This window comes from Grus americana, chromosome 2 (assembly GCF_028858705.1).
Source record: "Grus americana isolate bGruAme1 chromosome 2, bGruAme1.mat, whole genome shotgun sequence".
Taxonomy (NCBI): domain Eukaryota; kingdom Metazoa; phylum Chordata; class Aves; order Gruiformes; family Gruidae; genus Grus; species Grus americana.
The window spans coordinates 123,842,815-123,986,993 of NC_072853.1; the positions used below are offsets into that span (position 1 = coordinate 123,842,815).

At 40.7% G+C, this 144,179-nt stretch overlaps 4 protein-coding genes across 4 annotated transcripts; 2 read left to right on the top strand and 2 right to left on the bottom strand.

The window, feature by feature from the left end:
• Positions 1 to 10,534: 10,534 nt before the first annotated feature.
• DYNC1LI1 (dynein cytoplasmic 1 light intermediate chain 1) lies at positions 10,535 to 37,982 on the top strand. The gene is made up of 13 exons (XM_054816144.1): positions 10,535 to 10,772; positions 11,103 to 11,176; positions 21,354 to 21,470; positions 23,171 to 23,401; positions 26,702 to 26,871; positions 28,037 to 28,130; positions 29,847 to 29,982; positions 30,360 to 30,471; positions 31,728 to 31,787; positions 31,912 to 31,956; positions 32,975 to 33,095; positions 33,275 to 33,433; positions 35,724 to 37,982. Exons 1-13 carry the CDS (start codon positions 10,618 to 10,620, stop codon positions 35,834 to 35,836), a joined length of 1,587 nt encoding a protein of 528 aa, XP_054672119.1. The 5' UTR covers positions 10,535 to 10,617; the 3' UTR covers positions 35,837 to 37,982.
• Positions 37,983 to 42,684: 4,702 nt separating this feature from the next.
• CMTM6 (CKLF like MARVEL transmembrane domain containing 6) lies at positions 42,685 to 57,972 on the top strand. The gene is made up of 4 exons (XM_054815000.1): positions 42,685 to 42,849; positions 50,610 to 50,786; positions 51,695 to 51,793; positions 53,290 to 57,972. Exons 1-4 carry the CDS (start codon positions 42,727 to 42,729, stop codon positions 53,437 to 53,439), a joined length of 549 nt encoding a protein of 182 aa, XP_054670975.1. The 5' UTR covers positions 42,685 to 42,726; the 3' UTR covers positions 53,440 to 57,972.
• Positions 57,973 to 65,775: 7,803 nt separating this feature from the next.
• Positions 65,776 to 97,668, bottom strand: CMTM7 (CKLF like MARVEL transmembrane domain containing 7). Its single transcript, XM_054815001.1, has 5 exons — positions 97,398 to 97,668; positions 73,215 to 73,388; positions 70,393 to 70,491; positions 69,282 to 69,363; positions 65,776 to 68,926 (listed from the first exon to the last, which is right to left on the bottom strand). The coding sequence occupies exons 1-5, from the start codon at positions 97,557 to 97,559 to the stop codon at positions 68,913 to 68,915; spliced, it is 531 nt and encodes a 176-aa protein (XP_054670976.1). The 5' UTR covers positions 97,560 to 97,668; the 3' UTR covers positions 65,776 to 68,912.
• A 3,343-nt stretch (positions 97,669 to 101,011) lies between these two features.
• Positions 101,012 to 137,925, bottom strand: CMTM8 (CKLF like MARVEL transmembrane domain containing 8). The gene is made up of 4 exons (XM_054815002.1): positions 137,582 to 137,925; positions 109,139 to 109,312; positions 104,282 to 104,398; positions 101,012 to 101,528 (listed from the first exon to the last, which is right to left on the bottom strand). Exons 1-4 carry the CDS (start codon positions 137,750 to 137,752, stop codon positions 101,445 to 101,447), a joined length of 546 nt encoding a protein of 181 aa, XP_054670977.1. The 5' UTR covers positions 137,753 to 137,925; the 3' UTR covers positions 101,012 to 101,444.
• Positions 137,926 to 144,179: the final 6,254 nt, after the last annotated feature.

Consider the following 144,179-nt stretch of genomic DNA (forward strand, 5'->3'; position numbering starts at 1 on the left):
TTGATGGAAAAAACACTGTAAGCACAACTGCCTCCGTACAGGTTTTTCTGTAACTATCTACTTACTAAGACCGGATAGTAGGTTAGGTGGACTTTTCATCCGGCTGAATTCAGCAGTTCTTACGTCTTCATGACTGAAATCATGACATATATTGTTTGGCATATTTATACAAGAAATTTGACCAGGACCTTCCTGGTTCTATCATTGTTATTTAAAAAGAATCAAGATTAAACAAAATTGTTTCATTAACTGTACAACTGAGGAAGACTATTTCCCTACACATTTTTAAGGCTATATACTCTGGCTACCAGAGAATCCAGTCCTTTCACCCATCAGCTCTGTTAACTGACATATATATATACACACACTCTCTCTCTCTCTCTAGTTGAAATACAGGTACAAAGATAAAAGCAGATTATTACTCCTCGAGGTTATAATTAGGACCCTGCTCTTCCCAGATTATTCAATAGTGGAGTTTATTGTTGACATTGCCACTTGAACAGAATTGTGAGACATAGGAACACAGGACTAGAAGGGAACTCCTGAATCACTGCAAATGATCCATTCTTAACACTTGCAGTCGTATCACTTAATCCATTTCAGAAACTCCCTGAATCCCCTTTTGTAACTACTCGATCAGATGGCAGTCTCAAAGCATCTCTGCCCTGGCAGAAAATTCTTTTTGACTTTAGGCTCAGTATATTCCTAGTCAGTCAATGATTTATGCTCTTCTACTAACACTGTTCCTTAGTTTAAACAGAGCTTTACCTCTTGGGTGGTACATTCAGAGAAAGAAATTATATCTTCTGTTAATATTAATTTTGCCTGGATAATCAAGTCAAGTTCTTTTACAGCACATTCTTTTACATCTTACAACATGGTATGCAATGTGAAGAGGTTCAAGCTGAGTGGGACACCATGCCAGTCAGTGCAGCACACTGTGGACACTAAACCCACCTGCCCCTGGTTCTGAGAGCTGGATAGATATGCTAGCACATTCCTTTCAAGCCAAAGTGCCCTTTCACCAAGACAGCCAGTCTTCCTCAACTTGTGTTCAATGCCAAACTAATGTGGCTGTACTAATTCACTTCTGGAAATAGTTTAGTGGTGGTTAGATAAATTATTTTTATACCATACTTCACTGTGTAGTGTAATTAGGCTCCTAATCTCACACTGTATGCTTCTAATCCCACAGATCACCATACTTTTTCTCCTCACTGACTCTGTATTGATTTACCTTTGTGGAGTGCAGAATTTCCATGGAACAGACTCTAATTTTTTCATACACATCAAAGTCTATGATAATCTTTGACATGCTTTGACAGCTTTGCTGGAATGCTTAGCCCTACGAGTCACCACAATGACTCTGAAGCTTAGTGATAACTCTGTTATGAGAATGACATCACTTCTTATCATTTTGGAAGAAACATCTCCTTAATTTAGTAGTGGCAGATAACTGGTATCATCATCACCGAGTTCCTAAGAGATGCCTGAGAAGGGAAAAAATGCAGTTGAAACAGTAGGAAATGATTGACAGAACACTTGACAATGGTTCTGCACTTTATTTTTTCTTTTTAAGAACAGTCTATCTTGATTTCTCACACGTTCCAATCTTTCCCTATATGATCCCATTTGCTTAGCTAGCCTGGACATCTTTCATTCTTCATGGTTTCTCTGGCTCTGTTCCACACTGCAGATTTGTTACTGCGAGTCACTCTTACTAACAGACACTGCACAGAGAACGCTGTTTCAGGAAGTCTACCACTTATCTGACTGAATACTTCACTGTTGTATTAGTTAGCACGTCTTTTGAATTGAGGAAAGGCAGGGGTCTAGGAGTGGGAATAAGAGCAATCGCTTGGACAGTGGACTCTCTCCTGACATCAGCATGAAGGGACGACCAGCACAAAGACCAACATAAATCTTAAAAAAAAAAAAAAAAAAAAAAAGGATTTGAGGGTAGAAAAGGGTTCCAGAACACAGGGATGTAGGAAGAGCTTTATCACAAAGCAAAGAAAACATGAGAAGCTCCAGGACCATAATGGCCCAGGGTGACTTGGTGGATGAGAGGATGAGAGGCATTCGTGTTTTATAGATGAACTAGAAATGGTGAGAGGAAAAGGGCTGTGAAAGACATAGTAGATTAGGAGAAAGGACATACTGGAAAAGATTTTAAATGGAGATTATTTAAAAAAAAAAAGTGGCCTTCTGCACAAATTTAAGTTTAGTTATTGAATATAACCACATAACAATAATACCTGTATATGTATATTTATTTTTATGAAAGCAAGACAAAATATTACTAAAGTTGAATATGCAGACTATATGTATTTACCACAATATGAAACCATAAAATGTTTATTTTAAAGTAATTTATAATGGTTACAGCTTACAGCCTTTAACATATATTTTGGGAATCTATAACAGATATCTGAAATCAGACTATATAATTAGAGAGATCTGTATTTACTTAGCAGAGGAATCAGGGCAGTGGTACTTCCTCATTCCCTTTCTGCCATCATGATAGATGTCCTATTGGCACTGTACCCAGCTTCTGTGCTCCTCACACATTGAAGCAATGAATGAGTAAGTTTAAATAACCTGCAGAAAGTCTCTGTGCTTGACTATCCTTTCACGCTCATTTTGTGTAGCTGCAATACCTCTGGCTTAAGAGAGCTTTCATTTGATTTAGTTCCAGTCAAGAGAAGAATCACCCCCATGAGGTACCTCACCACCACCGAATCCCTATACCTATGCAACAAGCCCTTAATGTTCCTGACAAGCATGAATGTATGTCCAAAGGGAAAACAAAGCAATCGGAAATTTCAGATGCAATTTGAATGCAATGTGAGGTGAACCAGACAAATTCTTCAACCAAAGTGCCACTGTTAATCTCTTTCCAAAACACAGAACATTGCATTAATAAACATCAAAACTCATTTCAAAGCCTTCAGAGTACCTAGCTAAAATACTTTTACTGTATTCCTGCAGTCTAGTGTCAGCAAGTTTCCACTATAAATCATCATCTTAAAGACAGATGCTAAATTGGCAGTTTCCAAAGAATTTGGAGAAAAAAATTCAACCAAATCCAGCAGCCCCCAATGAGAGACAGAATGCTGGACAACTATCAATAAACACTTCTTGACAAAGAAACCTGAATTGCTTATAAAATATGCCATGTAGAATAAAACAAGAATCTATCTTTATTTTCTTTGATACTTCTACTCACTCAGGTATTCTTACTGTGAATCAGTTTCATAACACAGTACTTCCCTGAAGTAAGATTTGATACCTTTTCTTTACACTGGCAAGATTCTTACCAAAGTAATGAGAAATTGTTTTACTAGCCATGAGGTGCAAGACTTATTCTTTTATTGTGGTTAAATAAATCCATAAAATATTCTAGGTTTATTTAATTTATTTTTATATAAAAGCCTGAATCGCATACTTTTAAATGCAGATAAAATTAACATTATTTTAAAAGACCAGTTAAGCCTCAGCTGCATCCATAGACCTGCTCCCAGCATACAAAGATTAAGAATTAAACAGAGGCCTTTCTCTTCAGTGTAGCTTCACTGAATGAAGGGCAGGGATAAGAACCTGGGAGGGTGCTGTGAAAGGGACAAGAGCAGAGCATCTGTTCCTGTGTAGATTTTTCTGTCCTCCCACACATTAAAGGGAGAGATGCATATGAAGTGTGTACAGTGTTTATTTTTAGCCAGTCAGGCAAAGGGCCATGAGACAGCTACAAATGCCTGGTGCTGAGATCTGATTTTCTTCACTCATGACTTGACTTCCCCCCAACATACATACTTTTAAAATGTTACCTTTTATGTTAAAAAGGTGTCTGGACAATACATCTTCTTGACACTCTGGGTGTAGTTCTGCTAATTGTTTTTGCATGTAACATCTCTTAGTAAAACATAAGGATAGATTTCTTCAAGAGCTAAATGAAAGCCAGGCCTCCTTCCACTCTAAAGAATCTTTATAATTCTGTTTACTGAATATATTATTTCTTTAAGGTTTGCTTTCAAGTGAGAACTCTTACTGCCAGCATTTCCCCTCTCATCACATTAATAACTTTTAAAAAAACCTAAAAAACCAACAAAACAACATCCTAAGACACTGTGAGACTATTTTAAGACAATTCTCCATGTTGCCAATATTTGTTTATTTTCTATTTGGGCTACATTTTTCTCTCAATTCACAGAGAGCAGAGTACAAGTTAATGTTACATTTATAACTTGATTATATTAACTCACGTCATCCATTTACGCAGTTCTGAGGATGATTTTAACAGGCAGTTTTATTGAAAAGGACATCATCCTTACCAGAGATATTATTCACAATTCACAGAAGGAGAAATATGAAACAGAACATCTTCCTCCAACATATGAAACAACATATCACTTAGGTAAAATAGCAATTTCTAACCCAGTAGTTCAAGGAAGTATGTGTGTGTGTGTGTATATATGTTTCTGAACTTTGTAGACCTTCAATGACTAGACTTAAAGGGAAAAATGGTAGGAATCACATCAGTTTGTGATAAAACATGTTCCAAAGTTTTTGCTTTTTAATGAACAGCAAACTGAAAATAGAGATGTCTTTTGGCAAGTAACAAAACAAGTAATCTCTCCTATGCAGAGGCAGGATAAAATGGGAGTAGGTCTCAAGATCATTAAGCCACCAAGATGATGAAAATCTAAACCCAATATATTTAATACAATACTCACATAACTAGAATATTTCTTTCCAAGCTAAGCACTCTAAAATGCGTACTTAGGTGGAAGCTAAAAATGCTCAGTGTCTTCAAAGGAGGACTCTAAATTTTGAAACGTTAGCCCCTTTTAAATTTTTGGTAAATAGTTTTGCAAATACCACCCAAGGACTAGGCCAGAGGGAAATGACCAATTAGAAACCAAGTCCTGTAGATGAGCTTCTCAGACCACACAACAGAGCAGTTAGGTGACAGTTTGGCAGCCCCTGCTTAGAATTGCATGTTTACATAAATTATTGCAAGGTAGCCTGAGTACAGGTTTACACTTTTTTAGCTACTCTGCAGCAAGTGTCTCTATGAAAACTCTTATTTTGCAATAAATGGAAGATAACTTACCTTATTCCTGCTGCAGACAGAGCAAATACAAATTTCTTCAAGATACCTTGAGACAACATGCATGAAGTAGCTACCACACCACAAACACAAATCCTTCCTTGTTTTATGGTAACCTATCCAAGTAGCCGTGCCATCTGACAACCAAAAAGCCAGTATAAAGCAAACCAGCTACTTGAGAAGCAGTCACTCAGCTCCCTGAAGTAAAGAACTAAAGGAGCAGAATTGTAAATAATGCACAAGGAAATGCCTGCCGATGACTATCTCTACAGAAATGAGAAAAATCGTTCATTTGTATATCTTTTTTTCCGAATTTTTTTTTTAATGCAATACTGTTTAACTAAGACATTTCTCTCTTTGAAGAAATGATCTGCTCAGACCAAGGGAACAATCATAATTATATTGAACAATCATAATTATATTGTGTGGCCCTGAAAGAGCTCAATGTGCCTTGAGGGGGAATATACCTGGTCTCCCAATGGAAAGTAAGGGCATGCAGCTCTTGGCTGATCAGATCCTGCATAGTTATCTTCTATAAATGCATAGCAAGCACATATCTTTAATCATCAACCAGACATGTAAAAAATATTTTAAATCCCATTGATGCCAAGCAAATTTAAGGGTGTACTTAAACATATGTTTAAGCTGCTCTGCTGCATCTGCTACAGAATAGCAACAAATTTGGTTTAAAGAAATAAAACATTGTCTCCGTGAAATAAAACAGTCTTTGTGTCCTATGCAGCAGGCCATAATACTCTGCTTCATAAAATTAGTTAGCCCTGCACATTCTTAAAAATTTACTTCTAAATTTATACATACTGCACTGTAAGTGGCACATTGCTGCATGGTCTGCAGAGCTTGTATTACCAACCACCAAAAAACCGTTATTGGGTAAATAACAAGACTTATACTTGGTCAAATGAAAACCAGAAATGTGATACACAAAGCTGGTTGTAGTCTAATATTTCTCATAGATTCATCTTATTAAGTCTCCTGAGATGTTTGTTATTCCTAAGTATTATCCATACAGTTTATATTAACAACTTTCACCATACAGATTGAAATATTAATTCTGTGTTGATGTCATCCATTTGCAATTTGTGCTACTGTCAACTATTCAGCTAAGTTATACGATATTTTTTCATTTCCTCACAGCATAACTTGAGCATTGTAAACAAGAAAATAATCAGTAATTCACTTTCAAGATTAAGTTTCAGATGACTAGCTGTTAATACTACAGAAAAGGCACTTTCAAAAATCATTACCATCTTCATGAATGCTTTCTGAATATTAATTGCACACAAATTCAGATCAACAAATAATGGCAAACCAGAATTGCCTTTCTCTTTTAAAGGTTTAGTTTTGTACTTTTTAATAAACTACAGCCAAAGGCAACAAAACATCTTGATGGAAATTCTATGTCTTCTGCTTCTTCATTGCTGCCTTTTCAAAGAGATGCTTTCTGCACAGTGAACTACTAGTATGTATTGAGCACCGTGATCTTTACGATTTCGGTTTCAACAACAAGGTCAACATTGCTAAGAAGCCAGTTTTGCCTTAAAGGCAAAATTTCTCTAACAACCCAAAACAGACCTTTTAAATGTAATTGAACTATAACAATTCATTTCCATCAGCTTATGAAAAAAACTGCCTTCTAAATTTGCAACCGATTTTATAGTATTTGGCCACTGACAATACATGCAGACAGAGAAGCTGGCCATACATATGCTAGCATACAATGCTAACTTAGGCAAAAGTTTTTACATGAAAAAAGACAGCCAACAAGGAGCCTTATGTTAAGAACAAGCAGAGGGGTACAGAATAATCAAAGCACATCAGAAACTGAAAAGGCACAGAATATGACAGAAACCAAGATTCCATTCCTGCAATTGCTAACCAGTTGTGCACAGGAGGTGTCTTTCCCTGTTGGTCCCTCCTTGGTCAACATGGCATAGCTAGCTCACAGCTACACAACTGACTCCCTCTCAGGCTCTGCACTGGCATCACCCCAGGGCAGCTCACATAGGGATGCAGATCATGCCTGTATTAGGAAATGACCTTATTTTGCCAATGAGATATTGTCATAGTTTCTCCTTACATATGCATGTAGTTAAACCACTGGCAATGCTTTTTCAAGTTAAAACTGTTACTGACAATCACCACCTGCAACAATGTTATTTCTCATCATAGTTGATGGCTCTGATTCTTCATTATCTTCATTTGTATTGTATAGTCATACCTACCTCTGCAAGTGTAACAGTCACTGGGTATAAGATACTATCAAATCAGATTGGTAGTTTTAAGCACTTTAAACTTGTAACTTTAAAACTTACAATTTGATAGTTGGGGAAGACCTTATATTTAATGTGCCTGGATAAATAGCTACAGGTTGGGTGAGGTAGGAGAAAATGAGACTTTTCAGTTTGCTGGGCATCATTAACATCAGTTCCTGTTCACAGTTACCTTTCAGAAAAGGCGGCATGGGATGGTTGTTCCCATAAATTCACAAGATCATTTCACCAGACAGAAACTTATTTTACAGAGGAGGAAAGGAAATAATGTCTTATTGATCTTTTTTCTTCCCTTTTCTATGGTTGCTTCATCTTCATTACAGGCTTTTCCTAAATTTCCGCTTCCTATCATGCTGCATAGCTAATTCTATGACTAATTTAATTGAGATACTGTATCAGCATACTGCACAGTTAATGAAGACTTGATTCTCTCAACATTTTTGTTTCCATCTTGATTTTTTTTAACCTAACCTGAGAGTATGATGACCAAGCATTTCCATTTTCACCTTCTCTGCAGCTCCTGAGAGAGAAATAAAATGGAGAGGAGGCAGAATAGGAAGGAGAGATCACTTCTGGTAAAGGTAGCAAATGTACCACACAACCATCATCACAACTGTCAAGTGTGACAATCTGGTAAGTGAACCCTCAGAAAATCTTGATGACACACATCTCTTTCAAAGGCACACAGCAAAATCCTCCATTACAAGAGGATGAGACAGTGCAAGCCACCTTAAAAAGACTCCAGAGTGAATGGATGTCAGGGAAAGGAGGAGGGGAGAAAGAAAAGAGATGGTCTGTCTTTCACTGTGAATAATCTTTGGTAGATTTACAATCACCAGATATATTTTTTTCTCCAGCTAGCCACATTAGCCTCTGTAAAAGCAGAAGAGCAGGAAAACTGCACCGTCTTTTCTCAACATCAATATGTTCCCTACTCAGCACAAAGCAACATGCTCTTATTGTTGTTCCTCCATGTAGCCTTTTATTTTCTACTACTTTCACACACTTAAATATTGCTTGCTGTCATATACATTCTGGTTTCAAAAAAGTCCTAGGGGGAATATCATTTACATTCCTCAATTTAATATAGTTCACATGCAAATAATATGACATGGAGCATCATTTACAGTAACGAGCAACACAAAGTTGTTTAAAACTCATTATTTTCAGTGCCTTTGTGAATGAGGTGTTAAAAGCAAATTCATTGAATTTTAGAGATTTTCCACTTTTTAGTAAAGCTTCACAAAAATCTCAGGACCACACACCAGGATAAATAGCAACCTCTTTGTCAAATTGTGTTAAAACCAATGTTATTCCTTTTGATTGAAATAGGTAGCTAAAGTTTGGACTCTTGGAAGTTGCTTCAGTTAGGAAATGTCTTATAGAATCTGTTGGGGGTTTTCTTTGTTTTTGCCTTTCTCTTAGAACTGCAACTTGACCTGCAGTTGAGCCAGCCTCACTGTTCACTGTCACTGAAAGGGCATTCCCGTCCCACTGCTTTCCAAATTCAACCTCCTCCTTCTCTTCCTTCTCTCCCTACTCCCTGGTCAGTTCTGTTCTCCACCCTTTGTTCTGGCTCTGCAACTCATCAAACCTTTTCCACAAGTTGATTAAGCTCACTAAATTGGAAGAGGAGTTCTGCCATTCTAGTAATCGATTTTCTGCTATTTCAGTGATTTAAATCAGTTGACCCAACAGTGATGAAAACCAGAGATAACAGAAGAACAGAATTCATAGCAGGCCACATGGGGTGAGGGGAAGAGATGGGAGCAGAAAGTCTCCCTTTCAACTGTGGGAAGTTAATTTGCTCTGCTGTCTTGGGAAAACTTAGGGTCATGAAGCAAGTGATTTTTCTTGGCGGCTTTTCAGCAGCATTCCTGTATTTAGTGGTCACTGTTTACTGGATGACACATCTCCACCAAAACTTTGCTAGTTTTCTGCATCTGCATTCTATCCACAACAAAATACTTATGACCAATAGCTGCGCATCTGTTATGACAAGTACCTTTAATTCAGTATATGGCCACCGTTCGTTTCAACTATTTTATACCATAAGGACCTTACTGAAATTTACTTTCATGAATGGTGACCTACAAGTTCCAGCACCTGATCTCTACTAAAACACCATATGAAAGGAATGTCCACAGTTTGGGCTGCAAAGCAACAGAAAGCCATTGAGAGAAACGCATGGATTAAAAAAAAATGATTTTTTTTTCCTACTTTAAAATACTACTTAAAAAGCAGTCTTTTCTGGGGAAAATAAAAATCAAACACAGCAACAAGAAGAAACTTAAGTACAAACTGCTGACATACAGAAGTTGCTAAGACTGCCACTAGCTTTTTGTATATCCAGAGGCTCTGAGAATACGCATCCTTTGTTTGAGAGGCGCACAAGGAAATGTCCTGTGTTACGTTTTTCCTGAATTGAATGGACAAAACTCATCCATCAAATTTTTATGGAATTAAAGTCATTCATGTGTTACCCTAGGAAACATGTTACCTCTGTTAATTGAGGGAAAAGAGTTGACATGCTTGCTTGCTTCTTCTGGGTCTTCAGGCAAGAGTTGAGTTGTGAAAATGACGTTGATTTGACCTACTTTTTTCCAACTCTAAAACGATACTTATGAGAGAAGAACAAGTAATGGGTAGGCCTCTTGGAGAGGATACCACCAAGTTCCCCCCAAAAAGGCATCTCTCACCCCTAGATGCACTTAGTTTTCTTGGATGCAAGGTGCTTCCTTCAGGCCTGGGGCTGCCTAGGGAGCAAAGAGCACTCGGCACACAGCAGCAGCTCCCTACCCCACAGCAGTAACCGGTACAAAGGTAGACGACGGCCGCTTCACCTCACTTCACCAGGCTGGCCCTACCTGCGGGGCTGGGATCGGCAATTAGAGACAGTCCGAGTGAAAGGCTCCCCGACTCACGGCCTCCCTCTCCTCTCCCGGGGCGGCAGATGAAGACCTAACAGGACGGCAGGAGCCTCGGTACCCCCGGGCCTTCGCTGTGGGGAGACAGGCTCCTTCCCTCAGAAGGATCAGTTGAAGGAGAAGCGCTCGCCCACGGGACACCAGCGGCTGTCTCCGCGCGCGCGCGCGCGCCCCCGCCCCGGGCCCCGCCCCCCCGACCTCCCAACATCCGGGTTCCTGTCAGCCGCTGCGCCGCCGCCGCCCGTTCCGTGTCTCAGGGAGGCGGTGGGGCAGGGAGGAGGCAGCGAAGATGGCGGCGGCGGTGGGGAGAGCCGGTTCCTTCGGCTCCTCTTCGTCCGGGCTCGGTTCGGCTGCCGGTTTCTCTTCTCCTTCGTCCGCCGCCGCGACGAACAACAACGCGGAGCTGCGGGCAGGCGGCGATGAGGACGATGGGCAGAACCTCTGGTAACCGCCCGCCCCGCCCCGCGGCCGGGGAACGGGGCGCGCGCTGCCCGTTACCGCCCTCGCAGCGACTCCTTGCCCTGCGGGGGAGCCGGGGCGGGGGGTGGAAGGAGGGGGGGGAAGAAGGGCTGGCTAATCCCCCCCTCCTGCGTTCAATCCCTCTCAGTCAGTGAGCTAAGGTGGGGGGGGAGGGCTCCTCCCCTTGGCAGTGGCAACTCCTGCCCTACCCCCCGTTTCCCATGCCTTTTTTACGCCCCCCTCCGGAGGTGGTGAGGGTCGGGGCCGGGAGGAAGCGGGACTCCCCTCCTAAGCGCTGTCGTCTTTCCGCGTTAGGTCCTGCATCCTCAGTGAGGTGTCCACGCGCTCCCGCTCTAAGCTACCTTCGGGGAAGAACGTCCTCCTGCTGGGTGAGAAAAGCATCCCACTCCCCTTCCCCTCCCTGCCGCACGCTCCGTGCTCCTTGACCCTGTGTTGGGCGTCTGGGGGTTCTCATTTAGCGCCCGAAGGGAGGGAGGAAGGAAGGGGGGGGGGGGGGGATGGTGGCAAGGTGCTGGCTTAACCCTCTCGCTTCTTCCCTTGCATGTTTTTGCTTCATTTTGGATAGCCAATATCCAGAGATGCTTTAGGTATCGCACTCATTGTAGGTACCTCGCCATAATACCCTTCTAGTTCCTTGGGTAGAGATGGCTTGGAAGGGTGGTTTTTGTTGTCTTTCTGCCCCGATGAGTGTTGACTTCGGGGTGCATGTGGGTCCTTCAACCTTTTCTGAAACCACCCTCGTTCGTGCAACCAGTGCTGCTTGCTGGTCCTTATGGCGTGTCATACAAACACAAAAATTGCTTCCGTGGCCCGTACGGTATCAATGACGGCTGCTCCCTGTTGGCTGGAGGGCGGGGTAGGCTTTATGGGTGTGTTGGTTGTGTCCTGCCCACATGCACCGAGCTTGTCAGCAGCAATATCATCAGCAAGTTGTGCAGCAGCGGCACCGTTTACTGCTGCTGGCTTTCATTGTGTTCTGTTATCTTCACCCAGTACGTTAGTCCAACCTTGCGCTTGGAAAGGATTAGGAGTTACAGAATAGGACTTTGACAGGGTGATAATGAGAGACCCAGCTATTATTCAGTGTTGAGAGAAAGAAGAAAAATGATACGTCCAGCAAAATTAAAAACTTCATGGAGGAGGGGGAGAAATGGATGCTGCTACCTGTGTGTGTATATTATTGCTATTATTATTAGTCGGGTTTTTTTGTTGGTTTTCTTTTTGGCTGAAAGGCTATTAAATACTATTACCAGTAGACAATTTATTGAATTTGAGTGGATGGATTTGTTAACTAGCTGCTTCTTCCCTTCTTTGCCAACCTCCTCATCCCCAGAAAGAACTGTGTGTTAGTATTTGGAAACATGGTTAAAACTCTGTAAAGATATTCCTGTGGACTCTATGCACGGTGTGATTCTATGTAGTCTTGTGGTTTGTACTCTCTTGAGGTTTTTCAAGTTAGATTTTTTTCCCTCCATAATCCTAAAGCAAAGTTCTATTGATATTAAAGAAAGATTGATGACAGCTTTTTATGTGATATTTTGAAACTAAATTGGATGATTGTCCTTGTTGAAGTTGGAAGATTCTTCTTCAAGCTGTGATCCTTGTCAAGATTACACTCTTGTTTTTCCTCTCCCTTTGTAGTCAGACAATCCTTAATGCTCAATAACTGGGGACTGTGCCTCCTTCAGAACTGGAGAGGACACCATAAAATGTTTCCAAATGCTCATTTAGTTCGTGATGCTTAGTTTGTTGTATAGAAATTTTACCAGTTTATGTACAGCTTATAGAATGACTTAATATAACACTTCTTTCTTCTTTTTTTGACCAATGCATTTTTTAAAATATGTCCAGATTTGCAGAAGAAATTCTAGTTCTTCCTTAGGAACTGTGTTTTCTAGAAGGCCATGGTCCAAGGAAAAAAGCTTAGCATGTATTTAGGAAAAGAGCATCAGATCTTAGGACTGGTAAGGACCATGGCCATGTTCTTTGTGAGAATACCTAATCCATGTATTACACTTTGCTGTTCACTTGCAAGTCATGATGCTGCTCCTGAAGCACACTGGCACAGGAAAAGGAGATGTCCTAGGTATTCTGTATTGGGCAGGTTCAGTATGTGAAGTTCTGTCTCTTCAGGTTCTTGAGATGTGTGTTTGCAATTTCTCTGTTATCCCACACTTCCTCTATTTTTAAGCTTTGTGCCTTTAAATAGTTTGGTACTAGGTTTTGTTGTTAATACAGATCGCTTCTTGCCGTGACTATTTTCAGTTTCATCACTCTCTGAATACTTTTAAGCAGGAGTTGTAAAGATGACCAGGGTCTTCATGGTTTTCACTCATTTTGTGGTAGGCAAATATTTGCAGTATAAACAGTTATATTGGTCAAAACTTCCCAGCTGAAATATGATATATAGCGACAAATGAATTGGGTTGGGTTTTGTCTGATACAAACTACATTTAAAAAAAAAAAATCCCCTAAGCTTCCAACCTGCCTCCAACCCACCTCCAAAAAAAAAAACCCACATAAAAAACAATTATAAAAACCTACCACTTACTGTTCTTTTGTTTGCTAGGACAGGTCTTCTAATTTGCCTTCAGCACTTATATTTTTCAAACACAGCATATACTTGTATGCCTAGTTGTTCTGGGAACCTGGCTATATCTGGCAGGCTAATTCTGCTATTTCAGTATTTATTTATAGTTATGTTAACATCTCATTTTTAAGAACATGGAAAGTAGTTCAAGACATCACAAAAATAACTAAAGGATACTGGAATGTGAAATATTAATCTCTAGATATGGCACGTAGTTTTGTGAAGTGAGGGTTAGCATATAATACTGGTAATTCTCTGCTCAAAATCAGCTCAAAAAATTTAATTAACTCTATAGTTTTACTTCTCCAAAATTGTTTCATTTACAGACATTTTTTCAATAACTATTTTTCTGTGAAGACTTTAAACTTTGGCACTGCATGTAGCATAAAAGTATTTTTCTGGTCTTATATGAACAAATAATAAAAATGCAAGCTTTCCTAAACTTTTTTTGTAATGCAAGTATGCTCTTATTCCTAGGCAGTTCTGTCATAGTGACCGTAGCTACCTCATTTAGCAAACTATATTAGCAGAGAATGTAAGATGTCCCTGCCTTCTTAAGGAAATTGGGTGCTGTCAGTGACATTTCTAGCTACTTTTTGCACATAGCCAAGGGAGTGTGGTTTTGTTGTTGAATGTGTTTTTTGTTCTTGGTTTTTTCTTTTTTTTTTTTCCTCCTGGTGTCTCTTCTGCTCACTTGTGTAATAAAGATAGCTGATCAGAGGAGATGCTTTTTGTTGAGTGTGATGAGAAGACTGATGCTTGTAACTGGGAGTTCTCTTGTTCATTCCCTTCCTGAAATAATTATATCTGAACCAGCAAGTGAAATAGAGGGAGCAGCTAAGAAGTCACCATTGCAGGTTACGGATGGAATCCCCAGCACTATAGAATGTGTTTGTTTGAATATTTGAGCTCTGCTTCTGTCCGGTGGCTGTCAGGATGCTTGAGAAGAAGTTTCCACAGTCTACAGCTAACTTACAGGCACACTTTTCTGTGCGTACATGTATTGGGAATGGCTGTTGTTGTAGAAAATGGTGCATCTTGAAGAGCGGTCTTAGCTTGCTACTTTCTTTTAGTGGACCCATGGAATATAGTAAACTTCAAAATTAAGTTCTGCAACAGCAAATTGTCATGAGAGTATATAAACTCAGTATAAAATCTGCTTGCTTAAATTTGTACTGAACACTACAAAAATTAGTTTTCCACTTTTTTTCCTATTCAAGTAGCTGAAAGATTTGCTGTGATCATTTCATCATTACAGTACAATAAATACTGCTTGTTGATACTGTCTATGTTGTTCATCTCAAATACTTCTTAATTCTCTAGTACTGCAGAAGTTAAGTCAGATAGCTTCTTTTCCTCTTCTTTATCTTCTAGGGTGATGAAAGCCTTCCAAATGTAGCTAAGTTTTGTTTCAATCAGCAGAGTTATACTGCTAAAGTGTCAATTATTTTGATGTGGCATTGACCTAGATAAAATTCTAATTGATTGTTTTGCACCTATGTTTTTTTAGAACTAAGTAGTACTTCTTCATAGTGTCCTTCCTGCTATAATACCTTTCCAAAAAGCCAGAATTACATGGATGCTGTGTAGTAAAACTTACATAGAACAGCACAGGAAGTTCTGAAATTCTTGAATTGCATTTATTTTAATTTGTCTCTGCTTTGCCAGAGGTGCTGCTGATTGTGGGATCTATCTCTGAAATAGCTCCATAGGTGAGGAACACTGAAAGGAATTGTGCTTCTGTGTTCTCCAGGCAGGGCAGTGGCAGGAGTACTAATAAAGATGTCCCTTTGATACTAATGCAAGATTATTCTATTTTGGTAGTGAACCTGGGTAAAATACACTAGATGACTTACTGCTGTGTTAAAGGAGAAGGCTTGCATTAAGAGATGTATGCTGTTTGTTTTCGCTGTAGAATTCTCTGCAATATTTGGCTTTCTGATTGTGGGTTTCTCCAAGGATAAGTGATACCGCTGTACCTGTTTCCACAGTCAGGCCATGTATTCTTGTGGTGCAGGACTTGACAAAAGGCATGATGGAACAGTTGTCTACAATCTGCTTTCTATCATGTTGTAATGCAGAAGTGCGATGAAGGTGCTCCTCAGAAAAGTTATTTAATTTTTCAGTGCTACAAAGATACCAAATGAATCGTCTGTGAGGGGAAATAGTTACCTGGTGGAGTAAAACAAACTTAGAGGAGGAGTTTTTTGTCCAGCAAGTAGAATTTATTGGCAAGTTATTTGAAGACTCGATATGACCTACTTATTGTGAACTTCCATGTTGTTCTGAGGGATTCTAGAGAAGGATCTCATCAACATAATTAATTTTGTTCTTCAGTTCTCTGAAAGCAAACTAAATTTGGCTTACTGTGATTATTTTGGTCTTGTTCTGCAAAAGATGTTCTTCAATTACTATAGTATGTGTAAACAAGTCTCCTTCACTAATGCGCGGCTGTGGAAAAGGCAGTTATTAGCTTGTGAGAAGTGTTTTATCTTGAAAATAGCTATAGTACACATGTGCTTGGTTCTAGTACCCAGATGACTGTTACATCTCCACTCCACTATATTAGGATTCAGTGATTCCAAGTGGTGTGGAATAGAGAGATCTCTGTGATTCTGGGAAGGCATCTTTGCCCTGTTTGATAGTTTGGACTTGGGTTTGGGTTTGATGACTTTGTTTTATCGTATTTAAGTGAAGTGGGTTTTTTCTATTAATAAAAATATTCAATATTGTAAGTTAGAAATATTAGATGTTGTGAATTACTCTATCCAGAAGCTGTCTTTGCTTTGTAAAAAGTATAAAGCTTGTTCACAAAATATGCTTTTTGGGGGGGGCAGAAGGGGTTAATTAGAAGCATTATTTCTAGTTTTACTTGGCCTTGTTTGAACATATTTTTTAGAGATGAGTTGTAGAATTCCCATATCAAGACAAATTTTAATTGATGGTTTTAAAAAGCAAACAAAAATCTCCATCAAGGAACCAGTAGGATTATAGACTACACACATGTAAGTGCATCCAGGGCTTTTCAAAGAGCTGTTGGGGAAAAAAAAAATGAGAGCCTGGGGTGGAAGGGGGTGAGACCAACAATACTGATGACACAAAAGAAACATTCATTTCTTGCTGCTTTGCCTTGCCATATTTTAAACACACTTGACACTTTGCACTGGAGAAACTATTTAAATAAAAAAATCAAAATTTGTATCTGTCCTGGAGATAACACATTGATTGCTCTTCTGTGTACAGACTTCTGTGAGAAGTAAGAAATGTCTTGTTTTAAGACAAGTGAAAAATCTACTTCTGTTTTCATTTTCTAAATGGAAAACAAGGTAGAAATAGCATCAGTAGTAAATATTCTTAATTTTAAAATGTTTAGTTCAAAGTTTAGAGAAGGTCTGTAATAGAAACCCTAAGTTCTCTCTATTGTGATAGTTTATGGTTGAACAGTTTAAGTAGCAGTTCGTAGATCAGTGCCTGCTTGCTTGCATTCACAGAAGGCGATTCATTCACCTCATTGCCCATCCTTCCCATCTGTGGGCAACCGTTCGGCTAAATTCTGTATTGTAGCAAAACATTTAGTGATACTCCATTTTCTGCTCAGTAAACATCCTTTTTGTCTGGAGTAGTAAGAAGGGAGGAGGCTGGGCAGGGTTTTATATTATGGCTTCCTATATCTTCGAGGGCAGGAACAAGAAGGACCGTAATAAAACTCTTGTTTTGTAGAGAGTAGCACCTTGGACAGAGAAGCTGTGAGGAGCACAACCCCAAACTTGAGGAGCTTATCAGAGGAGTAAAGTGTAGCAGTGTGGGGATAAAAATGAAACCGCTTTTGTTTAGTTGAGTAGAAGACTTTCCATTTTGTTAACAAGATGGTGAAATACTGTGTGTAAGCAGATTGGTTTGGCTTTGTTTCAACTGCTTCCTAGCCTGACTTTTCAGCAAAATCGAATCTGTTGTCCCTCTTGTGTTTGGCTTTGGTGTATAGCACCGTTTGCTGGCAGCTTCACTTCTGTTTCCTCACTGTGGTACTAATGTGTAAGTGCAGTTTGATGTAATGGAGAATTTTAGTTCTTTAGGATTTACTCTGGAGAAGGAGGACCTTTTATGACACTTGCAAAAGAAGGCTGCCAAATCTTAAATTTGCAACAATCTACTTGATTATTTATTTTAGTATTTAATGCTAATTGCATTACTATGTTGTAGATTATCCATCAGACCTAAAATAATGAACAGACTTTAATTTCCCCACAAATATTTCCCCCTTCCTCTGGTGGAGAGAAGCTTCTATATGTACTAAAGTTTAGAGAAGTCTTAAAAGATAGCATTGTATGCACTTCTCATTATTTTGCTAATGAGATTTGTAATAACAATTCAGGAGTTTTAAATAAGCACTGGTTTAAGATTTATTTGTATTTTGATATTCTTGCTGAAGAGTAACTACAAAGCAAAATTACACTGCTGCTCTTTCCCAGCATAACTTGACATATTCAAAGTGTGTTGACTTTTCAGGTGGTTTATATTGAAGACTTTAGGTTGGAAAAAATAAGTTAATAACCAGGATACAAATACATTTGCAGCTGTCACAATTCTAAAAGGTATATGCAACATACTAAAAATAGAAAGTAAAGGTAGATAGAACCTCAAGTCTTAGCATGTTCTCTTGGCCAAGCCAGTCATCTTTTCCTAACTTTTTATGATGAATTGTGTGGGTAAAAAGGAGGAAGTCCTTATGTCATATATGATGGTCCCTGGGTTTACTTTCTGACAGCTTTTTCCATGATACTGACTCTAATTTAGCTTAAATCTGTTGAGAACTCTGGATCTCCCATGGAATAGGGCACGCTGGCTAGGTAGCTATCTTGCAGCCTTGCAAATGAGTCGTCCTGTTTGTACACTACTTGGTTTATGCATTGCTAATTTGTTTTGGACCACTCATCAATACTGCTTCTAATGATTTTCTCCACACATCTTTTGGTTTCTCTTCTATCATCTGCAAACTGTGCTATTTCCTTCATTTGCCTGAGCAGTTAATGAAAGTAGTACCAAACCCTTCAAACTCCGCTGATGCATCATTCTGGCTTTCTAGTGAATGACGAGCACTGTTCTCTGCATGCAGTAACTTGTATGATACAGTTATATATGTCAGTGATCCACCTACCTGATCTTGGTGTTTTGAAATGGGTGGATATTTGCTAAGGAGAAGGGACTAGAGAATCTTCTTCACAGAACAGATGAAAATTAACTAATTCCATAATGGAAGGCTGAAATGACTACTGTGCATACATATGTGTCCAAAGGTACTAATTTTACATCAAATCAACTTGTGTTATGCTGTACTGCTAAAATTTCTTCCTGTGTAGGCTCTGAAGATAATTACTGGAAAACTTGAGGAGGGAAAATAAAATTCCAGCTCTTACTTTGCTATGAGACATTACCTTAACAGTACTTGAACTTCAGCTTCCTTCAGGCATTTGGAAATAACGAGAGTGGGGAGGAAATCACACAACGCACAGCCGTGATAAGGGGCTTCTGGGATGTATATTTCATGTTTGCCTATATTGTTTAGTATGGGCACTTTCAAACAATAAAGTTGCATACTAGCATTTGTATAAATACGTTTTAGTTTAGACTGCTTAAGTGTATCTTTTGTGATGTTTAGAACTTTTTATAACCACAGATGTTTGTTAGACTTAAGTTGCAGCCATTTTTGTTAAGAACTGGCAGATATACTTTGCAGAAGATGCTAAACTTTCCCAATGCAAACAAGTTGTAATTTTTACTGCCACCTGTGTGAAACAAACTAGTATGTAAGAGAACTTGGAGGTCAGCTGTTCTGAAAGTGCAGCCCCTCTTTAAAAGGAGTAACAAATCTTGTTCGGTCTTACCTTTTTGAGCCTTCTGCCAGTACTAATTAATTAAAGCTGCCTGTTCAAAAAGGGAAAATAACAGAATGAATCATACAGAAATTGTTGGCAAAAGTAATAGCAACTTCAACAGCATAACAAGTCAGTGCAGCAGCTCTTACTACAGTCTCCCAAGTTATTTGTAGATGACAAATTTAAGAAGCTTGGAGGAAAACCTTCTTCACTCTGAGGGTGACAGAGCACTGGAACAGGCTGCCCAGAGAGGTTGTGGAGTCTCTTTCTCTGGAGATATTCAAAACCTGCCTGGATGTGATCCTGTGCAACCTGCTGTAGGTGATCCTGCTTTAGCAGGGGCTTGGACTAGATGATCTCCAGAGGTCCCTTCCAACCCCTACCGTTCTGTGTGATAAGTGCTTGCATGAGGGCAGAGGAGGAATTGTAATTAATCTCTGGTAAAGAAGCTTGAACTCTTCACTTCTTGGGCAGAACTTTTATTTAAAAGAATATCCTCACAAGAAGAGGAAAGACTTGGTGTATGAATAGAAAATAGCTGTGTTTTCCAATGTTTATTTAAAATTAGTTATAGTTGTTTTCTCAGGTGCATCTTGATTTAATAAAGTTAAGGGCCTAGCAAACAAACTTAAAAGTTACTGATATAACTTCAGTTTTCACTTAATTTTTCTACACTTAAGCAGATCTTAAACTTCAGTTCTGGTCCTTTTTTTAATCTTTGTTTTTTGGGCTGCTTTTTTTTTTGTTTGATTTTTGTGGGTGGTGGGGTTTTTAACGCCTTTTCATTCCACTGAGTAAAATTCTCTGGGCTACTTGGAGTAAACAATCTTAAGCTTTCTGGTAGCTTCTAGACTATTAGTGAAATCTGAACCTAAAGCTGAACTCTAAATTGAATACTTCATGTGGTAATCTTGGGAAAGATATGTTGAGTAAATTCAAAATCAGTCTATCAGAAGTATGGTTTTTCTGCTCTTTTATGTGGTTATAGCTGTAGTCTTTTTCATATAGCCGTAATATTGTCTATAAGATCATGGTCAATTCCCTTTTAAAGGGAAAACTTCATCCTTGCATTTAGCAGTGAAAATTACTGTCCTTCAACTCTTTTCTTTGTTATGTAGTTAAAAGCAAGTGTTTATACTTTCGCTGTATAGGAGAGCCTTGGGGGAAAAAAAATATTCTATTTGGCGTAAAACTGATAAGGTACTTCTTAGGAACCTGAATTTTTTAATGTCTAACTGTTATGTGCCCATCATACTGCCAAATTAGAGTGGAAAAACCCTGCTTTGTGTCCAAATTCAGTTTGGTTACTTTTTCAAACTGGAAAAACGGCAGGTGAAGTTTTCCAGCTCTGGAAAGTATGGTTAGAAATAGAAGTTTTTCAAGAAGAGTCTCTGGCAATAGTTGAGGTGTTTACACTGAGTTTATGCTGGTTATCCAAGCTCCCTTTAGAGGGGAGAGAATAGGAGTGAATGGATCTGGATTGCAGGCTTGTCACTGTGTGTGTTGCCGAATACATGTATATTGAAAGGCAGTGGGCTCACTGTTTGTCGCCTCTCTTTAAGGTTTCTTTAGACCTGTAACAGAGAAATGTTTCAAAAAAAAAACCCCAAAAACAATCAACCCATAAAAGCTAAGGAAACAATCTGCCTTACTGAGCCTGGTGGTGTGTGCTGCTTGGTATGAGAGAGTTCTATATTGTATTCTCCTGATTGTAAGACGAGCCTACTGTGACTTGAACTCTACTTTAGAAAGACTTTGTTACCGCTTTGGTTGCAGTTGCAAGACTGAAATTGTTTGAGGTGCTTAACTATTCCTTAAGGTATCTTCTTAAAGATGCATGTAAGAGCCTATTTCAGATAGGATAGTTAGTGGCATAATTGCATTTATCAATAATTAGAAATAAGATCTGAAGCTGCGGCATGCACTTTGAACAGATGGATGAGTTGGGCAAAGCCTGCTATATTTCAAAACTTTAATGAGCTCAGTCACCCTGTTAGCATATGGTTTCCTTCTTGCCCCTGGTGGTTTTTAATGTGTAACTGCAATTAAAGATTGAGTGGTATCTAACTTCTTTCTCTCCAGGTGAAGACGGAGCAGGTAAAACTAGCTTAATAGGAAAAATTCAAGGCATAGAGGAATACAAAAAAGGAAGAGGAATGGAGTATTTGTATTTAAATGTGCATGATGAAGATCGAGATGGTAAGTTTGTATGTCTAATAGTATCTTAAACCACTTTGAAAGCAATGGTTCAGTAGTGTGATATTTGGAATGACAGTGGGATGTTTTTCTTTCTTGATAATTTGCAGGAATCCAGCTTAGGCCATGAGCGATTTGCATCACGAGGAAGTTTCTCAGTGTAATTCTTTAGTAGATACCATGAATGACAACTTAAGTGGTAGACGAGGAGAGGAACCAGGCAAAAGACCAGGGAAGCAGTCTTAGCTGCAACATTCTGAATGGATGGTAGGCAAAAGTGCATTCCTCAGGCCTAGAGGAAAAGATGCCTAGGCTCTTATCTTGCATCTCAATTATTGTAGCAAGGATTTATCTTTTTGGACATACAGAGAAACCTTTGTCTTGGTGGTATTGGAATCTGCAAGACTATGTATCATGTATTGATGGGTAGGAAAAAGTGCACAATGCTAAAGGAGACTTTTAAAACAAACAACAATAGCAAAAAAAGCCAAACTACCAACCCAAAGATTTGGAGGAAGGGGGAAGTAAAGTAGAAGCTGTGTTTCAACTTGCTTGAGTTGGCTTATGGCTAGAAGGTAAAAAAGATGTTCTAAGATCCAGACCCCAAATTCCTGCAGTTATGGAATGAATAATTGATGGTTATATATGGCAGGAACAAGGAAAGGAGTATGACTGGGCACTGCAGAGGTGCAGTGAATTATCTAGAGGCAATGCTTGTAGAGGGAGTGGGGTGTGAATAAGGACATACTGGGAGCTGTGTAGAAAAAATGGGAACTCTTGTCCATGCTATAAGAACAAATATATAGGTAGAAAGAGAAATAGAAGAAGTTGGCTTTTTTTGCCTTTTTTTTTTTTTTCCCTGAAATCATCTGCTTTCCTGACTTCCATGTCTGGCTATTGGTCTCAAAGATGACTTGACCAAGGTTAAGAGGATTCAAAGTTTGGTCTAAACATCTTCCTCAGAACTTCTGTAATGAGTAATAAAAACTTACCCGAAGGCAAAATATAATTATATTAAAATATCTAACTTTGAATCACCAGCTCTTCATTAACTGCAGAAGTGTCTCTGAATATTGGAGTATGGTGGTTTGGGGGGGGGGGGGGGGAGCAGGGGGGAAAGCAGCGGGATGGTCTGTTTGTATGGTGATTGTCCTTTTGCAAATCTGAAGAACAACTTTCTTGCCCACTAACTCCATCTAAGTCATTAAAAACTTGCAGTTCTGCCCCAGTTTTCTGAAGGGCCAAGGTACAACTCTTAAAGAACAGAATGTATAGGCATATCACATTGGAGTTTTGAAGGGGAGATGGCAGTCCTTGAGAGCTGAGCAGACCAAGGGCTGAGAAGGGATGGCTGAATTCACCCAGTTCTCCCCTTCTAAGTTGCATCTTGAAGAATACATGTTACCTGTCTAAAATGGTGAACATTCATTTTGGAAATGTTGAGTGCTATGTCTGGATTCTCACTTTCAGGCAATGTATTTAAGATCTCAGTTATCAGCAATTAAGCATCTGGGTTTGGAGGAGGAGGTGCATCTCCACAAGCTGCATTTTGCTGTGGTGTTATGTATGTCCAAGTGACTGATAAAACATGTCATCTGCTTTCTTCCTTGTATTTTACATGTATAACGTAGATTTAATAGCCATTACATAATGGACTGTTTCAAGTAAGTCTCATAAAATGTTTTCCCTTTTTTTTTTTGTAGACCAAACAAGATGTAATGTATGGATTTTGGATGGTGACCTGTATCACAAAGGTCTTCTTAAATTCGCAATGGAGGCAAGCTCTCTAAAGGACACTCTAATTATGTTGGTGGTAGACATGTCTAGGCCTTGGACTGCACTGGATTCTTTACAAAAATGGGCGAGTGTTGTAAGAGAACACATTGACAAGTTAAAAATTCCTCCTGAAGAAATGAAAGAAATGGAACAAAAGTGTGAGTATTCTGCAAATACGTAGGAATCCATTTAAATCAAATATGCTTAATGCTTTCTGCACCATTTAATGTCTCCATTGCAGTCTTTTTCATTCTTTGGAAATGTTACGTAAAGTTAGGAGGTATCAAGCAAGTCAAGCTTCAGATAAGTCTCAAGTAGCTATATGAACAATACTAGTATTTCTTTCTAACACAAGTACCTTAATTGGGGGGGGGTAGGAGGGGAAGCTTTTGGAATGAACACAGCTGGGTTGAATTTAAAACCTTGCTTCTTACAGATTTTTCTAGATAAGATTCTCCAAGTGAAAAAACTTCTTAGCTTTCAATTTTTTATTTTATTTTAAAAGCAAATCACTGCATCAGCTCCTTAACTGTTCCTGTAATTAGTTAATCTAGAGAATTTGGGACCTGTTCCCTGCCTACCAAAAGTGTAAATGTTGAAAGGATTCATGACAGCATGGTAATGTCTGGGCCCTTTCTACCTGAAGAGTTTTATCATAATTATTATTGATACTAATGCAGCTATATGCTTGTTTTGGCATGGACATGATATAACTCTGTCAGTGTCTTGTCTTTTTAGTTTTAAACATGCAGAACACAAAAAGATTTTGCAGGATTCCTTAAATTATCTGACTGAATGCACTAATGTCATAGCTCCCTGTTACTTTTGGGTAGCCACTGCATTTCCTTTAGGGTACTAAAGCATGAGTCTGAGCAAATAGCATGATTAAATTTTGTCTATAAGTTGCCTGAAGTTGCTCTCTGGAACTGAAATGTTCTTAAGCAACTGACTGCCACATTGCTGAATGGCTTTTTCAGAAATGCAGGTTGTAGCCATGCTATGATAAAGTAGCCCATAATGTGACAGCTGTAGATACTCTGGAATGGGGGGAGGATGTTGGTTGTTTTGTTTATTCTTTTGAGAGAGAGATTCCTGTAAGGGGAGGTAACATTCTCAAGAATCACACCTTCCACAACAAGAACTTGTTTAGGAGGGAGGAGCTGGGCTCTTTGGGTGTGGGTTTTGGTTTGGTTTTGTTTTCGGGGGTGGTGTTAGTGTATGTATTAAACACGTGCCCCAAACAGTTTCAGGATAGGATTTTACTGGATTAAAGTAGTAAGGACACAACATCTCTGTTATCAAAAATGTGTAGGCTGATAGTTTTGCTCTTTACTGAGTGAACAGAACAGTCAAACTCTACAAAATCCAGAAAACTTAAGTGATGAAGTGACTCAAAAGAAAGCAGCTGCTCATTAAAAGTTTTGTCTGTTCTCTTACTCTTTTATCATCTGGTCTAATTCTTATGGATATTGATGGTCTGTATGTTGGGTATAAGAGTCCTGGACACAACCCAGATATGACTGGAAGCTGGTTTTGTTTTGAATCTCCTGTGATGTGGCTTCCTGTATTGCTAGGCAGGCAGCAGCTTGATGCTGCCAAAAGGAGAAGGGAGGAACCTTGCTTGCCTAACTTTTGCCTACATGTTCCTACTTTATTCTTGTGTCAGGCTCAGTGCTCCTGAGAGGCTCCTGCAAGCTGGTTTAACTTGCTAAGAGGAGTGAAATCTACTGAGGGTTTATGTGTGTAGTTTCTGGAGGTGTGCTGCTGCATTTGTCTTCCAGTCTAGCAACTTAACTCCACTCAAAGACAGACCCTGTGAGGACTAAAACCAGTGTGGAAGAGCATTAGGGTATACATAGCAGCTGTGTGTGAAGGGTTGGAATAGCTCTTCCTGTTACTGAATTCAGCTGTGTCTAATGAGGCCTTGTGGCCTGGTCATTTTAATTGTGTCTCTAAGGAAGATCTGAGATTGTATTTCACAATCTTTGAGCTGTGAGATACTACATCAATCCTCCTTTTTACTGTACTGGTATAAAGATTAGTTATGTTATGATCGTACAATGGGAATTTTAGGAATCCACTGGAGGACTTCTAGCACTGGAGTAGCATGATTTTTATTTTAGCATGCAATTATCCCAGAACAGACAGGATCCTGTGTAGGAAAGTTTCCCTTGAGTAGCTGGCATATCTTGGTGAGAACCCTGGGTTTAAAACAGTGTCAGTTTGGAGGCTCTCAGACCAGACTGAAGTACCAGCATTCCCTGAATAAGAGCCTGAGTTGACTGTTCAAGTAGAGATGATAACCTGTGCATGTGCTTTTTGTTATTGTGAGCTCCAAGATCTTCAGAAATGTTGAATAATCTTGGCCTAATAAATCCTTTTTCTCTAGGGTGTTGAAGTAAGTCTGGCTCTGTTAATTCAACTAATGCTTTTTTAGGTGCGAACTCAGAGGGCTTCAGTCAGTTTAGCGAAGGTAGGGGTGAATTAACGTAAATCAGGACGAAGCAGTGAGAATGTCTTGGAGTACTTAGCTTTTAGTGTGTGTAATTTGGCTAAATTGTCTTGCTCTCTGATTTTTTTTTTTTTTTTTTTTTTTTTGATGAATTGGGATGTGCTACTCATGGAAAAGTAACCAGTGGTGGGTTTTGGTAGAAACCTATTTCTGCTGTGTGAAACAGGACATGTGATGTGAAAGGTACAGATATTTGATGCCTAATACTGCATCCCTGACTAGGAATAGTAAGCGACTGTGTAATTAGAGGGTTGGTTATGTGCGTCAGAACCTAACAAGAGAGTTACAAGTGTAACTTTATCTTTTTTCTAATTTTTGTCATATTCTGACTTAACACTTTAAAATTTAGCGAGGGGTATCTGATCTATTGTAAAAACATACCAAATATTTAATATGCTATTAGCTAATTATAAAGCTAGTTAACAACTAATGTTTCTATATTCTATTCTTTTCACTTATTACTACTGTAAACTCTACTGTACAGAGAGAGAGAAGTGTGAACAAAGGGTTTTTAGGTAAAACCTGGTATACGGTAGCAGCTAAGCAATACGAGGCTTAATTCTGTTTATTCTAGCAAACTGTTCCATTAATTTTTGCCAAGAAAAATGCAAGGAAAATTATGTCCTTTAGGAAGTGTATCGAGCAATAATAGTTAATAGCAACTGCCTAGCAGTTCCACGATGATAAAATAAAAATGGGTTAATGCTGTCCCTATAGACAGTTTCATCTGATCATGTTCTGGCTGCTGATAAAGCAGATCTCAAACTTACTCGTTCTCTCCTGTGCTGCACAGAGCAAAGTAGTAGTCAGTGCATGCTCATTTTTTTTTCTACATAAAGAAGCAGAAGTATTATACAATCAACAGTGCTAGAGATCAATGGCGGTGGAAATCATTGTTGAAATAATAAAGTAGCTGATCTTTTAATATAACTTTTTTTACTTTCAGTGGTAAGAGACTTCCAGGAATATATAGAACCAGGCGAGGATTTTCCAGCTTCTCCACAGAGAAGAAATACATCATTACAGGAAGACAAAGATGACAGTGTGATTTTACCCCTGGGTGCAGATACACTAACATGTAACTTAGGCATTCCAGTAGTAGTAGTTTGTACAAAGGTTTGTTTCACGTTTTAGGTTTTTTGCATATTTTCTTTAAGCAACTGTCAATTGTGGATTTGGGGTGGGAAGCACATGGTTATTAAGTCATTCTGTATACCTTGCATAAGAATTCTTTAAAAATGTATAATGCTGAAGGTTGGTTATCTTTTTGGAAGCCTGCATTGCATGTTACTTTGGGATTAGTTTTTCCTTTAGTTCTACTAGTTTCCAAGGAATTGAGGAATACCTCAGACCTGGTTTTGCTCACAGACGTGAGCCAGTCAGTAAGCAAGTAGAATTCCTCTTGATCTCCATAGTCCTTCTTATTCCACAAATAGTGTTTTGGTAGGTTTTTCTAATATTTCCAATCTTTTCCTGAAGATGAATATATTTGAGGATTGTAATTAGTAAAGTCCGGCTCTATTAACTTTCCTCAGTTCTTCGGGGTGTTTCTGTGATCTGTTTTGGTTCCTGTTAGATATGTAACCATATTCTTAGTCTAAACAAAAAATGGCATGGTTCTCTTGTGGCTGCTTTTTGGTTTTGGATTCCCCCCCCCCTCCCAACTCTTCAGTTCTCACTGGCATTAAGCACACTGCATCTGCAGCCTCTGCTGGCCCGCAGTGAAAGAATAAACCTTTTGATGCATATGCTGTTCCTTCACTGGAAGGCTAACCCTCTCATTTGAAAAGCACCTTTATTCTCACCTGCTAGCGCTCTGTTATTCTTCTCCCATGCGCACTTTTTTTTTTCTGCTTCTACATTTCTTGCTTTTGCTGCCCTTTGCAAAGGGCTAGTTAGTAACTGGATAAAACCCACTATTTTACACAGTGTATAAAAATACACTGGGGAGAAAATGGTGGTGTGATTGAGTGGAGTCAGTCTTCAACAGAGACTTTGAGTTACTGCATTGGAGGCAGGGAGGAGGAGTGAATGAAAAATGACAATCACTTTAACTCCCAAGTGAATGCTGACCACAATACATGCACATCAAGTTACATATTTTTAAAAAAAGAAAAATGTTCAATTATGCTTCTAAACTATCTCAGCAGGTTTTTGGTTTCCTCTGTACCATGCACCCTACTCCATCCCCCTTGCCCAGTTGTGAACTGGATGTGTAGCAGCACTGCTATTTCAACAGACAACTGAAATTGGTATATTAATTTTGTGTTTATTTTGACAGTGTGATGCCATCAGCGTTCTGGAAAAAGAACATGACTACAGAGATGAACACTTTGACTTCATTCAGTCACATATCAGACGGTTTTGCTTACAATGTATCCTTTAACATATCTTAAAGATGATAATGACTCAAATCTCTGCATTAATTATGACCAGCTTAAAAGAATATTTGCATCTACACCAAAGTAGTATGCAACTCATTTACTGTAGCTGGCAGTCTGCTTCAGCTACTCCTACAGACAATGTTGAGTTAAACTTTTCTGGTTTTGAGGGGGGAGGTTGTTGGTTTGGGGGTTTTTTTTGGAGGGGGAGTGTGTGGTTTTTTGGGGTTTTGTTTGGGTTTGGGGTTTGTTTGGTTTTTTTTAAGAGCTGCAAGTCTAGCATGTCCCCTTACCATGAATTTGTTTACTTGCCTTAATTTCCATATTTAGGAGTCAGTTTGCAAATCAGTGCATCTTAGCTGACAAGACACCTAAATGAATTATCTTGTTGTTATTATTTGAAATATGACCTTGCTTCAGATGCACCTAAGGCATGTTATTCTTTTTGACCCAAATATGCAGCCTTTTCAGTGTTCAGTAATACCACAGGATGAGGTGATGAGGGAAGGAAGGAAGGAAGTGTGAATTGCTGTAGGAAAGATCCACTGTCTGCTTTTGTGTTGGTACAGAGACAATGCATGTAAACTGTTGCTGTGCTATTATTTTTAAACTTCATTTTTTTTTAAAGTGTATAAAACACTGATTAGTGTTGTTTAGTCAGCTGGACATGCTGAGATCTAGATTTTAGATGCCAGTAATATGCCTATGTTGTGTTACCATCACTTGTGCTGTGGTAAAGAGAAGTTTAAATGCTATTGGAGAGACAGCAGTTAACAGATGGAAAAATTAGTTCAAGAACCTGAGACCTCAGTTGAGTACCCAGATGGCACTTCCTTCAAAAGGCTTCTAAGACCTAATTTTTCAAAATGGAATTATGGGTAATTGTAATAAGTCTTGTGGTTGGAGGAAGAATATGAAAAATTAGTAGGAATTAGTCTCCGTGGTTGTATATGTCAACAACTTGGAATTGTATTCTAAACTCCACTGAATGGGAATTGGATCCCACTATATAACTTTCTTCTAGAATTTGAATTGCATGCACATAGAAATAAATTAGAGGGTATTTTTATAATCCCAAAGTAAAAATTATTCAAAACTTCCCTGCCTGCTTTTATTAATCCTGTGCCTAAGCTGTGTTAATTTGATACTGAACCATGCTGGAATACTAAGCACTCTCTTGGTCTTTCAGTGATTGATATACAGCACAACTCATTTGCCTTCATTTCATTCGAAAGCAGATCACTGTATAATGCAAGAACTTTCTCCCCTAATCTAAAAACCCAGGTGGGGAAGTGAAAGTTCTTTGGCATTTTTGAAGCTACTGGTGTTAATGCTGTAGAGTCTGCGTTGCAGGATGGGATAGTGACAAGATAGAAGGATATGGCACGAAAATTTTCATTCACTAAAAGCAGAGGACAGTTTTGAAGACATGGTGAAACTGTGGGTATTGTGGGCTTTGAAAGTGAGAAGAGCCTGTACTTTACCCTAAAAGCAGTAGCTGAGTTGGCCTAAAATGAATGCAGAAAGAAAGATTTAAATTGCTACATCGCTTATTTCAAAAATTAAGTGTTGGAAGTTTGTGACCTATTTGATTTTTGTGTTCCCCCTCTAAATTCTACAAAGGAGATAACCTTTAAGCTAACAAAACTAGGTCACCTTAGTCTCTCTTACTAGCCAGTAAACTGAGTTTTCTTTAACAAGTTTATTCAGATGGGGCAGCACTTATTTACACTTCAGTAAAGGAGAACAAAAACATTGATTTAGTGTATAAATATATAGTCCAGAAGTTATATGGATTTCCTTTCAATGTTCCAGCTGTTGTTGTGGAAAAAGATGCCGTATTTATGTAAGTTGTCTGCATTATTATGTGTATATGGCTACAAAAATGTATTTGTGCAAGACTGTAAACAGCATTTAGAGCCTTTTTTGTTTACATTTTTTTAAAGTTCCATTTAACATTCTCCTGAGTTGAAGTTTGAGTGCCAGTGGATTGAGATTACAAATACTGGCTGCCCCAAAGATAAATGTTAAACCCAGAGATGTTGCTCTTCTTTGTTATGGTGAACTAATCTCTAACTAGTTGTACTAGTCAATAACTAACTTGCACAGGAAAATGGGAGCTACGACAACTTTCCTGGCTTTCAGTTCTGTGCAATTCAGGATTGCATACAAGAATAACCTGAAGCAACAATAGAATTTAAAGCCAAATAATCCTTTATCTAGTCCTGCAGGTTGGGATAATGACAAGAAGATAGGAATATTGCACGAGAACTTTCAGACACTAAAAGCAGAAGACAGTTTTGAAGATATCATAACAAAACCACCAGTCAGAAAGGTAAATTGAGATTTTTTTTTTTGCATTCAACTTCTTATCTATTTATTTACCTGTCAGTTTTTGATTGTTTCTCTTTCTTTGAGACTTCGCTTCCAGTTTATCATAAGTGTGATAAACTGCGTGGTTTTTTTCTTATTTTGTCTTTTTATTTTGTTCTTAAAGTTCTTCTTTAGTTATCAAAACATCATTATGTATTTGTGTTCTGTATGGCTCTTCAGCTTACACTGGTTTGTCTGGGTGTTTTTCTGCTGCTGTTACATTGTTCAAGACTACAAATACACTTGTTTTGCTTCTAATACATATTTGGTATTGAAAAGTCTGTGTCATTTAACTGTTGGTCAGGTTGAGTTGGTGTGGTACACTCCATTTTGCTCCGAGTTGCTCCTAACTTCATAGTGCTTTCTGTTTCTCTTGGAGTATTTAAAATAAGAAAGCCTGAGACAGTGTAAAATCAAAAATAAAACATGTGAAAACAGGTTCTATGTATATTCAATATGTTTTCTCTTGTGCGCTATTTAACAAAAGGCTTTCACAGAACTAGCTGAAAACACATGTGGGACTGTTGAACAAAATGCCAGCCGCAGTGGGCTCCATGTGTACAGAAGTTATTGAAGGCAAATATTTCTATGGCTGCTCCTAATGAAGCCAGGAATTTGAGACTGATCATATTTCCAAGTGTTAAATATTTTAGCTGAGAAAATGAATACTACGTCCTTTCTGCAATCTTTAGGGAAAAACTCAAGACATGTATAGTAGTATGTTAAATCATAACTGTCCAAGGAAAACATAACTGACAATTTTTTTTGCATGCATATAAACTTCAGGCCTGGATTATCACCTTTGATATTGATATGTGCCATGCTTGTTTTGGCAAAGTTTTTGTGGTGAGCTTATTTGGAGGGAGTGTGCTTGCAATTTGATGCATAGACCTGTTGAAGTGATGCAGGTGCAGAGTCACTTTTGCCATAGTTATTGAGGCCCAACCTTGGTATTATTTTATAGATAAGTCTATGGAGACATGAGCATGCTGCACATCTGTGAACATTTCTTACAGATCCTGAGAACTATTTATCTTCTAATTAATTTAGCCTAAATGGAATCATGGTCTTAAATATAGAAAATGTGGTCTGCAGTCACCATAGTACTTTACACATTTACTTCATCATTGAATACCTTGGTTGTATTCATGGGGAAGTATAAAAGGAAATACTCTCATTTCTTTTAGTCAAAATCATGTTAATGTTTTTGTGTTGCAGTTTGTTCATGAAAAAGAAATTGTAGCAGAAGATGACCAAGTATTTCTTATGAAGCAGCAGGTAATTTTCTGTCTATAAAACAAGCAGCCAGTGTTTCATTTAACAACATTCTTGATACAAGTTTGGGTTTGTATTCTTGGTTACTGTAATATCTAACTACATGGGTTTATTTGTTTTTTTGCAGTCGCAGTTGGCGAAACAACCACCTACTGCTGCAGGAAGGCCAGTGGTTAGTAATAAAAATTTTAAATATCATCATATGAAAATGATTCACTTTCATATATTTAGAGGGTTGCTTTTTTTAATTGCACTATCAAATACACTTTGATCTAATTTTCTTAAACTACATAGTGTTTAAAGTCTACAACATATACTGCTCTAAAATTATGATACTTCTTCACGGCTAGTCATGACAACTTGTGTTGACAACAAGGGCTAAATGTCATGGCTTTACTTTTCATATGTTACAATGCATCTAAGCAGTCAGTTGACTCCCCTTTCTGTCCCAAAAGTGTGCCAGGGAGCAAACTATGTTGGCTGAATTGCCTTGGTGAGTTTTATATCCTAAATTTGGGACTATGTCTCTAGGAATATTCAGACTCTGGTATAAAATTAAGGTCAAATGAAAACTATGATATCATCTACATTTAAAATACAAATAAAATAACTAAAAGGTAACACAAGTTTAATGGGGAGCATGTGATCTTATAAAGGTAGTTTTACCATTTTAGATGAACTGCGATTTTGCAGAAACATGACTTGTTATCCTTGAAGTATTGAATAATGCTTTTACTGCTGGACTGCATTTAGTCCTTTCCAGACTATTGGTGTCTTTCCAAGAAATTTGGTGTAGTTCCTCTATGATCTAATTGGTGCAGTTTTCATTATGGTCAGAGGCACTACTAATACATGGATTGTCAAGTTTCTCATTGACATAAAATGAAAAGCTTCACTACTGCTCTAATTGCACTAAATTTAGTATTTTTAAGAATGTTATACAAGTGTTTAAAATAAAAAACCCAAACACTTGTACACAATCATCAAAATCTAATCCCATATCATTTCAGTTGCATGGGCTACTACATTATTAAAAAACAAACAGAAAAAAACCCAACCCAGAACATTAGGAGCTGTGGGAACAAAATGCTTCTTTTCATGTACTCTTACACTGCATGATTTAATTCTGTAGAAGATTCAATAGTTCAGCTTTGGAAATTTTTTTTAAAAATTTATTTATTTTGTCATAGGATGCCTCTCCAAGAGTTCCTGGAGGATCTCCTAGGACACCAAATAGATCCGTAACGTCAAATGTTGCCAGTGTTACACCTATCCCTACTGGGTCAAAAAAAATTGATCCCAATATGAAAGGTACCTTTTCTTATGAGGGCACAAATACAGTTGGGGAAGTAAAACAGCTGCTGTGCCTGCTTTCTTTAATATGCTTACTTAAATTGACTAACACACAAAATCAGTATTTACTTAGAAAATCTGGTTTTGGTTTGGTTTTGTCATGTGTTGTTTTTGTTTTTCCCTCTGTCCCCTTGTAGCTGGAGCTACTAGTGAAGGAGTCCTGGCTAACTTCTTCAATAGTCTCCTGAGCAAGAAAACTGGTTCCCCTGGTGGCCCTGGTGGTGTTGGTGGCAGTCCAGGAGGAGGTGGCACCGGAGGTGCTGGCAGCAACTTACCATCATCAGCAAAAAAGTCAGGTATGATTAATGATAAAAGATAACTCAGTCTAAATTGTGAGTGTAGGTATCATTCCTATTAGTATAGTTTATCAGAAGCATGAACATTACTGTATTTAACTGAATGTTTTATGGGCTAGGGTTTTGCTCTTGTTTTCACAGCAGTTTAGTAGTACCTATTTATGGCACTCAGAGGATCAAAGAAAAACTTTTCATGTAGCTGTTTAAGCACGAATTGTATCCACGTGACTTCTTCATTCTTCCTTTGTTTCCCACCATCCCAATAAATGGCTTATGCACTAAGCCATTTTTAATGTTATTCAGATATACTGGGACTTAATTTCAGGGTGGGGTTTTTTTTTTAAACAATATTGTCAATGTTAAAATAACTTTTAAATTTTCTTTTGCTAGTGATCTAGCTCTGATGTGATGAAGGTTTTGGTTGATTGAGTTTGGTCATAGCCTATAAAGCTACTTCCATATTTTCTGTTGATAGCATTTTATTATATGATGTGACTTATAATTCATCTAAAAATGTCTAATAGTGACTGCTCTAAATCCAGATGCAAGACTACTCTGGTGCTTCTTGCTATTCCAGACCAAAATGTTTCTGTATTACTTAAGAGCATACCTATACAGATATCTTCCCTTCCCCCTTCCCCAGAGGTTAGTAATGCTGCGCTTAGGTGAGAATGCTGGTGTTTCATTGGTACTTGACATTAATGTTTATCTCTATGTTCTAAGAGGGAAGAACACCTTCCTTCCCACTAACAGTTTGTGTAGACTGACCCTGAAATATTTTTCTACATGTGTGCACTTCCCTTTTTTAAATGCAAAGTTCAGTTGGCTGAGCAAAGTTTATGAGTACTTCCTAATCTGCTGCAGGCAAAGACAGCAGTACTAGTTTGAACAGCACATGGAGGTTGTTCAAACAAATGCAGCTGACGCAACATGAGATGCCGAGAGCACTCACTGAAAAATTCTGTGGGGAGTGGCCGCCAGTGGGTTTAGATGATGCCAGGCAGGCGGAGGCGGCACTCCAGAAAAGTGATGTGTCCAAGGCCAGGGCAGAAGCTTCAAGAACAGAATTAAAGTACTAAGGAGAAAAAATGTCCTCAGAAATTTTCAAGTATGCAACAAATGAAGGGTTAGAACGTAGCCAGTTTAATGTGGCGAAGGACTAGGTTTTCAAGGAATTACCATAAATAAAAATGTTTAGCTCAGGTGTGCCCTCTTCACCTTCCTCAGTGTTTCCTGTCTTGCATTGAGTGTTATCTATAAAACTCACTTTTCAAATCTGAAAATTGGCTCTTAAGATAGTAGTTTGGCATTTGAGAATTACTCTTTCCCTCAGCAGCTATGGGAAATTCTTCTGCTTATTATTTGCAATTATTAGCTGCTTTGATTCAGATACGATAGTAGCTTGCTTTAAATGATTTGAAGAGCAGCACAGTACATCTGGCAGAAATTAGCTCTGTGGATAGTTCCTATTAATTTGCATCTTCAGAAAGGATGCTGGGACATTGCTAAAACTATACATGTGTCAGAATTTTCCTTTGCAGCCTGAGATACTGTGCACACTTGTCATGGTGTTAGACTCTAATGTTCTGCACTGCCTTTTCCCGTATCATCTCCTCTGTTCCTGTGACAGAACATGGCAGGATAGAAACCTAGATGGGGGAGTAAGAGTAAAATGGTGGAAGGGAAAAATGGTGTGTTTTAAGCTTGGATCAGGTCTAAGGGTGACTGCACAAACACTTGTGCCATTTCAAGTTAGGGAGGAGGTAAGCGGGTGAGGAGAGAAAGGATTTGCCCTCTGCAGGTCTGTGTGTACCCAGGAGCAGGTGTCAGGTTTATACTGACCAAATATGTAGAACTGACTTCACTGGTCTGTGGTGAAACCCCTGATTTACATTCAGAATTATTTAAAATGCATATGCAGAAAATTGTGTAGAAGTATTCATAACTGCTAGTCTTAATACACTTTTCTGTATCTTATACTTTAACTCTTCGTACACTGACAATAAATAAATATATAGGTATGGGTGTTTCTCTGAGAAATCAGAAATACAGAAGGATGTGACTTTCTCTGTTTCCTCTCTGTTTCTTTTGGGTTTTGGCTTTATGCCTTCACTTTGCACCCAAAGTGTACACTAACAATTTTTAGGATTTGTCTGATGCAAACCCATAGTTTTTTCTGGTTTGCTTTTTTTGTTCAGTTTGAGAGGTGCTTCTTGAGAATTAAAGACACTATAGGTTTTCCCAAATCTGGTTCATAAACATGACTGAGCCATATGCATTTATTTTGTAGGTCAGAAGCCAGTTTTAACAGATGTTCAGGCAGAATTGGACAGAATTTCACGAAAACCTGAAATGGTCTCTCCTACAACACCTACATCTCCCACAGAAGGTGAAGCATCTTGAAGACACCAAATAAAACCATTTGTTCAGTTTTCTGGGATAATTAAAACTTGCCTCTGCCTCTTCCTTCAGTGACTGGAACTAAAGAACTGAATTATCTTTCAGAACACGGTTGATGTCTGTCTTTCTTTCATATGTGTTGCCCAACTTCACAAAAGGGAGCTGTACAGATGGAAAATGGTTATCACATCACGTAGGAGTACCGTTCACAGTGCAAGAATAGTAAATTAATTTTTTCTGGGTTTTGTTGAAAAGTCGGTATAATTCTGTAAAATTGCAAGTATGTCCACTTAAGTGATAGGGGTTGCTTAGAGCAGGAAAACTGAAACACACCACAGGCACTTAATTTATATTGATTTCCCAACCTGTTAGGCAAGTTTAATACCATCTTAAGTAGATTAACCTCTACAGGAGAGAAAAACTCCTAGTTTTTGGAAAAGAAAATTAATTGCACAAAACTATAACAACAACAAACTCTGATTACACTTGAATGATTCATTTGGAGTACGGTTAAAAAAAAAATCTGTTTGATCTCCTCTGAGATTTACACTGCATTCAAAAACCCATGCAAAAATTCATTCTAGATATAAGACTAAATTACTGGCCAGGTTTTTTTGTTTTTTCTTTGATTAATTTCAGACACTGAATAAAAGATGTATAAAGAAAAAGCAGAGGTTAAATGTACAGACTATCAGTATCTGGATTTGTCTATATATATATGGCTCAGCCTTAATGTCCCCCACTATGTTTCCCACATTAGTTACGGTTTAAAATTGGTCATCAAAACTGTAATCAGTTAATAAAGTATTCTCTGCATTCAAATTTAAATAACTTTAATTGAAGCCATGGTGTTGTTCTTTGTTTACAGTTAAATCTAGGGATGTGGTGTAAAATGTCTTAAAACATGCTTTTATATTTTACCTCTCAGTGAATAATATTGCTGGTAGATATTTAAACTTCCTTAAAACATTGTTTCTGGAAGGAAGTGGAGAAGTCTGCAGTGTTTGTTCCTAGGAGTAAAACTAGCTTATCTGATGGGTGGTTTCTGCTGTAATGTTTTAAAAGTGACACTAAAAGTTTTACCAGTTACACTAAGGATCCTGCTGATGACTCCAGTATATTGTCTAAGAAGGTTAGGACTTTACTTAAGCTTGCAGTACACAAATTTGGAGTAACACTTTACTGTTCTGTGTAAAGTTTGTGGTCGCTTTCTACTGATAGCCACAGAATAGGAAGCGTAAAAAGTATATCCCCATCAAATGATTGCCAAGAGAAGTCTTTAATGAGTTTGGGTTTTCTAGTTTTTTAAATCAACAAGTCTTATGTTAATTTCTCTCATTACTTAGAAAACTTCTGAAACACTGAAGGATGAGGGGATAAATCCTCTTTGTTTTGAACGTGGTGGTACTATTCTCCAATTCCTGCATTCTTTAGTGGTTCTAGTGAATTGCCTCCATATTTTCAAAATAACTGAATTTACTTAACAACATACATTTTGTTGTGCGTTGAACTCCCTGAAGTTAAGCAAGTTAAAATTGACTCAGAATATTGAACTGTGGACTGACAAGTTTCAGTAGAGATTCTTAACTATGGATCAATTGTTCAAACTGGAGTCCTTACAATTTTGCTTATGGCAGGGGATTCAGTAAAGGTGGCACATGGGGAAATGCATGACCTGCTGATGAACGACTGTATAGAATAAATTATGTCTTGAAGAAAAAAAAATTAAGCTTGCAATGATGGATGCACAGCATGCATCAGTATCGGAATGGTTCTCTAGATTCTGTATGTAAACCTCTTGAAACAGGGTTTGAAACGTGCTTGAGAGAATGGGTCCTGCTCGTGTCATCACCAGTACACTTCCTGGCACAACTGCAGCAGTATGTGGTGGTAGGGTGAAACTTTGGATTTTAGAGCAACATCTTAAACGAGTTGGTACTGCCCAGGTTTTTGAAAGAAAACTTTAGCTCCTGCAATCTTTTAATTTAGTTCGTTTGAGCATCTGTCAAAGCACAACACCCTTGCTGAAGCTGGCAAACTAGACATGTAATATATTAAGAGTTACTGCACTAGGTGCCCTTTTTTGTGGAGGCTGAGACAGGGGAAAACCTTACTAATGACTCATTATAATTTCACTTCTTAAAACAAAGTTGGCAAAATGTCACTTCTGCATATTTAAAGCTTCTAAATGTATTTCTTCCCCAAACCCTGATAACTCTTTGGGTTTGTTTGTTTAACTATTTACAAATTATTATTTACAAAAAGGCTGTCTCCCCACTGTGCCTTTTCATTCTATAAGACTGAAGTAACTTGCCTCCCTTCCTAAAGTTCAAATTGTCTGTAACGCTGCTGTCACTATCTATCTACAGCCTGCTCGTGCTGTTTGGGGGGAAAAAAAAAAAAAGTACTTCAAGGTATCTTTACCACGAAAGGAAAACTTTTAACATCATAACTGTTGGACTTGATGATCTTAAAGGTCTTTTCCAACCTAAACAATACTATGATTCTATCTGAGAATGTGTTTCTGTGTAACTTGATGGCTTTGGCTTCTTGTTTCCCTCTGATGAGACCGTGACCACTGGGCTGGTTGCTTTGTCAGCTGGAGTTGCAGTTCTCCTGCCATGGGAGTAAACAACTAAGGTGGGATTTACCAGAACTGTCATGCAAAATGAGTCTCTGTGACAGAAGGCCCTTTTCACAAAACGTACAGCCAGTGAATCCTCTCCTTCCTTCGCCATCAAGTCAGGCACCAAAACAAATAAATTGGGTAAAACAATTAAGCTGATTTGGCAATGATACTTCTGCATAATCCTTCATTGTGCTTTCACGCCCTAAGCTGCAGATGGGTTAGATTTGCAATGATCCCAATTTTAAAAACAGTAACAGCATGAGTAACTTTACTTTTGCTTCTAATTGCTCTTGTGTGCCTTTACTTAAGTGTCATTTGGTACCAAGTTTCAGTCTAGCATACAAGATGCAGAAAGCAAAGAGATAACAAGAACTATAGGGGCTGATTTTTTTTACAAAGAACAATTAATACTTTTAAAATGGTTTGCAGTATGAATACTGCAAGAACACTACAAAATAAGTAAACCAAATAAATGCCTTTGGACTTTCAGGGCTAGTTCTGTATAGACAAGGAGCTGATTAGCTTCAAACTGAACTGTTTTGGGGGAATTTTACAAATCTTCTCTTCCTCCTTCTCTCTACCGTGTTCCTATGTCAGTTCTTTAAGTAAAATGGTTGTAATAAAGCTGTTCTGCAGATTTTAAGCTTGAAAATTTTGAGTAAATGGCTACTTTATTTCCAGACAGTTCCTAGTTTTCATCTGAAAATAGCAGCCTCTGAAATGTGCATGTAAGTTGTAGATTATATGGACTAGCTACCATACTACGCTAGCCTTAAGTTTCTAGTGACACATCTGAAGTGCACGTAGCAGCCTGTTGGGCTGCAGCCTCTTCTTGGGGAGCAAACTTAATTTGCAGTAGGACACCTGCAGCTGCAGAACTGTCGCCTGTCGCATACCTCATGGTTTTATGCTTCCCTGTGCCATGCAGATGCACGCAGAAAACCACCGACGAGTTGGCCTAACCCAAATTTGGGAAATGTGGGGAGCTGAGGGTTTGTCATTTTGTGGGGTTTGTGGGGTTTTTTTCCTCTTGTGCCATAAGGGATACTCAGAAATTGCAGAATTAGCATTTTTAACAGCTTCTTCAGCTGTTTAAAAATCACACATTCTAGCACGTTAGTATGGTGATTGGGGGTTGTGAAGTTCAGTTGCAATACTGAGCCCAAATATAGAGCCTCAAGAGCTGGAGATGCAACACATTGAAGTCTTTTCTGAGCTCTTTGTCACAGTACTTGGTATATCCCATTTTCTAGCTAGTCATCCTGTATTTATTTCATTTAATACACAGGCCTAGAGGCATGAACAAAAGCTGTGAGTTGCCCATGTGGGAACACCAGAACCAAGAACAGGGAGAGAGCTGTGCCTCCAACTGGCTGACTTCAGTGGAGCTCCTCAAACTGTGCAGTAGCAATGAACCTCACCACCCTTCAAATGAAACCGAGTCCGGCTCCTTCAGTGGTTTCAGCTTTTAAGCTGCTTTCCCATTCCTCTAGTTCCTTCTCCTTCACCCTCTGAGAAGAAAAGCAAAAGCCCCACAACTGCATATATGAAGATGGGAAAAGGAGAATATTCATGAGAGACAAATCAGATCAGTGGAGTTGTGCTGCTAATTCTGAGTGTGAGGGATTTAAGCTTTAGTGTCGTACTGTAACGCAGCACAAAGCTAGGGCCAAAGAGCCACCGGGGCTTCACTTTATGAAAACAGAGATGCAGCCCTGGCCTGTATCCACTGTATTCCAGTGGCTGGTGTTTACTCAACTGCTTCAAGGAGCTCCAGTCACACTTGTGTAGATTAATTCAACAGCACTGGCAAGGATGGTAACCGTGCCATATAGCTATAGTGTGTGCACTGCAATCTCCCCTAATGAGGTGGCTTTCTCAACTTAATTGGTATTGCTTTTTGGTCACTATGGTGGGTAGCTTTGCAGAAGATGTAATGAGGGAGAAAACTAGGTCACTCATCACTAATCTGTTTCCACCCATCTCCCACTCTCTGCCTGGCTGACTGGAGGTGTTACTGTAGAGCAGCATCTAACTCCAGGGCTGCTTCTCTACCACCACGTCCTGCCTTTAGCTCTGGTTCTGCCATTCCAGAAGAGTCCATGGGGGAGTAAGAAAGACTTCTCTTTTTGGAAAACTCTGTCTGGTGTAGCACGTAAACAGAAGAAAATGAATAGATGGACATCTGGAATGGGATTTCCATTACATCACAGCCAGTTTATGTCAGTTATTTGCATTAAACAGGCTTGTTATTTATTGTAACTGTTGTTTTGATTTGTGTTCCCTCTTTAAAGGAAAGATACTGTACTCGACAGTTCTGATGAGAAGAGTAAAGAACACCTGCAGTTTGTGTGAACAGCAGCATTTGTATGTTTTAACATAATACTTGCAGTTATTTTTAAGCTATCAGGTCCTATGCTGTTGTCCAGTTTTCATTTCTTCTTTGTCACATAAGCTTACAGTTCTTGTAGCTTTGCTGTTTTGCTTTTCATGCACCTCCTTACAAATAAATAAATAAAGTGGCCTAAATAAGATAGGCTTTAAATGGCAAGCTGGCCTTTATAATTCATGCATCATTGATATGTATTTCCTGGAGAAGACCTGAACAGGAAAAACAACTCTCAAAGGCAGCAGTAACTAGAAAATGGTTGTCATATATTTTATCTTTTGCAAGCTTGTCCTGTGTTTGTGTGACGCCCTGAAAAGCAATCTCTCCTCAAGACAGTTGTCTTCAATACTAACATCTGTGTTCATAATCTAGCAATGCTGCATTAAGACATTGGTAAAGGTTCAAAAGAGAACAACTACAAAATAGCCTTAGATGCTACCGAACACCTTAAAAGGGGAACTAACAATTGCTTCTAGCTCCGTTAAGTCCTGTCTCCCTCAGTACTGAGCATAGCCTAATCACACACTTCGTGGCTTTGGACTTAGCCAGTTTTGAGATATGAAGGAAGAAACCAAAACAAAAAGGGAATTTCCTTCAGAAGAGAGATGACAGCCTCCATAATGTAGTGTTATTTATAATGTACTAATGTAAAAAAAACAGTAATAAAGGCACTGAGGACTCATAAGTGCTAACAGTAAATGACTACACCTACCTGCTCAGTCCTGCAGTCTGAGATGCTGCCAGCAGAGCTATGTTAGACTCATCCCAACCCCAGGCAGGAGCTAGGGCACACCCATGGTGATACCTTACTTATTTCAATGGAAACTCTCACACCTTGGGAATCACAGGACTTGCCCTACTCATTTGCCATTCAAGCCAATTCCTGCAGCCGAACGTTGTTTATGGCACAGGCAAGTATGTACCATCCTGCCTGGGGACCCTGTGATGTTCCCCTAGCTTGTGTCGTCTTACTGGGAGAGGTCACATGTGTGGCCTGCTGGTACGTGTTGAGCACGGAGTATGACCCAACTGCTTTTATCTGGCCCATACTACTCCATCTGTCCAGTTAACGGTGGCCCTTGGCGGAGTCAAAAATAGCAGCTACCTCACAGGTCACTGTAGCACACATCCTTCCACTTCACTGTGTGGTTCTGAAAGACGGGCAGTGTCTGAACAAGCTGCTCTGTTCCGTAAGCACGTTTAAAGCTAAGGTTAAGAAAGCAAATCATCATCTTTTCTATCAGTAGATTGCATTTGACTGAATTTAAATAAGCATATCTGAATGTGACTATGAAGGACCATAATAGTTCTGAATGTAACACACCTTGCCTAATGTACAATGGGCTTGATCTACTCCTATGCTGGCATCAAAAGCTGTAGCTTCTTTTGAAAGTTGATCTGGGTAAAGGTATGGAAGGATATTAGTAGAGACTCGGGGATACTAGTGTTTTCTCTCACTGATAATGAGGAATGTAAGCAGTGCAAGCTTTGGCTTAAAAAATCCTTCTGATGTCATAATCCTGTGTGACATAAGGAAAGTAAATAATCTTGTAAACTCTTCTTAATAAGTACCCCTCACGGGACTGAGAGCAGCCCTCGGCCTGGGGCGACCCCTGCGCGACTGCACCCTCGCACAGACCCGCGATCCCGGCCCCCCCGCCCGCTCTCCCTCTCACGCCGCCCTCGGCAGCCGCCGGGGGGAGCGATGGCGCTCGCTGCAGGAAGCGCCTTTGTCCCGCTGGGGCTAGGCGGGCCGCCACCTTCGCCCTCCCCTTCCCCTACTCCTACTCCTTCTCCACTCCTCCCCTCCCCTCACGCCACCGCCCCCCTTTTGCTTTCGCTTTCTTCCAGCTGGCAGCCGGCGGCGGCGCGGCTATGGAGAACGGTTCCGTCTACAACGAGACGACCGAGCCGCAGGTCAAGTCGCCCCGCCGCCCTTTCGGCTGCACCCTGCGGCACCTGTGGGGATGGCGGCTGCCGACCAAAGCGCTCCAAGCGGTGAGTCTCCTCCCCTCCTCAACCCGGGGGGGAACGGCGAGCGCGGCCAGCGGTGCGCCAGGGGAGGAGCGGGGCCAGGGCGGCCGTTGCCGCCCGTCGGCGGTCGGTTGCCGACTGACTGACTGGCTGACTGACTGGCTGGCTGACTGACTGACCTGCTGGCTCACCGCCCGCCCGCGCGCCTCCACAGGCAGCGGCCCGGTCCTCCCCACCCCCGTGGCCGGGGACGTCCCGGGCCTTGTGTGGAGCGAGCACCCCCTGGCAGAATGGCTGCCTGGGGAGGAGGGGAGAGGCCGAAAGTTCTCACCGAGGTGGCCGTGCCGGGTGTGCGGGGCTGAGACCGGCCGGAGGGCGGCGGCGGGGCGGGGGTGAGCGGCCGGTAACTCGCCGCCGGCTGGGCCCGCTCCCGCCGCGTTACTGACTGTCGCCCGCGTGCGTTACAGGTGTCCTGCGGGCCAAAAGAGCGTGTTCTGACGACCTCCGGCTTAGGGCAGTCCCCCGCCGCTTAAATATTAAACGCTTCACTGGCAAAGCACAGGCTTGGGCCGATGGCCGTCCGCAGGCTTCAGGGGGGTTATTTTGTCGGTCAGAAAAAGGGGTTGCTCCACCAGAAAGCCTGGCTTCGCACCCAGAGGCGCAAAGCCTGCGTTCGCTCTCGGTCGCTAAAGCCGCACGAGGCTTATAACTCAGGTGGAAAGCAGACATGATGTCTTATAATACCATCATCTCTATAGGTTCAGATTAATTTATGGTGGGGAAGTAACAGGCTTGTTCCTTTTTCATGTTTTAGCTACAGGAGCAGATGTTGACATCTGATGGTTGCGTACATCGTGCGACCAAGGTTGTTTGGTACTGCAGCTGGTGTGGTTCAGCTGCCTGCTGTCGTTACGGTCAAAAATCAGAGAGAAACCTCACAGGAAACTTAGTATTTTCTTCTGAGGGCCACATTGTATGAAAACAGGAGGTAGAAGTCATTGGTTGAACCTCAGGGTAGTGCTCGATGGCTCATCGGATCCGGGCCTCCCTCTCCTGCTGCCTCTGCAGTCTGTTTGTAAGCTTACCATGCCGTGCCATCCCTGCTAAAATCGGGGTGCTTAGTTCTCCCATGACTCATGGTAGAAAATTGCACCAGAAACATGCACTGCTGATGGTGGCCTATTGTATGAGATGTTGCGGTACGTCACTTTGTGTTGGGCAGTCCTGTGCCCACCACGAAATAAAAGGCGTATATTCTGCTTGCTTTTTGTTACGTGTAATGTTATTTCTGAATGCATTCAGCAGTTTGGCACCTGATTCAGACTCCTGTTTGTTCTGCGCTTGGCCGTGGGCTTTTCTGAAACGTGCCAGTGCGCCTGCTGATAAGGACACGAGGAGCATCATTCTTAAGTACTGGCAGGGAGGTAGTGAAACCGGCAGTGGGAAAGGGCAGCTGGCTGTAAATGTGTGTCAGGGTACATTTTCCAGGCAACGAAGTGGCTTTTTAGTCAGATGTCTCATGCTCACAGGAATTGTAGGTGATTTCCAGCCCTTTCTCATTACTTCACCACTGCAGAAAAGAGGACGTTTGGGTTTTTAAACTTTGCCTCGCACAGTCAAAAAACCCTTCAACCATAAACATAAGATTCTTGAGCGCTGGTAAAGGTAATGGTAACACTGCCAAAAATAATGTTTTCTAAGAGTGTTTTAAAAAAAAATTACACCCATGAGACTCGTAAATATAATAGGACATAAACTTTTAATTCATCTACTGGAGATTAATAAAGTAAGATCTCCTGGCAATCAGATCATTTATATGAATTCACAGACTAAAATAAACTATTGCATATGCAAATTTACGGGTGTCTTAAACTGTTTACCTTAACGGAGGCATTATTTAAAAAGCTTTCTAGGTAGGAAAAAGGAAAATTACGATTATCTTAAACAGGATGGATAGCTGCTTGATATGCTCCTAAAGAATTAGCAATTTCTGGCCTGTACCTATCCTTCAACAAGAGGAAAAAGAAAATGGAATTATAGTCATTCACCCACCTAATTTCCAAGAGGTTTTTTCAATCCTTTTAATTTCTCTTTACCAAGATGCACAGATCTTGGAGTTCTTGGTCCAAACATTTGAAACAAGCCCCAGGAATTACTGAAGGTGGAAGCCTCAGGATCTCCAGTAAGAGAAATATTCCTGTTTTGGGAAAGTGTTCATTTTTGGAAATGCCAGTGACGGTCATTAACATCTGTTAGCCTTGTGTTACAATAGTGATTGTGAGTTGTTATTGGGATTACGCACTGATAATCACTTGTGTGGACTGCTAAACAGGGTATTGCACTTAGAAAATCAGCTGTATTCATTATAGAAGTGATAAAGTATTTTACAAAATACTGTGAAATCACCTGCAGAAAACTGGTTTCTAGTCTTTAGAAATGCTTTTCTTCTGATTAATAATGCCATACATTGTAATGTTAGCCTGCCTTCTTAAAGCTTTTTGGGCAACTGAAATAAAATGTAACTGCCAAAAAGATGCTAGGAGGCACGTTTATTGCAGGGGTTTCAGATTTTTTTAATTTTTTTATATAGGTGGAATGTTTTTGTTAGTCCATGACTGGTTCAAATTCTGCACAAAGGTAAATGGCACAGCACATACTGTGCCCAGGTTGAGGTAGAAATGAATTCTTGTCTAAAGCAGGAATACTTGTCATCTAATATTGTTTGACTTTAACAAAAATGCCCTAATTGGAAAGGAAAATCATCTGCTCTTTTTCTGAGCTGTTCGCTTCCTATAGCAGCCTTGATTGTCAAGACGTACAGAATTGGTATGTGCACCCGTCTGAACTAGATTCTGTACTGGGAGTACCACTGCTGAGCATTTTCACAGGCCTGTTGGAAAGTTCATTGATCTGCTTTATTTTTATAACATTCTTTTGTAGCCTTTCACTTATTAAATGTAGAACCTTGACACTTGTCTGGAAACTTCCAACAGTAATGTCAGTATCAATGAATAACTTCTTGCTGGTAAAGGACAAATGAAGACGTTTAATCTCTGGTGTACATATGGACAGATAGGACTAATAATTTGAAAAAAAAACCCCAAACCCAAACAAACACTTAAAAACTGCATCTCGCAACAATGCTTTTCCCTTTGCAGCACACAGGAAAACAAGCAGTGTATGCACATGGCGAGGTGTAGATTTTCCTGCAGGAACCAGGAAGCCTGGTGCTAGCCTGTCCGTGTCCCCGTGCACGCTCTCAGCCGTGCCCTGACCTGCCAGGGTAACCTCTGCCTCCCCACCAACACTGGCACCGTGTCTGCAGCGGTGCAGGGCTCTGAGCGAGAGGGAAGGAAGGTGGTGGTGGCTGCCCGCTTTTGTCTTCAGGTATTACCCTGGGCTTTCAGGGTGAAAGAAAATCTTCCTGGAAGGTTTAGCTCTTGAGAAAATGAGGAACTACTGAGCTGCCCCCTCCACTTGTTATTGACAGCTCAGACAAAAGCAGTAGTGATGTTCTGGGCATTGGCTGCTAGGGATTCTCCGTGGGATCGGTGTGGAGGAGGCAGATATAAAAACAAAACAGAAGGAGCTTTGGCTGCTTCACACAGAGGTCTGCACTCATCCCAGGACTAACGCTGACGGGCGACAGTGGATCTCTGGCAGAACAGTTCTTGGGAAACTGAATGAAACGTGGAATCTCCTGGCTTGTTTAAACTGGCTCCTGTATTTCTACTGTATCTAATAATGGGATGTTACTAAAATACAGATGAATAATAGAGATTATAATCTTCTGGCTACTAGCAAAAACTTTTTGCTGTGTTATATAGCTGTAAGTATGTACACTGAAGTTAGGAACTACTCTGTTGTCCTACTACAAAAAAGAATAGTTTTAAATACTACTAAAAGAGTAATCCCTTTTGTTTCTCATAGTGATATCAAGAGGCAAGTTAAGAAACCCAAGCAGAACTCTGTCAGCTTATAAATGTGCTGCTGATACACTACTTTGATCAAAGTTCTCCAAGCCAAAGTTTTTTTAATGCTGTGTTTTATTTTGTTATTCAGCTTATTAATAAAAAATTGAATATTGACTTGGACAAGTCCCACATAGGACTTCACTTGGTAAATCTCATTTATTTGACACTGAACCCTCTATAGCTACTCTTTGAGTGGGATTTTTTTCTACTTGTTGGTACACTCAATGGAGAGGGTTTTTTCAGTTCCTTAGATCACATTATGGTTATCTGGGCTTATAAATTCTTTTAAGGGCAGGTTTATTTCCTTTCTGTTCTGTTTCATCCCAGGTGAGAGTGACGGCATTCAGTTTTCAGTGCTGATAAAAAGAGCTAGAACTATATATGAAAATGTATCTCACGATTTAGCTGAGCTGTGCAAAATGTGAAATTCAAAGTCATTGGATGCAGCTGTAAGCAAATCTTTTGAAAAGCAAAAAAAAAAAAAAACCTTAAAAATTGGAAATTCTGAGTTCAAAACATTCCTCAGCCAGCCATTGTGGTCGCTGTTTTAGGTGCGAGAGCTGCTGAGAAGTTTGTCTCACCAGCCACTGCAGGCGAGAAGGGAAGTATGTGGAGGCCTGATAGTAATACTGCAGTTTCCCAGCTCAGGTTCTTTCCCTTTCTGAGATCCTGTTTACTTTATATGATTGCAGTATATTTAAAACATGATGCTTTGAAGTGCCCTTCAGAGGTCTGGCATAGCGGGGGGAATTTACAGTTCCCATGTGCTAAATTGCTGTCCTTATTTTTACTGTCAGAAAACTGAAATTGAAGGCTGGTGGTTGTTTTCCAAGAATAAAGTGCAGATAAGGCACCTGCAGTTGCTAATAACTGGGAAATAACAATTCTGAATTTTAGAATTTGGTGTTTGTTTGGGGGTTTTTTTTGGTTGGTTGGTGTTTTGTGGGGGGTTTTTTTGTTGTTTTTTTTTTTTTTTAAAAGAAGAACTGTCAAACTCATTATTGCCCATATAATCTTATTAAAAATAGGGTCATTGTCCTTATATCAGCCTCAATTTTATGACTGAGTCTGATTCCTACTAATGGTTTTGTATTAATTTGGTGAACTCCTTACTACAAGGATTGTCCTGTAGTAAGTGACCACCATGGCAGATGGAGCCCAAGGTTATGGACTGAGTGAACCCAATGGACATTTTGTGGACATTTTAAAAGGGTGGTCCATAGACTAAGGGAATGATATCAGCATATTATATCAAGGGATGAGAAGGGTGGTGGTGGTTAATGAGGATGTATTGGATTGTGTGGGACCTGAGCATGACATAAATAGTATGGAATAAGGTGTGGATAATGTGCTGGTTTCAGCTGAGAGAGAGTTAATTTTCTTCATAGTAGCTAGTATGGGGTTATGTTTTGCATTTGTGCTGGAAACAGCATTGATAATACAGGGATGTTTTTGTTACATGGACCTATTGTTGCTGAGCAGTGCTTACACAGAGTCAAGGCCTTTTCTGCTCCTCGCGCCGTCCCACCAGCGGGATGGCTGGGGGTGCACAAGAAGTTGGGAGGGGACACAGCCAGGACAGCTGACCCCAACTGACTAAAGGGATATTCCATACCATATGATGTCATGCTCAGTTTATAAGAGGCTTGGGGAAGAGGAGGGACTGGGGGGCGGTGGCATTCGGAGTGATGGTGTTTGTCTTCCCAAGTAACCGTTCTGCGTGACTGTGGTGGGTTGACCCTGGCTGGAGGCCAGGTGCCCACCAGAGCCGCTCTCTCACTCCCCTCATTCACTAAACAGGGGAGAAAAGGCATAACGAAACGCTTGTAGGTCGAGATAAGGACAGGGAGAGATCACTCACTAATTATCGTCACGAGCAAAACAGACCAAACTTAGAGAGGGAATTCATCTAATTTATTACTAGGCAAAACAGAGTAGAGGAATGAGAAATAAAATCAACTCTTAAAACACCTCCCCCCACCCCTCCCATCTTCCCGGGCTCAACTTCACTCCCGGCTTCAACCTTCCCCCCCCTCAGTGGCACAGGGGGACGGGGAATGGGGGTTACGGTCAGTTCATCTCACGGTGTTTCTGCCACTTCTTCATCCTCAGGGGGAGGACTCCTCTCATCGTTCCCCTGCTCCAGCATGGAGTCCCTCTCACGGGGTGCAGACCTTCAGGAGCAAACTGCTCCAGCGTGGGGTCCCCCACGGGGTCACAAGTCCTGCCAGCAAACCTGCCCTGGCGTGGGCTCCCCTCTTCACGGGTCCACAGGTCCTGCCAGGAACTTGCTCCAGCGTGGGCTTCCCACGGGCCGCAGCCTCCTTCAGGTGCCTCCACCTGCTCCGGCGTGGGGTCCTCCACGGGCTGCAGGTGGAATCTCTACACCCCCTCATCCTTCCTCCATGGGCTGCAGGGGCACAGCCTGCTTCACCATGGTCTTCACCACGGGCTGCAGGGGGATCTCTGCTCCGGTGCCTGGAGCTCCTCCTCCCCCTCCATCTGCACTGACCTTGGTGTCTGCAGAGTTTCTTACATCTTCCCACTCCTCTCTCCGGCTGCAAAAGCTCTCTCTCTCTAAGTGTTTTTCTTCTTCTTAAATATGTTATCACAGAGGCACTGATTGGCTTGGCCTTGGCCAGCGGCGGGCCCGTCTTAGAGCCGGCTGGCATTGGCTCTGTCAGACACAGGGGGAGCTTCTAGCAGCTTCTCACAGAAGCCACCCCTGTAGCCCCCCCGCTACCAAAACCTTGCCACACAAACCCAACACAGTGACAGAGCCCTGCTTTCCTGGAGATGGCTGAACACCTGCCTGCCCGTGGGAAGTGGGGAATGAATTCCTTGGTTTGCTTTGCTTGCGTGTGTGGCTTTTGCTTTACCTGTTAAACTGTCTTTATCTCAACCCAGGAGTTTTCTCACTTTAACTTTTCCAATTCTCTCCCCAATCCTGCTGGGGGGGAGCGAGCGAGTGGCTGCGTGGTGCTCAGCTGGGGTAAAACCACGACAAGGATTTATAATCCTGTGTCAGCTTTATGGGATGAAGGAAACGAGCAAGAAGTGGCCAAAATGAGAGAACATTTACATAAAGCAATATTCTGTCTTGTACAATAAAACAGTAGAAAAATCCAGCAGCAGATATATGGTACAGGAATTAACTCTTCTTGTTTCCTGGAACATACTGTGGCAGGAAGGTGAATAGAATAAACACTGTCCAACATAGCTTAAACGTACTTTACAGTTTTGGTTCCTACAAGTACAGCCAAGCTTCTGTCACCATAAGCATGCGAGCTATTGGCTACATACACTTTCTCTGAAGTTTATCAAGGGAGGTAACGTCAGCTGTAAACTTTCAGGGAGGAAGCTGACTGTGTCAATGCCATCCAGTTTCCTCCTCCACCCTGAACCCAAACGCATTTTAAATTAAGTGCAGTTGTAAGTAGTAAGCAATAGCATTTTTGCTTGTTCTGAGTGGGATGTGTGCTTGCCATGCTGCCGGCCTCATCTGCTTCCAGCTGGCAATTGCACAAAACCACAAATCGGGAATCTTGACTGTCTAATCAAGAAGCCTGTATTTGGTGGTGTGTGCTCAGCTTACATGAGTGCAGTTCATTGACCAACTTTAACAGCAAGTGTCAACTGTGTCAGCATATAATTATTTCTGCCTGTAAAAAAATAGCACAGAATCTTACAGGCTCGTTCTAAATGGAGGATTTTCCTTACAGCTGTCTTTATTAATGTTCATATCGGAGACATTTATTTGCTGAAGATAATAGAGGCTTGATCCAACTCAAATATGTTATTCGTTTGCAGATTCTCTCTCTCCTGGCTGTTATTTGTGAAGAAGTTGTGGAGGATTGTATCAAGTGTAGTGGACTTTACTTCTTTGAATTCACAAGCTGCAGTGCCTTTCTTTTGAGCCTCCTGATCCTGTGTGTGTATTGCACTGATGTATATGAAACATGTGGGGAAGATAAAGTACAGAGAGTGGTAAGGAATTTATTTTTTTTAAAAACCAAACCATTTCTTGTAAGTGCTTAAAGACTACTGTGGAGTAAAAAGACTATGCAGAATGAATCTCCTTTTCTTCTCTATTTAAAGGGTAAATTAAAGTAGCTTATAATTAAAAAAAACCAGTCAACTTTGAGAATCCCTTTTATATTGATAAAATTTCCAAAATTGTCACATTGGTTACCTGCAGGATTTTAGGACTTGTGTGAAAGTCTTTCACGCACACTAATACTACTGTGTAGTTATCTTGTATATGTACATATATAGAACACAGTTTACTGTCAGAATAGTATTTGTAACTTGCCTGTTTACCCCATCTATTTTCCTACTGGTTGTGGCCTACTTCCTTTTTTGGTAAAATCATACTTGTTACAGTTCACACTTTTATATTTCAGAAGATCCAGCAGTGGCACAAAGTTGCTCTGTAAAGTCAGTAAGAAGTGTCCTATGAGCATTCCCTCTTATTTGTCTTCAGAGCAAACAGTAGGTTTTTTTACATGAAGGTACAGATAAGGGACTGTAGTAAGAGATTTGAATGAGCTCATTTACTTACAGGTTTCTGGTTTCCTAGATGTTTTGCATAGGGAATAATGCTAGCGTGGTTGACCCGAGCCTGAATTTGATTGTAAAAGAAGTTAGATGAAATGATCAAAATACTTAAAGACGACAAAACCAGCGGAGTATGTGATGCAGATTCTTTTAGATAGTTGATAATGTTGAATGTTGTTTGGAATATAGCTGTAAAATGTATTTTCTGAAGCTCCCATTAGCATCAAAGTTTCAAAGCATAAATTCACTGGCAGATTAACTCAGCTGCTGTTATGATGCTTGCTCTTTTTCAGATATATATCTACAACTCTATAACCCTCATTTTTTTATAATTGCAGAATTTTTGGGCCATGCCAACCATAGGTGCCTTTTTTCTGTTAGCGTCTATAGTGCTTGCTGCGACCAGCGCTGAGTCTGCTGTTGAAAAAGCTGCATGTGTAAGTCTTAAAATCACATAACTTACTTTGTATTTAACTTCTATGTTAATTTCTCTGCCCTCTAAACCTCACTCAGTTTGCAGGGAAGAAACTGGGCAGAGAACAGACATCAGTGCATTGTGATGTTTCAGGAGGAATTAGCTATTACAGACCTTCCAGATACTTAGCATAGGAAATCCAAAGAGCAAGCTTTCCTCAGGATTGCTGAAAAGCTCTGCGTGCACCTGCAGCTCCCAGCATTTGCAGCTTGCTCCTGGGTTCCTCAGACTTCACTGGCTTGGCTCCATATAATTCCCTGTCACCTGTTAGTGTTTTGACATTGCCATCTCTCACTGCTTCCCCAGTTCTCGGATACCCTATCTCTGAAATGCCTACTTTTTTCCTCAATTGTCCTTTCCTAATGCCACCCCCTCACAAAGTCAGCAAAAAACCATGTCTTTTGCCAGGCATTATAAAGCATATGTGGGGAATGCTGACTTGCAAAGGCTGCAGTAAGAGCAGCAGTTTCCTCAGCGACAGAAATAGTTAGAAGAGCGACAGGCTATGCATCTCTCGGGGAACACTGAAGAGGCTTTGGAATGCTGTGGATGTTGTAATTCCTCACTTATTTGGCACTTTTTTACAATAACCTTGGAATTCTGAATATGTGAGTTTAAAAGATGAAATTTTTATTTTATTCTTGAATGAGAAAAAACTGGTTAGAAAAGAAAGCAAAATAATTCTGTTCCACAGGCAGCATGAGCTATTAGAGATACGCACTTCGGTGTAGTCATCTTTTGTGGTATTGATATATTCAAACCTAATGGTTTGAGTATAAAGCCTTTCAGGGTTTTTTTCCTGGTGCTGGAAAAAAAAAAACCCTACTGTGATTTAAGACTTACTGGTGTCAAATTGCTTTGGGGCAAACCAGTTGTGTAAAATTTAGGTAAAACTTAGAATAATGCATGTATTTCCTTGTTTGAACAAAGCTGCTGAAACCAACCTTCTCCTTGTCACTATCTTGCCATGACTAATAATGAAATGTCATTAACAAAATGTCACTTCATTCCCCCTTGCTGACCCAGTAAGGACTTGCTTAGGCTCTGCAGATCTTATCTGCCTTCACCTTCCATGTGTTCCTCTTCTTCGCTTAGTCCCTTTAATCAGCAGCCATCTCTTAGATAAATATTCTGCTATACCACCAATGCCATGCTTCTTTAATAACTAATTTTTTCAATAAAATTAATATACTTTTAGTATTAAGGGCTGTTTAGAAAATATTGTGTGGTTCATGCTTGATTAAGAAAATGAGAACTGTAAAAACTTTTGCATTAAATGTGCCAGAATTATGATTTCTGATCTGTTTCTAATTTAAATGGAATCACCAATTTAAGGAGGACCGGAAACTTAATGCATTGTTAATGTTTGTAAATAGTCCAGCAAATTTCTCCAAATGATGTTAGAATATTGATAATGTTTATACATTTTAAAATCATATATATCTTTCACTTTTACAGACATTTGGATTTCTTGCAAGTGCTGCATTTTTATCTGAAACTATGATAGAGTATTTTCACAGTCGGAAACAAAACGTAAACAGACGCTCTGAAAATCCTGGCAACACTCAGTGTGCCACAGAAGATCAGCCACTGAATAAACAAAGCTAATTTTCTGGAATTATTTCTTTTTTTTTTTTTTTTAACGGAGCAAACTAAATTGAACTTTCAGTGCACTGTAGGTAACAGCTTCTGTCTCTTCCTTTTAATCAATTTTGTACACATTGCTCATCACAAATTTTTATAGATTCTTAGGTCAAGTAATGGCATCTTGGGCATCATGTTCTAAGGTCCAGCCACCTGTCTGGGTGACATACACTAAAAAACCCTTGTGTCTAAATAGAATAACTTAAGGACAACAATGTGCCGATTAGGTTTTGACAGAGGTGACTAATAAAGGTTAATGTTTGATTAATAAATTCTGAGCTATAGCCTAAAGATATTTTCTCTATAAATGGACCAGATACTTTGTTACAAGTTATAAAATAGTACAGCAGAGTTCATTTTTGTACTTACTGGTCAAACTGTGAATGTAAAAGGGATACCTAATTGGACTCTTACAGAAATGCTTATCCTTACGTAAGGGCTTTTGGGGTTTTTTTACTATTCATATGTCTCAGTTCTGTCTGTGGAGATCAGTTTAATGGAATAGCGAGTGTAGGGGTTTTATGGGGAAGGTAATGTAATGGTAAATTAAGGAGATGGTTTTTCAGCCCATGTTTGTCAAGGTTTGGGCTTGTGTCCAGAATCTTCTTTCAGATTATTTCGAAAGCTATAGAAGTTGCAGGAACACACTTGAGAAGACAGCCCTGAGAGGGAAAAGACAAAGAATAAATATTTTCACAAAGTAACCCAAAAAGTAGCAATTGGAACATCAATGGGAAAAACATTACAGCACATTGGTACTACCCTGGTGAATATTACTTGCAAGGTTAATACTGTATGCCTAGTTAACGATAAGTTTTGCCAGAATGGTTATGTACCCTGCCGTTGTCTTTGTTTATAAATATGGTGCTACCTTGACACTTCTTGCTACTGACTAGGTCAGTTGGTAAACAGGTAAATGAGCACTTGTACCCTGGATTTGTCTTAAAAGTGACAGGCTGTAGGACTGCAGGAAACACTACTGATGCAACATGTATCAGACAAGTGACAGATATATCAGATGTTGATGGCTGTAAAAGGACTGAAGCGGTAAAAAGTGAAACTGCTAGACATCACATAAGAGGAAAGCCTTCAAAAGTAGGGCAAACTGCTGTAAGCCAGGAGATGTTCCAAAATACCAAAGCAAATGAGAAAAAAATGATTATGCAAAAACAATTCTTGTTTGAGTGCTCATGACATTTGCTGTGTCTTCCAGGCATTTAACTCCATTTCATCAATACCCTAGTCTGACAAATTTATAGTCCTGTAACCTGTTGTGGCAGCACTGAGACTAAGCCCTCCAGAAATTGGCTGAGCAAGCTGTATTTGGTAAAGGATGAGGAAGCTGTTGTACGACTGAGCACTGTAAAAGGTCAAAGTTTTTTTTTTCCAGTGCTGCCACTTTCTAATGAATGTGAGTTTGTGATGTTCTTTCTCGAAGTTCTAAAATTTGAGCCTAACACTACACTTTGCTTGGAGGATGTAAAATTTTGGCAGGTGGTGTGAAGCATCAAGTTTAAGCTGTAGCTTGGTTTCAGAGCCATGCATAGAAGACATACTTTCCTTCATAAAATTGCCTGCTTTGTGAAGAAGAAATGCTCTTTGGGCTGGCTTCTTTTCCCCCCTTGTATTTATTAGTGTCCATTTGCACTAAAACCTGATCTCATTCTAGGTGTAACAGAGCTTGCTGTAGCTGTCTCTGAAAACTGGGTAATTAGAGATGTTTTGTTTACAAGCCCTGTTACTGGTGATATGAAACTTGCTTTAATGAGAAATATCTCTGCTACAATTTGCAATGTCTTTCTTTGGGGATTGTGTCCATATCTATGATTAACATTCTAAGGGAGTTTGGTTTTTTTGTTTTTTATTGCCCAGGATTCTACTGAATTTGTTTTCACATCAAAATGTCTGTAGTCTCTAAACCTTGATCTATGATTAAAAGCTGTATATATAGTGTAAGAGTAACACTGTGCTGCTGCTATTTATTAAGCAGTGCAGCATCATGATGGGACTTTCATCTTGAGGTCATTTTTGTTGTAATTTTTCTCAGCTTGAAAACATATGAAGAGCGTTCTGGGCTTTGCTTCCTTTTTCTACAGACTTTTCCCCACCTAAGTGCTTTGTTATTGGTGTCCATTCCTGAACTGGAGATACTGGTACTGAAAAAGATCTGTAAAGTCACCTCTCTGCCTTGGCTTCCCTATCTATGATTACATACTGCTGATACTTTACAGAGGAACTGAAATACAGAGCAAGTTATTTTTATGAAAAGGTGCCACAAGGAGTTGGTGCCAGGAGAAGTGACTCTGACCGAGATCTCCTGGCACCCACGATCTGACCATTAGGCCTTTTGAAACAAATACTGGCAACCTTTGCAGAATGGTTTGGTGGATTCTCTTACTACATACATGCTGGCATCCCTGGCGTGATTTGGGTTGTTGGAGTGAGGGGGTTTTGGCATGGGTTTTGTTTGCATTTTAGCTGTTCCAAGTAGGGAGTTTATACCCATTCTCTCACCAACTGACTGATCAATGTATAGATTTGAGGATCAGATTCCATCTCTGAAAGGAATGCAAGCCTTGCCCCTCAGCTAATGAAAACGAGAAACGATAGTCTTTGGGAAACTGGTTAGTTGCTTTCCCGATGCCATAGGTGTTTACTAATAGGAAGAGTCCTGCTATACTTTACAACAATACATATTGCTCCATTCCAGATACTGTTTAGCTGGCATTAATCTGGCATGTAGTAGTTAAATACTACAAGCAAGTCTCATATTAGTTCTAGGTTTAAGGCAATTGCTAAATCGTTGCTTCCAACCCAGTTGTTGGCTGACAAAGCAGTCTTTGCATGGTGGTACTATTAATCCTAGGCTTATAAGTATTCGTTCTGTTTTAAAATAGTTGAGAAGCAGGTTTGCTCATGTGTATGCTGCTCTTTGCTTCTGCGAGATTGTTTCCCTAACTGCTTTATCAGCTCCCTGAGATAAAGGGGCAGGTGTGTGTCCCTCCTGGCTCCTCTGCTCTCCCAGGATAGGTCAGGGAGAGAGACACATCCTTGTTGCCATGGCTGAGCACACTGGTCTCCTGCAGTCTTGACATGCCTGCTTCCATGCTTCTGGTGTCGGATCCAGGCTTTGCGTGTCCGTCTTTTAATTAGACTGATCCCAGAGAATGGCGTTGGAGCTGGATTAAGCATCTGGTTTTGCAGGAGCTCTGCGTGTGGCTGGATGTCTCTTACCCCTCCTGTGCTCTGTCAGCAAAGCGGTCTGCTGCTTTCCCAGCCTGCTTCTGATCAAATCAGCCTGCTTTAGCTAAACCGGCTATTTAAATTGCTTACATTAAGGTGGCTGATTTTGACTGAAGTGGATTAGGGATTGTTCAGGAGAGTGGCGGGAGCTCCAGCAGAAGTGCTGTTACAAGGAACTGCCTTAAATTTTTTCTTCTGTTTGTTAAGTAACCGTCTCTACAGTCTTTAACTGGTAGTAAAACCTGTGGAAAGAAGCAACAGCCCAGTATGTCTATCTGGGGTTTGCCTTCTCCCTTCTTCACCACGGTGCTTGGCAGCGGGGTTGTGAGCCTGCTCAGACACATTAAAAGCTTTCGTCTTTTCCAGCTGAGCCCATCCAAAAATATTTAAAGGCTCTGCACCCACTTTCGGGCTTTGTTTATAGTGCCTTGAGAATCAGTGGAGAGGATTCTCCAGAACATGCGAGGACTTGTTAAGTGGCTGGACTGAGAGTTTCTGCTCAAAATCTGCACGGGCATTGTGTAGATTGTGAATGTTAATTGTTGTGTTTGGCGTTTAGCCCACATTAAAATCACAATGCTACCAGTGCCCTTTGGGTTCTAAATACGTGAAGGAATTGTGCCTTGCTGCTTGCACCCTGTGCTTAAAAATAGCAGGGAAGGGTTGTGGTCTCTTACAATTAAGTTTTACCTTTGCACCCTCCAACTTGAAAAAACAGTGAGCTCTCTCACACAATTCTCAGAGCTCTGCACAAGATGTTTTTGCATAATGGCCATCAAGGTGACTCTCATTCAAATTTGTGCAATAAAAATACCGAGCTTTCTACGCTGAAGGGGAATACTTTGTGAAATTTTTGAAAGGTTACATAAAATTGTAACGAATTGAGATGCTGGTAGTGCCTTTAAGATGGAAATTCATCTTTATTTTAGTCTATTGCTGTAAGCATAAGCAGTTCTCTAGATATTAAATTTTATGCTGTTCAGAATGGTCTATCATTTTTAATACCTTTGAGAATTTAAATGACTCAATGATTATTAAATCAGGATGATAATAGATTTTATATATAAAATAAAAATTTTATACAGTTTTGTTGCCAGTGTTGCCTTGAATTTCCATTTAAGTAATTTTGAAATGCTTAAGTATTGTTTCCATTCTCAATCTGTGGTCTTTTTTAATGTATTATGCTTTTTTTGTCTGAAGAACTTTCTAGAATATTTTGTAATCATTTTTTAAATAAAATATTAGTAAATAACTTAAGTGCTTCTCGTTTCTGCTGCTGTGATTTGGTGTCGCTATGTAGTTCTCCCAGAGCAAACCATAGGAAATAACATCACTCATTGTTCCTGGTTTGGAGGAAAGAGCTCGCATTGTGTTTGCCTGTTACTGGGGAAGAGGGTCCAACCTGCGAAGCTGGATATTCTCACTGCAGGTTTCCAGGAGGAAAGGTCCGATAAGGTCAGTATCACCTCTTACCACAGAGTCCAGCCAAACTAGTTTGCAATACACCTACCGTGGTCTATAGGTCACTGTGACAAGCGTAATTCAAGTGCTGCTTTCCTATTGTCTTGATTAGTTGGGGCCGAAAAAAAAAATAAAGTGGCAGACTTGTTAAAGGAAGGAGCACAAACTAGCAAAAGGTATTAAGAGCAAATAATTTCTTCTGGTGTAGAAAAATGCGGGTGACCGAGTTACTTGGTTGAGCAGGAGCCGCTGGATCCTTTAAAAATGTTTGTCCGATTGCCAGTGGTAGGGGGCAGGGGAAAGGAAAGAAACCTGCATGCTTTCTGGCAGGGCGGCTGTTTTGTTTCATAATCCTACAGATTGCTTATTACCTGGTGGTGATCGTGTAAACAGGAGGGGAACGGCACTTGCTTCATTGTCAGCACTGAAATTGGAATGCCACAGTATATTTTTCTTTATATCATAACATTAAAGGTGAAATTGTCTCTTTGATGAAGTTGCCAGAGATGAGCGTAACCGTAAGGATTCATAAGGGAAAAAGGTCTCTAATGCTTTTAATTAAATTTGAAAATTAGATGCAAGAAAACAACTGAGGCAAAATGTTATATTGAAAGGGTACGTCAGTGGTGGATTTACATAGCATGAGAAATTAACTTGGAAGTCCTAAGATTAATAAAGATTTAATAATATGGAGCATGACCTCACAGTTTAAGTCCAGTTATTGCTAGAATCGTGACAACTCCTTTCTCGGGAGCGCAATCCAAGTTATTTCACTGTAAACTCTCAGAATAGCATATCAGGGCAGAATATAGGCTGGTAGCCTGCAGCTTGCCTTTCTGGGTGCACAGGCAGCACCTGGTCGCTGCTGTCCTGTGCATCGTTGTTCAAGGCACGTACGTGTTTCCGCACTCTGGGGTGGGCTTTCTCCTTCCAGCCAGGAGCACAACCAGCCACCTGCTTTGTCACACAGCCTCCGTCATGCAGGAACCAAGCAAGGTTAACTACTTGGCTGGGTTTGGGGTTTGACCTCTCTTTGGATTCAGAAGAGCTATTCTTTGCCTGCTAAAGGAAGCACAAGGAAGGCCGGCAATGTTTTTTGCCTTCTGTTTGTGCCGTCGCACAGCGCAGCTGTCTGCACAGGAATCTGCCGGGAAGCTGCAGGAGAGGAGTTTGCCCACAAGAGGGCACAGATGATCCTGCAACTGAAATTATTTGGTCTAGAGGACTTCACCCTCTTCCCACCTCTATTTTCACCCGACTTGAAACCCCCTTGCACTCGTCTTTTGGCAGTGTGGCTATAAATTGAACTCTGCATTTTAGTGATACTGTTTCCAATAATTTGCTTATTTCTCAAAATGTAGCCTGAAGGTTTTTTGATAATATAATCAGATCAATATTGTCTCAAGCAGATACTTTACCTAAGCAGTTTGAAAGGGTTTTGCTTTTATTCCTTTTGTTTTGTAACCTGCCAAGAGATGTTTTTAAAAATGTCTTTGTATTACAAAATCAAGCTTCAGCTGCATGACTACATCTGCACCTATAACACCGTACTGCAGCTTGGAAGATTTCTGTGGTCAGTACTAGGCAGTGGTTTTCGATTAAAGGTCTGTGGATCATGGGTGGGAGAAGAAAGGAATGGGGAGTAGCTGAGCGTTTCCTGGACTCTCAGGAAGTTAAATGAGAGAAGCTTATTATAAAAAGAAAATGCAAATTATGCATGCTGGAAAAATTTCAGGGTCCACAAACAGAAATGTTGGCAAACATAGCTGTAAAGCATTCCAGACAGGCCGCCTTGCAATTCTGGTCCTCTCCAGGCACCCTGGCAAAACTTGCTTTGACCAGCCCGCATGTCCTGATCGCTCATTCAGTTGGTTTCTTATGACCTATTATCTCTTGGCTGAATATTAGAACAGGACTGGGAAAATAAAACAGACTTGGCTGTTTTGAAGTTGGCAAGTCCTGAGGTGAGAGTCAGGGCTTCACAAGGAGGTGAGAGCATAAGCACATTCTTCTGTAGCATGACTCATGTGCAGCCAGATGAGGACAGCAAATCCCAGCCAGGTATCTGTTGCTAGATGTGCAGCGTGAAAGGATGTAGCATTCTGCAGTGCTAAGTCTGGGGTGCACTTCAGAAGTCTCTCTGTAGTCCTCACTTGGACTTACGGAAAGCATAATATTGCAAGACAAAAGCACGACAAGTGGTTTTATTACCATACATCCTACCTTGCTTAGAGAATGGTGGAATGTTGCTCAAAATAATGCAAGGCTGTCTGCACTACAGCCCTCCTTTTAACTATTTCCTTTGCACCAGCTGCCCTCTTCCAAAAACACCAGTGCCAACACAATTCTGAAATCCCTGTTCATGTTGAGCTGTAGGTAAGGAAGGAACAGTTACTTAATTGTTCTGTAGTCTCTGCACACCATTAACCAAAGATGTGGAGCTGCTACCCTGGTGCGAGCAACAAGGCATCCTCAGAAAGGACAAACTCACCACTTCTATTTTTATTGTTAATATAACACCTATTTTCACTCTGCTGTTTCAAAGGCTGCAGATCACTGGTTATGGATACTCACATTGTTAAAGCCCTGCTTCCTATTCCTGTCCCTAAAATCTAAATTAAACCTCCCTATCAGTGCAATTCATAGTGACAAGAGCTTTGGCTGAAGCTTTGCCTGCTGGTTTCTCAAACAGCTGGGGTAAAGTGGCTATGGAGGTCCATCTGAGGGGTACAATACAGCTCTGGAAACAACTGTCTTGTTAATGTAAGTCTGTTTTCTGCCTCATAGTCCTCTTGCTCAGAAAGGCTTGTTTTATGAATGAACAAATGTTGTCCTTGAGTTGATACAGTTTTTTTAATTGTAAACGCTTGTTTCTGGCAATTGTGCCTCTCATTTGAGGGTAACAAGGGCGTAATTATTCAGCTCTCATGCATCACAAACTGCTGAGCATGAGGTATTAATGGAGTGCTTTGCTGCCACCATAGCTTAATAGCTACAGCTGCAGCATTGTGCTCTTGTTTGGCTGGGGTTCATGAAAAGGGGGGATGTAGATCATTAAGTTTTATGTTAAGAGTGATTTACAGATGTAGAAATAACAAAAGACTGTGCTAGATGGACAAAGCACTTCTGATTTAAGAGGAGCTACTATACCAACAGAGCTGTGATTCGTACTTGTGGTAGGAAGCCACCAGCACCGATCCACCTCATACAACCCCCAGTAATCTCAATAAAAGAAAGTTGTGCTGGTGTAATGGTGTGTGTGCTGGCAGGGCTGTACTGGGGAAGGGGGGAAAATCATAGCAGATGTAATAAAAGGAAGCTGCAAATGGATGCTTTTGGCTAGCTACAGGCTTTGAGGTGATACGCAACTCCTAGCCTGGTCTCTTCCCATCCACCCAGCTATCCCATTAGCTCTGCTAAGTGCTGAGATGGAAGTGCTAGAATTAAGAGGTGAGTGTCACCCCAGCTCCACAAGGCAAAGTAAAAGGGGTATCTCCTCAGCCCTACCCTGAGATGTTCCTGCTGGGAGGCCAACCTGCCCTGGTAGCAGATGGAGCCAGAGGCACATCTAGACGGTGAATCAGGGGGGAAGGGTAACTCCTGCGCTCTGAGTCACTGCTGCTGTGATTCACTCTTACCCTTCTCTTTCTGCATTGAATACACAAGGGAGAATGGCTGGGTATTATTAAGGCTAGTCCCATGCAAATAGCCTCCAAGAAACACTGTGCTTTTCCCTGGGAGAATGGCATTTACTCTCTTTGGGCTGTACAAATAGGTGTATGATGACCGCTGCCTCTAATTTCCTAGTCTGTCCTTGTATGCCTAAGTGTTAGGTGCCTCTAAGTCTAAATCTGTGGGTTTGTTGGGGTTTTTTTTCCCCAAGGTTTCTAAAGCCTTGCTGCAATTCCTCCTATGCCAAGAGGGCTGCTTGTCTGCTGTTGCTCTCCCTACACAAGTGCAAACATGTAAGAAAAGAACAAGTGGATCAGACGTACTTAATTTAGCAATGACTCTACAGTAGTGGCTTGGGGATATTCACCCCTCTGGGGAGAAATGCCCCACCATTCTGCTTGGCCTACTGCATCATACACACACATGCACCAGCGCCACTTCAAAAGCTGGCGTATTCTTGTCTTTCTGGTAGCCCCTTCATCAGCCACAGAAACATGCAGGTGTTTCCTACACCCCCACCCATTACTTTTTTTCTACATGTACCCACACATGCAAAGCACGGAGCACTCAGTCTGTTCCTCCTCTTCTGTGCTATTCCCTCTTTTCCCCAGGTGCTTGGTTTGCCACACAGCTGCCTATTTTTTCACGGTCCCAGCCTGTGGGCACCCCTCTCTGGAGGCACAGGCGAGAGGGGCTCCGAAGGCGACGTACGTGGCAGTGCCTCTGTGCACCAACAGAGGGCTGAAATAATGTTAGGGCCAGAGTAACCTGGGGACTTTGTAGCACTGAGTGTTGGCACCAGGACACCTGTGCCTTCCTGTGTTACTTCACACTGCTGGCTGGATTTCCTGTCACAGCGAGAAGGGCAGGACTGCTGCTCTTTTGCTAACGCTTTAGAGGTTGTAGTTTATTCTTTTCAAATGGTTGCTTTGCACATTGCTGTTATTCTGGGTCTGTAAGCATCTAAAGAGCAATATATGAAATCTACACCACCCTGAGCATTTTGAATTTAACTCCGTTCAAGCCAGGATCCACAAAAATGCATCTTAATTGAAGTCATTTTATCTATGTCCTAAACCTTTCTTCTGCTTCAAAAAGCTCTCACCTTCATGGCTGGTTAGTGCTCGGAAGGACGTACTCTGCTCAAACACAAGTCTCACCTGAGAGCCAGTTAGCACTCAGTCAGTCACAAAACTGCTTTTGAAAATATTTATCTTTTGCATCTTTCTGTAAAGCTGCAGTTCAGCAAAATGCAAAAAACAGGTGCTGCTGGAGGCCATATCATGTTCAGGAAGCAGTATGAAAACATTAACCCGAGTAACAGCACTGTTCTGAGCTGCTCGCCCAGGAAATGTCAGGTAGCACTGCTACTCTGCAGTGGCCTCTTGATTTTAGCTTCTTCATCTGCACTGTCTTTTCTAGCTCTGCCCCACCCCCATCCCCCCAAAAGGCAAGGTCCCTCTCAGCCTCCTTGCTATGAACCCTCCCAATCATACATGTCCCCTCCTGGCACGTAACAAGCAGCCACAACATCATGCCTTTGGCTACTCAATGGTGGCTCCTTACAGCCAAGCTTTCACAGCACTAAGCCAGAACAGTGCCAAAGATTTTTGGTATCTAAAGTCTGCCTCCATGTAAAAGTGAAAGCTTGTCTTGGCAGACACCTCGCCCTTGAGGCAGAAAACGCCTGTAGTGCTGCAACTCTTTTTTTCTTTCTTCTTCCCTTTTTTTTTTTTTTTTTAAAAACTTTCAAGCTTCCTACCTGCATGAAGTGCTGCTTCTGGGCATAGCCAGACAGCTTCAATTTCACTGTCAGAGCAGCTCAGACAGAAGTTTGGCAGATGGCAAAAAGCAGACAGATTATTTTTTTTTTTGCCAACTGCCCCAAGGCAGAGGGGCTGGTACAGGCAAGCAATGAGAGCTTGTTTGATACTTCATAAATTGGCAAGTTATTAACCCAGTACAGATATGAGATAATAAAAGGATAAAGCTACTTCATCAGTTGGTGTTTTGGTTGTTTGAGGTTTTTTTGATGCAAGCTCCTGGATGGTAAGAACCTACTCTATACTGGTCAGTCCCTAGTAATAAACACCAGTGTAGCCAAAGCTGATGGACTCTGGGCTCAGGGACAGGCAGAATAGAAACAAACTCTGGAGTAGCCACCTGTGAGTAATTGGTGACCTCTAGAAGGGACAGACATAGGAAGGAGCAGCCAACAGCACTTACTGCTTTTCCTGTTTTCCAGCTGCCATTGTGCTGGAAAAAAGTAATCATCCTTCTCCAGGAGAGGAAGATGACAAGCACCAGTGCAACTTTCTGACCTGCTTCCATGTATGTAGCAGGGTTAAAAAAGCCCTGGGACCAGGGACCAAAACCAAGAGCTGCCTGTTCCCAACAGGAAGACCTCACAAGTGTGCAGCTCTGTGCATCTGCAGAGAAGAGAAAGGTAAGCCAAGAGCATGGTGCCTCCACCTGCGCTCCAGTCTGAAAACTGAAATGGCCTGAACAGGAGGGGTCCTTAAGAATACTCTCGAGCTTTGCAGTGAGGGCACTCCTGCCACCTGGGTGTAAATCAATGCAGGCAGAAAGAACAGGATGTGGGCCTCCCACAGACCCTTTCTCTGGTACCTACTTCTCCCCATCTCACACAACCAGCAGCACCTCCTGGACGCCAGCCCAGTGTCAAGCTCATCAGTAGGGCCCAGCCATACCTAACTCCAGCTTTCCTTGGCTTTCAGGTGACACTCAGTCTGAAAGCAGGTCTGTACTTTTGGCCCTAGCCAGCGGGATGGCCAAGGCCACTGGCCAGCACACAGCCTTTCATGCTCAGTAGCAGCGTTTTGCTCCACGCTCTCTCTAAGAACAGGGGAGCCCTGAGCAATTTTAAGTTAAACAGGGCAGAACATGTGGCAACTTGATGCCATGTTTCGCAGCCTCTGGGTGAGGTTTAGTGCATCCTCCCGCAGCTTTAGCAGAACATGAAAACCCCAGACACAGGATATGAAGTAAACATAGCAGGCAAGCAGAAAAGAGAGACTTTTCTATCACTCCAGGCACGTCTGCCCTTTAAGTACTGACACAGCCAGAAATTGTTCTGTTACTGCATAATGTACTCATATTAGTTCCTCCCTTCATAAGCTTTCTACTAATGTTTGTACCTGCTCTTCCCTGTGCCCTGCTCCTTTTTGTCCTAATAAGCTCCTAGTCCTTCCCTGGAGCATCACACCCCCCTCCCCCCTTTCATTAAAACCATAAAACTAAGTTATCATTATCCTACTGTCCTGCCATCCCCACCATACTCCACACAGTGACTTGTTCCCAAAGCCTTTTAGGTGCACAGAACCCATTCCTTCATAGTTCACACAATGCAAAACACAACCATTTCAGAGCAACAGAAAAAGTGTGCAAACCATCACATAACCTGCAGTGTCTTCATCCAGCTCTGTGGTCCTCAAGCTTTTCAAAGCCACCCTTCCTCTTTTTTAAAAGTTTCATTTCCCTTTCTCATCTTCCCAGTTTCTACCCAACAAAAGCACTATTCACTCTCTAACTTATCTCAGGCCCACAGAGATCAAACATCAGGGGTTTCTTTTTGCAGTATGAAACAGTTTGTACTACCTATTTTCTTCTCCCAACATTTACATTTTAATTTTCAGTAAAACTGAACCTGAAACTCTACCCGTGTTGGCTCAAAGGATGTACTACACTCATCTTGGAGCTGAAGAGGATGGACAACTTTTAGGCGGGATAGTCAGAGACCAGCACACTCACACACAAGGGCAGGGGAACAGTATTTTCTGTGGCGCCTACCTCTTGTCCTCCAGTTACAGGATGTATTCTGACACTCCCCAGAGAGAAAGACACTGCTCTAGTAAAGGAAGGAAAAAAATGAGCACAACAACAATCTGAGTCTCAAAGCCGTTACATCATCCAAATAGTGAATATAGTTTATTTTTAAAACATCTGGAATCCCATATTTGACAAAGTTGCAGACAGATGGAGCTTTCAGAACCAGGTTGACACTGAAGGAAAGTTAAAACACTTTTGCTGGCAGAGCTACAGGAGTAAGGTGCCAAAGTCCCTGCCAGACAGAGCTGTCATTCAAAGAGCGCTGGTAGAGCTGGTGATACCAGCAAAACTTGTGCTTTTCTTGGTAGACATATTTCACAAGGAGGATTTGGGGGGGGTGAGGAAGCTTTGGCAGCAGAGATGTCAGTTTTCCAGCCTGAAAGCATCCTGCATTAAGAGCATCTGGTAGGTCTATGGACCCAGCACCATCATAACAGCAAAAGCTGCAGGCATACCTTAGACCTGTCGACAGGCACAAAAACCAAAAGGGAACTTGTAATTTACTTCTTTTGATTCGGTATAAACAAGTGCACTTGCAGCAAAACATATTCTTTGGAGGATCACAGACCACAGTTCAAAAATTCTTTGGTTGTCAGGCTGCATGAAATTCCCCCTATTTTTTTTTTCCCCCACACGGTGACAAGTGACAGAGTGATGTGGGAAGCTGAAAAAAAGATGCCAGTGTAGTGCCAGGAAAGAGGGCACAATTCCAGCAGAGAGTGGAAACAGCCTTTTCTTCAGAGCAAGTTCAGGCTCCAGCCCCAATCCTTAGCAGGTGCTTCTCCCCAGTGTCACCACAGTGCTGAGGTCTCAGCTGCATTCACGCTGTGTACAGCAGAACACTGGTTTCCCACCGGACTGCCAAGAGTGGTTAAAGCTTGTAGGAAGATGCCTAGTATCTATCTGAAGTGATATCTCAGAAGGTGAAGGAGACACCAACAGAGATAGAGCACTTCTCTTTCCTCTGGGGGAACAGAAGAGGTTGTATCCTTAAATATCTACCATGTCAGTCCAAATTAAAGTCAGGGTGCTGGTTTCCAAAAACTGTGGTTAAGTCAGTCTTGGCTGGAGCATTGATGATTCAAGCACCCTTGTTACAAAAAAATACATATATGTATGTGTGTGTATGTGTGCACCTTCTTCTGCAGGTATTTTCACTCAAGTTGCCCAGAATGAAGTCTCTTGGGGTGTATTTCCTTTGAACTGGTCCTGTGCTGGCAGGGCAAGGAAGCCTGAACCATCACTGACCCAGCTGACACAGGATTCCTAGCTGAGAAGGATGTCTGTTCTCTTAAGCCACAGAGCCTTTGAGGTATGCTCAGTTTGGGTTGTTAAAAAGAAAAAAGCAACCCATTTCTGACCAAACACAAAATATGTCATCTGAAGGTATAGGGCAGAAAAGCAGACCAAAGTTGGACATTGTAAAGAAATAAAAAATAGTCAATATGAAATTAATAACATTATAACTGTCTGTTACATGGTTTTATTTGAATAATCCTCTATATTAATGTCAAAGGGAGTGAATACACATATGTTCATCCACAAACAGCAGACTTTTGTGCTTTCAAATTGTTTCCTGCTCTATGTTGCTGTAAATAGGGTCCTGATGAAAAGGAACAGCAAGAAGAATCACAGAAACCGTGCACTGTGAGGAGGGGGATTTCTACCTTTTCAGGTTATCTGCTCAGTTATTTTCATTTACTTACTCAAAATTTTTGACATTTTAGCAGTTGGCCAATTTCTCTTGTCAAAGAGTTAAAAAAAAATCAAATTAAAGACATATATTAGGATGAGAGATAAAAATAAGGTGGCAACAAATGGCAATGTATGATGAGGCATAAAAAGGATTTTCTGAGAGGACTGTTAAATTACTTAGCAGTATTGATGCAGAATTTCAGACAAATAGAAAAATGCATAGCAGGCCAGAAAATGCTTTTTTTTTTCCCCCCCCTCCAGATTGGACCTGGTAAACTGTATAAATCCTACTTTTTGCACAAACCTGCTGCACCACCCTGCAGTTGTCCTGACAGAAGAGACCAACTTTTAAGTACAAGTTCTGCTTTACAGCTAGACATGAAAGAGCACAGCACCAAGGAGGAAGGGTCTGCGCTTCCCTTTTTCCCCGCAAAGAATTGCCAGCTCACCAGAGATGGACTGCAAAAGGACAGAAAGACAGAGGTGCCAAGAAGGCATTGTCTCAGCCTCGAAGCTACATAGAACTTCATGATGACACCAGGTTGGACAAAACTGAACTGTTCTGCCTGTCCAGGCTCTGGGCAGAGTCCTCAAAAGCACGGATCCCAGCAGAGGCAGAGGGACAAACTGCATGTAAGAGACAGAAAGAAGGACATTGCTCCACTCCCAATGGGCTTTCCATAAAGACTGTTAGACTCCAAAGAGAATAATTTATATAAAATGCACAGAAATTTTCTACAGAACGGGTCTTACAAATACCCATTTTACAAATGAGTATTTGTGAAAAGGAAAAAAAAAAGATCCCACAAACCATTAAACACATATTCTTGGGTATGTATTTTCCTGTATTTGGCAGAGGGAAGGTTTTAAGAATAATCTGTAAAAATTCACAGAGAAAAACCTGATTTCATCAGGTACTGTTGGGGTTAGGAGGGAGTGTTTGCAGTGATGTATTCAAGTTGCAGCTCATAATTTTTGACGCTGGCTGAGCTGATGTTAGAAAAAGTCCACGGTTCTGACAGAAAGAGGTAACAAAGATGGGTCAGCTTATCCAGGCACAAATCAGTTTGTAACAGTTCCTTTGTTAAACAAATCATCCTTGGAAGTTAAGAATCAGGTAGGAATTTGCAGGATTTCCCTTCTGTAAACAGATGGAGGAAATTAGAAGCAAGTTTTCCATCCCTCTGACAGGAGAACCAAATGACTCTCCAAATGAGTTTTAAAGGCACTTATTGCAAATAGCTGGAAATGACTCCAGCCCAGCTTGTGAGACAGAAGTTGTCTTTCTTTTTAAAGCTTATAAAAAGCAGGTTCTCCATTATAAACTTTGGGGCAGGGGGGGAGGGAGCAGAAAAACTTTGGTTCACAACATTGTTTTGCATAGGCAGTCAAGTAGATCTTCAAAAGATACCGGCTGTCCAGGCTAGTAACAAAATATCCATGCTTTCTTCTCAGTAGTGGACATTCTTCTTTGGTATCGTATTTTGTAAGGCAGACATCTTGTGGAGGTGAAGGAGTCACACAGATGCATCTTTGAAAAAGAAGACAGTGTCACTTGCATTGCCACAAACAGATTCATCTGCTTGATTAAGGAACACACAGGAAACCTTCTTTTGGCAGGGGGTGGGGAAGGGAGAAGAGAAAGCACTGATATATTCACTACTTGCTAGAGACAAGTTATTTTGCTCTTATAGTTAGTTAACAGCTGTCAGTAGCTGTGATAAGTCTGTGTTGACAGAAAATATGGAATTATCGCTTTGTGAGTAATTTTGAGTAACAAGGAATAGGAGGTTAATATATCCTTCCAGGTAGACACTGCCCTGTGGCAGAAAATATAAATATTAATTTTGGGAAGCATTCCAGCAGTTACTAAGCATGATACTTACTTGTTGACTGCGTGATGCACGAAACCTTGTAGGATGACCAAATGCTTAAAACACAAAGGATCGTAGCTAGGAACCCGAAAGTCTGGATGAGAAAACAAACAAACCACAAATACTTACAGAACATTAGATGACACATATTCCATGAATGTATGGACGCTCTTGTATACCCAGCTACATATTTTACAACATTAAGAGACCAAAACATTTGACTTTTTTTACACTACTCTGGAAATATACTAAAAAAAAAAGTTTCCATAGTATAATAGCAGCTTATGTCTTGTCAAAACAGTGACTGAAAGACAGATTGAGAGTCATATGCAAGGAGGGAGAAAAAAGCTGGACAGCAGCATAGAGCGTCACCTTCTAGACTTCTCACTAGGATACTGCAACAAAGAAAAGACTTTCTAACACCTCTGATTACTGATCTTTTACTGCCCCATTCAAACAAGTCTTTCCCTGCCATCTACCAAATAAACAAGTCAGGTAAGTCTTCTAGTCCGTTTGCATCATCAGGATTAAGTTTCTGAAAGCAATTCTTTATTCTGGAGGAGCTGTGTTTCAGGTCCTGCTGCGGTGAAAATACTGTTGCCCACAGTCAGAAGTCATGCCTCTCTCTATAAAGCCCTCCAACCAAGACAGAGAGTATCTCCCAGTAAGTCAGCCCAGGACCTCAGCTGGTTTTAGCTCAGGAGAAATTATCTTCAACAGGGCTCTGTTCAGGAGCTGGAGGTGTCAAAAGCTGAAGACTGGGGTGAAATCCTTTAGGTAACTTCCAGCTGCTACAACAGACATTTATCAAAACTGAATTAGCTTAATTCTTCCCCTAAACACATTAGGTCCTATGAGTTAAAGCAGGAGCCTTTGGTTTTAACTCTCTAACAGGACAAATAACCACTTCAGTGGTGAGCGTGGAGTCTCACAACAAAATCTTTTTGTTGGCACTGTGTTACAGAACATTTATTGACATAAGCTAGAACGTAGTTCACCCAACCAAGACACAAGCAAGGCAAGTCTGTAAGAAAATAAAATTACAAGTAATAGATTTCCAATGTCCTACTAAAAATATATATTGCAATTAAAAAAGTGTCAAGACTAATAAAAACAGTCTTACCGCTCCAGCCACAAGTCCAGTCAAATTGTAACTCTTGGATGCTGCTACAATTGATGCGATGAGAAGCAGAATGGTACCGATTAAATAATGAAGAAACTCCTGTAAAGACAAGCACAGCCTGCATCAGAAGGGAAACTTATCAGGAAAGCATTCTGATATGCCTCAATAAAAACTAGTTGGCAGAGGTTGCTCAAATCCAGAGGACAAAACACCAGTCAAAAGAAAAAAAAATTAAAAAGCTAAAAAAAAGAGAGAAAAAAACATCTTGTGAGTGGGTTTTGTACCATACCTCACTTTCCTTTCAAAAACGGAGAGAGGGCCAATCTTCAGGTCTACTAGTGTTACTGGAATAAGATCTACTTACTGGGTACGGATGCAATCTTTCAATTCAACATGGTACATTACTGAGAGTGAAACACGTATCTTTATTGCATCAAGTCTGCAACTTACTTAAAGAGACAGTTCTGGGGGAAGGAAGAAGCCTTAAGGGCACATTTCTCTAGCCTACATGAAATGGCAATAAATGGCAGCACATGGCGTAAGTGGAAAACCAAATGCTCCTATTTCTGACAATCTTAGAAATTACACTGGGTTTACTAACAACTTACATCAACCAAGACTGGAAACAGGAGGGAACCCACAAAAAGCACAACTATGCAGACACTGATAACCAACACCCAGGTCCCTAAGTCTCTAAGGGTGGCTGCAGCTGTCCTGCAGTAAAACATGATGCCACAGGTTTTTCTGAGAGCGCACTGAGGCACCACTTTTAAGCTCTTCTCTAGCGTTATGAGTATCAGTCCAGGAGTCAATTTTACCTTGTTACAAGCTGGGGTTGTTTGTAGATTTAGATTTTGAATGCTCCCAAAGGTTATGGCAACCAATATGGGTGTTTGCAAACTGAACATGGGTTGTTTCTTTTGCATGGTTGGGTGGGCAGGAGGTCATCTGCTTACTTTATCTCCATTGCACTACCAGCATGAGCTAAGGAAATGCCATATGTAAGGAGAGATTCCTTCTCAAACCAAAGAAGAGAGAATATAGTTCCAAATGGAAATTGTTCAAGTAAGTCCCAGAAGATAAATAGTCTATCATACCATACCACAGTTTCCCTCTGCTCAGGTGTTTAGAACAGCTGAGGAAGATCTTTGCCATAAAGTAGGCTCTGACACTGCAACTTACTTTCCTCATTTCTAACCTTGTTTCAGGTACTCAAGAATAAATTATTCCTGTAAGGAGGATTCTCTGGCTAGTCCACGATGCAGCAGGCAAATTAAGCGTGCCATTCCCTCCTTAGAGACACCAAATAGAGCAGTATCCACAGGCCACCACTTTAGAGGAATCCGAGGGACGGGTAAAGGTGCAAAAGAATCATCAAAGGCTAAATTACGTGGAGAATCAACCCCTGGCAGGGCTGGGAGAGTGCCCCTCTGGAGAAATACTACTTTAAAAGGTGCCAGTGCTGAACCACTGCAAATTTATTGACTGCAAATCACATCCCTGATTGCAATGTAGAGATCCTGCCAGGAAACTGCCAAACACTAGCTGTAGTTTCCCAAAGTCTCTTACAGGCCTTCTCATTCTGTTCTAAAGATACTTAAATATGTGACTGAAAAGGAGATTGGTTGGAAAAGAGTGGAAATGTTCAAGCATCGCATCCCATAAAGCTCTCTGAAGCTAAACAGCCACAAACTGCAGTTCCTTAAACTCACTAGTGACTCTGGAACATTTAGGAATGATTACACACACAACAAAAAATCAAAAGCAGCCTACACAGAGGTCAAAACAGCATAGTTCTATAACAGCAATGCACACATTAAATGCTGCTTTGCAAAACTGTCATTTATTAGGTTATTTCAATCCCTGCATCTGTATTATCTCCAGATAAAGAAGTACTTTCTAGAAACAGATAGTGGTGGTATACATTTCAAAAAATAAAAAGGTGCACAAGTTTAACCGTATTCTTCAGCTAAAAAGAAAAAGAAAATTAATTTTTTCTCTAGTGAGAAGTGGATGGATAGACAAACTGTTATTTTCGATCTGTAAACTACTTACATAGCTTCCATTAAATGCCACCCAACCACTTCTACACATGAGGGAGACATGTTCTAAGCAGTTAATAAAATCTGCCATCCCACCCTAGGACGCAGGACTCTTCTGTTAGCCAATCTGACCCAAAGCTACTGAGGAAGTTCAGGTCTTGCATTTTCTGTGCTGCTTGTTAGTTCTCTGCTAGGATACGAGAGAGAGGTGTGCAGGGGAAATGTGGGAATGAGGCAGGACCATCCTGCAGAATATCCCAGGAATGGCCAGGCTATGGCAATCAGGCAGAGGCTCCTATTTCTTGCTACTGTGTAAGTTACCTAAAACCATACCAAAAAGAGACACGTTTGACTTAAATAGCACTCACAGACTTTATTTTGGGACAGGACGTAGTACATGAATTATAATGCTATGATTTGGTACTCTAGCAATCCCTTAGCTGCTATAAATGACCTGAGCTAGGACCCGTCTGCTGAAGGCTAGATAATCAGTAGCTTCTTTTCAGTTGTCTCTCTATTGCCTTCCCTGAAGTAAATCTGGATTTATATCTGTGTAAAGGGGGGCAGGATTAGATCCAAATCAGCTAAAAAACTTACGATTACAGCATATGCTGAACTGAATACTTGTAACAAAAGCAACAAAAGGATTTGTAAACAAGGCAAAAAAGAATTATGTGAAAGACAGCCTATCATTGTGTGATGACACAAGAAAATGGACTAAGTAATTGAGTAATCAACCCACAAGACAGGCCAGGAACTGAGACCATCTAACAGGCTTACCGCAAGTGGCCAGCTAACGCAAGTGAGCTGCCTGTAGATTCTAAAAATGTGGATAATGTAGAAGAACAAAATCATAATCAAGTCGCACATGGTGACAATCTGAAAGTAGCTGAATGCACTGTAATCCGTCCATGGAGAATTATTTACGCTGATGAATCCAACTAGCAGTGAGATCTGAAAGACAAAAGGCACATTCAAGATTTTTACAATGGTGCTCAGAGGGCCGTAGAGATGATTTCAAACACAACAAAATGGCACTTAGAAACAGAAGACAAATATTTAATATAAATTGGATGGTCCAAACAAAATGGAGGACAAAGTAACGAGCATGGTAATAATGTTTTAAAAATTGCTGTTAAAGGAGCTAAAACAACCAACCATTAAGAGTGGGGAAAGAGCCAACTGCTAGAAGGAAAGCAGCAGTTTCAGCCTGAAGAATCCAACCTGAAGAAGTCTCTATGTACAATACAAGAGATCTCAAATAGAGAAGAGGCATTGAATGCCTGGAGTTGCAGCAGCGACTGAAGCAGCTAAACCCCATGGACTTTCAGAAGGAAATCACTGAAAGTTGTAAAAACAAAGGTGGCCATGAACACATGCACCTTTTCTTCCATTTAGTGAGATTTCTCACATGCAAAATCAGAGGACCTGACTGCATCTGAGCTAACAGTTTTATCCTTCCTTTTCTACCACCTACAGAGCAGGAGTATTAGCAGACTATAAGGTAGTATCATAGCAAATAATATAAACATTTGGAGCAATTGATTAGTTCACCCCACTCCCAATACAATAGTTATAAAGCTTTAATATGTTAACATTGCAACATTAAACTATAAAGCATTATTGTACAACTTTCTTCAGTTGTAGCCTTGCAAAGGACAAAAGCTATTTTATTTTTTCAATCTAAAGCTACTTGTTTCTTTTACTAATCTTGCTGCTTCTACCAGCTTGGCTAGCCTGGGTGATACAAATAAATCTACCAAGGATATATCCAAGTATTTTCTTACTACAGACTTTGTCAATACATGCTTTCAGACACTGTAATTTTTAGTTCATCCAAAGTCAGCCAGAAGCAGTAATGATTCACTTTTTAAGCGTTTCTCCAAGACATTAAAAAACTGAGAAAGCCAGCAATTCGAGACTGCACCATCCTTTCCTGCACACTCATCCTCCAAACTCCTAACCAACTGCATCCATTATCCGAATAATATCCTTGTTTAAAAGGAAAAAAACCCAAAACCCAACACCCAAACAACATAGCTTAGATTCTCCCTGCTGTAGTTTAAACTGAGTTTCACCTGCTTAGTTCTAAGTGGACAGGCTAAACATACACATCCTCAAATGCAACCAAAAGCTCTATACACACATAAGAACTTCACAAGAAGTTCACAAGAACTTGCACCTTGGCCGAACTCCATCCAAACAGCTACATCAATGTCGCGACAGCGAACCACCTCAAAAAGGTGGCTCCAAAGAGTAAAGTCAGTGTTCCGGGATCCTTTCCCACACAAGTGGCTAAGCTATTGTTAGATCCGGTCCAGTTCCATTATTTTTACTGTGGTAGTCCAAGTAGTTGATATTAGCATTGTAAGTGATGTTCAGTCCAAGCCAGTGACAGGCTTCTGCACTAAACTACCAGCCTACACCTCTTCCCACCTTTGAAACAGATATAGGTAGGGAAGATAGAACTTTGAAGTGCAGGGCTAGATCGTGCTCAATGCTTCTAAAGAACGGATGTTACGTGTGCCTTTGCAAATGCATGGTATTGCTCGGTCCCTGTCTCTTAAAATACACTCCTGCCCTCTGGTTGGGAGTGCCACATCATAGCAGCATCCTGCACGTTTAGTGCTTCTGTCTGTACCATGCCTGTTCTCACAGCCTAGCCATTGGGGAATCCTAAATGCACAAAGTCTTGCATCTTGTGCTTGGCAGAGCTTTCTGAGATGCTACATTTCTTAGAAGACAGCAGAGCAATGCTCTCCGCAATTCAGCATTGAAAGACTTCTGGCTCTGTTTTTCAATTCTGAGATAATTTTAATGCAGTTTTGTCCAATCTATGTCTACGTACAGCAGGTCTACATTAAGCTGTGGTTTCATGAGGGGTCATGGCCTTGGTCATCCTCTCCTTCCCACCCTGATTTCACTTCCTGTCACATACTGGTTCCAGCACTCATCTGTGCTGAGCTATCTCAGTTTACTAAGCCAGCAGAAAAGTGAACTACTAAAATAAGCAAATAGCTTTACTCTGACTCTGCTATCACATAAGGCAGGGTCAGGTGAGCAAGGGAGCGTGAGGGAAAAGCTAGGACTCCAAGGGAAAGGATAAGAAGGACTGAGCAGGCAGGATGGCAGCAGCTAGTAACCCACACTGGCTCAGGCTGCCACAGACCATCCATCTCGGTTCCTTGAATCCTAATGTAGGTTAAGCAAAGAGTCGTCCAACTTAGCTGTTGAATAACTTGAACAATCAGAAGGAAATCAGCAGGTCATTTACCCTATAATCTAGGAGAACACTTGAAGTGATGCAAGACACAGAGCTATTATTTTCATGAGAAAATGAAAACTAAATTTAATGAAATTTCATTCTTTAGGAAGACTCAACAAGAAGTCACAGCAAGCATTGAATCTTGCTCTTGGATAAAGGTGGGATGAGGACAACACTTCTCTAACCACCAAAGGCTAAAAGCAGTCTCCCTTATTCAGGTGTCTTCACAATGATCAGTTCTTAGTTTCAATTACACTGCACAAAGGAAGAAGAAAGAGCTAACTCACAGAAATATTAAATGTGCCTATTGGCTCATTTCACGCTTGAACCATTAACTTTATCAACTTTCTTACTGTCTACAAAGGATAAGACGGACTGGATCCTTGAAGTACAACCACCATTCAAATAATAAGCACTGGTAAAAAAAACTTAGTTTAAACTAGACCCAGTTCTTTCAACTCCATGGAAGCATAGAAGTGGGGTTTTTTTTCAGTTAAAAGGTATAAAAATTGAGAAGAAACACAGAGAAGAATGTTAGCCATCCAAGGACAAGGTCAGAAAATTCATCATCTGAGGTGTTATATTCCTCAGAAATAAGAAGATACAAGGTACCAACAATTAAGTGATGAATCTGCTCAGCTCCTAAGAACAGGGTAGAAATGTGGATTTGAACAAACGTGCTTTCCATTTCAAGCATATTTCACAATTAAAACAATTCCAAAACCAAATAATAATGATTCTCCCTTCTTTGATTTTAGATGTGCCTACCTATACATAGGTAGAAAGAAATCACTGCGTGGCAAGAGGGATTTTTTTTTCAAAGATTTCCTTTCTTAGCATAAATTTCACAATATGAGATTTACATGCAATTTCTAAAGAGGGTTCTTTGATCAGAGGTACATAATGCTATTTCACAGGACAGGTGCAAAGGGGGCCATATAAACAACTTTATGTAAAGCTATACCATGTTTGCCACTTTATATTGCCTGCATGGCTAACAAGTACAATCAGTTTAAAACTCACCTGTTAAAAAAGAATGCTAACAAATGTAGGAAAGGGAGACACATAATATTATTTGTCCTTTAAAAGTGACAAATATCAAAGTTCCTTCACCAGATATTGGTTTATCATGATATACTGGGTGATGACTGTATTTTTCCCCCCCTGGAATTCCTGTTTCCAGAGAACTTAAAATTGAGTGATAAAATGATTAATATGTAACTTTCTGGGATACAGTTCAACATATATCTTAGAAGTCAGTTTGTGGCACAGAGAGCGCAAGAGAGAGAAATGAATGGCAAAGCAATAAAATGATCAAATGTTATGAGTGTTCTTTATGCATCTGTGGTCAGGACAGCAGGTTAATACATCTTGAAAATAAAAACTAGAGGCACAATAAAGTTAGGGCACTGCCATTTCCATTTCAATATAGTATTTCACAGATTGTGAGAGCGGCAGACGTGTAACCCATAGCCAGCAAACCATTCAGACCAGAAGTACAGGTCAAATGATGGTCAGTCTCATTAGAAGATTCCAATGTGCTCCACAAAATATATCCTGCCTTCAGACCTGCATTACAAAAGGGGTGGGGAACACATTGCAGGACACTACTATTTAAGTGCTTTCTGGTTTCTGAAAAACAAAGAACATATACATTGATCAACTCCAAGGCAGGATTTTTGGATTTAAATAAAGTTCCGTATTTACTCTGTTTCACAGAAGTAGATCAGCTTAAACTAATCCACTTCTTGACTGTCCATTGGACCAGATATTTGAAGTGAGTCATGAAGGGCGTTTAGGAATACTGGTATATATCAGGAACTACCTTGCAGTGAAGCCAACGAGAGCTAAAGGCAGTCAGCAATTGCCAGGAGGCACTCAACACCTTACCAGACAGAACAGACATCATAAAAGAAAGATGGTAAGAGTCTGCATTCTCTTTTCTATTTTGAGCTGGTGGCAAGGCAACCACATCCTCTGCAACATGCCTGTAGAAAATGTGGGCTCTTGAATAGCACTGACATAAGCTCCCAAGTCTAAACCCCATTCTGATTTGAAGTGAGCACAGCTCTACTAAAAATGAAACATAATTTGCTCTTTCCTGATATGGTCTTCCTTCAAAAGCCAACCCATGGCCCCTAAAAAAGGGTAAACAAGCACAGGTCTTTCAAGGATGTTAATACGGTAGGACATGGGCTGGGAGATCTGTTCTTCACAACAAAGAAGGGCCAGGTATTATGCTGCTGCTGCCCTGAAGTGTTGAGGGCAAGGCCCAAGACCCTTTTCCCCCTGTGATATGACACCACCCGCTCAACAGGCCAGGCATGGGCCAGGCCAACCAGCGACACCCAGGGCTGGGAGGGGGGTAAGAGCAGCACAATGTGTGTCACAGCCATATGGGAAATGTAAAGTGTGCTGTTATGTGTCCTGTCCTCACAGCAAGGATCACTGAATCAGAGAATTCTTGAGGTTGGAAAGGCCTTTGGAGGTCATCTTGCCCAACCCCCCCGCTCAAGCAGGGACACCTAGAGCCAGTTGCTGAGGATCATGTCCACCTAGGTTTTGAACATCTCCAAGGATGGAGACTCCACCACCTCTTTGGGCAACCTGTGCCAGTGTTTGACCATCCTCATGGTGAAAAAGTTTTTTTGATGTTCAGATTGACTTTCATGTGCTTCTTGTCCTGTCACTGGGCACTACTGAGAAGACTCCAGCTCCCTGTTCTTCACTCCCTCCCATCAGGTATTTATATACATTGATAAGATCCCCCCCAAGCCTTCTCTTCTCCAGGCTGAACAGTCCCAGCTCTCTCAGCCTCTCCTCATCTGAAGGATGCTCCAGAATCTTCATCACCTTTGTGGACCTGTGCTGGACTCACTCCACTAAGTCCATGTCTCTCTTGCACTGGGGAGCCCAGAACTGCACACAGCACTGCAGATGTGGCCTCACCTGTGCCTACCAGAGAGGAAGGATCACCTCCCTCCCTCTGCTGGCAACACTCTTCCTAAAGCAGCCCAGGATGCTGCTGGTTGCCTTTGCCACGAGGGTGCATTGCTGGCTCATGGTCAGCTTGTTGTCCACCAGGACCCCAAGGTCTTCTCTGCAGAACTGCTTTCCAGCCGTTAGTGAAGATATTGAATAGCACAGGCCCCAGTATTGACCTCTGGGGTATACCACTAGCAACTGGCCTCCAAGGACCTTGTACCACAACCCTCTGGGCCTGGCCATTCAGTTTCTAATCCACCTCACTGCCCATTTACCTAAGCCATACCCTGCCAGCTTGTCTATGAGGATGTTACAGGAGACCATAACGTTACTAAGATCAAAGTAAACAACATCCGCTGCTCTCCCCTTGTCCATGCTAGTCACCTCATTAGAGAAGGCAGTAAGGCTGGTCAAGCATGATTTCCCCTTTGTAAATCCATGCTGACTACTCCTAATCACCTTCTTGTCCTTTATGCATTTGGAAATACTTTCCAGGAGGATTTTCTTCATCACCTTCCAAGGGACTGAGGTAAGGCCGACCAGTCTGTAGTTCCCTGGGTCTTCCTTCATGCCCATAGAGATGACATCAGTCTGTTCAGAATGGTACACTTTCCTTCTGTACCTTTCAGGCTAGAGAGGATAGGGAAGGACTGGACAAGAGTGACAAATTTTCTTTCCCTGTGCTATAAAAAGCTACCTGAAGTGTTCCCCGGAAACGCTGTTCCTTTTTAAAAATCAGCTGTTTTCCTTCCTGTTTCTTCTTGTCCCTGTCAAAGAATAAGCATCTAAAGTCCATTGGTCATTGATTACACTCAGTAAAAAACAAGGAAAATGCATACCAAGACTTCAAAGAAGTCAATCTTCTACTGCAGGAAAATTCAATACCTTCCTAAGGAAAGGAGAGGAATCACGCCTTTGTATTCTGAAATGATTATATACAGGAGGAAGATCCAACTTCCAATTGCTCCCAAGGCAAATGCACACTGGAGAAAAGGCCTGTGCCATTAGGTCCAGATGCCGTTGTACTCGTCATTTCGGATGATTTTAATTGCACCTAACTCCCTGCACTTACTCTTGGCTGGCTGTACTCCTGCAGATGCAATTAGTTTACAGAGAAAGTTCGTCTTCAAATATCCTAGCTTCACAGGAGTGGATTGGGTAGGATGCTGGGACCAAGACCAAGCCAGCAACACAATCCTCAGTCTCTCTGGTGGGTAGATTCTCCTGCAGTCTCCAGTCCTGTCACCGGTCACGTGGGTCACCGTGAAACTGCCCAAGAGCTGCCTGCATCTCGGGACCAATAGGCTGGACTCCACTAACACAATCGTACTGGAGCATATCAGCAAAGATGGAATAACCTGGACCAAGCTGGCAAGTCCAAAGAAGCTTACTGGAGAATCACCTGCTCCAAGGAATGGGTAGGCAGAAGAGATTACAGATACAATTTTCCCCATTAGTGCCCTGAGGGTAATGAAGGAACCATAACATAAGAAAGGACTTGTTTTGCCCTCCATGTACTCATAGGCCAGCTGGCATCACTGAGCATTTTCTGATCATGTGGTAGAAGACTGTAGTTTGTCTGACCACAGAACAGTTTTGTAACTCAAGAATCAATCTGCGCAAGTGCTTTGTATGATCTTTTTCTACTGTCTTGATGTAATGGATGTAATAAATAAAGCTCTGGCTTTATTACCAATATTTAATTCTTTTGTAACATTTGGAGAGAACTAAATTTTTCTCAGACACAGCTACCTGCACAAACGTAAATCCAGCATGATCTCCAATATTGACAACAACCTACTCTAAAGAAAAGCCTAATGTTCTGAGGATTAGAGATATGTTTCCACAGTCAAACACTGACACAACAAGGGAGGAATTTAATGTCACTGGCTCTTGAATTCTGACCCCAGTTTTGTAACCATCTCACTGTCTGAGCTTCAGTAAATCATGTATTTCACTACTTCAGCTCCCCCATTCGCCAAAGGAGGGCTAATAAAGACTTTCCATGCATCGTGCTAAAGTTTTTCACCTTCAAAACACTTTAGAAGTGTAAAAAAAAAAAAAAAGGTAAAAATGTTGAGCACTTCTAATAAACCTCTAGGTCAAGATGACTGTTTTCCTTTATAGGGTGAATGAGAATAGATGCCCACTAAAAAGAAAACCCAAACCCACAGCCCCCCGCCCCCAAAAAAGCTCAAATCAACAATGAACAGATCACAGATGTAACAGAAAAGCATGGGCAAAAATATGTGTGGGAATGACCCTAAAACATCCATGGAGGGAGCCACAGAACACATAAAACAATAGGAAAAGATTGGTCTTTTAGGGGTTGCGTTTTGGTTGATTTGTTACCATTACACGAGATAAATAAAAATGAGAGTCCTATCTCACTGTAAATTGGGAATTGATATTTATTTTCTGACTGTCATGTATTTACTTACAATAGACTTTGTTATCACATGTTGCAAAAAAAACCATCATGCACAAGACACTGCAAATAAACTGTTTTCTAACTAGAAGTGTAATCCATAATGCTAAGGCTACTTTACTATTCATCCTCATGACCATTCCTGACTGTTCTGTACCACCCGTATCCAGCTCTTCTTTCACAGTTCTATTAATGACTGCAAAGTAAGGGTTACCCTTTCCCACTGTGCCTGTACAACACCCCATATAGTGGTGATGTACTGGATGTGGCTGGGACAGACTTAACTGCCTTCGCAGCAGCTCGTATGGTGCTGTGCTTTGCGTTTGGGGTTAAAACAGTGTTGATAACACATCAATCTTTTGGCTGCTGCTGAATAGTGCTTGCACAGCAGCAAGGCTTTCTTTCTCTCCTCTCCCTCCTCTCACCTCAAAGCAAGTAGGCTTGCAAGTGGGCAAGATGTTGGGATGAGATGTGTCAATGATAAAAGGAAGACTAGGGAAAATGTGGGCCCTTTCTGGAAGGAAACAGGAAACCTGGTTACCCAGGATATGGAGAAGGCTGAGGTACTCAACACATTTTTTGCCTCATTCTTGCCCAGCAAGTGCTCTAGCCACACCGCCCAAGTTGCAGAAGGCAAAGGCAGGGACTGGGAGAATGAAGAACCGACCACTGTAGGAGAAGATCAGGTCTGAGAATATCTAAGGAACTTAAAAGTGCACAAGTCCATGGGACCTGATGAGATGCATCCGTGGGTCCTGAGGGAACTGGCAGATGAAGTTGCTAAGCCACTCTCCATCATATTTGAGAAGTTGTGTCAGTGGGAACTTCACCAGACTGCCTGGAAAAGGGGAAACATAACCCCCATTTTTAAAAAGGGAAAAGAGGAAGACCCAGGGAACTACAGGCTAGTCAGTCTCACCTCTGTGCCCAGCAAGATCATGGAGTAGATCCTCTGGGAAACTATGCTCAGGCACATGGAAAATAAGGAGGTGACTGCTGACAGCCAACATGGCTTCACTAAAGGCAAATCATGCCTGACAAATTTGGTGGCTTTCTACAATGAGGTTACAGCGTTGGTAGATAATGGAACAGCAACTGACATCATGTACCTGGCCTTGTGCAAAGCATCTGACACTGTCCCGCACGACATCCTTGTCTCTAAATTGCAGAGACATGGATTTGATGGATGGTCCACTCAGTGGATAAGGCATTGGCTGAATGGTCACACTCAAAGTCTTGTGGTCAATGGTTTGATGTCCAAGTGGAGATCAGTGACAAGTGGTGTTCCTCAGGGGTCAGTACTGGGACTGGTGCTGTTTAACATCTTTGTCAGCAACATGGACAGTGGGATCGCATGCACTCTCAAGTTTGCTGATGACATCTAGCTGTGTGGTGTGGTAGACACGCTGGAGGGAAGGGATGCCATCCAGAAGGACCTTGACAGGCTTGAGAGGTGGGCCCATGTGAACCTCAAAGGTCAACAAGGCCAAGTACAAGGTCCTGCAAATAGGTTGGGGCAATCCCAAGCACAACTACAGGCTGAGCAGAGAATGGATTGAAAGCAGCCCTGAGGAGAAGGACTTGGGGGTGTTGGTGGACAAGAAGCTTAACATGAGCCAGCAATGTGCACTTGCAGCCCAGAAAGTCAACCGTGTCCTGGGCTGCATCAAAAGAGGTGTGACCAGCAGGTCGAGGGAGGTGATTCTGCCCCTGTGCTCCTCTCTTGTGAGACCCCACCCAGAGTACTGCATCCAGCTCTGGGGTCCCTAACATAAGAAGGACATGGAGCTGTTGGAGCAAGTCCAGAGGAGGGCCACAAAGATGATCAGAGGGTTGGAGCACCTCTCCTATGAAGACAGTCTGAGAGAGTTGAGGTTGTTCAGCCCGGAGAAGACTCTGGGGAGACTTTATAGCAGCCTTCCAGTACCTAAAGAGGGCCTACAAGAAATCTGGAGAGGGAGTTTTTACAAGGGCATGTAGTCACAGGACAAGAGGTAACGGTTTTAAACTAAAAGAGGGTAGATTTAGATTAGATATTACAAAGAAATTCTTCACTGTGAGGGTGGTGAGGTGCTGGAACAGGTTGCCCAGAGAAGCTGTGGATGCCCCATCCCTGGAAGTGTTCAAGGCCAGGTTGGATGAGGCTTTGGGCAACCTGGTCTAGTGAAGGGTGTTCCTGCTGATGGCAGGGGGGTTGGAACTAGATGGTCTTTGAGGTCCCTTCCAATCCAAACCATTCTATGATTCTATGACACAGCCAGGACAGCTGGCTCCAACTGACCAAAGGGATATTCCAGACCATACAGGGATAAAAGCACAAGAAAAGGAGGTATAAGGGGAAATGTTTGAGGTTATGGCACTTGTCTTCCCAAGCAACCATTACAAATGCTGAGGTCCTGCTTTCCAGGAAGTGGCTCAACATCTGTCTGCTGATGGGGAGTAGTGAATGAATTCCTCTTTTCGCTTTGCCTGCTTGTGCAGCTTTCGCTTTCCTTATGAAACTGTCATTATCTTGATCCATGGGTCTTTTTGCCTTCCTTCTATTTTCTCCCTATGCTGCAGGAGAAGGGAGTGAGAGGCAGGGTGGGTGTTTGGCTGCTGGCTGAGATTAACCCTCTGCAGGTGGCCTAGTCCTTGCCTGGGACTCCCAGCTCCTGCATTAGTACAAAGAACAATATTAAAAATCTTCATTGCAGAAAGGAACTGAACACAGTTTTTGCAAACCCCGAGATTATATCCTGAACTGACAGGCTGAAGCTGCTATCTTGCTGTGTAACTTTTAACTATGGATAATAATTCTCTTTTTCTATATAGAAATAAGACACGAAATACCAGCTAAACTGCAAGGAGAAAAGATAATGTTGATAAGAAGCAAAATTGCCTCAAGGTACCCATTTCTAGAGAAACACTAACTCTTATCTCAAACATTTACCATAATACTGTGACACACACATTGTCATGTATAATCCACCTGGCACTGCATTATCTTTTCATTGAATTATTTTGCTATGCAATGTACAACCACATTCTTGCTTTTCTCAGAGTTTTTTCTTTTTTTTCTTGACTGTACTCCCCTCTGCTACACACTTCCGTAAGAAGTTGTACTATGACTTTTTGTCCCCAGTGTTTCCCTTTTTTCTGCTTGATTCCCCTTTCCTCTTCTTTCCCTACATTACACTCCGTGTTTCTTCTCCTTTACAGCTCTCATTCTCTCTCATCCAAATTTCCCTCTATACATGCAAACACACCATAATTCCCTCTTTTAATGTTTCCTGGCTATCTTCCCCACTCCCTTGCATCACGACATGCATTGCAATTAGCTAACTGAAAATTAGCACCATTTAGGGGAAAAAGGTTAGGGGACAGGATTCAGCATGGTACTACACCTGTACAAAGACTGTAGGCAGCAGCTCTCATCTACCATTATCCAGTTGGTAGTTGGCAACACCTGAAACTTTTCCATCCTTCTCTGACAATTTAACCCTCTGAAGACAGAAAGAGCTTTTTTTTTTTCCCCCCCTCCTCCCCTGGATGCTGTAAAACAGCATTGAGAGGAGAGCTTCTCCATCGCATTTGCTGGAGCACTGATGAACCTTTGTACTGCTTTAACGTCCCCCCTCCTGAATCTGAAAAGAGAAGGACCCTGAGAACTATCCATGAAACTGATAAAAACTGGGTGATTTCCACTCACTTAAAACTTACCCAAATTCTAGTGCAAGCAATAGTACAGAAACTGTCTGTCTACAGATTTGGAGCAAGGGACAGCACTGACTCATATCCACTTGTAACACAGCCTTTTAAAAAAAAAAAAATAATAAGAGTTAAATGCTTTTTGTATTTGAACAAAAAAAGGTCAAAGTTTCCAGCTTGTGACACCAGCCAAAATAGTAAGCAGAATTTTCCATCCTGAAGCGAGCCAATCAGGATAACCATGCCCTGGAGAAATGTCACTAACTGCAGCTGTACATTTCCGAATGTTACACCTCACCACAGTGAAGCAACACCTATATTATATTAGGTACATATTTCTGAAAAGAATAAAACAATTTTTGAACAGCTTCCCAAAACAGAAAGATGAGTGAAACGCATGCCAAGATTATAGTTGTAGTTCATGCAAGACTGGTTCAGCTAATTTAAGCAACAAAGTTGACTGCTGTTGTAATCAAGATTTCCTTCTTCCAGAGCAGTGTTGGAAATGCGAGCTGTAACAGCCAAAACCCCACTAGAAAAAGAAAATGAAGATTAAAAAACCAGTCCATTTAAAACTTCACTAATGACAGACGAAATCAGCTGCCTTCAAGTGCATGATTCTGTGAAGCAGTCAGTCTTTGGTTGCACAACAATCTCTCAGCCCCTGCGTGTGGGCAGATTTCCTTCTTGTCTGGCTGCTTTACTAAAGTAAGGAGGCTGCCTGGCCTCTGATAAGTGACTTCTCTTGTGTACCCCCATCCACAGGCTATTTACTGAAGATAAAAATGGTGGGAGGGTGAGAAAAGGTGAAATAATCTTATTCAGACCCTCTTCAACTCAGATAAGAGGACAATCCTAAGTACAAGCAAGTGGTACTCTTTATCTATTAATAAGAAGTTATCTATGTGCTCAGGCACAGGGCTCAGTGGTAGAAAAGGATGTGGGGTAATCACAGAACCAGCATATGAATGACATTATTAAAAGGCCCTTGTTGCAGGATGTTAGCCATGATCATTAAAAAGGCAATTCTTTGTAATGACTAGCTACAATTAAGTCCTGCCTACCACTGATCACAGCGTATGCAATACTACAATCCCACCACTGCCAGTTTAACTAGCTCCCTGCCTCAATCCCCACAGCTGCCTGCACCACCACTGCACCACACTGAAAGACACCATGCAATCCCGCACGTTACTAACTGAAAGCTGAGAACTTTACAGTTGTATGGCAAAGAATATGTTATATCAGGCAGTGAATTATTTTTTTTAAAAAACCCAACCACAATACAAGTTTGTTACCTACAACCACCTCATAATTTTCTTTTCTCTCCAATCCAATATGAACAGATGTGTTTTATAAATCAACTTAAATTTAAAACATTTCAACTGTAAAAGCATTATCAGTAACTTTTTCCAACCTACATAAAAGATGCACACGCAACACTCAAAATACTGCAGCAATTTAAGTGATAATTCAGTAACGTTGCACAAGTGCCATATTTGAAGTCACAAACAATTCCCAAAACACATAAAACTCATTGCAAAACAGTATTAATGGCACAGCTAACTTTTAGCATCTCTGCAAAGGATAGGAACGGAATTTTAAATCCAGCAAATGCCCTAGCAGGGTTTTAACTCTGGGAAACACAGCTGCTTTCCCTGTAACTTTCAAAGAGGTGCTTACGTCTTTCCAGACACCTGCAATGACTGAAAGTACTACTCTGGACAAAGCCAGGAGACCCCTATACTTCGTGAGCACATAGCTTATCCATCTATTAATAAGGAGTTACGTCTCTGCGCAGGCAACAGCCCCCATGTAACAGCTAGCCTGCCACCCACTCCAGTGGTCTCTCCTGTCTCAATCAAGTCATAATCCCCAAATCATAGATGAACCTGCTGTTTCAAGCAAGAGCAGGGACACAACCTCTGTAACTGATTTACTCTGCAGACGCACAGATACAATCACTGGCTCAGCCTGTGCTCTCTGCCCTCCTCCCAGGTAAGGTACTGGTTGTAGTCCTTACTGGAAACCTGTGTCCCACACCACCAAACCAATTGCCCACTTAGAAAAATACTACCTGATTGCTGCAAAAAACATGCATGCATGGGGCTCCTGCTGAACCTCGCTCCACTGTGGAGGACTATCTATCTTGTATGGTAGGGGGAATCCCTGTATCACAACTCAGAAGATTATAGGAAGTAAAAAACATTGAAAAAACTTGAATCTCCAGAGTTCTCTAGTAAAAAGCAGAGTATCTGGTGATAATAACCAAAAATGTAGGGATTAATATAACCAAATCTCTGCATATTCAGAAATTGCACAGCAAGCTGTGATTGTTACTTCTCTCCTCTGCAAGGCAAGCACTTCCAACATCTAGACCATCCTGGAGAGCCATGTTAACTGTTCTCTCAGCCTGGTAAACCTGAGAGTCAGAAAGAACGACAGGAGAAGACAGTCCACAGTGTAAGTAGGTTTGTGTAAATGGAGAAAGACTGTCTCAAGCACACAAGGTGCTTCTGAGGCAAGAAAAAGAAAAGGACTGAGAGGTGAAGAGAACTGTAGGCCAAGAAAAATGGGTTTGGTAGAATCTAAAAATTAAGAGGTTTGAGCTGCCTCAAGGAATGGCAGAAAAGTGGCTCTCGATGGCAGAAGGGAATCCAACAATGATGTACAGGAATATACATGCTCATGGAGGTACAGAGACACCTAAGTATGTAAACACTGCTGGAGAACTTCGTCTTTTGAGGTAGCAACAGAGTTCTCCAACTGTGGGTCTGGAGAGGGAGCCTTGCTCGAGGGCAGAAGATTGCCCACCTCACCTGCCATAGCTTCTTTTAGTCAGCTGGGAAGAAGAGCTCCTTGCAGGAGCAAGGCCATTCTGAAACCACTGCTCTGAACCATTCTCAGATTTATCACTTGGGTTGTTTGTACTGTTTGCCCTTTAAATAGTCAATAAAGTCCCATATTATCAGCAATATACAATAAAGAAAGTGCTTAATCCTTATTTGTGAGCTATAGACCTCTTGTAGATAAAGTTCATGGCTGTCTAAAAATGGATGTACCAACCATGCATGGCAATACCACCTACAGAGAAGGAGCCCACGTTGGCTGACCAGCCAAGCCTGGCTCAGACTGGCTGGCTGCTTGAAGCCCAGCGTACATAGTGTTTATTATTAACAAACACCCACAAACTCTGCACAGAAAGCTGCACAGTTCCCCCCTTGACCTGGATATCCAATACATATCTAAAAGCATACAGCTGCTTAAAACTCAAACGTAATACACAAAACCAATACCTCATGGCAACGATCATTCTAGTAACCTATCAAACTTGATGCACAAAAAATAAAAAGCATACGCAATCTAATCTTCTGAAAGCTGTTACTGAGATAAGGAATACCTTGCGAACTGCTCAGTGAAGTCTCAGTGCCTATGCCTGCTAACCCTCAGCAAGCAATCTGTTCATCACTCGCCCTTACAGATGCTGCTCACAACACAACCCGTTCTCATTGTCTGAGGCATTTATTGCTTGACTGATTCAAATCTTCAGTTAACACCTGCCGTATCTCTCCCTGCCCCAGAGAACACCACACTGACATCTGGCAGTCGTGCAGACAGCAGTGAAAAAGTTCGTATCTGTCATCTCCAGCAAAGGCTTTGTTAGCCATGGCAATGGAGCCTTCAGCAAGGTCTCCTCGAATAAGAGAAGGACTTGTTCATGTCGCCAAAGTCCACGCTGTTAACTGTGCTGGCACATCATAATTTTTATCAGGAAAAAACAGGTGAGAGTTCCTGAAAACACTAACATCATGACAATTTCCAGACCAGCTGGCATCATCACAACCTGGCTGCTGGATCAGACTGGGCCTTAGCACACAAAAGAACAACCTTGTCTAAGTACAAACACTTGATGCTTGGCAAGGTGCCAGAGAAGCGAAGGGTGATGAATGAAGGGGGGGGAACGAGAATAGATGAGATTCCCCAGTGCCACTGTGGCAACTGACAGCTTTCAGTGACCGCCTGGAGACTGGCAGGCCTCTCAGACACACTGGGACGGCACTCCCATGTCTACTAGGAAGCAATCTACACAAGGCTCAATTAGCCAGCAGGTGACAAGTAGCAACTGGGGACTGTGCTTTTCCTAAACAGATGAGAGAGCTCTCGAAGTGGCCTCCTCAGAGCATGATTACAGGCTTGCAGGAAAGTATGCGAAGTCTTTCTGTAGCTCTGCAGCTGTTGCTTGTCATCTCAAGTTAACAGCACACTTCTCGCCCAGCTGCTGGTCATCTCAACAGCATGCCTCTCACCCAGCAGCCAGTACCTGTTTCTTGAACTCATTAGTGGCTTTTTAAAAAAAAAACCAAAACAACAACCCACCAAAAATATTCTAAGAAAATTCCCCCCTGTAGCAGCTTCTCCATCTTTTCATCATCACATTGCATTTTCCTTAACAGAAGCTGTGAGCAAGAGAGGAAACCATAAGTGTTGCAGCTGCTGCAATTGTTGCAAGAACAGCAGCCAAATTTGCTTTCGCTTTGGAAGTTGCAGTCACCTAGCTTTGACCAGGCAGACATATCCGTGCCCGCCACTACATTCATCAAATTACCAGCATTTCAGCACAAGGAGTTGTTTCAGCTGTGATCCCTTAAGAATCTGAGTTACGCAAAAAAGAGGAAGCTCATAGGTGGGTGGGAGGAAATCACAGCAATTTTAGAGTTTGATCTTTGTGTACAGAAAGTAGCAATTTCTGGCTGCTGTATACTTTACATGTCACCGCAAAATAAGAGGACAAGGCCACAGCACGCATGATGTGACAATAGCACAAAGGAGACAACTCAGCCGCAGTACTGTGTGAATACCTCACAAGAACTCCCCAGGGAGGGGAGCGGAGGAAACACTTACTCATAACAAGCAAACACTGTCTGGCTTTGGGGGACAATACTCCATTACCCCAGTAATGCAGAGCAGGTACCTAACAGTACCTCACTGATGTACTGGATCCACAGCTTTACTGGATCACGATGAGACACTACAAGTTGTTCCAGCATCTACAGCCCTAGAACACGATGAAGGATGCTTGGCAAGATGTTCTTTACTATTTATTTATAGGCTCCGAGCAGATGGAGACCACGCTTGGAGATGGATGGAGACCACAGAAATGGATCCCCTGGTTTCTGCTTCTCTGTGGCAGGAGAGAAGGATATTCAAAGGGACACCATCTCCAAAGAGAGGGAAGACAGGGAATACACCACACTTGCACGTCTCAAAGGAAAGTCACAGAGCAGTAAGAATCCACACTTTTCACCACATCTTATTATCCACGGACACCATGTACACCTGATTAAGATTTTTAAATGGCATTTGCAAATCTAACTTCCTGTAAAACAAATCTGCCAGGAAACCACCGCCAATACTTCACTCTGCTCTTTCAAGCATACTAAACACGTCTCAGGTAATGTGGTGAATTTCTAGGCTTCATTTCCTTTTTTTTGTTTCAGAAAATGTATTTTCTAACCCTTGTTCAATCACCTCTATACAAAGAGCACTACATGCACTCAGGTTGCTAATGAATGTATTGCAACAAATCCTAATGGATGGGATGAATGAACAATGAAAGGTACCTCCAACTTTGTGCTTTTAGGAAGCCTCTTCTGGGATACAAATGAAACATTCACTGACACATTCAGAACAGAGATTCCCTAGTGTTCAACAATGATTATAATTGCCTTTTTACAAAACATATTGGAGTTGATATTTTAGCCTCCTAGAGCAGCTTCAACATCAGAAACATTACTAGTTTCTTTTTTGCTGAAAGAGATAGAAATTAATACAGATGGTATAAAACCTTCCCCTGCCCAAGAGAAAAACAAAAAACTTCTCAGCTTGTGGTTTGAAGCATGTGGAACCACTTCAGGCTTATGTAGTTCCTGCCCGTGTATGCCAGACACTTGCTCTTGCTGACAGTAGTCTCTACGGCTGCACTGTTCTCTAAAAACTCTTACAGAAAAAAGAAAACTGAAGGAGAGCTGAAGTAAAGCTACATCAGTTCCCTGGTTTCATTTACTGCATAACCTTGTGAAGAGCTGCATCACTGCAGCTGAGAACGGCTGCAGGGAGGTGAGACAGAAAGGGAAAATTCCTTAAGCTGGTCTTGCCTGTGGAGTTTTGTGTCATCAAATAAAACCATGACAGGTCCTTGGTTAACACACAGGGAACATGCTGTTTGCTCCCAGCTCTTACGCAAATACCTGGGCAGAAATTGTAAAATGGCCACCCAGAGCAGAGGCATGGAAAAAAAATACAACTGGCCAAGCCAGCCTGTTTCAGTGATCTCAGAGTGGAAATAACAAGACTTCCCAGACATATTGGTTTTAATTAGTAGGCTTGGACGTTCCTCACTCAACTGCTCCTGCTTACTTTGGAGCCACCTAAGTGATAATTTTTTTCTCCCTTTACCCAGCATGCCAAGCAAGGTCCTTTTACTGCAGCTTCTAGCAGAACAAAAATAATTAGCACCTACAACACATAGCTCTCACCTTGGCCTGAAAAGAAAACTTTGCCTCTAAAAACCATGTCCCATTTCTTATTGCTTAGCCAGTAGTTTATTACATAGCTGCAGACTGAAGACACCTGCACATTCTTGGGGTGGTTTTCTTTGCAAACATAAAATGCCTCCTGCATGCCTCAAAATAAGACTTTTTGTATAATATGCTATGACATCACTGATAGCTATTACAGCATTATTTTTCATGTTTTCTGTTATCAGCCAGATGAAAAGCCAAGCAGAACACAGAACTCTCCGAATCTAAGTATTGTAGGTTAGCATCTGACAATTTTCACCAGGCTTGTTACTTCTGGCCATTATTTTCCTTTGGAAGAACTATAGACAGAGTGATAGCAGGGGAAAGTTGAAAGTGCAGTCTACACAGGACCCAGAAACAGGCTTACAATTTCAGCATCTCACCAGAATCCCTCTCTTCTGACTGAGCGGCATTATTACCATACAGGCAAAATCATATGTCACTGACAAGCTGCTCCAAAGAATAAGATGTTTTATTTCAATCACCTCCACGGACAGAAAGACATTTCAGGCTCAAGATCAAGCCAGAAGATTGAGTAGCTCTCAAATCAGTCCAAGCATCATTTGCTTTTGTGAATTTCCTTTTCCTCTCTCAATGGTTTTGATTAGGAATTGTTTTCTTCCACTAACAGATTTTGCTTTCTTTTCATATTTTAACTTCTTCTGAATTTAACTCCCCAGTAAATTTGTCTGATAACATCCAACATATTCAGAAATTGATCTTGGCGCCAGCAACCTAACTACCTAGCATCTTCTACCTTTCAGTGTTGGACGTATTAATATTATCTTGAATACTACTATTCAGCTGTATGTTAGTGTATGAATAACCCAGAGAGGTTTCAGCACACTCCAAAGTTACTCGGAATTACAGACTCTCTTGCTGGCAATTCACATATCAAGTACATAATCGTTTTTGTCAAGACACACTTTGGAAATTAAATAGATACTCAGCAGAAAAGCTTTAACTATTGCCTCAGCATTTTTAACAAGTAAAAATGATGACTAAGTCAACTTTTATTGAGTTTATCCTTTTCTACCTTGCAATTGTTTGCAAATTTTTTCCTGAGCCTTGAGAAGATAATTTTGGTTTTCTTCTTTTCTGTCTGATGAAACTGCTTTTTCCTGGTTCAGACTGAGCTGAAAGAGTAAGCACTGTTTTTAGCTTAAAACACACTGTATACTGAGGCTGTATTTACCATGCCAGAACTATTGTCCACTCAGTAACAGCAGCATTATTGTGGGAACAATCGCCTTCAGTCTGAACTGTGGTCAAAGTTAGGTTGGCCCAACCTGAAGAAGGGGAAAGAGAAGAGGGAAAGACCATGGGCCACCTCTGCACTTCTCAGAGCGCAGAAGCAACGAACAGTCCAAGAACAGTTTGAGAAGCCTGAGAGACCTACACAACCATGTGCTGTGCCGTGATGGCTCTCCTACACATGAGCTCTCAGCACTTCTTTTCTCTCTTCAGTCTGTATTGGTCACACTCTTGCAAATCTCTGCATCAGACACTTTGGACAGGTGACAGAATGAGAGCCATTTCTACCAACCAACTGCCTAAGATGGTGGGATACCTACATAGAGGCTCCACTGTCAAACAAGGGCTGTGCTGAAAGCAGGACCTAGTCCAATACAGTGTCTGTGGCATCCTCCAGACTTCAGTTGTCAAAAGGCACACAAGGGCTCCACAAGAAATTCAGCTGAAATCAGACTTGTTTCAATCTATGAACACTGCCACCTGAGCCACCTTGGTGACAACACAGATTTAAATTCATACTGCTGTCTCTAATGGCACCAGATGCCTCAAAAGGCTTCCAAGAACCCATCTCCTGAGAACTCGCCAAACACTTACAATAAAGTAAGCCAGCAGTAGCATGGACACTTGAACGTGCTTTAAACAACTCAGCACAGTTACTGTGGCATACTGAAGATTGCCACATGTGTTAATTTTGCCAAGCTGTCTAAAATTCAAATTATTTATCTTCTCTGGTACAAGTGTATTGTGCACGCTGATATACACCCACCCACCCATTTACTTAGAACACTGCTGCTATAGAACCAAGGTCGCCACAATGCGATCCTGCATGTATCCTTGTGAATATAAAAAATCCTGACAAAACTGCAAATAAAAGGGAAAGAAAAAGGGAAAGAAAAAGGGAAAGAAAAAGGGAAAGAAAAAGGGAAAGAAAAAGGGAAAGAAAAAGGGAAAGAAAAAGGGAAAGAAAAAGGGAAAGAAAAAGGGAAAGAAAAAGGGAAAGAAAAAGGGAAAGAAAAAGGGAAAGAAAAAGGGAAAGAAAAAGGGAAAGAAAAAGGGAAAGAAAAAGGGAAAGAAAAAGGGAAAGAAAAAGGGAAAGAAAAAGGGAAAGAAAAAGGGAAAGAAAAAGGGAAAGAAAAAGGGAAAGAAAAAGGGAAAGAAAAAGGGAAAGAAAAAGGGAAAGAAAAAGGGAAAGAAAAAGGGAAAGAAAAAGGGAAAGAAAAAGGGAAAGAAAAAGGGAAAGAAAAAGGGAAAGAAAAAGGGAAAGAAAAAGGGAAAGAAAAAGGGAAAGAAAAAGGGAAAGAAAAAGGGAAAGAAAAAGGGAAAGAAAAAGGGAAAGAAAAAGGGAAAGAAAAAGGGAAAGAAAAAGGGAAAGAAAAAGGGAAAGAAAAAGGGAAAGAAAAAGGGAAAGAAAAAGGGAAAGAAAAAGGGAAAGAAAAAGGGAAAGAAAAAGGGAAAGAAAAAGGGAAAGAAAAAGGGAAAGAAAAAGGGAAAGAAAAAGGGAAAGAAAAAGGGAAAGAAAAAGGGAAAGAAAAAGGGAAAGAAAAAAGGAAAGAAAAAAGGAAAGAAAAAAGGAAAGAAAAAAGGAAAGAAAGAACTCTTAGTCACCATCAAGTTAAACCAGTTGAAGCCAATTAGATGTTGAAGACACTTCATAACTTCCTGTTAAAAACAGAGCATCAATTCAGACTGGATTTTGAAAATGGAGCCCCTACTAACATTAGTAATACTCATGCATGGAAAACAGCTTTCAGTGTCTTACTGCCATGTAAAACAAACAAGTCACAGAACTATGTTTTCTCCTCCAATTTATTTTCAAAATATTTACAGACCATTCCCTAAGCATTAGGAAGTCAGGAACCCAATGCATAAAGTGCATTATCTTTTCAAAGCTACAATCATTCTGCAATGATAGAGAAATCCTCTAGCAAAAAAAGTAAAGGAACTTGTGCAGGCTTACAGGCAAGAAACACGTTTTTTTACTTCCTAATTTTATTCTATGCTAGACACCACAGCACCCAGAATTTGAAGAGAAAGCACTGGTAACATGTAGACAGTACCAAAAATTCAGTAATAATCAGATTGCTGCACAACCTCTTCACCTTGTCCAAGACTGCTGAGTTTTAGTCATTGTGTTATGATCTTTCTTACAGAAGAACAGCTGTAATGTTATCTTCTATTTCCTTCGTATAATTTCGATAGCTTATTGGTCTAATCTATTAGAATTATTTCACACACAAATACAAACTTTTTTTTTTTTAGCTTGCAAGCACTGCAAACAGCCCTTAACATTATAGTAAAATATGAAATGTGTCTTTTTTGTTCTCTCTCATATAATTTACTTCTTGGTAAAAGGGATTGAGGAATAAAGAGAAAACAGAAACAGTAATGTTCCTTCTTCATAACCACAACCATTCAGAGGCCCAGTATGCAATTTAACCCGAAAGATCTTACCTCCTCTGCCAGCATAACGGTTCTCCTTCTTAGTAAGACTGCAGTCCCACCAGCCACATTAACACTAATGCAGGAATGTTTATAGATTTAGCAGAAAGAATTATTTTCAAAGAAAGATACTGCCAGTACTTACTGCTTACTAGAAGAACTAAGTGCTAAAACAAATAGATCCATGGATATAGTGGAAATACTGTCTGAGAAGACCTAAAGGAGAGTTGCAAAAATACTGAGTTCTCCATATTTTACTGGGTGCAGGAGTTAATCTAGAACTAACCTATCCTGGTTATTTCTACACACTGCAGCACAAACATTTCATTTTCTTAGGGAATCATTTGAGAAGATGACACTATCGTGATACCGTATTAAAAGAAGTTCCTTTGCCTGAAGTTCCTTGGATACTTGAGGTAACTTGTACTGATGTTATTTACAGGCAAGTTGGAAAGCAGAAAAATCTAAGAAGGTGAAGCTGAGCAAGCTTCATTTACATTATTTTAACTTGTGTTAAAGTCATTGCAGAAAAACACTAGCTTAAATTCTGATGAATTTGATATTGAACAGCACTGATAAAATATTACTTTATGTAAAGTATGTGAAGTATTACATAAAATTACATAGATTTTCACACAGTCCACGTAAAGAGTGTAAAGTATAGACACATACTTTACATGTGCACCAAAACTGGTATTTCAGTGCAAATAAGCATGCCAGTGCTAGTCACACATCATAGCTGTAGTGACATCACAGCAGGATGGAGAGCAGAGAGGACTAGGTACTTCTAGTCCATAAAAGGAACTGTTCTTTCCACAGTGGTGAAAGCAAAATGATAAATAGGCTTTTAGCTAATCAGCAAAGTGCAAGTCTACCGTTTTAGGGCTACAGGTTCATTTGCAACGTAGATACACGCTCAAAAGAATGTCATCTGCCTCCTGAAAAGATACTCTGGATCCGCACGATGATTGGGGAACAAGCCGAGAGAAGGCAGCAGACAACCGACTGTATTCCTACCAAACTGAATTCATAGTGAGGGACGACTCTGAGGTCTCACGAGTGCAGTACAAATGCTTGGCAGGTGCAGGTAGCCATGCCCAGTCAAGTTCAATTACGTCCCTTCCTCCTGAGGCTTGTTTCTAAAGGCAGCTGATGGCTATTCATGAAGTGGAAGAAACAGGGTGCCTTTTAAATTGAAACTTTAGGATCTGATGCTACTCCACAGTAACCTACAACAAAATGATTCCTAACTTCTAATATCAGTTTAGGACTCTGTGGATGCTAATAAATTACACAGGTTAAAAAAATTACTAGATAAATAAACACAGGGGGAAGAAAAGGCATTGGGGGCTATCAAAAAAGAAGGCAACAACTCCACCATAAACTGTTGTCAAGGTACAAGTTTTTGCAGGGTGACACTGTATGTGAGGAGGTATCACTACATGTTGTCTTCTATGCTGTTTCCTAGCCACCCATTGTTATTCACTGCTATCACTGGAATTGAGCTGACAAATCACTCCATGGACAATAATGTGCCACAGAAATGAGAGAGAGCTTATCCATCTGTTAATCCTCTCCACATCTGGATGGAGCAAAATCTCCTGCACTGAGTCAAGTTCAGGCATCAGCTCAAATCCTGGCAGCACTCTGCTATCAATTTCTTTTGAACTTCTGCTTTACAGCCGTACATCTCCCAGATCCCTCCCTGGGTCACTGGGGCACTGCCTGGAGGTCTCTGACAGAGAGGGCACGGAGCCAGCTGGACTAGCGGTCTGAGCCATGGTGCCCAGCCTTACCAGCCCACTGTCAGCGCTGGCACTTGGCCCTACTTTCTCCCAAAAACTTACCCATGCTAAAGAACGAGGTGTTCCACTGGAGCACGACATGCCTTCCCCTCACAGTATCACCATTATTATTAATTGTAAAAAGTTGTTGATACTAAAAATTACCACTAGCTACCATTATCAAAATAATACCAGGCAGTACTTCGAGCAAGTAGTGTTACTCTGGGCTCATATAGGTCCATCTGAACAGAAGCGCACACTGCTGCCTCAGGAAAAGGCAAAGGCAGCTTCTGACAGACCTAAACGCCTCGCTTTGCTAGAGGAACCGGGACTTTTCTTCTTCCCGCGAGTTGCGAGAGCTGAGAAGTAGAACCGCAGCGGCCCAAACGGCAATGAGCTGCGACCCCAGCACCCCCCGATGACACTCTCCAGACCCGGCCCCGAAAGAAACACCCAGCAGCGGTGACTGCGACGCCCGCGCAGGCCGAGGGTCCCAACGGTGCCAGCGGTCGCCCCCCGCCCTCGCTCGCCCCTTACCATCTGGGCCACCTTCAGCATGCCGGCGCAGGAGCGGAAATAGGCGCCGTCCATGAGATCCGCGTCCGAGCCCGCTGAGGAGGAGGCGACGGTAGCGGCCGGTGGGGCCGCGGGCCCCCCGCTGCTCACCCCGGTGCGGATCACTCGCGCCCCGTGAGACATGGCTCCTTCCCGCGCTCCCCTCGCCGCTGCCCGGCCCGGGACAGAGGGACAGGACGGGGCGGGACGGCGAGGGGCGGGCGGCGGCGCCCCGGGGCTGCCGGGGGGCGGGCGGAGGGCGGCACCTCCCTGCCCGCCCTCGCTACCCGGCTAGCGCGGCCGCAGGGCGGGGGCCACTGAGGGTGCGGGCGAGGAGAAGCCGCAGGGGTTTCCCGCGGGGGAGTTGCCACCGCACCCGCGCCGAGAAAGCGGGGCCCGGCACGAAGGCCGGCAGCTGGGCGCAGGACCCCCCCTCGGGCAGGCAAAGAGTGGCCGTGCCGCGGCTCCGACCCGGCGCTCCCGCAGCACCTTTCAGGAGCGGCAGCCGCAGCGGGACGCCTGGCCGTCCCCGTTTTGCAGTTGGGTTACGTGAAAGTCGAGGCCGAAGCGAACATTTCCAAGGAGGGAGAGGGACGCCTCGCTGGAGATTGTGGGGTTCCGGCAGGGGAGCTCCGCACTGAACCGGCCATCACAGCGGTTAGTAGCTCTGCTCGAACTATTAAAAAAACCCCTTGGCCTGTCAAAGTTGGCCAGCGATGTTCTTAGAGGGGAGCTGTGCTTGGAGTTACAGCTGCAAACAGCATCTTCCCACGCAACGTTTATTCTTGTAAAAAACCCCAAACGTTCTGATTCATGATCTCATAAAATATAAAACATTTACATTAAAAATTGTAATGACTGTCTAAATTTCTTGACCCTGATGTTTGAATTGAATCACACAGATACTAGCAAAACTCAGCAAAGGAAGCTATATATTTCCTCAAGTTTAAAAATAACTTGTTTTGCTTTCTGACAAGTGAGGTAATAGCAGGCCTCTCAGCTGGGCATATGCTGCTTTTATACTCATTAGAGTAGTAATGTGATCTTCTGCTGTTATGTAGTTAGGATGCACATTCTGTTCATATTTAGTATTTAATAGCTCCTTCAGTAACTAAAATTATCTTAGGAGGGAAAACAGGTAAGTTCAGATGATCTCCAACCCAAATAAAGGGCTAGCATAAGGAATTTACATGGGTTTGCCAGTGTAGGCAGTCTGTAATAGACTAAGCAGTACATAGTTTTGGACTTCTATTAAGCTAGCTAGTAGTTGCAATAAGAGATATTACCTATCCCACCTTTATCTATAAGCTACAACATTGCCAATCTACACAGGAGTAAAGTGCTAGCTGCTGAGAAACAGCTTTTTTTCCCCCCCTCTTCTCCTTACAGTTCAAGTTGAGAAGCATGCACATTTATAGGTTTCTTGCAAGCCTCGTGGAAGAAGGTTCTAGTAACTTCTGTATTTCCTGTTAAGAAATATATTTTTCCTATCCACTGATTCTGCTTTAGCTTTTAACTTCTTTTGAAAGTGTGTATATGACTGGGACCCTGCTGATCTGAGTTCAGCCCAGTGAAACAGAAATACCTTTAAATTAATCCAAGTAGAGCAACAGTCCTGTTTTCCACTCAGAAATACAGGCAGCTACTGTAAACCACTGGCACAAAGTCAGTCTAAAACACTGCTGAATTTGAAGTTTTTATTACAGTTCTCATGCTATTAACTTCATCTTGTTAAGTGCACCATGTAGGATGATGATAAGAGGTACTGACAATTCCTTAACAAATACAATTTGATGGCCAGAAGTTGACATCAAGTATCCTTATGTATGTGGGTGACTTGGATTTGTCAGAGAGACTGTTTGTGTGAAACAAGTTATTTATGGTGTCAAAGACTTTCATTTTTTAAAATTCAGACTTAAGGATTCAACTCACAGATTTACCTTTGGAAGGCATTCCACACATCTTCCCTTGAGGATCAGTGCTGAAGACCCAAAGAGGTGGTAGGTATTTCGCCAGACTCATTCCTTATCTGGTAATAACGTGGTTTTGTCCTTCATTAAGGGGTTTATTCTGGCACATAACACACAGTTTCCATGACAGCTTTTGGTAAAGAGGATGAAACATATTACTCCCTCCTACCTCTACTCCTTCTTACTACCTCTATCCACAAATGTTGTCTGGGTTATGACTTTAGACCAGACCATTGCGCTTACCACAAAATCATGAAACATTTGTGCAAATATAGTCACATTCTTTGGACTTAAGATAGCTACATCAAATACCATTTAAGAAAGAATTTCTATTACTACGAAAGCATTTTCACTGATGAGAAATCACTGATGAGATTTTAATTCTGGCTATATTTCTAGTCACATTTTATCAGTTGACATTTGGATCAGTTTTATGCCTTTGATTTTTTTCCAGCAATGGAAAAAGAACATACAGGATTTTAATGACACATTTTATCTGTGTAGATAAAATGCATAGTTGGTAGCCCTTCTTCCTTCTCACAACTGGATAATTTTAGCAAGCAGCAGACAGCCTGACCTTTGTTGTACAGGCCAGATGCAATCTGCAGACAAATATAGGTTTTTAAATAATATCTTGGCTTCCCTTACACTGAAATCCTGTGACTCCAACAGATAATCAAGGACAAAACAATGTGATCTAAAACAGAATTAGCTGGCTGCTGATAAATCTTTGCTGCAGGGCAGACACATAAGTAAGCACACACATTTGGTTACAGGGAGAAATAAAGAAGATTTTTTAAGCAGTAAGATTTCTCTACTACCATATATAATTGTCCAGCTAAGTTTTTGATGACTGGAAAAGAGTCCAAATCTTCTTAATCCAGGAATAAAAGATTTACCAGTAGCTTTAAATGAGGAAAACTTTAAATAATATCACAAAACAATCATGACCTTACACTCTCCACATAATTCCTAGAAAAAATTCCTTAGGTAATTTGTATTTGAAAGTCATTTTCAAAGGTATCTGTTTTGAAAGTCATAATCTTCTGTCATACTTCTGCTTGACTCAGATATTTAAATATGAGTGTCAAATTAAAAACTTCATTTGTTAAACTACAAACTCACAGATGATGTCAGTAGACAGGAAAGGAGGGAGGAAATTCTTTCTTTCCAGCACTGGCATCTTGACAGTTCTTCTGTGGATTTAATCTTTATATAATTTAATAGGATTTAGAAGCCTAGATTTTAATTAGGACAGATTAATGGTCTAATATGAGGAGAAAAAACTCAGTCCCCTGAGAAACAAAATGTATTACCTTTAGTAGGTGTTTTGTGATATTCTCAGCACGTTAAACACTGAGCACTAGGGGACTGTTGTCTAGACTTATGCCTTGGAGCCTGCTGGATTTGAGAAACCTGTTAAGATAATGTGTTTCAGGTGCAACATTCCTTCATCGAGCTTCAGACTTACAGTAACAGGTTCCAAAAGCAATCTCACGATTGTGAGAAGCTGTTATAATATGCAAACTGATAGGATCATCGGAATTCTGAGTAGTATAAATTTTACTCTGAAAAAGAAAAGAAATTTAAAAAGCAACCTTCTACTCCCAGTTTACAAAACATGCACAGTTAGGTCATTTGTTTATTTATTTTTAAAGTTTTGTGTGGGGTTTTTTGTTGCATAATGTCACTTTTTATACATAAGAAAGAGACAGTATCAATCTTAGTTTTGATTTCTAGCATTCAGTATCAAAAGTATATCTGTAACACTTAAAAAGTTACATTTACAAAATTGGCACATTGTCTGAGTAAGATTTATTAAAGCTTTAGTAATAACATCTATACACTGTCTAGAAAAATACCATGTTAATTTTAAAAACAGTATGAAATTTTATTATAGTACAAAGTCTGTGTTAGATGTCTCTAAAGATATTATAAATAATAATTTTAATCTCAAAATGTCAATTCTAACTGAAATGTTCACCCTCTTCCAAGTTTTTGTCAAAAGAATACAATCCTCAAGATATTTTATACTGTAGAATTGATTTTAACAAAATATTTACTGCAAAGTTCGTGATCGCCAAGATACAAAGCTAAAGTACGTATTTCCAGCATAGCAGGAGGTAACCACGAAGGCAAAGAACTGTAGAGAGAAGGGAAAAAAATACATTAGGAAAAAATATATTTGAGAGCACTGTCACTTCTATGGAAAAAAAAATAGTTATGGGATTTGGAAAAAGGAGAAGTAGCAGGCTGACAAAAACAGCACTCTTTCACCTCCTTGTACTTGAGTGGCCATCGCAGTCAACACTGTATAAATAAGCTTATATTATGCATAGAAATATGGGCCTAGAAGCAGACAAAACATGGCATATTTCATCTCTTATCTCCACATTATACTGCCTCAGTATGGATCTTCTAGACTGGACTCCCACCAATCCTCTACTTGCGCTGCTTTTAACATCAATTGTTGGAAAGACTGAGGGATAGTCCATGGGACAGCGTGAGCTCAAGCTAACACTCCTGCACTGCTGCTATGTTCCAGGAATTGCCTACAGCCCACCTGTACCCCACTACAGCACACTGTGCATCAAAATCAATTTGTTTACAGAGGAAACTTGTACTCAAATGCAGGCCCAGGCATGTTCTCAAACAGCAGGACTGATTAGTTTACCAATTCTAGAGGTCCTCTACTAATGAATAAAGGTATTCCTCAGTGCAAATAACAGTGACAGTAACCATGCTGGGATATCACTACTTTGTCAGAAATTGATTACAGAATAAGTCTTCTGTAGCAGGCCAGATTTATTTTATGTTTAAAGATTAAGAACTACACAGTATCAGTGGTGTTCCTTCTGCAGTCCTTGTAGCACAGGCACACAGAAACCAGAGAACAGCTGTGAACTATTTCAGTTGTACTGATAAAGTCCAATTCAGTGCCAGTGGTTAAGTTCCTGTTAATCGCTGTGTGTTGTTCAAAATAGACAATGTTCAAAATGGTCTTATGATAAGACCAGAATGTTTTGTGCTCGTAACTGAACCAAATAAAGCTGACACTGCAAATAGGATTAACACTACTTTTCTTGGAGGTGCGTGGTGACAGGTCGAGAGGGAACAAAAGCAAGTTACAAGAAGGGAAATTTCAATTAGATATTGGGCAGGGGGGAGGGAAATCACAATGAGAGTAATCAAACATGGCAACAGAGGCCCAGAGACATTGTGGAATAGCCTTCCTTGGAAATACTCAAAACTCAAGTGGACAAGGCCATGGTAGCCTGATACAAGTTAGCCCTGCTTCAAGGGGGGAGAGAGTTCGACCAGATGACCTCCAGAGGTCCCTTCCAGCCTAAAAATATTTTATGGTTCTACCAATGTTTCTTATTTATATACTGTCATTGGTCTGGGTAGGCACGTCAGCTCTGAGAGCAGGGCACTACTAAGCATGCATACAGGCAGTAAATCCAACAGAGGACTCTTGGTGAGTCTTGTCTAACGTCTGTTTAATCTGTGGCACCAAAAACTGTAGATGATGATGTAAAATATTATTAAAATAGAATGTTGTAGCATTCTTCTTTTCCAGTAATTTTGTTTGTTATGAAAGAAAAGCTCCATCTAAAGCCTTTCTAACAGAAAACAACTGTTGGGGATAGATGATTCTCACAAACATCCATCCCTGAAACCCTTAATGGGTTCAGAAAGCAAGAATCTACATTTAATAGTTTATTTAGACAGTGCATTAGAAAAACACTATTAGGAGGTATTAGAAGAGATTTCAAACATCCCATGAGACACTGAGCATTCATGCATTTTGCATAAAACCTGAATCAGCATGGAAGCTTGTCTAACAGCAAGCAAGTTCCTGTCAACAGCAGTGGCTGAGTAACAGATCGATAGTTACAAACTGCCAAGAGGAGAAGATCCTGAACACCACTGAAGTGACAGGGACATAGTTATCCAATTCCCAAGACCAAAACAGAGCAGGTGTTCAAGTCTCTGTGTTCATGCTGTATACGATAAGCTTCACACAGAAGACAGGATTTGTGAATAGTTCAGAGAGGACAACTGCAGAAGCATGAACAATCAGCAAAGTAGCTGCAATTCGGAATTACTCTATACAATTGAATTTGACTACTGTTGCTACAACATGCAAAAAGTTCTTTTACAACTCCCTTAACTTAGCTAGAGAATGCATTCACCTACTCAGAAAGTGACAAGGCTCTTTAAAAGAAAAAAAAAGTTTTTCACCCACATTGACTGACTGCTCTGGATTTCCAAATCTAAGTAGTAAGACAGTAATGTCAGACTAATTAATGACTTGCATCCACTTTAAAACACTGGGAAGTTACATGGTTTTTCAGGCATTTGCCCACCCAACTCAGAAGAAAGATTGAGGCTGTAACAGGAAGTTCACTGCAGAAACAGCAATACACTTAGGATCTTCCCAGAGGTGCTGTATAGATGGCTGAACCCACAAAAAGTTGAAGGCACCTAATCCACATACGTGCAAAGTTAGCTGAGTTAAACTGCTTTTGAAGTTGTCCAAGTACATTGAGGTGACTTGGTGCTCACCCAATCTATTTTGTCTACTCTGATGTGCAGGCTGTAACCTTTACCAGAGAGCTAGTAATAAATAGGGGCAAGGGAGGGAAAAGCAGTATGATCGTAAAAACATTACAACTTTTTCTGATATGACTGTCATCTGGTGGAATTTCTAGTCATCTCCAAGAACTATGAACTGAATGACAGCTACCTATAGGTTTTGTACATGAGCTTCTATATCAGTCTGCAGCTTTTCAAAATCCAGAATGCATGCATTTCAACCCACACTTCCGGAGAGCCTTCTTTTGATATAATTTTATTGGACATGGAACAGATTTAAACAAAAAATGAACTCACTGAAGAAGCTGCCCAGCTGTTGTAATTGTGACTGTCCAGTTCTTTAGTAACTGAAGATGCATCTACAATGGCAGCAATGAGGTACAAAATAAAGGCACTTCCATTAAAACACAGACCCTGTTGAAAAACCAGACAACGTAAGTAAATAATATGCACATGCATTTGTTACCATTTTCTATTCCAACATTCTAAAGCTCTCATATGAAATATAATGTACACATGCGATGTACACAAGAAATGTGACTCTTGACTATTTTTACCTTCTTCTGAGTTTCCATCTGTAAGATTAAAATTTAACTGCTTATTTTGAAGATCCATAAACATTAAAGCACATTTTAGACAAACCATTCTCTCCATCACACTAAATCCAGAAGAGTCTTAAAGCTTGTGTGCTGTGATTTTCCAAAAGTGATAATAAGGGCATAGTTTGGTTATCACAATCTAAGTGTTAGGCAGTAAGAATATGACACTGTGTGAAAAAAAAAAAAAAAAAACCGAAACAAAATGAAACCAAACTACAATTTGATTATATTTCTAATCTAAATGAAGATACACTGTAGCAATGAATGACTCATGGGTATATAAAGAATGTTTACAAAGTTTCCAAAACTTTATTTTTCTCCACTTTTGAAGGAGATAAAGAGGGTGTATTTTTTTCAATCATATTCTTCCACCTTTCAGTACCTTTCCCTTCTGCCTGTTTTTGAGAGGCAAAGAAACAGATAAAACCAAGGAGGAGAACACTCTGAATGGACTACAGGGGTCATCAAGACCCATCCATGGCAGATGCTGCATTTTCTCTTCCAAGGAGCAGAGTTAATGTCTCAGGGTACATTACTAAGAAAGAAGCAAAGCAGATAACATTGATCTCACATAACTCTACAGAGAAAAAAAAAGAACAGTTTGGGGGTTGCACGTGAGAGAGAGTAACAAAGGAAGAGAGAAGGGAAGTCTGAGAAGATAAGAGATAGATAAAAAGGTATGGGGGAGGGGGTGTTAAGTAATTTTAATACTCTGTCCTTTACATACTCACTACTCAGTCATGATTATAGGAAATTAATTCTCATTTTTCAGAAAAATCCCCCAAAACTCCACCCTGCTACTTATCTAAGGCATTTGACTTGGGCCATAAAATACACTTTTAGTTCACTGGTGCCACGTTTGAGCGGAATACCTGTGACATGTTTTGTGCCTTGTTACAACTGCAGGAATTAGTAACTCAATTTAGACCAGGCGCTAATGTTGTACATTATCTGTTCCCTTCAGCCTCTGGCCCCACGTTTGCACTCCAGAGTATCACACAAATATCATAACCCTTAAGTCTGTTGCCCTAGTTGTCTCTAAATGTTGCTATACTGGTGCAGCTCCAACTTATTAATTTCCATGGTATGACCCAGTGGCTGCTAGGAATATACACCAATTATTCACTACTGAATTCACTAGTCACCAACTCTGGCAGAATCTAAAAAAAGAGCTGCAGCCTAAGAAAAGAAGTTCAGAAGGCAGTGACAGCAGCTGTATCAACATTAGCAATTCCCCTCATTGCACCAGAGTGTGGATTGACAGCTTGAAGTTGGTTGGTATGGAAGCTCCTCACATCTATCTCCAGGACATTTTGCTCTGGCAGAGTTTACCTGAGACTCTGTGGCGTCTGGGCCACTGCTGCATGCTCCTGTGACACACAGGGTCCAAAACTTTCTGAAGGGAAGCCATTCCCCAAACACCAGCTGTCTCAACTGCAGGTCCCTCCAGAGAGCAGCATGCTGTGCTGTCACCTGTCTACATTTTAGGCTTCAGGTCACCACTGCCTATATAAGACTTCCCATGCAAAAAGCCTTCTTACAGTTTTCAGAGCAGGCTGAAACCATGTCCTCCTGTGATTCCTAAGTCCTTGCAACTTCAGGGCATTTGGAAAGAGCCACTTGCTCACCTTTCCACAGAGAATTGTGGGCAGTGCCTCAGATGGAGTCCAAGGCTTGCCACTTGAGGTTTGATTCATACACTTAAAAATGAGTGGGGTTTAGCTCACCTGTATCAGTTGATCTAATAAGAGGTATTATCTCTATCCACAGATCTCACCTCTCTTGTTTTATCTGGGCATTACAGTAATAAAATATTAAACTGACAATTTTAGGATAAGATGCCAACAATTGGCAGGTTCAGGTGAACTCCTGTAAAGCACTGATTTTCAAACTCCAAATTTGATTGCCTAGAGTATTTGTTGTTGTTATTTTTAGATTTCCCATTCCAAAAAGGCTCAATTACCCTGGAAAGCTACAAATCCCTGCAATATCTTGTCATGTAGAAAAGAAAAAAGCACATAATTTTTGAGAAGTGCTACTCTGGGAAATAACACTTTTGGGGAAGATGGAATGCAATGCAATCTGATTGGGCCTTTACTGCCAATATATTACTCAAACCAAATGGTTCACGCTAAATTGCCATCTGCTTCTTAAATTCAAATTTACCAGATTTTAAAAGCTTCCATTGATTGTTTTAGCAAAGAACTTGCACTATTAAGGAGAGTCAGTTTTGAAGCATGTCCTTTGGGTTAATTTGCAGTAAAAGTAACTGCACTTTAAGCAATTTACTAATGTGCTTAACCTGCAAAAAAGTGAATTTATGACAGAATTCCAGATGTAGTTTAGGATACTGCATACAATAGGCACAGTTTGAGCTAACTGTCGCCTAAGGAGGCAGAGCAATAACTAGCAAAAGCTAAAACTCAGGATACTTCAGAGAATAGGGGGAAGGTGGGCGTAAACTCACTCAAAAAAGTGAGTGTCAAGCTCTCTTGAATGAAGACATTAAAACATCTCTCTGAAAAAAAGACCCAACATTCCTCTTAGCCAGCCAGGAATGGCAGGGATCCAATTCAAAGGCTGTTCCCAAAGCTCTTCTAATACCTTAGGGCAAAACAAGCTGGAATGCAAACATCTTTTATTTATTGTGAATTTGTTTTCTCTTCGTATTACCCTTTAATATAAAAGGAGACTACCTTTTGGACCTACATTTATGTGATCTTATCTACAATATGTTTAGAGCAAGAAATACACTCAATATGAAGTAGAAACAAATCCAATACTCCAGCTTGTCTGCCATACAGATGAGGGGCAACTCATTTATGTGCAGCTGTTGTCTGATAATAGTGCTGAACTGATGAAAGAGGGGTAATGACTAAAGCTGTAGCCAAATGGATACAGAGATCCTTTCCCTTTGAATGTACTTTACTTACATCTAGTGAAATGAGGAAAAAAACCCCACACCTTTAAATGTACCCAGACACATTACTGCTGTAATTGAAATAATCCAACATTTCTATAGCAGTGTTACAGCCTTAATGATAATTGCTGGTCATGAAACTTGAAAACAGAGAAGCTATCTGAACATAATCCTGGTTGTTCTTATTAGCAATTGCTATAGCTGGCTATTTATTACAGCAGCAAATGGGAAGACGAAAAGAAGAGAGTATTCAATTTTAGTCACGTACACAGTATAGCTGATAACAAGCTGTTTGCAATACAGAAGTCGAATACATTTTATCATAGAAACAACAGAATTCTAGTCAATAACCTTTAGCTAGTTAAAAAAAAAACACAAAAAAACCCCAAAAACCAAAAAACCACAGTATCTCACTATAATCAGACAAATGCAAAGCTAAAATTTATAATTCTTAGATGGGTCACAAATAGCCAGTTGGCTGAGATGACAATGACTTTTAGGATCTATTACCCTGAACGCTAGCCTGTTATGAAAATCACATGTTGAGAGGTACAGCTAGCCAGGTTTGTTCAAACCACAAAAACTGGACCTGAATTTCAAGTGCCTGTGAAATTTCTCTGTAATTACATTAGCTGTTTACGTGACTTGCATTAAGTCTTGAGCTAAAAGCAAAGTATTACATGGCATGTATTTTACATATATATAACACTAATTTTCAGCACTGCCCTGGTTTCAGCAGGCATAGAGTTAATTTTCTTCCTAGCAGCTGGTATAGTGCTGTGGTTTGGATTTAGGATGAGGATAATGTTGATAACACACTGATGTTTTTAGTTGTTGCCAAGCAGTCAAGGACTTTTCAGCTTCTCATACTGGCCTGCCAATGTGGCGGGTGCACTAGAAGCTGGGAGGGGACACAGCCAGGACAGCTGACCCAAACTGGCCAAAGGGATATTCCATACCATATGACGTCACACTCCACATATAACTGGGGGGTTGGCCAGGAGGCAGAGCAGCTTATGGTCTTGCTAAACATCAACTTCGGGTGATGATGGGGGTGTGGACAGTGAGCCAACGGCTGTGTGGTTGTTTTAGCTGCCTGCCAGGTTAAACCACAACAAGCACCATTTTCACAGTAGGCTATATGTGGCTTGTCAGACTGTTGCTACATCTGAAGGACCTTTGCTTTTACTTTAGCAGAGGAAGACTCGTGTTTTAAGAGCCAGGGTCCCACTTCCAATTCATAGTGTTGATTCAAGTAGGGATTTCTGCTATTTAAGCCATATAGCTAGGTGTGTTAGCTCTGAGGCAGCAACAGACTCGTTCTTCATGGGATGTAATCACTACAGGGAGAAAGAGAGGCCACTGTGCATAAGTATCAGTCACACGCACGTTATTAAAAATCAAGTCACTACATCAACTGCTGAACAAAATGGTGAAACATCATAGGAAAAGTGTTTTAAAAGTGTCTGGGTAGCATGAAGGTTAAACACTGCAGATAAGCAGACACACAGTAATTAGAGAAAAATTTGCAAAAAGCACAAGTACAGTTTGTTAACTACACCCATAAAATGCATCAATATTTTATTCTCTTCATAACCCAGCAAATCTGAAACAACAAAGAATGGGTGTATTTACCACTGTGGTCCATGGCACCTGGGGGATCCTCGTGTAGGTCATTGTCATGTAGATGATCAGAAAGAAGACGGTGAGAACCCAGTAAAACACAGCTACAAACATCACCCAGCCGAAGGCTGGATATAGGAAATATTCTGTTCCAGCAATCAGGGTCCACACCAGCAGCCCCAATACCTGCAAAAGTTAAGGAGAAGAAAGAAAACCGTTCCACGTTATGAGTCTTAGACCTCATACATTTGTTCTAGGTCAAGGAACGACACCACTGCCATTCACATAACTATTTGATGCACTGAGTTGGGATGCTACACTAACAGAATACGAATCTAACAAAAAAGTAGAACTTATAAAACTGGTTTTGCTGCAGCAGGATGTCACAAAGGGAAAAGCAGAACAAGGCATCTTGGATTTAGCTCATCTTTAACTATTATGGAGCTGTACTTCCAGTGGTTTTACAGCTAGCTCAGAAGGATTGCTTATTATAGCCTACAAGCTTACATGCATGAAGGCAAATGCTACTATTTTGCAGTCAGTGAAGTCACTTTAGAAACAGAAGCCCACAAAGGACCACTGGGATCTTGAGGTCCTATCTGCCACAATCACAGGTAATGGAGTAGTTGGGGTCTAGTTCAAAATGGTCCACAAAACACCTGCTCTGTGGACTGGCAGGCACCGTAGACACAGAACAACTAGGACCTTATTACAAAAGTCCTAGGACCTTATTATGAAAGGTAGCAGTAAAATATCAACAGCCACCACCACTGTAGCATGCTACTGGACCATAAGAGGTCAGGTTGGGAATGTCATTATATTGCACAGTTCTTAAAATATCTCCCAAGTGACCTGACTCCAAGTAGTAGACAAGAACTCACACTCAAGCAAAGTCCTCAAGCAAACTGGTACGGGGTAAAAAAAAAAAAAACAAACCTTCCTCCTGATCCTGAATCTGACAATCTGTTCGCATTTAAGACATGCAGAAATGCACGAACCAGAAAGTTTAACATACTCTCTCCAGTTTTTCTAGTGTTAGGTGACCTCCAATGCATTAAGGGGGATGAGGAGCAAACAAAACGGAAGCCAAGCCATATGCCACAGGAAGAAAAGTTGTGTGTTTTGCAAATTGTCCAGCAATTAGAAAAATCTTAATTATAAAAAGAAAGGGATATTTTATACCTTAAAAAAAACCCAAACAAAACCAAACCCCCACACTTTACTGGAGTCAGATTTGGGAGCTAAAATTCTTATCTTTGAAACAAGGCTTATCTCTTTCTGCTATTCATACTACGGTAAAACTGCCTAGCAATGAGAAATGAAAGGAAGACAAAATTAAAGCAAATAGCAACACACTTATTTAACACACAACAGCCATAGCAGTACAGACTAATGAACCTTCTACCCCAATATTCTGTCTCTAGCAGTGGTTAATAACAGATGTCTGAAGAAAAATATTAAGAATAGCCCATACAATAGTAATATTTTCTTGGACTACCTTCCTCAGCTCCCAGGAATGTGCTGTGGAGGGACTTCCTGAGACTACAGTGGTATCTTTGTAATCAATAGTCCTTGACAGAAGACGATGGTTTTGCTATAGCTTCATTTGCACAAAAGCTAATCCCATTCCCATGCAAGTTGTTGGTCATGGTTGCATATACTTTTCAATTGCAGAACTGAACATGTAATCATTAATGATAATCTCTAAACGTTACATACAAGACAAAACTATACTGTTAAACAAAAGTTTATTGTAATTGGTCCTGTTAACTTTCAGAAGTTAACTGGTATCCATTTATTTTGTCTTCATCTTCCAAATTGCCACCCAAACTTAATTCCGCCCACAATTTGTTGTATTGTGCGTTCACAGTATATTGCAGTATAGTATTTGTACATTCATCCACATCTGTACCATGCATACAAAAAACAGTGCACAAATGTCTGTTCCACTTTTGTGTGTGTGTCTTGTAACATAGAAGGCACATAATGGTCTTTTTAAGAGCATTTTTTCACCGTTTTTACCAACTCCGCAGTTCCTCTTTTATAGGAAGCCCTGAAACTTGCTTCGACTGGGAGAAAAACTCCTACTTTCCACAGCACACCAGGGGAGGGCACCATTGCCTCACAAGAATAGTTCAAATAGCATTAACTGGGTAGTTTAAAACGCACACTATTCTTTAATGTAAAGTTATCAGTTCAGCAATGCTTCCCATAGTTCATTTCTAGTTCCAACAACATTTTACTAATAGCAGCAGTTCAGTTAATAATGTCTCAAATTACACGAACTACCCATGATTAGATTAAAAAACAATTCAATTTTGGTGTAACAACTGCTTTAAGATTAAACAATCTTGCTAGACTATTTAGGTAACAAAATAGCATTTTGTTAGGATACAAAGTTGCTTTTCATTGTGCCCGACGAGTTTAATCCAAATTTAAATTCATCATCCAGAAATTATACCAATGAATAATTGGTCTCATGCTTGATAAATAATTACTAAAGACAGATTTGTCCTAGATCTGACTGTCTAGTAAAATAGCAAGAACAGAAACTTTGCAGATGACACAAAGAAAACAAAGAAATTAAATATCACTGAACACCATAACCTACTAACAAAAGTGTTGGTTTCTAGAAAGCTTTTAAAAATAAAAGCAGACTTTTTCATTAAAAGCACAAGAGTATGAAAAATGCTTAATACTAAATTCAACACAAATAAGATTGATAAGGACACCTCAGCTTGTATAATGGATTATTTCTGAAAAAAGTAATAACTTCACAAGTAGCAAATTATTATAATTAAAAAGGAAAATTTTGAGGTTACATGAAACCACTAATCTTACATTACCACACAACAAAGCTAGCAGGACATTAACTACAGCACTGGTATTCTCACTGCTCGCTTTTTTCCAGTAATATTCTAAACTGGAGTTATCACCCTTCTTTCAGGATCATTTTAATACTTAAGTGGCTGTACATCTCATGTATCCTAAAGAATTGCTTTTAATGTGTGTTTTTAGCTAGCCTGTATCAATGACAGAACAATTTATCTAAGCAATTGAGATGCACCACGGATGTTACAGATTTATATTCTTAAGCAGTTCTTGGTTCATATGCATCGTAACTTTGATGGGTTGCATATTAGAATGCGTCTGACATTTTCAGTTAGATCCAGATACTCTTACTGCATATTACTGGAGCTGACAGGCTGAAATAATATTTCAGATTTCTTGATTAGACTTGAAAAGGTCAGATCAGCTCATGGTCAACAATTCACTCTGTGTGTAGCTAAATGATATGGCAAATGGTTTTATTGCATATGTAAACATATGCAATAAATTGATTTAAAGTTCACACTGGCCGTCAGCATCTACAAAATACCTAAGGAGTCAAAGGAACATAGACATCTAGACAAGTCTTTTGTGATTAGCTTGTCTTCTCAGCATGTTAAATACTGAAATAGCTTCTGTGGTGTTAAAAGCCTGTCTTGTAATACTCTGACTCTCCCTTACATTACACATTTGCTGTTCGACAGATCAGTGCAAACTGGATGACACTTGTGCGTCTGCTGGAGCTGAGAATGCCACTTTTCTTGCTGATTTGATAACAAACCTCCCCACCAGGAATAACTGGACTATATTCAAATGCCATCTCAATGAGCATCTAGTGTACAGAATCTGGCAAGTGAGCGATAGGTATGCGATACAGTAAAGCAAAGACCACAAACTGCAAAAGGAGTGCCCACAGTATTTCAGCATGCACAGACAGTACACAGCTACCTTCACTGCTTCAGATCAGCTGAAAGACAAGGGAGAAAGCTCCATTGAGTAACTGGGAAAGGCCTGTATCACCTTATAACCAGGTATGCTAGAATATATTAGTAATAGCTAAGTATTTGATTTTAATTTATGAGCAAGTCAGAACACGCTTATTTAGAGTTATAGAAATATACTACAATCCTGTTGAAAACGACTCTGAGAAAGGAAGGAAAAAGCATCAAGACTGAAGAAAATAACACATGCATGTGGTAGTTGATGAAAGGGGATGCTGGGTCATTAGACTAAACTGGTCCAGTGTTTCAAGTCAGATGAGAGACAGGGAGTTCACTCATCAGTAAATGATAAAGGTAAGCAGTTTTCCCTTGTTTACTGCAGTCTCTGATTTTACCTTGGACATCTATTTTGTGATCATTTAGCTGCTGTTTGATCAGGTACCTCCATTACTAGAATGCATTCATATCTTAAATTTACTAACACATACTTCAGCAGCTGGCAGATACCATAAAAAAGAAATACCTTTGTAGCAAAGTCCAATTGAGTGTGCAGGTTTAAAATTAGATGCTTAACTACATATTCAAACCCTTAAATAAGTGCAATAATTTTTCCACAGTGCCAAGAATTTCAAAAGTATCAGACTATTTAGTCACTTAAAAAAAAAAAAGCACTTTGTCACCAAGTAGATAAGACACATCTTGTCTCATATTGCTGGTACAAGTCAGCAGGTACGAGCTTGAATCTGTATATCCAGCTTTGCATTTTGAAGCAGCTTAAAAACTGCAGAACTGAATTCATACTTGCAAACTGTATTTAAAAAGCCTATGATGTAGTGACTCCTCTCCAGTGACACTAGCATTACAAATTCTGCAGCATTCATCTTGACCAGTTAACTCAGCAACAAAGTTAAAAATGTTTATGCATCTCTTTCAAAGGAAAAAAAAGTCATTGTGGCAGAACTGACAGGGAGTCTAGTTTCATGAAATAAAAAAAAAGAAAAAACAAGAAAAAGTATTTGGCACGTTTGCTTGAAGCTTTTCCTGTTCTTCATCCTAGAGAAGCTTCCTAGGACCATTTCAGTTCTCTGTATGCATAAGTATTGTAGGATTTATACAGAGTTGCTACTGGCACAGATGAAAATGATGGTAGGAGGAGACTAGAAGAGTTGTGCATTTGCAGCAACAGTTGCCTCCTGTATTCAAGCCACCTAAATATGGACAGAATCCAGCAAGTAGAAAGCAAGACATCTTTCCTTTCCTTCCCTTCCCAAGAAAGGAGATTTATGACTAGAAGAAAGAGAGACCATTCTCAGTTATTACACATCATTATTTCACTACTAAATCACAAGTTAGGAGCTACCTCAGCAGCAGCACAAGCAGCGTACGAATGTCTCAACCGTCATCCTTTTCTTCCCTTGGCTACTCCCTGCATGTAAAAAAAAAAAAAAAAAAAAAAAAAAACAACAAAAAAAACCAGGGATTTTTCCTCCTGTGTGCAGGGAGAGCATGAACATTTCTTATGCCTGCTCCCTAGTTTCTTATCTCACCTTTCATGGCCCTTGGGAAGACAAGGTTGGAGGTGCTTTTCATCAGGCTCTAAGGTAAGCAAGGATCCCTGAGGGCAGCCAGACCAGCAGTTCTGCGCTATAGGGGCTCCCCTTATTTGATGTTGATTAGTCAACCACCCCTTGGGTGTTTGTAAGCATTTGGTAAGATTAACAAACAATCTTCAAAACCTGTCATGTCACAGATCACACACCAAAACACAGGATCTTATACTGTGAAACAAAATATTGGGGAGGAGGGAAGAATACCTAAAGAGAGAGAAAAAAAAAAAAAAAAAAAAGAGGGGGAAAAAAGGGCATTCCTCCTCTATTGTTCCTGGATGACATGCCCAGGACAGTAAGTTGTAAGAACAGGCAGATTCAATTGTCTTACATTTGACAGATACAGAATAATTTTTTTTTCTTCCAGAGATAGCTAAATAGAGTAAATTTTTGCACTGCATTTAAACAATCTCTTTAAACCAGAGGTTTTGTGCTCTCATAACACGATCTATGAGTTGATATACAACAATTCTGCCTTCTGCCACTAGAGAGCGCACAATTATTGCCTTTTTTTTTTTTTTTTTTTTTTTTAAGAAAAATGTTTTACTGGCACAGGCTTCAGATGCCCAGCAGAAATATCAAAGGGGCAATTTGCATACAGTGCCAAACCCCCGCAGATTGAAAGGGATCACTCAAAATAAGCGATACATATACAGAAATCTGCACAAAGCAACTTTGATAGGTTCACTTCCATACTGGGTACAAAAACAACATCAAGCATAGGTTTATCCACAAACTACCCAAAATACGGATCATTTATTCGTTTTACTTAAAAAAAAAAACCCAAACAAAACCAAAACAAACCCCACCAAAACCAAACAAAAACAACATAAAAAACCCAAACCCAAAAAAATCTTCCCCATTATTTAAAAAAATGTGGTTTAATGTCTATGGAGAAAAAATGCCTGAGACAAAAATATGGTGAAAGCCTACAGGTACCAGATAAGTCAATCAAATATCAATCCAGACTAAAATACAAAATATAAAAATCTTGCTTGTGCTGCAGTCAGAGAAAAGGTGATAAACATGTTTTAAAACTTAGCTTTTAAAACAGGAAGGATTCAAACTTGAATAAGATTTCTATTAACACTGAGTAAAAATGCAAAGACAAGCAAATTCAGAAACATCTTTCAGCTACATTCTTTAGAGAGATAAGATCCTTGCTTAAGTGTCTTTGAAATTTCAAGGACCATGTTAGTGTGCTCTGTAATAATCTAATCAACGCATTGCCTTAGACTACTGCTTCTCTTTCCCAGCCTCAAACACTTTTTTAAACACAAAACATTGCAATGAGTTGACAGCAGTCAACTACTACGATTCCCCTCCTCATTACTGACAACACTGTATACCCATTTTCCTCCATACACATTTGGTGTTATCAGCAGTTGGAAGCATTTATCTTGCTGAGAGCTCCTTGATGGAGGAAAGCTTTGTGATTTGTCCAGACTCTTCTGGTGAGACAGCCCTGTAGGAGAGAACTCAGGTGCTACATAGACACAGGAAAAAAGTTCCTTTGAATTCTGGACCTTTTTGCAGGTTGTACACCAAAAAGGCTGAGACTTTCTGGGGCTTTGCCTGCCTAACAAAATCCAAAAATCCACAGTGCTTGCATGCCAGTGCTCATAATAGACATACCAATGAAATAATTGTATCATTTATACAGTACAACTCCATGTCAAACCCAGTAGCAGCTACAGAACTCCAGTCTCTCCTACCATTGAAAACATTTCTCATAAAGCTGTGCAAAATTCAGTCTCTTCTACTTCTAGAGAATTTTAAAAAATGCCTGAATACCTTTTAAATTATTTTCATGCAACTAATTTCAGTGTTGAATCTTCCCACAAGTTTTCAAACTTTCTGTCACGCTCTTGGCTCCGTGGCAGCGCCAGCAAGCACCCCTCACAACAGGCTAAACATGGGGGCTTCAAACAGAGGCAATGCAAACCATCACTTGAGAGAAACCCCTCCCCAGAGGTGTTTTTTTAGGGTAGCCTTCATGAGAAAGAACTACTGGAAGCAGCAAGGGCCAAAACATGCTCCAGAAGTATGTCTTCACTAAAGATTAGACTCTCTTACTCATGAGTTTAGTCCAAAACCTATTACGAGCTCCTGACCTGGGTTTGAAATGGGTCAAAGCCCGCTGGTAGACATTTCATTCAATAGGGAGCATGCCTGTTCCGGAGTGAGAATTCAGACCAAGCCCTTCAACAGCTGACGGACCTCCAGTGCCTCTCACACAGCTCCATAGAACAGGGAAGTCCTCCCACACCTACCCGTTCTCCAGGAAAGAGTCCAAGAATGCCTTCACCTAAAGAACCAAGGGCCAGACCTCCCCACACTCGAGCCAGTAAAGAAGGGCTAGTCCTGATGTTCAGACTGTGACACTCATTATCCAGATCAGCCATGCAGTGAGGATGTACTGAACTGGCCATGGCACACATAAATAAGGGTTATCAGCTTGCTCTTACGAAAGGATTCACACCAAGAGGCAAAGCTAGCTTGCAAGAGCACCCAAGAAACTATAAAGTCTCACTGGGAAGAGTAGAGAGAGGGAGGCAGTTAGTCGCTGGCATGCAAGTGGGAAACTGATTTTTCTGATCTGAATGGGTATTGCAATACTGCAGTGCTGCCTAGGCATAAAGACAATAGTACCTGAGAAAAATGCAATAGTACACCCTAATTTCATGTTACCTTAATGAATCTACTGCCTGTTAAAATGAATAAATGACAAAGGTACTCCTTCTCTAGCCTCCACTGTTGACTTCACTGATCTCACTGCAACTCATGCATGAGGAGTCTTCTGTGATATGGTGCTCCAGCTCACTGCACCTGATAGCTGCGAAAAATAACTCGGGGGTGGGAAAGAGTAAGGAAACTGTACTGTCCATCCCAGGAGTGTATTACAATGCTCAAATGTTGCTTCACCTGAGAAATATGCATGGAATGTGTGAGACCGGAGCTAACACCAGTAACACAGACCAAATGGAGGTAGCTTAAACTGAAAAAGCAAGAGATGTTTTCTGAAAAACAGACTGTTCCACCTCCCATCAAAATTGTGAAATCACTACAAAAGAGTTTATTTCTTACAGTTTCTCAGGAAGTTTTGTCTGAAAAAAATAACTAGAGGTAGGGTAGTGGATATTCAGAAGGTAAACAAGAAATAAGACTGTGCTTGGGTTGTATATTTTGTTCCATGTGATCAAAAACATCACAACCAAAGACAAGAAACTGTTAGGGAAAGGAATAAAATAACAAAAACTCCACCAAACAGAACATATGACGGTGCTTTATAAATCAATGGTGTACCCACGCATTGAATATCTTTTGTTCATTCCTCTCTCCCATTTCTAAAATGATTCAGTTGGATTATGCAAGGCACAGAGAATGGCTCCTGCAAGACAAGAAAGTTAAGGTTGGAAAAAAGATGAGTCCAGTTTTCTGTTGAAAACTGAAGGAGGATATGACAGAAGTCTGCAGAATAGCAGGTGGCACAAAGAAGGGAACAAGGACAGGATTAGGACTTGTGACACAAGAAGCATCCAGCTAAATTATCAGGCAGAAAGTTGAAAAACAAACAGAAAGAAGTGGTGCTTAAAAAAAAAAATCAAGAAGAATAATTAAAAATACATAACCAAATTACAGAATTCATTGCCACAAGAAACATCATATACACTCCTGTACGACAGATCAGCCCTGTCTGTATATATTACCCATACACACGATAGTCAAGATGCAACCTTCAGCTCCGGAAATTCCTAAATATGCAGTTCACTAGAAGCTAGAAAACTACAGCAGAGAAGGATCTTGCCATATGTGCTGCTTCTCACAGTCCTCCCTATGTTTTCAATACCAGTCATGATCAGAGACTGAATACTGGATTAAACAGACTACTGGCCAGAACCATTACAACCACCATTACTAACTTCGGGTTTTAATTTTCCTTGCTTTCCTGCAAGTTGCCTGGCAACTGAAGCCAGGAAGCTGCAAAAGTGTTAATAGAATAGGATGGGATGACTACTGGCCACATCAATATACCATTTGTTTCTAAATTAGAATTACGAGGAAGAGTCTCAAGCAATGGTGAAGAAGCTGGCTTGAATTATATCACCATAAAATCCATCTTCTCAGCAGAGCAGTGGTTGATCATTAACAGGTCATTCAAATGTGTACAAAGCATAAAGATTGGTCCTTGTCCCAGGGCACTTTCCACATTAAATGTTTTAAGGTTTTTGAGGGCTGCATTCAAGAACACACTACTGTTTACTGATGCCCGTGAATTCTAACTTAACACTTGTGGATCTGCATACACAGAGACATTTACATAGGTTACTGTGCACTAGGCATACATTAACTTATGCACCTTGGCTAACACAGTGCTAGCCATCATTTTACCTACATTGCCACAGCAGAAGACACAGCCTCATCTTTGCCCATAATGTTCTATTGCCTGATTAAAGTACCTTTATGCAGAATACAGTGAGATGGGCCTGTCCCAGGTCAGTCAGGAGAAAGACCTGCAACCAGCCTCAGAGCTGCTGCAGCCGACCGGGAACGCACTAGTTACTGCTATCAGCAGCTCCATCAGGGCCACACCGTTTAATGTAAAAATAAAGAGGGGTGGTGCAAAATGCCACTGAAGACAAACAGCCTGTCCTAAAAACCACTTACCTCTCCAGAAGGGCACCCAGTGAAACAGTTGGAAAGCAATGCCCTCCACAGTGCTTAATCTCTAAACGTGACCTCAATGTGAGACCTCCTGGCCTCTTGTCTAGCAATCATGAGGGATGCAAATAAAAGGAACGCTGCTGCTCCCTTTTCCTTCCACTTCAGTAAGGCCTGGCTGCAGCAGGGGTTACTCACACCACCTAGCATTTCCCAAAAATAAATTGTGCAGCAATGCTGTTGATTTCAAACGCGCTGTCTCCACAGTTTCCTGCCAGAGTTGGGAGAAGTGGCGCTGCTACGGCAGACACCATGGTATCACGGAGCTGGGAATTACTCACTAGAATTCCTGCTATGCTTTGCTGTTCAGCAGCAGAGAAAGGAAAACAGAAAGTAATAGAATATTAGATCCAAACATCTGGATCCACCTGCCTGAAAAGACAGATTCAATTACTTTCTGAGGAAATTTTCACTTAATGCTACTTCCGAGTATGAATTTTAAAGCAGACAATTACACAGCAAAATAGTCACAGAGACGCACATGGCACAGGATACATATTTTTCTGTTTCCTAGCAGTTGCTTCTGTGCAGCCTCTAAAGGTAAGGTTTTCTAGGAAAAACCTGAAGATTCAGTACAAAGACCTTCAATTTTAAAAATAGCAGATAAATTCCATACTCTAATCATTTTTTTCTTTTTAAAACCCTGCTTATAAATCATCAAGATAGGTGAAACTACAAGGTTAATGTTTTTGCATTTAACATTCAAATATTAATCCATTCTGGAGTTCTGAGTAAGAGTTGTAACTGATTTCTTTGAGGAATAACATTCACAAGTTGGTCCTTTAAACAGTCTGGTCCCTGTACAGGCAGTACAGAAGCAAAAATACATTCTATATGACCCACATGAGATGCAGTGGTAATTCATTGAGTTGATTTGTAATAAATACTATTATCAAATTCATACAATGCCATATGATTTCATTGATTTCAATTTTAAAAGATGTTCCTAATACAAAGTTACATGCAGATTTGAGAGCTCATATTAGTAGGGAACATCAACTACTTGGGGGAAGGACTTAAAAGGGTTTGCATTGTTTCTTTGCTGCAATTTAAATTAAAAAAAAAAAAAAGAAAAAAAAAGGAAAGCCATACCGTCAGGCTTTTTGAATTCTTATTTTGAGATTTGAAGCCAAGATTTGGACAAAGGAAGAAATTTCCTTTCCTCCCATTTAACACGAATTTCTACTGATGATGAATTACATATCTCTTCTCAAGACAGAAGAGGTTTCAGGAGTGCAGCTGCAGTTTAACTGTGGGATAGGGTTGCCCTCCTCCTAGTTTTTCGTTTAGGGTTTTGGGGGGACATTTCTTGGGTGGGGCAGATGACAAGCTTAACATAGTACCTTTTTGTTTGTGAAAATGTAGTGACTGGTTCACAAATGGGCGTTTTTATGAGAAGGGTCACAGGCTTTCAAGTCAGATAGTAGAGACCTATTTCTGGAGGTAAAGATCATGGTGTAGCCTTTGTGCTTTGAATACAATTTCTTCCTTTTTATAAAGTACACACACAAACTGTGACTGCACAGGTTTAACCTGCTGCATACACTGAATACATGGATGTCTTTGATACTTTTGGAAGTGCATTGTGAGCAAATGAATCCCCTTGCACAGAAAAATTACAAAAAAACCTATTAGCTTCAGTAATCTCTAACTCAGTAATCTCTTTTTACTTTTTCTTTTATTATTTAAACTGCAAAATCTCAGAAGTGGATTCTGAGCTCAAAAGATACAGGGTCATTTGTGTCTGGCTGAATGTGTCTTCCCCAATGTGGCTATTTATTTTTATTACTACAACTATCATTGTTTCTTAATGGACTACGGTGGTAGGAATGGTTTGTTCTTTTGTTCTAATAAATTCATATAAGTGAAAAGAGGTTTGAGTTACCTATATGTTCTTCTACCTTGATCTTGCCTCTCCTATCTATATACAAACTTCTCCTTTGGAAGAAGTTTTATAGCACTCCATCTTCCTTTCTCCCAACTTCCGTGAAGGGATACAGTTCCTGAGGGTAGAAAACCACCAGCTTCTTAATAAATGGCAATTATTTGTGTAAGTTACTTTACACATTTGGTGCATGTGTACATGTAAAATACACACATGCAAAGTAAGTCATTCTGCCATCATTTGTATGTTAATAAAGTGAACTATTTTTAAAAGAGAATTCCTAACAATGGTTCCTTATGAATTATGACTGATTATTCATGTACTCCACTTTGTTTAAATGGTGTCTACATTCTTTAAGAGAACAATGCTGTATACAGCTGCTTTATTAATAATGCCACTGGCTCTTTGTTGTTATTTTTACATCTCCATCTTCCTGTTAGGCCATGTAAATAGAGATGCCTATAATTAGCGGACGCACAGCATTGTTTCACAAATCTTAGCTGTTACATTAAAATAGAAAGCTTATTATTTCTTTGGGAATAACTTTGATTTTGCCCTATAGTTAGGATACACAGTCGTAAAGCCAGAAGTGATGCAATGGAAAAATCAAAGATAGTATCTGTTAAAAAAGGCTATTGCTGCATTCTACATCCATTTAAACATGAAGAAAACATTAACTGCTGATTCAGAAATTTTTCTTTTTAATTCGTATAATGAAAGTATCTTTTAATTTCCAGCTGAATACCACAGAAATTGGTGTTGTACAATACAGAATTTTTGCCCACTGTGAGACAAAAATCCTCTAGTCACCAAAAGTTGTAAGAGTTCCCCTTGCCTGAGAAACAGAAGACATGAGAAATTAAGTCTGCATCCAGACACCTATGTAAAAGCTTATTGTACCTCTTGACTATTTCTATATCGAGTCCCAAATATAAAGATACAACCCCAGGAACCATTATCTGTGTTTTTAGGTAAAGATTAAGGATTTTAAAAAGAGTGATCCCACGTTGTGGAAGTACCTCATTGAAAAATCTTTTTCCTTCTCTGGCAAAATTGCTTTTTTTCCTGAATACATTTTGCATTAACAACATAGAACAGCATGCCTATACATTTTTAACATGCTTTTCTGGAGGCATTTGTGTTCACAGATTTCATGGTCAGAAAGGACTGTTTTGGCCATGCGTGCAATGGTATAAAGATTTCAACCTGCAACATACTTTTTGGAAAGAGATAGCATCTTGGCATAGACATTGCAATGATAAGATTCATCTTGCCTCTAAATAAGCTGCCATAATGCCTACTACTCTCATTGTTGAAAAACCTCAACCCCCCCTTCTCACATGAATTTGTCTGAAGTCAGTTTCCAGGCATGCCCTTTTCTGAAATCTCCATCTGTCACCAATATTATCAAAGATAACTTTGTACAAAGAGCTCTATTTCAAATTGTTGACAAGACACAACTGAATAAGAGATAATCACAAATACTAACACTGCTTCTGACAACAAGCTATGCACTTTTCCCCCCCTCCTTTTTTTCTCTTTTTTTCTTTTCATAGTAGTAGTAGAAAGAGTTTGCTTTGAAGGAATCATGAACAGGACAAACCCAAAATTAAGTTTTCAATAGAGACCTATTTAAGAGCTGGTACCACTGTCCCACAATTAATGTTTGCAGAGAAGTTTAGGGTACAAAAGCAAACTTTAAGATGAAGAGTTATATGCAAGTGAAAATATTAACGCCAAAGGAAGAAAATTAATTTGACAAACATGTAAAAAGACACTACAGATCAGTCAAGCCTTTAGAGAAGTCCTTGTTACTGTGCTCCATAACTTTATTTTTAAGATTCTGAAGAAAAAACTTCACAAGCCTGAAGGACTTCCCACAGCCTGTCTGCTCTCCATAATAAATACTCAAGTGGAGCATGCAGCATAAGAGAACAAAGTAAAAAGCTCCGTGGGATACCTGACACTTGAAATTCAAACTACCAAAGTCCTTAATTAATTATATATGCCTGTGTGTGAGATGGTATAATGTTCACCAACTGCTTCAATGGGCCTTGTGTAAACTAAGAACAGAACAACTGGCTACAACTGTCAGCTTTCTAGTGCAAGGAAAAAAGAGTCTCCAATCAAGAAAAAAATATTTCAGGGCCTGAAGACATTGGCTACATTGGCTTATTCAGATTTAAATAAGCAAGCAGAAATTATTTAATGTCCCTCAGATGTCTGCTCTGCTTTTCTGCCAAAAGCTGCTGCTCTGCAAGGGTGACTGCATGCAAAGCTACTCCTGAATTATTACACTCTACTGCCCAGCGTATCTGAGGTAAACAAATCACTGGTTTGGGTTATCACCATTTGCTGAACTGTGAACTGCAGTGAACAGCGAGGCACGGAGACCTTTTCAGCTGTCTGCATTTAAGAGCTACCAGCCTGAAATCAAAACTTCTGTATTTGCCTCCCGTAATACATTAACACAGAAAAGTCAAGAAACAAACAGGAACGTGTTCTGCTCTCACTGCATGTACTTATGCTTCACTGTCCCCACAATACAACTAATAGATTTTGGGTTTTCAAGCATACTCAATTCCATTTCTCTCTCTAAATCTGATTTTCCCATACAGTTCACAGATGTCAGAACTGTTGCAAACTACAGGGATTACTATGGATTAGGGGATCTCCCATGCCTGAAAGAGAAGTGTTTAAAGCAATTACACATCATAGTGGAAAGGTATTCCCCATACATTCTCCTTCTAGCTCATCTGCAGGGATAGTACTTTCCTCTGGGAGATGAGCATGTTGTTAGCCTGAAAACTGGTACAAGCCCCAAATATATCATAGAATCACAGTACAGTTTGGGTTGGAAAGGACCTTTAAAGGTCATCTAGTCCAACCCCTCTGCAATGAGCAGGGACATCTTCAACTATATCAGGTTGCTCAGAGCCCCATGCAACCTAACCTTGAAAATTTCCAGGGATGGGGCATCTACCACCTCTCTGGGCAACCTGTTCCCTCATTGTAAAAAAATTTCTTCCTTATATCTAGTCTAAATCTACACTCTTTTAGCTTAAAACCATTATCCCTATCGCAACAAGCCCCTTATCTAGCAAAGTGTGCCCACAGTCCTAGCACAGGCTAGAATTCTGTCCTAAAATTCAGGTAAATCTTCTCAGCATGAGATCAAAATATTGGTCTAAAATATAAGCACTGCCTGCTCTCCATCCCATCCAACCTTCCCCCACCCCTGCATTACAGAGGCTGAGTCAGCAGATCAGGACACCAGCACGGTCTCATGCATAGGCATAGGCTAAACTGTGAGAAGAGAGGACAAGATTACTACACCATCAACCACTGACAGATGAGTAAGATAACTAGAGGGCAATCACCTTGTCAGCCTTCAGCACCAAATTTGCAACTACTTACTGGTCAACCACTTCTGCCGCGCTCAGCGCTCAGGTCACAGTTCATCGTTTAAGGCAATGGGAACTGTGACTGAGTCAGCTGCTGGTTCAGTGGAGGTGGCCATGACCTGGTCTAGCAGGCAGCTGCCAGTACCAATATCCAAAAATGCAGCAACTGACTTTGTTGAAGGCTCTCTGCATCTGACCTGCAATTCTTTAGCAGCAAGTGATGCAGCACACATGCCAAAGCTATAAGGAGGAGAGCTCCAGGTAATGTACCAAAAGCCAAGGAGCTGCAGGGTTACAGGCTGAGGGTACGGTCTGTGCTAGCAGCAGGCTCCCCTCCCACCCAAGTGGTTCTTCTGAAAAAACCCAAGCCTTTTCCTGTAGTTCTGTTTATATTACACCATCCCCAATATACACAACCAGCTAAATTATATTTACTTAGCTAACTTCCACACCTTTTCCCCTTTCTCTTTCCTCAGATTTGGATCACAGCTTTCTTCTGCCCAGTATTTTCTTTCCTAGAATGACAATAGTGCAGATACAATAAAGAGGTGTTACCAGGCTTTGTTCAAATACTCTTTGTTAAGTAGTTCAGCTATTTACCTCCTGCTCAGAAGTTCCTGTTTTCCCACTGAAGGGGGAAGGGAAAGCCATAAGCCTGTATAGTGATATGGCAGGTTTTGTTTAAAAAGTCTGTGTGCAGAGATATTTAGTATCGTTGCCCCCCCCCCCCCAAAACGCGATACTACTAGTTTCAAATCAAAGAGGGAAAATTCTTTAGAGAACTAAAAAAAAATAAAAATCTGACTACAAAAGAAGTATTTTGCAGGTATCCCTTTCTTCAAGCTACCAACTATTCCTATATCAAAATGCTCAAATCTACACACGTTGAAACCCCGGACCGCTATCATGAACTGTGCACAGAGGCATGTAATATAACCTCCTACTGCCAACAATATTACAGGTCTTAGCAAATAAAGCCAAGAAAGCAGAAAGGAATTAGGCCACTGAAAGACATCACTAACTGGGAACTTTGCTATTTCACACAAAAGGAAAAGGAAGAAGACAATATGCATAGTGATTTGTCTCTGATGCAGGAGAAGGCATATGTCATTTGATAATCCAGTGATAAGGCAGGAGAGTCATGGGACACACTTATTTATTGGACCGAAGAAACACACTTAGTTTGACTTTTCTGATGCTGAGCTGTTTTGACACCTATGATTTAATAGTATCAGGAGGTTATAGTGATGTGGATGTAACAAAATGACTAATGTTTAATCACGAAATAAGATACCTATTGTACTGGGGGATACAAGACTATAGGGAGCTTTAAAGAAATATGTAAATAAGACATTTAGGTTATAAAAGGGCATGCCTGGAGAATGAATCTACACAGCTTCCCCTTTTATCATCCATCAGCTACTCTGTTCAAGCCAAACAAACTGCGCATATGAAACAGATAAACAACCTGGTAGCACATTGGGGGGAATCTTGGTAACAAGTAGGTTAAGTGTGCCTTTAATTTTCCCGAAGTCAGCTTTAGCATAGTAGGTCAATACAAAAAGAGGTTAAAAGTGTCAGTTAGGCTCCTCCTAATCTCAGTCTAATTTGACAGCAAGTACTCCAAACAGGGGTATAGAGAGGAAAGGTCTTAAGGGAGGTGATCTCTTTTATTAGGTTAATCTATGGAGATGGCAAATGAAATAAATGGGGAAATCTTCTGGGCATATACTTTTCTCCATTGCTGAATGGAAGGAACAACAGAGCTGCCCCTTTCCCAAATGCTAACAAGCAGATAGGAAAAGACTATCGGAAAGGAGCTGCTGATCTTTAAGAGCCCGACAAACAATATAGGCACCAATTAACATGTACAGCTGTCGCGGTAGGTAGGCTTTCATGTTCTTTTTTTTTTTTTTTCCCCTTCATGTGCGGAAGTGTCAGGATGGCTGAAGTCAATGGGGAAATATGCAACAGGTTTTAATAGCATCAAAAACTGATTCGTAACAACCTTCTGTTCATAACAATACCATTTGTGTACATTAGATCTTAGTCTGATTTCGTTCCCATCAACTCATCTGGATTCTATTTGCATCTCTTCTCAGGGTTGTCTTTTTGGTTGTATACATTGTCTATGTAATCTTACAGAAACAGCAACCACCACAAGTCAAAATTATGTGTCCTGTTAAAATGCACTTTTTTTTTTTTTAAACTGAGACCTAAATTAATGAAGCATTTTGAAATAAAGCTCAGTTTTTAAAGTGAAAATTACTTCAGATGTGGGTTGGTTTGGGTTTTGAGGGGTTTTTTTGGAGGCTAGCATTCCACTGTTCAGCTTAATAAGAAAGCGAAAATCAGATGTAACCAAGCTTAGAGAATTCCATTTCATTTATTGCCATGTACTCTTGTTTAATTTTAACTTGACTTGGTAAAACACTATCCAAGAGACCCCATCTCACCTTTAACACATTATCTTGACTTGCTTACTTCAGGCAAACATTTCCTAGGTAGTCCTCTGTTACTGCATAAAGAGAACGTCAAGTTCTTTGTACAAGTGTCTGGTCATGTTTCATAATTGCCAAAGTCTAGAAAGAAATCTCAAGTTTGAACAAAATGTTTGGAAATCTTATTCTCCTGGCTAAGATTCCTACCCTTTTTGCTGAGAAGATAAACAGGAAAAATTCTTTAATAGTAACATAAACAATTGTCTATCATTATTCCACTCTTGGTAAGTTTCATCATTCAATTATAATTCTATAGGCCTATGTAATATGTTCAAAACCGGTTTTACACATCTTCAGATGGAGGTCATAACTGAAACAGAAAATACATCACAAGAGAACCCATCTCTTCAAGCAGGTCATTACTTTCCTCTTGCACGCTGCCTTTTAAAGTCAAGTCTCATTAATGCAAGAATCTACTCAAAACAGTAAGATACGGATTGTGGTTCTCTAACAACTATCCTTCTGTCCAGTAGGCATCCAGACTCTGACATCAGCCAAACTCCTGTGCATTTGGAGAAGAACAAACATCAATACTATTCATTTGTACTGTGCTATATCTTAGTAATACCACTGAGAAGGAGAAATATTTTCATCTTAGAGGTCAACTGGCAATCCACAATAGTAAATAACTGTTGTAAATGTATTGCACACGCCAGTGAACATGGCTTATGCACACAGCAAGGCTTTGAAATATAAATTGGAAATCCCAACAGAGATCCTGCTTTTCTATGCATCCTTAATTTCTCATATTGAAGAACTTTTCAGTGTTATCCTAAAATTTTTCACTGAGGTCACCTCAAGATAGAGGTAGATCTGACAAAAACCAAGTCCATCCAACCTGCTTTTGCATATGGGTCAGCCAAAAACATTTGTTTATTTAAAAGAAAGCACTTGCTTTTTCTTTTAAAACCAAACATGTCACAATATTCACCAATAACCTCCCAAATCACTGTATCACTATAAGTATTTCTAATATTCTTCTAAAATACTACAGTATTTTTCATAGTTTTTCCCACCTACAGCTTTAAGAAACCATTAAAGATGGATGTCTCTCATACTGAGGAAAGCCGGTACTTTCAGTTGCCTCACACAATGCCTTCTCATAAGACCCCATTTCACCAAATTGTTATTCTTCTATTTTGATTATCTGTGTCAAACCTAAAGAGCAGCAGTCTGGATGAGGATAGTGCAAAGCAGGCCTTCAGCAAGTTGCCCTGAGCTGCTGGGCAAGGAAGACTTGAAGGAATGAATGGACAAAATAACCCCCAAAAAACCCCACACAAACAAAAAAAAACCCCTGCAAATAAAGGAGCTGGAAAGATAGGACTTGCAATAAAGAGGCAGAAGACTGTGCAAGAGAGACACAGGCACAAACATACGTTGAAATACTTTCCGTTAAGTATGCAACAATGCTGGAAACAAAGTTCTTCACACATCTTAATTCTATCATGAGTTAAGTATACATTATGGCATAGTCTGTAATTACATGACAGCATACATTCCCCTTCTCCACAACACCACCTGTGTGCAGCAACAGAAAGGAGAGCCTTCTTCAGAGCTAATGCCTTCCACTATTTTGCTTTCTCCTTGTTTACATGTGTGGCCTGCAGATTTGTTCCCAGAGTGCAACTCAGGGCTTTTATCCACATGGGCTCTTTAAGAGTACTTTTTTATCTGAATTATCTCACAGGTCATTAGTAAACTATTAAACACATCTCTGTGAGATAAAGTACGGTATCCCAATTTTACAAACAGTGCACTAAAATTAAGGTCAAAAGTACTTATTGCCAAATTTCACTGGAAAACTCTTTTTCCCTACACCACTTAACATGACACTGCATTTTGCCTCTTCGGAAAATAGCTCCTACTGACTTCAGCTACAACTGCAAATAAGCATTTCTTTTGCATCTCAGACCCAAAGTTGGGGATCCAGAAAACAAAAGAGAAAAGCAGGCGCGCTGAAATTCCAGGCTTACTTGCCTTATCTAGCATCCCATAGGAACACTGTAGTGCAAGCAGAAGATAAAAATCAGATTTTCCAGGAAAACAATTAGCCAGGAGACCATCCTTTCTCTTTGAATAATCCCGTTCCTTACTCATGACATGCACAATAATCCCAGTAACTCCCAGAAAAACTCTCCTGTGCAATGACAGTGACAGAAGTTTCTTGATAAAAATAACACAATCACATAGGTTTTGACAGGATTCCAGTGTCTGCACACAATCCAATACCAAACCAACACTGCCAGGGTGAACATCAATTCTAGTGCTTCTTAATTTCCAAGGTCTTCGGTTATAATATTTTATTAATGTTTTTGTATGTGCCTATACACACACAAGTTTAGAAATTAAACTAAAACCAAATCAATGCTCTGCTGTAATTTTGGGGTGCTTTTTTCCCCTCTAAGGACTGAATAAAAGCACCACCCTCCCCAGCACACATCACAGTTGTGCTCTGAGCCTGTAGAGGACAATTGTGCATTTGTTTATGCTTTCCAATCTACAGCAGTAGTAGCAAGCATCTAACCACAGATTCACCCTCCCCTCACCTGCTGCTAGGTCAGTCTGTCCTACAGCGGCTGTCTCCAGTGGGAGACAACCAAGGCCGATTTTATTGGCTGAAGTGTCATTTTAAAGATACATTGCAGAGGTCTTCCTTTTGGCTTTTTTGCCTGTTCCCCTGCTCCCCACTGCTTAATTCCTGCCTGCAACACTGCGTTTCCATTTTTAAATTCCTCCTACAGCTCCTCATACTCCTCTCAAAACTGCACTGCCACATTCAGCTATTACCTGCTGCAGGAGCTGCAGCCTCGGGAATAGCACTACTGTTGAATGAAGAGAACAGATGCTAAAATACGTATTATGGTGACTCTTTCGTGTAATCACTATACACAAATACAAAGAAAAAAAAAGGAGGGGGGACCTGTTAGAGTCCATTTATTTAGCCTGGAAGCTGTACAGCCGCTGTGCAGAACAGCGTCACTTTTCATATATTTAAATCCAGGCCTGGACATAGCAGTCACGTTTAAAGCTGATGATACAGACCAGTCTTGTTTTCAGGTATGAAGCGGTTCTTGACAGGTTTCCTTTCAAGTTGTGCACATCAGGCCATGTGCACAAGCAGCAATTACCTAAGTATGATCAGAGAAGCTACTTTCCCCACATGGCCTCTTTCCAGTCCTACCTAGCATTATTCAATATATTTATTCTTTGTAACTAAATTATGATATATCCAAAGACTGACTACATCTTCCTGATTATTACCATGCTTACTTAGTTCACCGCAGTTCTACGAAATCTGATTTTAGTGCAGCTCATATTGGACCAGAAACATTGTGGCTACCCAGAACAAACTGCTGGGACAGCATCCCTCTAATGATACCAATTTGTTGAAAATGTTTTTGTTTTGCTTTGAAGATTTTTGTCTCAGCGAACTTGTGGTTGCATCAGTGTCATCTGCACACCCATACCTTGCAAAAATGAACAGTGTAAACACTCAATATTGTGCTCTAACTTGGCAAAAATGCAGTCACGCCCAGGACTGATCCAAGTCTGTGTCGTGAAGTGATCTGGCAAAGCCTGGATCCAGTATTAATGAACATGGAACCAAGACCCCAGGCTCTTTCAGTTCACTAACATAAGTTTAACACCAAGCCTGCCTTGGACCAGACCCAGCTCCCACAAAACCAACGACTTGATTCTTTCCGTACTCAGTCCCTCCTTCACTGGAGTTTTACCAGTCTTAAACCTGAGCCGCTCCTTTCAGAGGCAGGTGAATCAGTGCCAGCAGCTTCCACAGGAACTGGCTCAGGCCACATGAACAGAACTACCTTGCCAAAGGTCTGATGGACGCTAAAATCTATTTACTATCTGACCCTAGAAAAGAAGGGTTGGTCCTCCTTGCCAGGACACACTTTCTACTGCTTTTCTGGAATTGAAACAGGAACAAGTGCAGAAATATCACACTGTTACAATATGTACTTTATCCAAAAGAAAAATGAAGCTAAAAAATACATGCATACATATATATAAAAGCAGGACCATTAGAAACTGACTATACGGCACTATTATTCCCAGGGGAGAACAGGAAAGAACAGCAGGTTGAATGAGAAGGCACTCACCAAACGAGGGTACCACATCATAATTCCTACTACGCTACCCTTTCAAAAGGGCTCAGAGTCCCCAAGAAATTTTTCCATGGTTTTGAGAATTCAATTTTTAAGAAGAATCCTTGAACCACCTCTGCTCTAACCCTGCCTGTTGCTGCTACACAATCAGCGCAGGACATAAACAGAGCAGACAGATCCGCAGGCTCCCCAGGTACACAGGAGTGCTCCCCGCATCCTAGGGCAAGGAGTGAAAGGCACCTGCTCTTGCTGTAGAAGCACTTTGTTAACAGTTAAGACTAGGGCTCAGAAACCTGGGGGCCATTTATGATTTTGCAAGAGTCCTGTGTGACTCACAGTCAATTAACCTTTTTGCCTTCGTCCTTTCCCTGCTCGCATTCTTACTACACAGCCAACAAATATATCTCTTCATCATACATGGCATGGAAAACATTTTTTTCAGATAAGCATGTACTACTTTAAAATCCTCCAATATGAGGTCTTAACAGCGTGTAATAAATCATTCCAAGGAGGCAGCAGGAATCCCAGTGCGGAAAGACGAAAAAAAGAATATAACGTAAGGGGAGGAAAAAACTCAAAACAAACCAACAATCACAGAGAAAAGGGACACAGAGAAGTCCAGGATTTATATTCGTTTTAGGACAAAACATAGCATCAAGTATCTCCATCATTTGCTGTATTTGACAATACCACTGTCTTCACGAGCAACTCAGTTCCCATAGTACAATTACCCAGGGATGTGGGACTTCTGTGGAAACACACTCCCCAAAAAAAGTCTTCCATAACGATTTTTATTGGACCAGCTGGCACAGCTGGAAAAAGGCAGTTTTCAGGGATGCAGTCCCAATCTCTTTCCAACTATATCATCAGTCTTTGTCCTCAGACCATGATGGTTTTAGCCTCAGCACTCATCCTCCTGAGTCACACACCCAGCTACAGTATTATGCATGCTAAAGCTAAGTGCCTAGGAAGCTGTGCCTATGCCATTAGGAATAATGGCAGGACTGCACATTTCATCAATGTACAGCCACAGGCTACTGAAGGCCAAAAAAAAATATTTAAAATTAGCTTTGGGTTGCATGAGAATTTTTGTAGGTACAAAAGAAATTGTTTTCTAGAGTTTGGGAAGGATGAGAGAGAAAGAATTTTATTATAATCACTATCCACCCAAGAACAAAGTTGATGTTCAAGTATGTCTTTAAAGCATTCTTTTTGTGACGAGATAATGACTTTTCATACATATTCCACCTTGAGCTATTAAGAATATTTTGCATTTTTGACCTTTTGTAAAATATCTGCATTCAAATTGAGAGGCATTTTCACTGTCTTACCATGTCAGTCCTAATACTGTTTCTGTCTGCACTTGGAGCACATTCCAGACAACACTTCAGAATCCAAAGCTTCTGTTTTCTTGTGTCCCCCAAACAATTCTCTCTTCCCAAGGAAACACCCTGATCTTGACCAGGAAGCCAAAGACCTCTAAGGAAACAGAACTTTAAACAACAATATGATCCTAGAGGAAGATGGAAATCATATAGATGTATGTATTCACTACACTGAGGACAGTCACACTCAGGGTCAGCAGTGGAAAAACAGCACGTAAAGAAGGAGAACTGCAACTTGCCTTCAGTGAGAGTTTTGTCTGACCAAGAGCAAAGGAGAAAGCTTAGACTTTATAATCGTGCATTTTCTTATTCATGCACAGGAAGATGAAGCTACTGGATGAAGTGACTGACTAGTACAGGCTGCTTTTTTCACTGAGTAATTCAAAGTGAATCATTTTAAGACCATGCTTACATACATCTCCTTTAGGCAAAGCACTTGTTCAACACATCAGAAGATGCCTCAGTGTTGTCAACTACATGCAAGCAGACACACTGTGACTGGACTAAAAATTGCATTATAAGAAGAAAAGGCTTCCATTTCAAGTACATATCTTATTCTGGACATTTCACTTAAAGAATAATCTACATAGAATAGCATGAAGAAATGCAACTGTAATGACAATTTACTAAAATTTACACCATCACAAGATCTCACTTGCTGCAGCAGTGTAACAACCATCCAAACCTTTCCAAGCTATGTAGTATTTGTTTTGTTAAGGACAAATAGCCATCACAAGCCTTAGAATTAGTAGGGTAAGTTTTATGAGACACTGTATCTAGCAACATACTGGTGTGAAGCAACAATCTGAAGGAATCAATGTCATTCTGCTAGAAAGTAAATATTTTTATAACTACACCCATAGCAACCACAAAACTCTCCACTTCTGCAAAGTGATCCATAATGCTTGACTTGAGAAGCTGATTTAAAGCTCTGATGAGGTATCACTAGCCATCATTTATCTTGGCCATAAAATTCCCAGGAGGACAAATATATAGTCTTTCTTGGCCATCATTGTACAGAAAAACAAACAGACAAACACTCAAAAGACATCTCTGGAAATCACTATACTTGCTTTTTTTTTTTAAACTATAAATCCTCCAGGACAGTGTGTGTGTGTGCAGTTATACTATAAGAATAAGTATCAATTATCTTCTATAGGATGTATTTGTACTGCAGTGTCAACCCAGGTGATTGACATCTAAATTAAAGACTCTATGTAACACTGCTTACATCTTATATACTACTTTTCATCAACAGATCTCAGTGTGCCTTACAAAGATTTGACCAAAGAAGTCATTCAGAGAAGTTAAGAGAAATGCAGATAAATTCATTGCCAGTAGTCACATGGCCAGCTAAGGCCAGTGAATCCAAGTCTCCCGAGTCGGAAGCCCCTGCCCTGTTTGGCAAGCATCATTAGTACCGTGTGTAAGCAATTTGGATAAGCTTCCACACACCAAAGCTGTGCTTTATGCCCGTTCCCAAAGGCCTCTCTCAGAAATCCAGTGGCATTTTCTGTTTTGCTCTTTGCACTGAAATAAACTGACACCAGTTCTTTCCCAGTGAGTGGCAGGAAGCCTTGCACACCCTCTGGTCATGGAGGCAGATGTAGAAGGCAATGGAAATCTGTCAGCACCAGGTAATTTAACCTACACTTCAGGCTACGTTTCTGTGTTCATTCATACTAGATGTGTGCAATGCTATACCAAACAGCATTACAAAATTAAGCTGAACCAGGTTTGGGTACATGACTCCATTACTGCTGAATACGCACAGTCAACCTCATCCCAGATTTATGCTGGCTTTAAAGCAGCTGCATAAGGACAGATAATACCTGATCCATCATAAAATCATCTTTATAAAGCTAAGTCATTTTACACAAATCTGAAACAGCAGACAGTGTTTTGCAGCATTGCAAAGAATCTCTTAGTAGGAGCTGTTAAGCTGAATTTACTGTGCCATTAAACCACAGCCTCTGTGCAGAAGTAGCCTGGTTACCAGCACATGTAGAAATCCATGCAGCAGTTAATTCATCTTCACAGCACCCAAACTGGGGAGGTAGGAGCAAAACCTGATCAAGATCATTCATTTAAGGGACTGAAAGATTTAATTTATGTGGTTACTTTGTGCTTTTCCATTCTCTTTGGTTGAAGAGTAACACAGATTTGCCCTTTGCCTGTACAGAGAAGACAGCTCCAGTTTCAGAGCCAGGAGCTACAGAACTTGCTGCATGCACATCATTGACTGACAGCAGCAATAATCAAATATTTATGCAGCCCCACAGTGCAAACTCTCAGAACATTTAGCACTATCGTTTAACACCCCTAGCTCAGCTGTAACATAGTTTCCTAATGAACATGGGGTCTGGCAGACTAGTAGCTGCAGCGATAATGGATAGTACTAAAAACAGTCCTCTTCCCCAGCTGTCTCACAGGTGTCTCCAGAGCAGGGGCAGCAGAAGCAAAAGTATGCTCTTACCACAGCTGCTGCACTTCAGAGCTTGGTGCTTAGACAGAAAATGATGTATCAGGCTGCAGACTCCTAAGATTGAAATATAAACACATATATGAGTTTGTCCCATTTACAGGTTTGCAAATTCTTAGCAGAAGAATCGTGCTGTCAGCTGGGGGATCAGTACTGATGGTCATATCCTGAAGAGCTACAACTTTTAGGATGATCAGAACCAGCAGGAACTGACTGATGTAGGGTGCACAACTCCATTACTGCAGAATATGTACAGCCAATTTTGAAATAAGAGATCTTTAGTCAGAGCTAGCTCTCAAAGCACATTTTCGCTCAGAAAAAAAAAAAAAAAAAGAACTGGTAGAAAAGTTTTGCCAAAACCCAATGCCAAACATATATATACATACACACACATATAAACACCAGTTGTTAAATTGAGTTATTTCAGTTCTATATCAAGGTATTCACTAATATGTTTTCCTTTTCCTTTAATTTCACAGAACAACTTTGTATTAAAGCAGGCTTTCAAGTAAGTGGGGTTAAGAATCAGAAGTATTTCCTCAAAGGCAGTATCTAGCAATATTCTACTTCTGTAGGACCCTGCCTTATTGCTTTTAACTTTGTATTAGACCTGTCCTCCATTCTCTTAAATACATCATCACAAACCAGTATAAGTTCATCTACATTACAGACTTCTATCGGCTCCTTTGAGTTGGCCAGGAACTGCACACCTTCGCACTGTTGATCAATAAAAATACATACGTGGAAGCTTGTAGTGCAGACACAACTCTTTACTAGTCCACAAAGTCATGTTGCCTTGAGGTTCTTTCCAAAGCTGGTAAATGTGTTCTCACTTAAGTACTGAAACTTAAACTAAAGTTGGCTCTAAAATGTCAATATAAATGGACTCAAGTATCTCAAAACAGTGGCTGAAGAGTCATAATTATTCCAGGAGTCAGGAATGGCTGACAGGAAACAAATTCCACCTAAAGCCTATCATCACTCTGTTTAGAAAGGAAAACTACACAAATATTACCACCAGTCAACACAGACTAGAAAGCACACTTCCAACAAAGAATAAGTAAGAGCCTGTCCATGCCCTGTCACCATGTAGCTCAATGTAAGTATAGCTGATGTCATGTTCGCAGCCAGGCTGAATATACGTTCCAGCAGGGGTTGGGAAAAGCCTTGGGCGCCTGTCTAACAATCTACAATGGGATCACTCCTCAGATAAAGTACAAAAAGGTTTATAATTCTGTTGTAATTAGTAACTGAAAATAATGGAAAAGCAAGCAGCTTTCCTTTCAAAATCTAAGGCTACTTTATTCGCAGATCTACCACAACCGTGACAGTGAAGCATCCCCTGTATTTAACAACTGAAACAAGCCTACAACCACCTGAAGACTGCCAGAATTCCCAACCAAGCCAGCATACAAGGTACCAGCTGGTACCAGGCTCTGGCTTCACACCCTCATCGCGACTTGCCCACACAGCGGCCATCCTCCCTCTGACAGTACTGTTCCTACCATGGGTCCTACACCACATGTCTGCCCAAAGCTTTGCTTGGTTATTTTAACTTTGAAGTCAGCAAAACCAACAGTCATTCCACTGTTCTGATGAAGCACAATGTTTTCAAGCCTTGAAAATTAATCTGGTCAGATAAGTTAATGCCTCCAGCGTCACCAAAGCAAAAACATCACACAGGAAACAAAAAAATCAGTTGGGGCAACCAGCTCTTTAAATTCCTTAACTATTAATAGTGTAGATGAGCAGACTTAAAAGAAATATATTATTTTTAAGCAGAGATGATGCATATCTATTGCTTAATACACTGAGAGCAAACAGTCCCGCAGAGGGATCCCAGCATTGCGTTGTTCACTGTCTACCACTAAGATGAGTGACTAAACCCTATAATGCCTGGCCGTATGTACATTTGTTTATGCCTTATAAAAGTACCTGCAAAAAATAAAATCACTACAAAAACCAAGAAGTGTTTGTTCATAGTCTGCTCTGCACAGGTGTATCTAATCACTAAGGGCATAAGGAAATGTTTTTTATTGACCTACAAAATGAAGATAAGTTGCCCAATTAACGCTCACGTCATGGTTATCAGTGCATTATAAACAATAAAACATATACAACCAATCTAGTTAAGAACAGCCTCCAAAAAAAAAAAAAAATCAGTTCCAAATAACCCAAAACCCATTTTTCCGTTACAAGAGGTGATAGTACCACAAACACTGCAGGAGTCTAAAAAGACTGCATGTGCCCTATATTACTTTTGCATTTGTCGATAGTTTCCCTCGGGGCAGGAGCGTTGTGCCTCCTTCCCCCCAAGCCGCCCTTGTTTCCAAGCCGTCCCTTCCCGCCGCTTCACCTGCCGGTACGGACCCATGGAAGCCACATGAGGTGATGAACCGAGGGGGAAACAGCCCAACCTCCAAACCACAGCGGGAACTCTCCACAGCGGTGACCCGAACACCTGCTGAGCGCCCTGTTCAGGGCCGACGCTCCCTCACCCCTCCGTAGAGACCCTCCGCGCACCCCCCCGGCCCGGTTCCTCCATGGCCGCCGCCTGCCCGGGGTCACTCACGATCTCGGTCACCATGAGGAGCCCGGGCAGGGTCCGCAGGAACTCCCTGTCGTAGGCGAGGGTACTGGAGCTGGCCGACAGGTTAGCGGTGAAGGAGCTGCTGGTGGTGGTGACCGTGTGGGAGCGAGGGCGCGGCGGCTGCTCCTGAGGCGACGGCACCGGCGGATCCATCGTCAGCGCCGCGGGGCTGCCCCGCACCTCCCGGCCAGCCTGGAGCGCAGCGGCGGGGCGGAGGCAAGGGAGGCTGCCGCCTCACGGGCGGCGGGAAAGGCGCCGCCACCCGCCGCTTTGTGTAGCCCCGGCGCCGCTGGCGGGCAGCCCCTCGCCTCAGAGCGGGGGGAGGGTGCTGAGCTCCCGGCCCCAGGCGGAGAGGCGGGTCCGGTGCGGTGCCGCCCGCCCAGGAGGCCGCCCAGCCGGCCACCCAGCCTTCCTGCAGATGCCCCTGGGGCGGGAGTGGGGCTGCTGCCTGACGCCGGGCGCTGGGAGTCGGCTGCCGGGGCCAGTGTGGGGGATCCTGGCCCGGGGTGGTGGTGCAAGGAAAGGCCCTCTGAGGGGTTAACATGGGATCCCTCTGAAACCATCTCCTTACCTCTCAGACTTTCATACACACAAAGGCCTTGGGACCATGTCTGCTCCCAGTGCGGCCACGAAGCCGAGCTGGGCCAGCCCTTCACTGGAAAAACACCCCACAGGAAACCATGCCATAGCCTTATGGGTGAGCACAGTTTGGGTGGTCCAACCCCAGCCGCCTGCCATCATCATCCATGCACACCATCACCCCTGGCTCCACAGGCAGCAAATATTGACAGGAGACGTGCTGGCGCTGCAGGTTGTTGTCCCCACTGGCCGCCATTGCTCATCAGTGGCACGCTCTTGGGAGAGGAACCACCACAAAGTGCCGTGGGCAGGGAACGAGAGGCTAGGAGATAGCACAGCCCTCTCAGAGCTGGAAATGGGGATTTAGCTGGGATCTGCCAAACGACCAAGAGTCTCCATGATGCAAAAGACTTTTTAAAAGCCATGAAAGTCACTGGAAATGGAAAGTATGAGGTCATTATTTGCCTACTACCTGACAGTGCCGAGCTGTTCCCTAACCTGTATTTTTTAGTACTTTTCCAGTCTTAAGTGTCGCCTGCTATAAACAATCATTTCTGGGTCATTTAAGAGCTTCTAAAGTGATCTTCCATTCCACAAAAAGTATGGTGTTTCAACAACAAGCAAGCAGGTTATAGGGGGTTTTTTCAATGTTCAGAAATTCTCATTAGCAAAGCATTTGCATGTGGCAGCTCAGTAAAAATGAAGTGTTTTCCATATGTCTAGTGGCTATTGTCCTCGAATTGTTTACTGTTGCTCTCCCACTGCCTAACAAAGGATGGATTTTGCAGTATTACCTTTCAGCAAAGAATTGAATCAGCTGGGGAGGGAGGAGGAGGATAGCGGGGTTTCTCCCAGAAGTACAGGAAATGTGAATTACCCGAAGGAACTGTTTCTTGTGCATGATTGTGCCTCTGCTCACAGTGTAAGTGTGTCACAGTGCAGGCTCCATGGGCTTCATGGAATATGTGTCTTGGCTCAGGGTCTATGGAGCCTCCACATACTCATAGGCACTGGTGACTTTTTTATTTCAGACGGCAGAAGAAATGTGGCAGAGTTTTGCGAACATAAGCTGGAGGTCATCAGAATGAGATGCCACCACTCAGCGTGATATGATACACAGATCATAGAATTTCTTTATGAGGAGAAAAAAAAAGACCATGAGCAAACCACACATTCAAGCTGTTTAACACAACATCTCAATCATGAATGAAGAATTTTACATTTTTTAGCAAAACCATAATTTTTTTGTGGGGTTACCAACATTTCTGTATTGGTTGCGTTCCTATTTTATCCCTTTCTCTTAAATAAGAGCTGAGAATTTAAAGGAACAGAACACATCTGTGCACTGGTTTGTTTAGAGACCTGCTTCAACTGGTTTGCAAATAAAAAGTGCTTAATCTGATTGTTCAGCACTGCCAAGCTTCTTTCCAATGCCAGAGCCACTTTGAGATGCCCCTGTTGTGGTTCGTGAGGATCCATTGTAACAGCATTGATTTTTTCCTCTGAACGACTTGTCTTTTCAGTTCCCCACCTGTAAGATTAGTAAGTAAAAGTGAATAAATGTGGGGTTAAAATTCATGCCAATAACAAAATTAGCACAAATTTCAAAAGGGTTTGAGTCATTCACATCACTTTCCCTTTGAGGGCTGATTTATTTTACACTGGATGTACATTCTCACCATATTTCCAGGACATAATTCAGTGGTCTCGGTTTTGATGCATAATGCTAAAACTCTGTATTTATTTTGCTCCCTAAACTTCTGGACATCAGTGTTGTTTCTCTATCAACATCACAATCAGAGCAATAAATGTCCCTGCTTTTGATCTGCACATCTATCATTTAAACATCCCAGGTCCTGTGGAAAAAAAAAAAAAAGTAAAACAAAAGTACAGATAAGGAAACATTCATTTTCTGTTTCAACTATATTAAATGTATTAATATAGCATAAGTTTTCAATGTCTGTTGTAGAGGTCTAGTATCATGACTAGTTCAGCAAGAACTGGATCTGGGCAACTTCTCTGAACACTGGCTGCCACTCTGACTTCCTTAGTTAGCACATTTTTCTCCAGCAAACGTATTCGAAGAGTGAGTTTCACTAAAAAAAAAAGGGCAAACACTCCAGAAGGTTTTCAATATCCCTCATATTCCAGGAAGCAAATTTCATTCTTTAACTTGACAACATACTACTTCACGTTTTGAATGTTAACTGTGAGGCTCTGATTTTTTGTTTTGCATCCTTGCACTGAAGGCTAGAACTGGAAAGCCTGCAGGGACCATCCAAGCTTAGCTAGATTTTTTTATGTGTAGATAGCATCAGAAGCAAAATAATTGAATGCTGCTGCTTGAACAATCAACCTTTTATTACAGAACTGCCAAGAGAGAAGGTGGCCCATTTTCTGTATTTTAAATTAACCTTTCAGGGGAAGGATTGGTGAGGCTTTTAAACACCAGGCAAGATTGTAACCTCTGTTTGTCAACTACTATAATGAAGTAAATTGTGATTAGAAGAAAAAAAAAAAGTAGTTTGGTGAAGCCTTTCAATGTAAATGTTTTAGTAAAAGCAAAATAGCTGATACAAGTATTATCAGTTTTTTAAGTATTCCTGAATGTCTCGATATCTGATTAACAGATTCTTCCATTTAAGCTGGTTTGGTTCTCAAATCCTGGGGTATGAACATTTTTGAGGTTACTGATCGAGCTCTGTAGAACTACCTTTTTAGCAACAATCTGGCTAACTGGAAGTGCTAATTAAAGTAGGCTCACAGGCCCAAGGAGCAGAGCTGACTGGAATTTCCTGAACTGGTTTTCTGTTTTTGAAATACAGCTTCCCTCCCCCTCCCCCAAATCCTAGAATTTTCAAATGTCAACATTATTCAGACTTTTTTTTGGTAAGTAAACCAAGCAAACATATTAAAGGAAAGGTGATTGAGATTTTTCATCAGCAGATTTAAGCCAAAAGCAAAAACTTAAAGTTTTTAAACCACCCAGGAGTGATTTAAGAAAGCTAAGGGAACTTATTCTGAAGAGGGCAAGAAAGGAATTGTACTTTCTGTGGAACCTAGGTCATACATAAAGAACATGGATTCATGTTGGATGTCCAGGACAAATATTCTTGCCCTTGACATCCCACTGTGCTAATCTGAGGATGAGATATTTTTAGCATTAAATCAAGAAATGTTTGGAATATTTCCTAGTGGCTTTTTAGAATCAGTAAAGTGTAGGTTTTGAGCTACAAATGTATTTAAGTAAATAATTAATGACATATATTACTCTTTGGTGGCTTGTGACCATACGGAAAAGCTGATTTATACTAACCCAAACCAGAAATACTTGATTTGTACTTTGGTAGTGACAAGCGCTATAGGCATGCCTAATGATTATTCAAGGTAAATGGCTCTGTGTATGAACTGGTATTTTGCAAAATAAAGATGGTTTTCTTGATCAAGATACTTGGATCTTCTAATGTTGGTGCAATAGAGAGAGAATAGATGAGATGCCCATATTTTCAAAATGGCTATTATTCTGCAAATCTGTAGGCAATCTGTGTTTGTACATGGGGTTACTGAACACGAGGCTTGTTTGGTTTTGCAGCTTGGCCATCCCAAAATTAATGAACGTACAATCAATACCAATCTGAAACTACAGTCTGAGTAATGACAGATACATAAGTTACTACTCTAGTGCTGGAAAATGCCAAATTTAGCTGTTTATGAACTGTACTCCTTTTCTTGCAAATATTTCTTTCTTTACATGAAGTTTACTTGAATTGTATGGACAAAGGCCTGACTGTACACACGCAGACATTTTACCTGTCAAAAAACTGTCTTAGCACATATGCACCGCCATACAGAGAATTAACTCCATGCTGTGGACAGTAACATACTGACTTTAAGATTTTTTTTTTTTTTTTCATTTTTGAAACCCATTACCATGACACTAAGTAAACTGTTTGGGGATAAAGACCGTGCTAAGATAAGAAATCACAAAGTATTTAAGCCATGTATTTTCCGTGCATTAGCCTTTCACCAGCTGTTTTATGTGCTCTGGGAATCTAAAAATCCCTCCAAGCCCTAAAACACAACCGTGTCTGAGATACTGCGCTGAGGAGAAATTGCTTTCTTCCTCCAGAGCAGATTTGTGCTGAGAACACCATCCCTGCATGCTGTACACATATGCTTAACTTCAGGGCAGAGAGCATATCTACTCAAATTAAGGGAAGAGTTCATAGTGAGAAGTGTGAAGTCTATGTACAAATCTCAGAATGGGAGTTGTGGTTTTCCTATTTTGGGGTCAGGGACCTCAAATCTGTAATGCACGTGCAAGAGTATGCCCATATTGTATTTCACAGGCTGCTTCTCAGCTGTCCTCAGCTGTCTTTCTCTGCAGTGAGCCTGCAAAGACAGCTCCAAGCGCAGCTGGTGGCCGTGCCTTCTCACACCTGCAAATCACAAGTCACCTGAATACTCAAGTGTCTGGTGTCATGTCACGTGAGGAGCATGTCCAGATAGGCTATGCCTTCAGCACACTCATAAATACTTTCATTGGGGTCACCAGCCCTCCACAGACCTTTACTCTGGTACAAATACATACTAGTGATTACAGCACTTGAGAATATAAAGATTTCCACTGAAGACGTGTATGTTTTCTGCTCGTATAAAATGGTACTTGCCTAAGTGTTTATGTAAATCACAGCAGGTAATGTTTATACAGCACCTAAGCGCAGGGCAAAACAGCTGGAGGAAAAGATCATCTTCAACAATTGTCAATGTCATATTTGCTTTTAGATAAGTAATGAAAGATTGAACAACTCCACCATGGTTTCATCACAGCATCATCCATGTTTAGGGAGTGACTTCACAGTCAGCTCATAACTTCTGGCATCAGCTCGCTTGCAGCTTAGCCCTGAAACAGAACAGAAAACCAATGAAATCTCCCTAGTACAAAACACAGCCAAGTTCAGCTCAAAGCAGGACACAGAGGCACAGGCACCAGTGTTTTAGAATATACAGAACGCTGCTCATGACTATAAATAATTACTGGATGCTGTCATAGCATTAGCATTACGGACATGCACAAAACCAGCATGCAAAGCTGCTGATACCTGGTAAGTCTTATGTCAGTGCATGACAAAATAGCTGTAGTGATGCAAGACAGTGCATTCTTCTGTCCTAGCTTCCTGAAAACAGCTACTGCAAGAGAAATAGGAGCCAGGAGAACCAGAAGACAAGTAGGAGAGAGAATGTTTTTTCTATTATGGCTGCATGTATTTATGGGGAACAGAGTGTGTTGTCTGTTGCCAGTCTAGCAAAACCTGCCGGGATTTTTAAATGAACCAGAAAACCAAATTTTGTTAAATTTCTCATATTCTACTTTGAAAATCACAGGCTTTGGGCTGTGCGAGAATGGTGCATGGTATCAGACTGTAGAGCAGTCAGAGGGTGGATGATGGGCTGAATTTTGGAGGGACTGGGATTTCCACAGAACAAAGGCTTATCCCAATTATGACGTCTTGAGAAAGCTTATCCTGTCAAGTCATTTATCACCCTACTAACTAGCTACTGAGCATGGATAATGCTTCTTTTCTAGATCAGTGAGGGAAAAGAGAATTTCAGAAGAAAGGAAGGTTTTCATCTGGGGATTTTAGGAGACTGGGAGAAGAGCTGATAGGAGTTAGGCTATCTAAGCTCTTTGAGCCATGAGAAAAACATATCAAGAAGGATTTTAGTGCAGCTAAAATACAGCCTTTCTACTGAGGGCAACCTCATTACCTAGGTATTTAAGTTATGTGAATTGGCACAGACCTGTGGTTTGCAGTATTAGACTTGGAGTTTACTTTTTTTACTGAGAGAGTATCCTCAGTTGGCACATTTTCTTGGCATTTATAAGAATCTGACATCTTTTGGTACTCTTCTACTTTGTCACATTCAGCTGGAATTGACCAATAGGTTAAAAGACTATGAGGACAGGTCATGTGATAGCTTAACCTTCATCTCCTCAGCA

Bases quoted from the DNA above. Each gene is read 5' to 3' on its own strand.
- DYNC1LI1 (XM_054816144.1), top strand. From the start codon at position 10,618: ATGGCGGCGGCGGTGGGGAGAGCCGGTTCCTTCGGCTCCTCTTCGTCC. The intron at 11,177-21,353 runs GTGAGAAAAGCA...CTTTCTCTCCAG, and splicing joins GAAGAACGTCCTCCTGCTGG to GTGAAGACGGAGCAGGTAAA. The intron at 29,983-30,359 runs GTAAGTTGTCTG...TCCTTTATCTAG, and splicing joins GAAAAAGATGCCGTATTTAT to TCCTGCAGGTTGGGATAATG.
- CMTM6 (XM_054815000.1), top strand. From the start codon at position 42,727: ATGGAGAACGGTTCCGTCTACAACGAGACGACCGAGCCGCAGGTCAAG. The intron at 50,787-51,694 runs GTAAGGAATTTA...TTATAATTGCAG, and splicing joins AAGATAAAGTACAGAGAGTG to AATTTTTGGGCCATGCCAAC. The intron at 51,794-53,289 runs GTAAGTCTTAAA...TCACTTTTACAG, and splicing joins CTGTTGAAAAAGCTGCATGT to ACATTTGGATTTCTTGCAAG.
- CMTM7 (XM_054815001.1), bottom strand. From the start codon at position 97,559: ATGTCTCACGGGGCGCGAGTGATCCGCACCGGGGTGAGCAGCGGGGGG. The intron at 73,389-97,397 runs GTAAGGGGCGAG...TTTGTCTTTCAG, and splicing joins TGCTGAAGGTGGCCCAGATG to ATCTCACTGCTAGTTGGATT. The intron at 69,364-70,392 runs GTAAGACTGTTT...TTTCTCATCCAG, and splicing joins CTGGACTTGTGGCTGGAGCG to ACTTTCGGGTTCCTAGCTAC.
- CMTM8 (XM_054815002.1), bottom strand. From the start codon at position 137,752: ATGGATCCGCCGGTGCCGTCGCCTCAGGAGCAGCCGCCGCGCCCTCGC. The intron at 109,313-137,581 runs GTGAGTGACCCC...TAACTTTTGCAG, and splicing joins TCCTCATGGTGACCGAGATC to GTATTGGGGCTGCTGGTGTG. The intron at 104,399-109,138 runs GTAAATACACCC...GTTTTTCAACAG, and splicing joins AGGTGCCATGGACCACAGTG to GGTCTGTGTTTTAATGGAAG.